Source organism: Typopeltis vanoorti, chromosome 3 (assembly GCF_054136105.1).
Source record: "Typopeltis vanoorti isolate ZY-2024b chromosome 3, IOZ_Tvanoo_1.0, whole genome shotgun sequence".
NCBI classification, from domain to species: domain Eukaryota; kingdom Metazoa; phylum Arthropoda; class Arachnida; order Uropygi; family Thelyphonidae; genus Typopeltis; species Typopeltis vanoorti.
Genome location: NC_143551.1, coordinates 28,964,322 through 29,108,500, shown reverse-complemented (window position 1 = coordinate 29,108,500; position 144,179 = coordinate 28,964,322).

Genomic DNA, 144,179 nt, shown 5'->3' with positions numbered 1-144,179 from the left:
TGGATATAATCACTTTTTCCTCGAGCATTTAAGTCTCCCTTGAATAAGACTTCATTTATGATTCTGATAAGTATGCCTGACTGTTGCAACTTGAGTGATCTGAAAAGTTAAAAAAAAGTATATGTTTCGTTTTGCTTTGTATATTAATTAACATGATAAGGAAGTGAAATTGTTTACCATATACATATACCAGATAAAAGGAATAAATTAAATACGATGTGACGTATTGTATTTCTCAATAGCAAGATTTTGGATATTCAATAATACATTTGCACTATAACAAAATACTTGACAAGGCAATTGGAAAGAGCTTGTACGAAATCGTTTCGGGATGAGAGAGGGGAAACTCTTAACATACCTATGGACAATAGGGGCAACTTGATGACGCATAAGTTCTTTAATTCAACTTGAATCTTGCATAAACAGTAAATGGTTTCGAGTGTACAAAATAGATCATACCTATTTTGTCTAGAGTTTAATCGTATATTATAGTTATAATTAGAGTTTAAATGAAAACCGCATATATCACAGTAGAAAAAGGAATACTTAATAATAACATATATTAATCTTTAGTTATTGAAAAGCAGCGGTCTGAGTTCAGCACAATGAAAAATAAATGAAGAATGAAAATACCTGCGCTTTAAGAGTATCCTTATGTTGTAGGGCACGTATTGTGTGTGTGTGTGTGTGTGTGTGTGTGTGTGTGTGTGTGTGTGTGTGTGTGTGTGTGTGTGTGTGTGTGCGCGCGCGCGCGCGTGTGTGTAATGCAATGGATGATACAATTCCCAGTATTCTAGAGAAAGGCACTCACTGCGATTTAAGTTAGGACAATGGAGTAATGCTTCAGCACTGCCATTGAAATTCAAATTTACAATTACTACGATTGTAATTATGACGATTGCCTGCTAACTCTTACCAGGCAACGGTCCGCTTCTATTAGAATTTTATCAGTGGTTTTTATAACTGTTTATGGGAGGCAAAGAATTTTTTCTCTTCTGTGATTTTTCACTGCAAACGATATGTTCTCTTTCAGTTTATCAGCGGAAGCATCATCATCTGCAGCTTTCCATTAACATTTTTATATCTTTGCAGAAAGATGAATAAGGAAGTATATTTTCCAAATACGGTTACCGGACCTTTGTTCTCTGAATTGATAAATCTAGTTGCTTATAATAATTTTGAACGAATTACGTAATAGTGAATATATTTCGCGATGTGCTCTATACCTCACACTTGCATTGGAGAAAAATATATGGTTCATGAGTGAAAAAACTTCGCTATACCTTAGTCGTGAGACTATATGGTATCAAAATTACCGTCGTTATTTATATATAATGTATACTGAATGAATATGCCTTTGATCACCCACCCACGGTATGTGCATCTACAGATTTTCTTTTATTCTCCAAGGATCAAGTATTTCTGGTAAAGTCTTGCTGTTTTGCCTTCTGTGTGCATTAAAAATTGTCCATCTTAATGACTGAAAATTTTACTGTACCTCAGAATTTCGGAACACGTTTATTGGGAACTTTTCTTCAGTTTCGAGGTAAAACACATATTTAAAATTTCATATCGAGAAGGACGAAAATCTCTGTGCAATTTGAAATTTTCTTAATTTCAGTTACAAAATACTCATTCCTGTTTCTTTCGCAATGATCTCCCTCTTCTTGTAGTCTTGCTTTTGACTTCCCACACTCCCAAACAAGATGAGATTTCCATCTCAATGGCTGAATTATAATAGCCATTTTATTATTATTATTATTATTATTATTATTATTATTATTATTATTATAAGAGAGAACTACATGGAGTCAGACACTCATCGAGGGAGACCACGTACTACACACACCAGCTATCATACTTATTCTTGAATTCATTCAAATTATTTGCACTCGAAATATCCAATGGCACGCCATTCCAATCACGTACCACCCTCTGAAAGAAAAATCTAGTCCTCATCCCATTTATAGCGGTCTTCATTCTCAGCTTCCAAGGATGACCGTTCGTCATTTCGCAACCCTCCATAACTTGAAAACTTCGATCAATTGAAATCCTCTACGACCCTTTCAGAAGTTTGTAAGTCTCAATCACATCATCCTTCTTTCTCCTGTTTACTAGTGTCTGCAGTCTACAAACTCTCAATCTGTCTTCATAATCACTATTTCTGATACCATTTTTAACTCTCCTTTCTACTCTCTCCAATATATCAGAATCATAAAGGAAACCAGGAGACCAAACCTGCACACAATATTCAAAGTGAGGTCTTATAAAGGCCTTGTAAAGAGGTAAATTAACATCCTTGTATTCACATGTGAACGTTCGTGTCAGCATTGCAAATATCTTTTGAGTTTAATATGCAACCTTTGCCACATGGCCCCTGAACTTCAACTTCCTCTCTATTAACACTCCAAGTTCCCTAGCCTCTTAAGTTTCTTCTAGCCTAATCCCACCAATATAATATAACATAGGATATCTAATCATGCCAAAGTGAATGACTTTACATTTACTGACACCCATTTCCCCCCAACAAATCCGGCCTATTCAAATCATTCTGCAAGTACTGCATATCAGCAATCCTGATAACCTAATATCTTTACATTTTCAACAAATAGCTGCATGTTGCTTGTGAAATCCTTCCCAATACAATAATGTACAGATTGAATAAGAGTGGACCAAGCAGTGATCCTTGTGGCACACCACTAGTTACCTTAAATCTTGAAGACTCACAATCCACGTATACTAACTTTCATATCTGTCATTGAGCCTTAGCGAATTCCAAAAGTATTATGGTGTATCTATATCCCTTGTCCAGTTCAATGGAAACATTATTATTTAATGTTTCCAGTGTAATTAATTGAAACTAAAATTGAAATTGAAATTAAATATAAATTGAAACTAAAACACTATTTAAGGTAACTAGTGGCACACCACTAGTTACCTTAAATCTTAAAGCTCACATTCCCCGTATACTACCTTTCATATCAGTCATTCAGCCCTCCTCTTATCCATGCTAATATTCTATAACCTGGACCCATTTTCTCCAATTTAGGCAACAGTCTACTGTGTTGTATTCTGCTAAATGCCTTAGCGAAATCCAAAAGCATCATGGTGTATCTATATCCCTTGTCCAGTTCAATGGAAACATTATTATAAAATGTGAACAAGTTGCTGAAACATGACCTTCCCTTAGTAAACCCACGTTGTTCGCAAAGTAGAGATTCACTCTCAATTTATTTCGAAATGCGAGCCCTAAACAATCTTTCCAAAACCTTCACCACCACTCCTGAGATACTAATTGGTCGATAGTTCGATACATCGGTCTTCGCACCACTGCTATGCTATGGAATTACCATACATTCCTTCCAATCCTGCAGAATCTTCCCTATTCTGAGACTCATATTAGACAGCCTGTTCAAGGAATCGTCAGTTCAGCTAAACATTACTTCAGCACAATCGCTGATATCCGATCAGTCGCTATTGCTGAATTCTTGTTCAATTTGTGCAACAGCTTTAATACCTAGTCCTCATGTACCTGAGTTTCTTCATCTAGCGAAGAGGTAAATGTGATCCCAATGTTGAATACACCAGGTTGACATTGATAGCTTTTAACAAAAAGGGCACTCATTAACTAAACAACCTCTTCTGCATATGTAATCCTCACGTCATCTGGATTTATGAGTTATTCTTTCATATTCATTCTTTATTTTACTTGCAGCATATCGATAGAATTCTTATGAGTTCTCTTTAGCACGCAGAGGCAGTTTATTTTCATACTTGGACTTTGCTTTACTGTATCTCTGATATATCTTTCGGAGATACTTTGATGCATCTACGAAATTATTAACATAAACTATTATTAATATTTAATAGAACAGGCATACCACATAATACTATTGTATTTATTGGAATTTTAAAAGGTTTCAATCACAAAACGACATAAAAGGGATATTAAACACGTGGAGTTTAGCGCATTACTTTGCTTTCACATGCGTCAACTCTAACAGAAAGTTTTCTGGCCTAGCAAGACTATATTACGGTCCTAAAATGGCTGAGTCATGAAGTTAACCTACGATCTCCTCTCTCTCTATCTCTCTTTCTCTCTCTACTCCTGAGGATAGATAAATACAATCAGTCATACACCCTTAGTGGAGTATGACTGATTGTATTTCTTTTTACTCCTTGCATGCTGACCCAATCAAATTTGGAAGAGTTTATAGGATATATCCCTTGCATAGAGACGACCCCTTCTTCTGATCCCTGTAGCACTTCGCTAGACGGATCAGAAGAAGGGGTCGTCTCTGGAAGTTGAATAGAAGTGTGGTCAGTAGGGGTGTGAGGAGTAGATTTTTTGCTTGGTGAGTGCTGAATGAGTGCAATGGGTTTCCACAGTCAGGTATGAGTGTTTTGTCTGATAACGGGATCAAGGAATGATATGATAGATTGTGTGGAAAAATTGGTCTCCCGATATAAGTCTTCGGATCCTTGGAGGTGCCATATAATAATAATAATAATAATAATAATAATAATAATAATAATAATAATAATAATAATAATAATAATAATAATAAATTTGCTTGTATGAATGAATGAAGAACATCACAAACATCCATGCGAAAACGAGATTCAAACATTTTGACTGCAGAGCAGATACGTTAACCAATTCCCAACCACGCTGGTCGCAAAGCTATAACACATTAGTATTATGAATGTTCTAATGGACAGAAAATTTAGTGATCAACCATGACCCGCATTTAAGATGCTTGCACACTGGTTTCACAGTTGGGCGAAAATCCCATTGAAACAAATCCATTCTTCAGCCCACACAGAACCAAATATTTGTTGGCTATTTGTACGTTCCGATATTATGACCATCTAGCTTTTGCAATCTCTGCTTGATTTCTGTAAAAAAAAATATTTTTTCATACATTTCTCAAAGGCGCACTTAAGATTATTCTTCTAAAGAGGGCATGCGGTGGCATTTGTCATACCTAACAAAAAATAATAATAAATAAAATAAACAAAAATACACTCATTATCTATTACGTGCGATTAGGTACAGGTGGTATGCTATTTTAATTCCAAAATAAACTGTTATCTAAATATAAATAAATGAATGTAATAAGCATTCACTTTCTTTTGCACTTACATGGCTTCAAAATTTTCTTTATGTGGATGGGCTCTGGGGAGGTAATAGCCGATGTTGTTGATGGAAAAACTATCCTTTGATAAAAGAAAGTTATGAGGTCCATATTTAGGAATACTAAGCCGAATTAAATTTTCCGGAAGAATGAAACAGTAATTCTCTTTGAGGGTTTTTAAAATACCATCTTCCACTGTTTTAGACATAAGTGAAGGGTTTTGCTGAATTCCTTTTCTTACGTCTTTAAGAACGCCAACTGTAGATTTCTGCAAATACACACAATTACGTTTATTACACTAGACTGTTATTCCACTGCTTTATATATATATATATATATATATATATATATATATATATATATATATATATATATATATATATATATATATATATATATATATATATATATATATATATATATATATATATATATATATATATATATAATATTTATCTTTCAGAATACTAGAAAAGTTTATATTATTCTCTAAGTTATTAATTCATATAACTTTAGTTTCTGCAACTATGTTCATTCACCAATAGTCAATTTGGGTTGGAAAGAGACTGAGCTTTCAGTATAGAGAAAATAAATGAAGTTTCAGGGATTATAGGTAGCAAAAACATGGGTGTCACTAGGCTATGGGTTATGAGTGAATACAGAGATCTGTCTTAATAAAGATAATACGAATTTGGTGATAATTCAGTTATTTAATTAAATAATATTTATCATTATTATATTTATGGCTATTTTGTCTGCTTCTGTTTAGGAGTGCTCCTGATTAAATGTCATTGGCTTTTTTACTCACCGAATTCTTAGGGCATTTTAGATGTATATTTACCAATAAATATATATAGCATCAAGGAAGAGAAATTTACACCTACCTTTTTCTGGGTGTTGTGGCTTTCCTTCTTTCTGCGATGTACAAACTACTGTGTGTGTGTGGGGGGGGAGATGGCAATGTGAGAGAATTAAATAGAAATGGAAAAAAACCGTCTGTTTTGAATAATATTTATATATATATATATATATACACACACACACACACACACACACACACACACACACACACACACACACACACACACACACACACACACACACACACACATATATTATATTATTAGGGATGGGCGGAGCGTTTTTTTATATTTATATAAGGTGGGAAAGGGTGAAGGGATTGAAAATAGCCACTGATTTTTTAGAGGGGGGGGGATTGACGGGGTTCCGTCCGTTTCGACTGTGCTTGGTCGTTGTCTGAACACACGGAGAAAGTGAATGCTATGTCAGGTCGGGTAGGAGCTTCTGCTTTTGAAGTGTTTGTGTTACTGCCTATTGGTCGGGGTTGTGACCTCAATTTTATGTTGTGAAGCTTCCAAACCTCAGAAATTATGTAGGGACTGTGGACGTTGATAGAGTTCGCGTCACATTTTATGGCTATTGTTTCTGATATTCTAAGCATTGTTTCATTGTCTTGTCTGACTACTATGAGGGCCTTGTAGATCTGTGGGGTGGTATGTTTTTGCTCAAGGGTGTGAACAGCTATTTCCGTTTTTCCTGTGTTGTGTATTCGATTTTTCGAAACGAAACATCAAAAAGAAAAATGTTTAGGTTGGAACTCTTCGGTCCCGTGTGAAATTATTGCTGTAGTAAATTAATGCTTACATTTATTTTTTTTAAAACCAATATTGACTATTCATTTTACCTGCAACTCCTTGTGCTCTTAACCTATTTCTATAACTGAAATGTAATTATTTTTTCTTTAGCATTAATACTTTTAAGTAACGGATATGCGAAAAACAAGGTTTTAAACTCGCTGTAGCATTGTCTTTTAGAAATTTCTTTTGCCAGCACAACAAATAAATAGTTATTTCTTATTATTTCAAATGAATATTAGCTCTGTATTATATACTTTGTTAATTTCTATTTTAAATTTTATTTGACTGTAATATTATTAACAAATTGTATTTACTGAATCTAACATACAGAAATTAAAAAAAGTGAAAGAGACAGGTATCTACATATATAATAAATAAAATATCACTTTTCAGATAAATATTCTCCACTAAAATTCTGCCTATTAATTTAATATCAATTTCCTTTTGCTTCCAAGAGTTGATACAGTTTCATTGAGTGGATTTAAAAAAAAATGTCTCGTTTGTGGCATGAAATTTTACAAGGAAAAAAAATGTTATGGTCTTACTTAAATTATATAACACATCAACGACACCCAATTTGTTCATTTAAATTTACACATTTTATTTGAATGAAATATTATTTACAAATTGTATTTATGGAATCTAACATACAGAAAGAAATAAAGTGAAAAATACAATCTTATTTTTTGTTCCTTAATCTTCTTATTGTTAAATTTGCACTGTTGTTCAAAGCTTCTTCTCATGCTTGTGGAATTGCCATCATGTGGTTTTTGACAATATGACTCTCATCTGAAAGTTAATTTTCATCTGGTGATCATTGGGAATTTTTTACTGTAGTAAAATCAAGGGTTGCATATTTATTTTTTTGAAAATTTGAGAATTATTAAAAGCACAGAATCTTTCATTATGTTTTCAAAATTGTTTAAAATTAAACGTTATGCTTTCACGTTTTGGGCATCAATTTCATTTAAATCAAGAACAGGCCTCCCTATTAACCTAGTTAATGTTTTTGATTTTTCTCTTCCTTTGGCAAGTAACATTTGATATTTGCATGTTGATTCTCTCATCCAATTTCTTAGTTTGTCCAGAGATAGAGAACAAATTTCCTACTTCAGCTGATGGTTATATTTTATTAAGCAAGAATTCTGTTTTTTAACTCTTTCAGGTAATTCTTTCCAACTACAAGGTTTTTTCAATGCATATCTTACAATAATTCCATAAGAAATACAATTTTCTTTAGGAAATAATTTTGAAGTCTTATTCAAAAGAAATTGGCAAACAATTATCCCAATGATAATTCACATTTTCATTGGGATAATTGAAAATTCACATTTTTCACCTACTGTCGATTTTTCATAATCGTTTTCCTTCATTCTTCTTAGATTACTTCATATGGCAATACAAATAAATAGTCATTTATTATTATTATTATTATTATTATTATTATTATTATTATTATTATTATTATTATTATTATCATCATCATCATCATCATCATTATTTCATTGATTATTACCTCTAATTGTATAATTTATGTTAACTTTCTGTTACAAAATTCTAAACAATTACCACCTTTTACAAAGAAACTTTCAAAGAAACACCAAACAGCAGCTGCAGTGGATGAACTTAAGATTACCTTAAGTCCAAAGTGACTTGACTCTATGGCATTTTTTATAGTACTGTTTACACTTACCATGCCCTACTCTGACCATTCCTTCACAAATGAACCTTTTGTACAAATGACTCACTGACATTTTCACATGCTGCTGGGTGTGTTTTTATCTTTCTTTGTGTGGGATAAGGTAAAATTGGTATATGTGTTATCTGGAGAGTACAAACATTTTTTCTATTTCAAACTTTAACAGTTTATGTCATGTTTTTGGGTTAATTATGTACTATATCTCTGTAAAACAACCAAATTCTAACAGTTCGGATTTTCAATCATGTGAACGAATTGTTTGCAGATAAGTCAAAAAATGTCAATAGGTAGCATTAGACGATTTCTAAAATAATCAATACATGGATATCAGTTTTCAACACTTTTCCCCCATTTCTCGCGTTAATTTCACAGTAGTGATTTTTTAAAAATAATTAAACAGAATTGCATTAAGATATGATGTTGTGGATTTAAATATCACTTTCTAATCAGAATAACTGAGTAAAAAATTCACTGTGCAAAAATATAACAACAAAAAAGCACATTTCTTTGTTCATTTAAGTTTACAAATGCATATTTTATTTTGCTGAAATACTATTTACCAGTATCTTCACTGAGAAAAATTTAAACATGTAATTACCTAAAAATATCCAAAGAGTTCAATGAATAAAATTTTTGTTTCTCACTGTTTCTTGGTTACATTATATCATTATAGCTGGTCATCTGCAGATATCCACAAATGATGAGCTCGCTCATCTCTACGAGCCTGAGCAGAGACCTTCTGGAGGAGAGGGAGTGAGAGGATTATTGCAGGAAAGACCTCTATCACCCTCTTGACTACCCTTTCACTTCCACCATCTAATGCTATTTTTTTTCCTGCAAAGTTATCACTATCAGTTGGAGGGGACATCACTAAAAGATATCCGCAAAAAAATTGAGCTCGCTCATCTCCACTAGCCTGAGAAAACATCTTGTGGAGGAGAGGGGGAGAATACGGGGTGATGAGGTTAGGGGGTTGGGTGGGTGAGCATAGCAGGGAAGAGCTCTGTCACCCTCTTGACAACCTTTTCACTTCCATGACCTAATGCTATTTTTTCCCCTTCCCAACAATTTTGGACATATTAGTGAGAGAAATAGTCACATTGTCTAACATCAAAAACACTTTTTTTAGGATAAAATACTTAACATAATAAGGACAAATAATATAGACTACCGTTCGAGACACAGAGATAAAATTTGCCCTATGATTTCTCAAAGTAAGATAATCTCACATCAACATCATATCCAATAGCATGTAGAAACATGTCCATGAATCATTTGCACAAAAGTATATTTTGGAAGGAATGGTCAGGGTTAAGGGTCAGGTAAACAGTACTATAAGGAAAAACAAACGTGTCAAATGTCATTGCAGTTATGGCAATTCGTTTATCCCATGCAGCTATCGTATTGTGTTGTAGTGATTGGTATCAAGGAAAGTAAAGTAAAATAATTGGTGAGTCACAAAAGTCATTGAAATTTTCTTTCTTCAGGAAAATAGCATGAGACAAAACTCTTCACATAGCTCTAAAAGGATGGAAACTGATTATTATTTTAGAAGACACATACATTGTGATGTATTTATCCAGGACCACTTGGGGAAAGTTATGCAAGAAGTGTCCTGATATCCTTGGCTACTTGCAAAGAAGAGTTGACTATGAAATGGACATCGGTAAGTATTATATTCTGAAAGACCAAGATGGGGAACTAATACTTGATGATACAGGAGCTGATGGAAGTAAAGTTTTTTCTATTAGTTGGGAAGGAGCTTAGAGATTTTCAACAAAAGTGTATGGCATTGATAATCATTTACTATTTTTGGAAACTGAATTACCATCCATTCGTATTATGGGGAAAATTATCGCTAATCATTTAAATTCATCAATGGTAAAATTAGACTTTCAAGATTTTATCCAATTCGATAAAGATCATTTCATTTTGGACATTTACGGACGTTTTACAAAAATTGTTTGTGTATATTTGCTGACAAAAGAATACACAGAATGTTTATGGAGGCATGGTGTCATTTTCAGACTGACACAATATCAAATGTACAGAGGTGTGATTACAATGGTATCTGATTTAAAACTCTTTTGCGTGACCAGCTATTTAGATATAATGTAACCAAGAAACAATGAGTAAAAAAAGTTTTATTCATGAGCTCTTCAGAAAATGTTAAGAGTCTAAACTAAATATTGTTTCGACTCTTAAAATTTCGAATTTTTCTCAGTGAATATACTTGTAAATAGTATTTCAGCAAAATAAAATATGCATTTGATAAATAAAAACTTAAATAAACAAAGATGTGTGCTTTTGTTGTTGTATTATTGCACAGTGAATGTTTTACTCAGTTATTCTGATTATAACTTGATATTTAAATCCATAACTTTATAAAACGTGTAAATTTAAATGAACGAATTAGGTGTCGTTGATGTCTTATACAATTTAAGAAAGACCATAACATTTTTTTTCTCCTTGTGAATATACTTGTAAATAGTATTTCATGCCACAAACTAACCAAACTTTTTTTTAAATCCACAAAATGAAACTGTGTCAACTCTTGGAAGCAAAAGGGAATGGGTATTAAATTATTAGGCAGAATTTTGGTGGAGAATATTTCATCTGAACAGTGACATTTTATTTATTATATATGTGGATACCTGTCTTTTTCACTTTATTTAATTTCTGTATGTTAGATTCAGTAAATAAATGTTAATAATATTACAGTCAAATAAAAAGTAACATAGAAATTAACAAAGTATATATTACAGAGCTAATATTCATTTGAAATAATAAGAAATATCTATTTATTTGTTGTGCTGGCAAAAGAAATTTCTAAAAGACAATGCTACAGCGAGTTCAAAACCTTGTTTGTTGCATATCCATTACTTAAAATTACTAATGCTTAGTAATTTAAAATTACTATGCATTAGTAATTTTAAGTTTAAAAAAAATAAATGTAATCATTAATTTATTAAAGCAATAATTTCCCACGGGAATGAAGAGTTCCAACCTAAACACACGATTCCTCTCCTATGTATAACAAAAATGGTGATCGGATAAGATAGATTATAGAGCTAATATTTGTTTGAAATAAATTCCAGTTTCCTATCTACACAAAATATAAACAAACAAACAAACAAACAAACAAGCCATCTACTTAAAAACAATAAGTATATAAAATCCTTAATCAGAAATGAATAAGTTTAGGATATGTGTCATAAGAATTTTACACTAGAAAAACAGTCGTACTTCCCAGAACTGATAAAACAGTGCAATACATCAAAGGGAGAATATGAGTCATGAAAAAGCTGATGTTTGGATTGGGGTGTGTGATGTATTATCAAACCCTCAATTAAGCCCAGGAGAATTCCAATCCCCCCAGATGAATAAGTTGAGGATATGTGTCATCACAATCATGTGAATGCTAATCACTTAGTCATGTGTAAGTGTTTGAAGAACAACCAACAGTGTGAAAAAGATACCTTTTGAACAATACCGTAACAGGATGTGATTAATAGAAAGAGACTAAACTACTATTCTATAGTCTTTCACAACACAAAAAAGACTATGGAATAGTCTTTTTTGTGTTGTGAATATATGTTAGCCTCTTACCCTATAATGAAATAGTCAACTGTATTTTCAGACTTGTGTTTGTGTTCTCTGCTGTGAACATCTGTTAAAAATCAACAATTTGGAATATTCAGTAAACCTAGATAGTACCAAGATGTTCCCATTCTGGAAAGAAATTTATGTTTATTTCTTTTTTTAACTTAAACATAACAAGTGATAATTGTAATTTCAATAATCACCGCTCCTATATTTTGGTAAACGTAATTCTAATACTGAATAGTTTTTTTCATAAGAATAATCATAGGGTACATATCAGAGTATCAACATGGATACATTAGCGACTTTTCATGCCTAATGTGTGTGTGTGTGTGTGTTTGAGGGATACTAGCATATAATTAAATTATTCAGAAAACCTTGAAACACAGTTGCCACTAGACTCTACTCTACTCTAAGAATTCCCACCCTTTAACAAGAAAGAAATACCCCTAAATATATTGTAAAATTAGTACAGCCATCTATAGAAGAAAAAAAAGTTTGTGTTTGAGGGACACCAGTATCTAATTAAATTATTCAGAAAAACTTAATCACAGCCGCCATCGCGACTCTACTCTAACAATTCCCGCCCTTTAATAGGAAAGAAACACCCAAAATGTATTGGAAAATTAGTACACCCATCTATAGACAACCAAACACAAAACATGACGTCAATGATGGGTGTGTGTCACACTGGGAAAATTCCAAGATATCTTATCTCAAAAACATAACCCACAATTCCATAGCCAAACCAAAACATCATGTGATATCACAGACAGACATATTTTCCTCTGAAATTACCAAACGCATAACGTCACAATTCATATCTCTAAAAATCACCCACCTATGATGATTCGGTCTATGATTCGGTCCCAGCGTCTGCTAGTAGGAACTGAAGCATAGGCCTCTTCGAGATCCCCCAAAATCAGATGTGTTGCATAACTTTTTGCTGTTCTTTTTTCTATGATCTGTCTAGTGATGAAAATATTATGAAAATAATTTTCAGCAGTAGAGCAATACTGAGAAACTGAAGGCAATACTCTTCTCTTACTTTGTAATTATAATTTTATTTAATTAAATATAATTTTATTTAATATCCTACAGATGGTGGTCATCACACTGATGCATCCTTAATTTGAAGGATCGTTCTTATTACCTTTTTTTTAAGAAATAAGTTATATATCATAATGTCCGTTTAACAGGAACTTCATGTTCGAGAACTGGATTTAACATTATATTTACTATTCATATCAGCTGATCACTTGCATAATTTCATAATTCAATGGAAGAGCAACCTTCCCCTTACATGAGATTTCCATGGCATCTACTCTTGCAAAATTGGGGCTACTAGCCCCTGTTCTACCCTCAAACCACCATCCATGCATCCCTCATTTTTGTTCCTGCCTGTTCTCTGTGAGAAGATCTTTAAAATGATTCTTCACTTATGATTTATCTCATATGTTCAGTATAGACATACCATGATAGTAGCTAGTTGACCACTGTTCCAAACACTCTGTTCCAAAATTCTGCTTTTAAAGCTTCATAAAATGTTTTTGCTTTCCTCGTAATACGATGATTCTTTTCCTTCATTCTGCTATCTTCCAAAATTAAGTCAAGCTTTATTACGCTTCCTTCTTCTCAGTGATGATGATCTCAATAACTTCTCATGTAATCAATTCCACCATATTTTGATTAAAATTCCTTTCAAAACAACATACGTCCTTTGTTGTATCATGAACAATGTTTCATATTATTAGCGATTTAATTAGTACTGTACACCTCGTGTCTATTCAAGATTTGATTATCGTACTTTTATGATCCTCTAACACTCACGCCTTGAAGAATTCTGACCACATATAATGGTTCATAGAACATGATACCAGCATCTTCTCATTTATCCTACATCCCCTTCTAGGTACAATTATCGGTGCAAATAACAGGTAGATAGTGATTTGCGCCGGGCACCATTGAATACTCGCATTTCCTTTCCAATGCAGTATCTCACCGTTTTGTATTCTAAATTTTTATTAGTACCCTATTTGAATTTTTCCTGAACTTTTTCAATTAAATTCTGTATCTATCATGTTCCAAACCTCAACGCACGAGTTTACTACTAATATACTATTGTCTTTTTCATCAAACAGTGCAATGCAAAATTGCTTTGTTTGATGAATCAAATGAATATTCCATGCAGAACATGTAAAATGTGACTGCAAAAAAATTACTCTATAGTAATGTTATTTCCGATTTTTCAAAACGAAAAATTATATTGTTTTTTACTAGTGATATATTTTCAAATATAACGCACCATTTCTTTATTAATTATCTCACAAGTTCAATAATAGACATACCATGATAGCAGCTAGTTGACCACTGTTGGCTAGTGATCCACAATCAATTTCTTTTCTTCCAATGCTCTGGAGAGCTGATTGGTGGTCTCAATCCTTTTTCCTTTTTGTAAGATAGTTAGATGGGACAGAATACAGCCTCCATAGGATGATACCATGATCAAGATAAAAAAAAGCCAGAATAAACCTAAAATTTGGAAACTTCTGCAATTAAAGAAAGACCTGATCCCTGAATTGAAAAAAACATATATTAATTAATGTAAATATCTTTTTAAGAATGTTATTTTTATGTAACATAGAAGAAAATATTACGCGTTTATTCTGTTTTTAATTTAGTATAACTTCTCTTAAAATTGTGACACGTACTAAGCAAATCAGTTCACAAAACGAATTCAAATATCACATACAAAATATATGGCCTTCTGGAATCGAATATGTAGAAACATGAGTAATAGAGTAATAAGGTGAAGCAAATTAACACAGGAGGGATTTCATAAATTGACTTTCTGGAAGTAATTTCAATATTTTGTTACCTGGCAATACAAATTGAAATCTCTATTGTACTTTGAAAGAATTGAAATGATACAGGTATGTATTAATAAACCAAACCACACAGTATTAATCTTACTGTTGTTCGTTTCTTTCTTCCGAAGGATGCATTATTTAAGCACGAACTCGCAGAAAATATCACTAAGTAAGTCTCTTTTGGATTTACTACTAGAATAATTCATTATAATATCTTAAAATTTCTAAATATATGATATATTCACGTTTCCGATAATTTTGTGATGGTATTCAATTTTGCAGATATTGGACTTGCATGCCGTTACACTTGAATAAAACAAGCCCTTTCTGAATTTTGTATATAATATATAATAAAAATTGAGATACTAGTAATGTTCAGATATTTCTCTCACTCTCATTAGTGATAGTCAAACGGATATGTAAATCATTTAAACAGCTTACCTTTTGAAGTTATTGTGCTGAATAATAACCAAACTACTTCTCTCAGTGGAACACTGAAACTATTGGTTATCCTATTGGATAATTTCAACATGAAATATGATGTAACACTAAATAATAAAAGTGCCATTATGAAAAACAGCCACACCTGAAAATAAGAAACATTTGGAATTATTAAAGGATACGTTTGTATAGGCATCTGATGTCAACTAAGAAAATAATATTTTGGATTATTTCCTTTAATAAGTTTCATTTCAATATATAAGAAAAATAAAAAGTCTTATTTATAATCAATATACTCCAAGAAAAATTCTAAATAATTTTGGACTTTTTCTAGAAGTCCTCTTCCAGTTCCGGTGTGTTAGTCAATTTGCAGGACTGTACAAATAAGAAGGTTTTTCTTCCTAAAAACTCTCGTTTTTAACGCTGGCGCAAATGTTCTCTCTCTCTCTCTCTCCCTCTGTACATTGAAGTCTCATGATCCATATTTATCTTCGAGTTCAGCTATCAGTAATGGTTGAAGGGTGAAATAATCTACTTGGATATCTTCAAAATTTATAAGAGTTCTGCATTTGTGTTTTTAAATAAAATGTACAGGATTTTTATTTATTATGAATAGACATTTAAAACATAATTCGGCAAATAATACCATGAATTGATAATTTGTTTTCTGTCTTTGACCAAAATAAATATATATTGGTTTTTGGAAGATTATTCCATCAATTACAAAAAATCTTTATGAAAACAATTTGTAGTCTAATTTACGAAATTATGACTTAATGCTATTATGCAGTCTGAACATACTGATATCTTACCTCTCTTACATATGAAGTGAAGGAAATTATATTATAGGAGTAAAATTGGCAGGTATACATTAAATTAGTTTCAGTTTTATTACCTATTATGGTAACAGAGAAGATCTTTATTATTAAATTATTTGTCACTGAACATTAGAATTGAGTTATTTTTTTTTGTTTTATTAGTTGATCATAAATATTAAAAGATCTACACAATTGACAACAAGTTTCACCAGCTATTCTTTCTGGCTTCTTCAGGACAAGAAAGTCGGTACAATAACGTTTACTAGTAAAAAAAGAAGAATGGAATAGCCAAGTCAAATTAAATTTTAATTTTACTTGATGTGATTGTGCTACTCTATTCCTTGTCCTGAAGAAGCCAGAAAGAATAGCTGGTGAAACTTGTTGACAATTGTGTAGATGTTTTAATATTTATGGTCAACTAATAAACCAAAAGAAAATTACTCAATTTTAGAGATCTCATTAGTTGCATTCAATTTTCTCATTCTTCAAATAAATGGCATCGATTATAAAATTAAAACATTACTTCGAGTTAATTTTTTGTAAATGTTGCTTCACAGCCGCAAAGTACTGAATAAAATCCTAAAAGCTAAGAGTGTTTCTACATTTTTAATAGCACAATGTTTTATATTATTTCCCTCGCTGTGTTTAGTTTTATTAAAATGTAATGCTTTTAATACATTATTAAACAAAAAACAAACAAAAAAAATTAAAGAGATGCGAGTTCTGGTAGGTCTACTAACAATTTAAGTAAGGACAAATATAGTATGAAAGAAGATACGAAAGATCTGTTTGAAAAAGCGAAAAAGAAATGTGAGAGAGTAAAAATTGCAGGATTGATCCTCAGATATGACAGTACTGAGTTCAAATGGAGGGAGATGATATCAAATGAATATACGCGTAGGCTGTGTAGAAGAAATGGATTCGAGGTTTTAGATCTGTGGAGCGCGTTTGATGGCAGAAAAGAATTGTATAAGAGGAAAGACTTGAACTTCAATTCATTTGGCATCAGAAGCCTAGAGAAATTACTTCTTGGTATGAGACTTAATACAGAGAGTCAGGGGAGCTAAATCATCAAAGAAGGAATAGGGAAAATGCGTATGAAAAATCAGGCTATAGTATGCAAACGTGATAAAGATATAAATGTCGAACATGGCAATGTATGTGGGGAAGGAGTAGAAAAATATGCTCTGGGTTCGTAACTTTTAAGTATGTCTGAAAAGTAAAAAGATAAAATTCTAGAACAAGAAAAAATGGATGGCATATCTAATTATAAGAATAAGATAGGTGGCATTTTATTATGTCTATACACAAATGCCAGGTGCATCAGACACAAAGGGGTTGAGTTAGTTGTTGAATACGATATGGCCTAGGATTGTTGGCTTTAGTGAAAGCTGGCTATCAGAATCAGATATGGTAAGTGGGATCGAATGTAAATGGTAACTTTTAGGAATGTTAGGAAAGGAGGATGAGTGCTACTAATGATATCAGATGACTTAAGTACAGTTAGGGTAGAAACACAAGAAAATAATGATGGTAACAACGACCCATGTAACGATGAGTTTGAGTCTGGTGTAAACTGGAGGTTAACAAAAGAAATACATGGCGAGTATTGCTACATGCCTGGCGGCTCAGTTGTATGGGACGAAGAAATGCATCGCTAGTACAGACAAACTAGTACCAAACGAATGATCATTATGGGTGACTTTAATTTTCCAAATATTGTTTGGATACAAGAGAAATCTCATAATAAGAAAGAAGATGAATTTATTGAATTGTTGCGAGACAACTTTCTCAAAGTTGAAATGTGAAAGAAGGAACTCAAGGTCAGATGGTATTGGATTTGCTCATAACGTCTGAAGTGGGGGGTCTCTGTTAAGAATATGGCTATTTTACCACCAGTTTGTGAAGTCATCATTCTGTGCTTTATTGGAGTGTATCCAATTGTACTGATGCTCCGATTAAAACAAGATGCATGCTGAACCTGAAAGCTGGAAATTATGATCAGCTTAGGAGAATACTCTATTTGGTCCCATGGTATCAGTTACTGAATGAGAAATATGTCAGCAATGCATGGCAATATTTGAAAAAGTGCTTAAATGAGACAGTACCTGAAAGTATACCTAGTGTTCGAAGAATAAATAGGTTGGGAGTGATATGGATGTGCAGCCTGATTAAGCAAGAGATCCTCAAGAAGAACATGACGTGGAAAGAATATCGTGAGAATGAGAACGAGAGATATTATGAAATATATAAAGCTCAAGCCAGTAAAGTAACGAGAATTGTGCGGATAGCTAAATCGGAATATGAAAAGAAATCGCTGATGCAAGCTAAAGGCAGTCAAAAAGAATTTTATAGTTATGCCGCAAGCAAAAGAAAGAAAGAATGAATGTGGAAGAATAAGCTTATTGAATGCAGATGGTACTCGAAGGTTGGAAGCAAATGAGATTGTTCAGTTAATGAGTGCTCACGTTGCTAAGACATATCAAGTAGGTGTATGCAACACGGTGCATAGTGCTACTACTACATTTCATGAAGAGTTAGCGGTTCATGAAAACGAGGTTGAAGTGCTGTTATTACATAAACTGGATAAACATTTGTCTATAGGGACAGTTCGAATATCAGCCTGTTTGCTAAAGGAATGTTCAGTCGAATTGGCTACGTCTTTCACATGTTTGTATAAATAGAGTCTACGCTCTGGAATTATATCACAGCAATGGAAAAAAATTGTGATAGTTCCATTGTACAAAGATACTGCAAAAATTGATGTGTCTAACTACCCACCTATCGGTATCCCTGGTGTGGTAGTGAAGATTTTAAGGAAGGTTTTAAGAACTCGCATAACGAAATGGGTAGAAAAATATGCTATACTCTGCAAGGAATATTATGAGTTTTCTAAAGGAAGGTAATGCTTTAGCAATTTGCTCAAAAATGTTACTGCCGAATTGGATAAAGGGAATGGATACACTATGATAATACTGGATTTTTCTAAGGCATTTAATTGGATACCACACGAAAGGCTGTTGCATAAACTGAAGAATAGGGGATTGAAATATAAACTCTTCAGTTGGATCAGGCGACGGTTGACAGACAGATATCCAAAAGTGATATACGGTGGGTGTGAATTTGCCATGTTTAAGGTGACCAGTGGTGTACTTTAGGGGTGAGTCCTTAGGCCATTATTGTTCAATCTATAGATTAATGACCTCGGGCAGGGTCTACAATCAGATACGCAATTGTTTGCCGATGATGCGAAAATACTCAAGACAATCAGGGATGCTACTGATATTCATCACTTACAAAATGATTTGAATAGCCTGGAAATTTGGGAAAACGCAATTTGGTGTGATTAGAGTTCTTGTGGCATATTATATTAACGGAGTTATGCTACAAAAAACTGAGGAGGCGAAGGATCTTGACGTATTGGTGGATAGGAAATTGAAGTTCATATGCCACATAGCAAAAGTTGCAAATATAAATCAGAGAATAATTGCGATATTGAAGCAAGCCCTGTCATGTAAGCATAAGGTGGTCTTGTTGTCACTTTATAAGGCTTCGATAAGACAACATCTGGATTACTGTGGACAGATTTGGCCTCTCGGGTTCCAAGGGGATAAAGAAGCTGTGGAAAGTGTGCAAATAAAAGTGTAAAGGGTACAAAAGTGCCCAGAGAGCAGTCAGTGAGTGGAATAGTTTGCCTTTAGCGGTGTTAAGAACATCTAGTGGGAATGAATTTTATGAAAGCTCGAGAGCTCGTTTGGTTGATATATAGCCTCCCTCGATGTGCCTTGACTTCCTTGAGGTCTCTGATAATAATAATAATAATAATTATCATTAGTAATAGTGTTAACGTGTTTGATAATTAGTAAGTCCTAAATACCATAGTATCAAAAACGTTAACTTCTCTTTCTAACCAGCAACCACTCAAAATGTATTTAATCAGAAAATTCCAAGAAAATGCCATTGGAAATACGGAATTATCTATTATACGTAAGGATAAGGTAATATTTGAAGTTTAGTTTTTAGTGTAGTGAAGATGTAGTTTTTTTTTGTATTGCTTTATTCCGTTTATTCAGAATTTACTTGAGAAACATTTGTCATATAAAAAGAATATTAAATGACTTACAAGCAATGAAAATGGTTTAAATATTGCCGTTGGGGAAAATACCTCTTCAGGTCGTCTGGTCATAAAAACAAGTCTGGTAGTGAGCACTGGAACAATTTCTGCACCCAAACTTCTCTCATAGTTCAGTGCTAACATCAAACCATTAATATCTACTTCCTGAAAAATAACAATAAGCTCAAGTGATTTATAGGAAATTAGACTATATTATTACTCTCATATAGCTGGCATGCTCATGTTGAATATGTTTATTTCGTAAAATAAATCAATGTGTACCTGATTATGTACCATACCAGCTAGACCAATAAAACTTTTATTTTCAATACCTCCGTACTTCCCATCTGGTGATTTTTTCAGCTTGTATCTAGAAAAAAAATAATCAAAGAAAATTGTACTTTAAATCTTTACCTGCTATGCAGAAGGTATATTCATTATGCATCCTTAAAGTAATATCATATAATAATTAATCATATTTCGTTTTCCTAATTTGACTCTTGGCTGTTTTAATATATTTGTAAGGCATTTAAACATTCATTATCTCATCTTGACATTTTGTTTCTAATATACAGGATCAAAAATATCATTAATATTAATTAGGTTTCTCGTGTACCTAATTACAATAAGGTGTACGAGGAACATTTGCGCTTCAGTTTCTTGCTCGGACTGAACTGGACAACGACCATTTTTTGGACTGATTAAGCTCACTTCCATCTGGACCGTGTGCTTTGAATACGCAAAACTGCAGAATTTGGGCAAATGTAGTCCCACGCGTCGTACGACAGAGTCATTCTCCGCAGGTCATCGTTTGGTGGCGTTTTACAGCGAAATTCATTGTCAGATCTTTTTTTAGAGGAGTTCTATATTGCTAATCTCGTTACATGTACTTTTAAAATCCAGCGATTTGCATCTCTCTTATCAAGTCATGTGATTCCAAACTTAAACAGTCTGGATTCAACAGTTTTAATGCAGGATGACGCCCCTCCTCATATCGCCACCCCCTGTTAATCGGTTTGCTTCAGACACATTTTACCCATGACAAAATCCGCCATTTCCGTACAACGTAGTCAGGGCGTTCGCCGGATCTTTCGGAACCCCCACTAATTTTGGCTCTGAGGACATCTCAAAGACGTTTTCTATCGTAGACACAAACCGAACTTAGTTAATCTCGAAATAACATTACATACTATATGTACAAAATTTCGAGTAAAACTCTAGGTTCTGTAGCTGAGCATGCGATTTTGCGATTTCAGAACTTTGCAACAAGGGTGGACAGTATATCGAACATGTTATTGAGTGACCTTGTATTATGTACGGTATTGCAGCTCCAAATATCTTTCCTTTTAGCACTAAATCTTGGTTTTGCACAAAATAAAATTCCAATGCCGAACACATCATCATGTTTAATATTGAATCATTCCACTGAGTAGTTACCAATTACAGCGTTCCCACAGGAATTTTAATTATAATCGCCCTGAACAATGCAAGTTGAACCCATGACATCTGAAAATGGTCATTTTATAATTTAAAAAAAAATACATAGAGATATTTACTTTATGTTGAAGTAATTTGCATATGTAAGGAATATGAAGCCATCTCGGCCTCCTGTCATAACATTTTCTCCATTTTCGTTAATTCCCACTTCGAACGATACAGGAAACTGCAAAGAGAAAAGCATATATTTTTAAACAAATAATTCAATATTCCTTTATATAAATAAAATTATTCAAACATGATAGTGGATAGTCTTTCATGAAGTATCTCATGTTATGCCAGTATTCTTTATTTGTTATTAGTAAGAGATAAGGCCTACATCAGAATGTTTCAGCCAGTTACGGCTGAAATGTCTTATTTCCCCTGCAAGTTATATTTGTTATCAGATATGAGAATTGCAGTGCAATTCTAAACTCGAACATAATGATATAGACAGCAACTTTCTGAAGGTGATTAGTTGCTATTGATTAGAAAAAGTAAACGCAGATCAAAACACAAACTGCAGAATATAGCGAACAGCGAGTTGGGGTTGACTAAAGTGAAAACCGAAAGGTGGGATATAGGCGTTTTGCAGGAGAGTAGGATATATCATTTTTTGAAGATTATCGTAATTGCAGAGTGCGGTAACTACCGATTCTGAAACATTTTTATATCTGCTATTTAGACACTCGTATTTGGGTTTTAGCTAATGTAGCATGGAGTGCTTAGTGTATTTCTGATCTTTTTTGGTTTATGAAATATTTACACGACAAAGCACTTTCAGATAAATGAAATCTCTCATCAGATATAATGTTGCGTTCTGTTATGAATCCTAAAGAACCTTATGAATCTTTGACATATACTTTGATATTAAGGAGATCTGCTTATCTATCACAGAAAAAAATGTTTAACTAGGCAAATCATGTATCATAAAGTAATATACTATCAATATCAATACACTTACATCAACGAAACCTGCATTCAATACCGCTCCATTTAAATTACTACATCCTTTTAACAGGGATGACTTAACCAATTGAAAGTCTTTTGCAACTGTAAAGTCGGCAGTAACTTTCATTGAATTTGAAGGGAGACATGGTCTTCTTATTAAGAGGATGGAGTAAAACATATCGTTTTCAGAACTGGATGGGGTGTTCTTCTCTTCTGATATCTGTAGATAAACCAGAGAATGTTATTTTCATTATTTAGTGAATTATCTCTGTTAATAATTATTCATTACTTTATTAATCAAATGTATGAATACCCTGTGTAATGACAATTATAGTTATCCAAAAACATTGATTTTGATTATTGATATATAAGTACTGATCATATGTATATAATATGGAAAACACACATTTTTATAATAAAATGACATTGTAATAATCATAGTGGTATCTTAGCTTTATTTATTTATTAGTTTTATTTGAATTATTTGCCATTATAGGAAGCAATTTATTTAGGTCATTATTTTAAGGAACAGAATATTTTATTTTTGTTAATAAAGAGGCTAAACAGCTGTTATTGAAACAAAGAAAGCAATATGTTTTCAGAATTCTAATTCTTACTAATCCAGCAAGGAATTCGTTTCATGAATATATTCATTTTAGAGACATCCCAAAAGGATTATGACCGAGGATAACAAATTCAATAGAAAGCACTGTTTTAATAATATAGATCAGTTAGAAAACTTGTTTATTTACTAAGTGGAAATGGGGTATAATTTTACTGCGTAGGTTCTTACCTTAAGACCTTCTACTATCTTAGATGAGATAAAAGTAACATGATAAATTCCAGTCATACTCTTTTGGAAGCGACTTGACAATATCCTGGTCGTCAGTACTGAATCCACAAAAATGAACCATCTCATGTAATATTTTATAGAAACAGGTACCTGCAATAATGAAAACTACACGTAACTAATTTATCTGCAAACTACACAAGCAAACATTTCAAATATTTCTCACTTGTTAGAATAAACCTTCATACGACGAAACTCACCAGTGGTGATTGTATAAAATATCATCAAGAATATTAAGACTTTAGTGTAAGTGAAATTGCATGGCGATTAGTCTGATTTTAAATAAGTAATGTGCAATTGATTGCTGTTGACAAGGTTTATGGGATTCATTTTCGATATTGGTTTAACTTTAGAGAATGACAAACTCCATAATTATCCCAAATCAGTCGGCTCAACGATGTACATAAAGTGAAGCGTATTTTCATTAAATATTTCTGTTGTTACTAATCATTATATTTAACATCAGTAATTCCTATTTAATAATCTTTTACAATTTAATTCCAAATTTTCTTCTTTACAACAGTGTAATCTCTCTCTCTTGCTGAACAGTTGACATATCAAAAATATTTAAGCATAATTTCATAACAGCTGATCAATATTAATAATATATAAATATATATTAATACGTTTACCATGCCTAAATATTCTAATGTGTTTTCTTCATTCTCCGAGAGATATATCACAAGCAGCTTCTGAATATTTAAAGAGTATCGCTTCTGAGTGAACGGATTATAGATGACATTAAGCGTCTCAAGTCCGTGTCGAAGGTCGAAGATCATAAACGAATATCTCTTCCTGGATAACTCTGTTGTTATACAGGAAAGCATTCCAAAGTCTGTAAATATATAAAGAATATTTTAATGAAACAAACCACGGTGTTATGTTTAAAGCTATACTGCTTTGATTAGGGAAAATGAAATCCATGCTCGTTCTTCAGCAAATGGTCATTGATTGATCATATGCATTAGCAATTAAAGCTATTTTTGATTAACAGGAAAAGAGTTATTCACTGCGTAAGTAATTATTCTGGCTTAATTATACAGGAAAAAGTATTGTTAAAATAAATCCGCCATAAGATATAGTCGCTTAAGGTTTAAGCAATATATATATATGAACTTTCGAGACACAAGTTTTCTTAATCCAAAGTGTGTCAACATTTTATACAATTATATAAAATTTTACAATTATTAATTTACTTATAACTGGTAAAAACTACCGAACTACATGATTACCTTCAGATTCATTATTCTTTATAAGTATTTTTTCATAATTTTCTTTGTTATATTCTCAGGATTGTAAATGAATCAAATTTGATTCATTTTCAAATTAGTGAACGCTTATTTCGATCCTTAGACAAAAATAGAATAATATATGACTGGATCTCAATTAAACGAATATACTACTCATATTTCAGGTGTAAAAGGAATTATGATAACTCCGAATAAAAACCTAATTCTGAAAGTCTAACAATCAAACAACACAAGAAGAGATTACTCAGAGAACACCTCAGAAAGATACTTGTATATTTTCACAATCTATATATATACATTTTACAATATTTTCCACCATGTATATATATATATATATGACAGAATGATCATTGACTCAGTTAACATATATATTTTTTAAAAGATTTGAATGACTAGAACCGAGATTTAAGTAAAACGTTTTAATATAAAAACACTACTAGTTTCGGCCTGTAACAGCCTTCTTCAGGTGACATTATAAAAGAAAGAAAAAACACTAAACATTGAGGGTTCAACATAGACATAATTAGCATGAAAACGTTGTAGTTGTATTTGAAGCTGTTCTTTCGTTTGCAGCATTGTTGGGAGAGTGCGTGCCTACCTGCATCACGTGAACGCCAGTACATGATTACAGCTGAATGACTATCTGGAGGTTGTAGCTCAAGTTTTTATTTAGATGAACAGGGTTGAAGATGATTTCTCTAGATTCCACGATTTTTCTCTCTAGTTCGTCACTGCAACGGAAGATGTTAGTAGATTTTTTCCAGCAGACTTTGTGACTTTTGTTAGGGTTAGCTGAGAAAAGGATATGACTTGATAATGCACTGGCTCGCTGTCTCTTGTAATCTTTCAAAATATCTTCAAAAGTCCATAAAGAGAACACCCCATTACGCCCAATTGTAGAAGGTATCGATTCGCCTACGTACAATCTTTGAAAATATCTTGCCAAATACCTTAAAAGTTTTTCAGGAAAGTCACTATCCTTTATCAAGAACACTACAGAATTTGTTACATATATCAATGACATTACAGTTGATGAAAATGACATCATGGCTAGCTTGGACATAACTTCTTTGTTCACTAATGTCCCTACAGATGAAGTCCTAATATTACTCAAGGACAAGTTATCCAAAAAAATGCTAGCCTTGCTTACACATTGCATCAGGTCCGGTTACTTCAAATTTCAAGATAATATTTACAAACAAAATCATGGACTGGCTATGGGTAATCCTTTATCTCCTATTCTTGCAAATATTTACTTAGAGGATTTTGAAACCAAGGCTATCTCTTCTTTTATTTTAACACCTAAAGTTTGGAAACGTTATGTGGATGATGTCTTCATTGTTTGGAGCCATGGACATGGATCCCTTATGTTTTCCTCGAACATCTCAATAGCCAATATCAAAGTATTAAGTTTACTGACGAGCTTGAAACGGATAATTCCTTATCTTTTCTTGATGTCAAACTGACTCGCTCTTCTGGTAAACTCAAAATATCGATATATAGAAAACCTACACATACCAACAGATATCTACACAGTCAGTCCCATCATTTCCATCCTCATAAGCTTGGAATAATTTCCACATTGGGACATAGAGCCCGTTCTCTTCTTGATGACCCAAATGAATTTCTTACAGAAATAAACCATCTGAAAACTTCTTTCGAAGTTAATGGATATTCCAAGAAAATTATTGACAAATTATTTCTTAATCCTCCTAGACATCACTCAGAAGAAACAAATAGATTCAAAGGCAGTATATCTATTCCTTTCATAAGTACTGTTACACATAAATTAGCAAACGTTCTAAAAAAAATACAATATCAGAACCTTGTTCACTCCACTTCCAAAGATCCGTTCCTTAATTAGCCACCCAAAACCTTGTCATCATCAAATAAAATACCCTGGTGTATATAAAATATTGGGTGATTGCGATATTCCTTACTTTGGGCAGACAGACAAATCTGTCGAATTGCGTATGGAAGTACACACGAGGGACATTACTTACAAGAGACAGCGAGCCAGTGCATTATCAAGTCATATCCTTTTCTCAGCTAATCCTAATGATGATAACCAAAGTCACAAAGTCTGCTGGGAAAAATCTACTAACATCTTCCGTTGCAGTGACGAACTAGAGAGAAAAATCGTGGAATCTAGAGAAATCATCTTCAACCCTGTTCATCTAAATAACAACTTGAGCTACAACCTCCCAGGTAGTCATTCAGCTGTAATCCTGTACTGGCGTTCACATGATGCAGCCGGCACGCACTCTCCCAACAATGCTGCAAACGAAAGAACAGCTTCAAATACAACTACAACGTGTTATGTTGAATTTTTTCTTGACAATTATTCATAAGACTATTACACTTTTTTATAAAATCTTTATCAAGTAGCTTTATTTTTATCCTCCTACATGTTTCGCCAATCTGTTTCTATCGGCATCCTCAGGGAATACAAATCAGTAAGCACAAAATGAAGGTTACAGACTAGGTTATAACCGATGGTTCTAAATCATACAAAAATTGGTATTGTGCGTGACAATGTGCGTGTCTCGTTAACACTGGCAAAGTGGCATGAAAGGCCTGAAATAACACAAGACATTTCAGGCCTTTCATGCCACTTTGCCTCTACTAACCATCGCATTGAGTGGGATAAGAGCCTTATGCCATACATAGAAGATAACTACCATTCAAGAACTTTTAAAGAAGCAGCTACAGTCGTCCGTAAAACTGAAAACCTAAACAAGAATCAAGGTCTAATTTTACCAGAAATTTGGAAAACTTTTATCAGATCATTAAATATCAAAGAAATGAACTTTCATCACAATTACGTCATGAGTCATCACGAATAAATCACGTTAACGAGACACGCACATTGTCACGCACAATACCAATTTTTGTATGATTTAGAACCATCGATTATAACCTAGTCTGTAACCTTCATTTTGTGCTTACTGATTTGTATTCCCTGAGGATGCCAATAGAAACAGATTGGCGAAACATGTAGGAGGATAAAAATAAATCTACTTGATAATGATTTTATAAAAAAAGTGTGATAGTCTTACAACTACAACGTTTTCATGCTAATTATGTATAGAGACTGTCTATGTTGATAATAGTCTTTTAACCCTCAATGTTTAGTGTTTTTTCTTTCTTTTGTAATGTCACCTGAAGAAGGCTGTTACAGGCCGAAACTAGTAGTGTTTTTATATTAAAACCTTTTTACTTAAATCTCGATTCTAGTCATTCAAATCTTTTTAAAATATATATATATATATATATATATATATATATATCACTGCGAATATGTATGGTGGAAAATTATATTTTTCACCATACATATTTCTGAGGAAGCGTATTGTTTTTGAATTATTTTTTTTATGGAGATTAGCTCATCATTTTGTGAGTGTTTATGGATATTTTTAACGAAACAGAGATCGAAATTATTCAAGTTGAAATTAGATACATTTGTGTTATTTAGATATAATACAATTGCAAAGAATTCTGATAATTACTAGTGAAGTGCAATTACATTGGTTTGGTTATCGAAGGGATGGCATATCCGCTCTCCAAACAACCGGTTATGTGTTGCTATATCACTGCGTATATGGATGTTTTTGAAGGGACATTTATTGCTTGCTGTTAGAGATTATGAACTGGTTATTAGAGGCCTGGTGTAGCATTAAAATTTCCCGGTTAATGTCCTGAGCATGTTTTCGGGATTATTCTTCTAATCCGTGATTACTAGCACTGCTAGGAATAATTTACTCTGTGTTATGAAACCGTCATCGCGTTATTTACATAAATTAATTCATTGCTATTTAAGGAGAAAAGAAAGGAAAGGAAAGTGCGAATACTCCATATGTGTATGATAAAATTTAGAACATGATTATAAAAATAAAATAAAAACCTACTTAATTACATTTGCAAAATTATCTCTATTAGATAATTGGGGAAATTATTCTTATTCTTATTTTATTATCGGCTTTCTAATAGGAGACTTAAGAACTCCCGAATTATTGTCCAAATTTATCATTATACGTTAGTACACATGACATCGACATGTAAAAGATATTGAAAGCATCAAATAGAGATAAAACTAATTCAATATTTCATCATCTGGTAACAGGGAAGATTGTTAAGACGATCTTCGTAAAAGGCCAAGATGAATATACATCGTTATTCAAGACAGTAACATTAAACTACAATGTCCAAACTACAGTAGTAAAGGTTTATAAAGACAGGGATGGAGGCGAGTTATCCAAGAAGTAATGGTTCGATTTGGGCTGTAGAACCATACAAAGAAGACGAGAAAGAAGAGAAGACATGTAAGTTACATTAAATATGTAGAGGTCTGTTTAAGTTTTTGATTGGTTGGATTCATTAAATAAATGGGACTTTGAAGTAAACGAAAAAATTAATTTACTAACTCTTATACCTATCTTACAAAATGAAATGGAAATAAAGTTGAACTTAATAAATTTATAAATATATTTCGATTTTAACATTACCTGCATGTTCTGAATGCAATATGACCAGTTGATTTTCTACAACTATCTTTCCTTTATAGACATCTTTCAACATGCGTTGTACAGCAATGCACTTCCAGTTTTCTTCAGCTATATCAATATATAGGCCTATGCAAAATAATGTAAATTTCAAAACATGATTTAAATAGCAGAATTTTGATGACTTGTTTTAACGTCATATTACTAATAAAATATCACCAGGAACTCTGATTAGAGTTATTTTTCTAAGCAATGATTTAAAAACTGGTCAGTTTTATCTTATAGTGAAACAATCCATGTTGCATAAGAGATATCTCCATGATTCTGAGGGGGAGGAAAATTTTATCTCCTAAATATTCTCAACCATCTCTGATGTACATACGTGCTAATACTTGCTTTGAAGCCGGCCCTGGTACAGACCATCATCTAATGTGAACCAAAATAGTACCAAGACTTCGAAACCTTCCAAGTCAAGCACGTCCCACTGGTCTGGATGTTAGAGTAATTCCTAGTGGGTGCACAGACGAAACAACAAGCCGGTTGGATGATTTTTGGAGATTAGTGAGAACTCACCTTAAGTGCTTTGGAAAAGAGTCAAGATTATAAAATCGGATACAGGCAAGAAGTATCTTGGCAGAATTAGAAGACTAAGAGACCCATGGATATAAGATTCAAAATGGGATCTAATTGACAAAAAGCAGTTGGAGTAACAAGGAGACACAGGAACTGAATAACATAATAGATTATATAAAGACGCTAGCCATCAGGTAGAACAAGGTAAATTTCATACTAATAAATGAAGAGATTGTTGGTTCGATGATTACATAGTGGTTGGTCGGCGAATTTACTGCTTATCTAAAGTTGTTGACTTTTTGTATGTTTTTATGTTTTCCGTTAGAAAATTAGTGTTTTGTAGTATACTTCTATATTTTAGTATTTTATAGTGTATTTAGTATTTTATCACTTATTTTTATTAAGATATTCCAATATTTGGTATATGTTTAAAATGCCCCCCAAAAGGTCACGTAATTTAATGCTAAAAATAGCACCAGCGGAGATAATGAAAGATAGCCCTGCTAACGAGGTTATTGTACACATGGAGGAATTAATCAAAATGAATTAACCCGCAAAACAGCGAAGTTGAAGCAGATCGTCAGAGAGACGGAAATACAGTACATTGAGTGATGTTTAAATGACTACAGGGAGAAAAAGAAAAACGAACAGGAAAAATAAGAAAGAACAAAGCAATGAAACAGGTAAGTCATTAAATTACGGAAATCAGGTGTGAGGTTGTTAGTAAAAAGAAAGAAGTTATTTGATATGGTGAATCTATAATAAAACATGCTATAGATGAGCACATTATACTGTGATGCTTCTTATGAAAAAAAAATCTTTAGTATCAGAATTACGCTTACCAAAACAAATGATCAGTCATTAATGAAATTACAATATCAATTGTTATGTTTAAGTTGAAAAAAATTAACTTACATTTCTTTCCAGAATGGAAACATATTGGTACTATCTAGGTTTTCTGAATATTCCAAATTGTAACATATATTACAATTTGGAATATTATTATTCCAACATTGTAATATAACATATATTCTAACATATATTTTAACATATATTCACCACACAGAACACAAACGCAAGTCTGTGTTCTGTGTGGTGAGATGAAAATGCAGCGGTTTTTTCATTATAGGTTACTGGGGCTAACATGTATTCACAGCACAAAAACACACAAAACATAGGCGTTGCAAGATATTTCTGTAAATAACCAGAAAAGCTGGTTGACTACTTAATTTAGATTACTATCTGATTGGTTGTCTGTCTTAATTCTTTCCCACAGTTGTTCATGCTATATTTTCCCAAGCTTGATGGAAAAGTCTATGTGCCGATTTGTTTAGGGTAAGTGTTATTTTCCGTTTTCGAATTCCGAAGACTGTTAGAGTATGGAATTCTGACAAGTGAAATTATTATTATTTTTTTCAAATCGATTGGTTATTTTTTATATTTTACTTTTAAAATTTAGTTTAAATACATATTCTAACAGAATAACTGAGCATAATTAAAAATAAATAACATGTATGTGAATTTATTTTCCAACACTTTAAATTTCTTATTAAGTCTTATCGTAAATATATCTCTCTTATCCGGTCGTCAAATTGTTTTATGTAAGTGAGAAATAGTGTGTTTAGATTCAAACTCTTGGTTCCCATGGGAAATTATTGCTGTAGTAAATTAATGCTTACATTTATTTTTTTAAACCCAATATGATGATTAATTTTACCTTCGATTCCTCTAATAATAACTTAAATTTGCTTACAATCTTTCCCAAATGATTCTTCTTAAAGCAAATAGCTATTCCAAAATAGTTGAATTTTATCCACATCACAACATACAAAAACACAATCTTGAAAGAACGAAATTTCTGTAATAACCTGAAAAACTATTTGACTTTTGTTCCATAGATTTTCTGTCCATTTGGCACACCATTAATTTCTTAGCATTGGTCATACCACGTTTTTATTCCAAAGGTGGTGAGTGTAACCTCAAACTGTCTTTTCCTGAGTAATATATCTGCCAGAGATCAGTAAACGCTAACACAGAACAACATTTCTGTAAATAACCAGAAAATATAGTTGACTACATCGTTCATATTTCCACCCAGTTGGTTCCGTTTGTATTCTTGGAGATGACTCATTTCCAATTTACTTTTCGACCTCTATCACACTATGGAATGCTTGTATTAACCACATGCTGAAATAAATGAGCTGCAGTATTGTGCAAAAAGTGTCATTTTCCCAAGGTTGGATGTTTCTCAAATACTTACATATGACTAAGTGATTAGCATTCACAGGATTGTGATGACACATATCCTAAAATTATTCATTCCTGATTAAGTATTTTATACACTTATTGTTTTCAAATAGATGGCTTGTTTGTGTGTTTACATATTGTGTAACTAGGAAACTGGAATTTATTTCAAATGAATATTAGTTCTGTAATATATACACTTTGTTAATTTCCATGTTACCTTTTATTTGCCTGTCATATTATTAACAAGTATTTACTGAATCTAACATAGAGAAATTAAATAAAGTGAAAAAGACGGTATTTTTTCCTTTATCTTATTCTACTGCTTTAACGTTTGCTCTGATGTTCATGGTGTATGATTTGCCACTAGTGCCTATATGTAATTCATGTGATTTTTCTCCATATGACATTTCAAAACAACTTGAGCTATGGTTTATACATAGCTCATTTCCATTAGACCCAATGTAAAACTCATTTCCATTAGACCCAATTGACTGTTGTCCTCTCAGTCCAACATTTATTTCACAGTAGGAATATTTATATATATATATATATATATATATATTTTTTTTTTAACACAATTATTATATTAGATATTCTTTCCAATACAATTATATAATTATTTATTCTTATTTCAAATGAAAAATTAGCTCAGAAAGAAAGAAAGAAATAAAGAAAAATTGTAAAGAAAAAAAAAACTTTTATCCTGAAATAACTATTTATGATCACAGCAAACAAGAAATTTGTCAGCTTTTAAAAGTTTTGAAATTCATTCACCAATTGTTTTTATCATTTGGTATCATTTAAATAAAGAATGGGTCTGGATATTAAGTTCATTATTGTTTTTTTGATTTTTCTCTTCGAATGGCGAGTATTTTTTAATATATGCATGTCAATTCACTTGTTATCTGCATGCTATGATAACTTTTTATTTTTTTGTCACTTTTCAGGTGAAATATTCTTCACTAAAATTCTGCCTATTAATTGAATACCCATTTCATTTTGCTTCCAAGAGTTGACACAGTTTCACTAAGTAGATTTTCAAAAAAATATGTCTCTGGTTACTTTATGGCAAGAAATTTCACAAGGGGAAAAAATTATGATCTTACTTAAATTTTTATAACACATCAATGACACCCAATTTGTTCATTTCAATTTACACATTTTATTTGAATGAAATATTATTTACAAATTGTATTTACTGAATCTAACATTAAAAAATAAATAAAGTGAAAAATACAAACTATTTTTTTCTTGTTCCTTAATCTTCTTATTGTTACATTTACAGTGTTGTTCAATGGTTCTTCCCAAGCTGTGGAATTGACATCATGTGGTTTTTGACAATGTGACTGTCATCTGAAAGTTAATTTTCATCTGGTGATCATTCGGAATTTATTACTGTAGTAAAATTAAGCGTTGCATATTTATTTTTTCAAAACCCAATACATATATTTCTGAGAATTATTAAAAGCACAGAATCTTTCGTTATGTTTCCAAGAGCATTTAAAAGTACATATTATGTTTTCACGTTTTGGGGCATCCAATTTCATTTAAATCAAGAACAGGCCTCCCTGTTAATGTCTTGATTTTTCTCTTCGTTTGCCAAGTAATAATTGATAGTTGCATGTGTGATTCTATGATTCAATTTCTTAGTTTGTCCGGATATAGTGAACCAATTTCCCACTTCAGGTGATCTTTATATTTTATTAACTAAGAATTCTGTTTTTTAACTCTTTCAGGTAATTCTTTCCAACTATAAGGTGATTTTGTCAATGCATGTCATACAATTATTCCATCAGAAATACAAAGTTCTTTAGGAAATAAATTTAGTCTTTTTAAAAGAAATTGACAATCAATTATTCCAATGATAACTGAAAATTCATATTTTTCACCCACTGTCGATTTTTCAAATTCGTTATCCTTCATTCTTCTTCTTCTTAAGATTATTTCATATGGCACCATAGATAAATAGTTATTTATTATTATTATTATTATTATTATTATTATTTCACTGATCTTATATTTTATGTTATCTTTCTGAAAAAATTCTAAACAATTAGAACTTTTCACAAAGGAACTTTTTTGTGGCTCACCCGTTATTTTTACATTACCAAACACAAAACACCACAACACAAAACAGCAGCTATAGTATATGAATTATTACCTTAAGTCCAAAGTCTCTTGACCATGTTTTTTTATAGTAATGTTTACCTTTTCTATATGCCTTACCCTGACCGTTCTGTAAAAAATTAAAATTTTGAGCAGATGACTCAATGGCATGTTTTTGCATACTGTTGGATATACTGTTGGTGTGTTTTTATCTTACTTTGTGTCAGGAAAGGTAAAATATTTATATGTGTTATCTGGAGAATACAAGCATTTTTTCTATACCAAACTTTAGGAGTTTAAATCAAGTTTTGGGTTAATTATCTGCTGTCGCTCTGTAAAACAGCCAAATTCTAACAGTTCAGATTTTCAATCATGTGAACGAATTTTTTCAGATAACTAAAAGAATGTCAATAAGTAGCATTAGACAAATCTAAAATAAACAATACATTGATATCAGTTTTCAGCACTTTTTCCCTATTCCTGGCATTAAATTCACAGTAGTGATTTTTTAAATAATTAAATAGAAATGCATTAATATATAAAGTTGTGGATTTACATATCAAGTTCAAATCAGAAAAATTGAGTAAAAAATTCACTGTGGAAAAACACAACAAAGCACACATTTTTGTCCATTTAAGTTTACAAATGCATATTTTATTTTTCTGAAATACTATTTACAAGTATATTCACTCAAAAAAATTCAAAACATGTAATTAACGAAAAATATTTTACAATATTTAGTTTACACTCTTAACAGTTCCCAAAGAATTTAATGAATAAAATTTTTGTTACTCACTGTTTCTTGGTTACATTATATCAAAATAGCTGGTCATGCAAATGAGATTTTAAATGAGATACCATGGTAATCACATCTCTATACATTTGATATTGTGTGAATCTGGAAATAACACCTTGCCTCCTTAAACATACTGCGTATTCTTTTGTCACCAAATATACACAAACAGTTTTAGTAAAATGTTCATAAATGTCCCAAAATATAGAATTTTTAGGGAATCAGATAAAATCTAGAAAGTCTAATTTTACCATTGATGAATTTAAATGATTAGCGATAATTTTCCCCATAATACGAATAGCTGGTAATTCAGTTTCCAAAAATAGTAAATGTTGCACATTTTTAGTGAAAATCTCTAAGCTTCTTCATCACAGCTAATAAAAAAACTTTACTTCCAGCTAATAAAAAACTTTTCCCAAGTGGTCCTGGATAAATACATCACAATGTAAATGTCTTCTAAAATAATAATTAGTTTCCATCCTTTTAGAGCTATGTGAAGAGTTTCATTTCATGCTATTTTCCTGAAGAAAGAAAATTTCAATGACTTTTGTAGCTCACCTTATTTTTCTTTACTTTTCCTGGATACAGAACACCACAGCACAATATGATACCTGCAATGGATGAAGGAATTGATGTAACTGCAAACACACTCGACTCATTTGTTTTTCCTTATAGTACTGTTTACCTCACCCTTAACCCTGACCATTCCTTCCAAAATGAAACTTTCATGCAGATGATTCATCGACATGTTTCTACATGCTTTTGGATATGATGTTGGTGCTCAATAATCTTACATTGAGACATCATAGAGCAAATCTTATCTCTGTGGCTTGAAGGATATGCTATATTATTTGTCCTTATTATGTTAAGTATTTATCCTCAAAAAGTGTTTTTGATGTTAGAACATGTCACTAGTTCTCCCACTCAATCCAAAATTGTTGTGATTGGAAAAAAAAATAGCATTAGGTGGTGGAAGTGAAAAAGGTCATCAAGAGGGTGACATAGGTCTTCCCTGCAATACTCCACCACTCCACTCTAACCCCTCATCCCACTCTCCTCCAGAAGATGTCTTCTCATGCTAGTGGAGATGAGTGAGCTCCTCATTTGCGGATATCTTTACTGATGTCATTTCCAACTGATACTGATAACTTTGGTGGCGGGAAATGCATTTCCCCCCCAACTCTGTGCAAAAGGTTTGAAGGAACGGTCAGGGTAGGGCATATAGTAAGGATAAACAGTACTATAAGAAAAACCATAGAGTGAAGTGACTTTGGACTTAAGGTAATCATTCATCTACTGTAACTGCTGTTTTGTGCTGTGGTGTTTTGTGTTTGGTAATGTAAAAATAATGAGTGTGCCACATAATTCTTTGAAAGTGTCTTTCTGAAAAATTCTAATTGTTTAGAATTTTGTAACAGAAAGTTAACATGAAATATAAGATCCAAGCTGATAATCAGTGAAATAATAATAATAATAATAATAATAATAATAATAATAATAATAATAATAATAATAATATATAACTATTTATTTATGGTGCCATATGAAGTAATCTAAGAAGAAGAAGAAGAATGAAGGAAAACGAATATGAAAAATCGACAGCAGGTGAAAAATATACGAATTTTCAGTTATCATTGGAATAATTGATTGTCAATTTCATTTGAAAAAGACTTAAAATTTATTTCCTAAAGAAATTTTTATTTCTGATGGAATTATTGTAAGATATGCATTGACAAAATCACCTTGTAGTTGGAAAGAATTACCTGAAAGAGTTAAAAAAACAGAATTCTTGGTTAATAAAATATAACCATAAGCTGAAGTGGAAAATTGGTTCAATATCTGTTGACAAACTAAGAAATTGGATGATAGCGTCAACATGCAAATATCAAATATTACTCACCAAAGGAAGAGAAAAATCAAAAACATTAATGAGTTTAATAGGGAGGCTTGTTCTTGATTTAAATGAAATTGGATGGACAAAACTTGAAAATATAACATGTACTTTTAAATGCTTTTGGAAACAGAACAAAAGACTCTATGCTCTTAATAATTCTGAGAAATATATGTATTGGGTTTTGAAAAAATAAATATGCAACCCTTAATTTTACTACAGTAATAAATTCTGAATGATCACCAGATGAAAATTAACTTTCAGATGAGAGTCCCATTGTCAAAAACCACATGATGGCAATTCTACAAGCATGGAAGAAGCTTTGAACAACAGTGCATATTTAACAATAAGAAGATTAAGGAAAAATTCCAAACATTCCAAATTTATCTTATCGCTATCCGTCACCCATAGTACCATATGCAAACCATTTACTTATCTACAACTCATAACAACACACATCCAGGACACTAACGTTGCTTCCTGCTTTCACCCTACCCCTATGTGGTCCATAGTGTCCCACCAATCACGACACGAATTCTTATTCACTAAAATATCGCCTTTTCCATTCAAAATAACAACATCACTTATTTACACTTAACAAAATATGCCACTTATTGGCAACAACAAATAATGTCACTTATCTACATTTGAAAACAAAATACAACCATGACACGATTCTTTATCTTATCTTGATCTTGATCTGGTCACTAATGCACCACCAATCACAACACGAATCCTTATCTCTACCAATAATTTCATATGCGAACGAAAACACAAGAACTGACATCACTAACACATATGGAATTTCCCCACAGGGAAATTCCAAATATTAAAAACTCACGATGTCACACACAATGACGTCATTATCTCAACACGTGACGATTCCTTATCTTATCTTAATCTTGATCTTGTCACAAGTGACTACCATACTACTTGTCTGTGTTTGAAGAAGGGTTCTATGGCCAATGAGTATAACTGACCAGAGAGGGGGGGGGACAACCTTGCTTGATCACTAGAGAGGTATGACAAAGTGCGAGTGAGCCTGTTGTTGATTTTTTAACATAATAAGATAGATAGATAAGTAGAGAGAGATGGAGAGAAACATGTTCTCTAATAATTTGGTAGCAGGGCTATATTAGCCATACACTAGTATGAATGTACTGATACATTATATTTCTTAAATAAGCAATGTCTGTCATTTTAACGACAAAAAATTTACTCTGTGGAGAGGAAGTACGGTACTATTGATTTCAAACTAACTGTGAAAAAATAAGGACAGCTGAAAGGAAATTAGGTCTACTCAGGCAATAAAATGTTTCAATATATAATGTTACAGGTTTATAAAGCAGCATGCAATATATAAAAAAAACACCGTTTTTCGTTTTTTTTCATTGTTAGGCCGAGAACTTTTCAGACCACTCTTGTACATGAAATGCAGCTTTTTTTATGTAGTAACACCATCTGTTATCGGGTGTCACGAATCTAGAATCCTCATCACATATTGCTATTGGCACACGTCTTTTTGCTTAATTTTACCATTAAAATAATCCAGCTGAGAGAAGTGAAAAATTTTAATAGTGATCACAAATGTATCTTATGAAACTGTATAAAGACATAAAGTAGCACTTATTATTATTTCATATCAAAAGGAGATTATAAATAATCTTAGGTTCAATCGTTGAAAATTACAGAAATAAGAAAAATTTATATTCGGAGAAGACACTTAAAAATGTAGCTGTCACGCTGTCTTTTTTTGCTCGTTGGCAACACTTTGCCGCACAAATGGCGCTAAATTTAAATCTTTCGTGAATTTTGGGACACCCTGTATATATATATATATATATATATATATATATATATATATATATATATATATATATATATATATATATATATATATATATATATATGTGTGTGTGTGTGTGTGTGTGTGAATACGTATGTTAGTGTACGAGTACGTATATAGGTGTAAAAAGATAAACGTATCAACATTGATATAAAAATATAAATATAAGAGTTAAGTTATTTAGAAGATATACATATCATATGTTCATAATATGCAACTGAGCATGTAGGAAATAAATTATTCCTGATAGGGTTGCTATCTGGAGACTCGCACACATGCACACAGTGCACGTGACGTAGTTGTTAAAGTGTCATGTGAAATTAAAAAGTAAACAATATATTAGAATTATCATGAGCATAAGTAAAAAGAGAAGCCATTAAAGATAATTTACCATTCAGTTGATTCCTTCCGATCGTGAAAAATCCCACCAAGAACAGCCAAGATCTCATCTGCAGTCTCACCATGATTTGGTTATTTTTGAAATGTGTGGTTAAGATCTCTGTTAGTGTGGCCACGCATTTCTGATAACCACCGTTTTTAAGAACCAGGTTTAGTGATGGAAATCATTACGAAATAGTAAAAAGAAAAGGTATAAAGACATGTTACTGCTTATCCTTTGCCTGGATACGGTGAAATCAATAAGCACGATTTTCCACTCAAATGAAACATCAGAGACGGTTCTGATTATAGTTTGATAAAATGCCAATCACATGTCAGCCTTCGTTTGTCCTTCAGTATCGATTTCACATTTGCGTGCAGAGATTTTTCCCTTAATAATGCACCAGCACCTAAGCTGAATAGAGAACTCGTAAAATATATTGTAAAAAAATCTCACTATACTGAGATGGAAATTAAGTTTTGCAGTGTGATGGCACATACTGCGGTTACAAGAAACGATAAGAAATGAGCGTATGGTTGTGGAAAGAAGAAAGGATGTCTAAAAATGATTCAGCAACATAAGTATTTGTGCCAAATGTCAAAAGCAGACTCCTGTTGAAAACAGACGCCGCCTCTGTAGGTAAAAATGCTTACCAACGCGACATGGAAAATTAAGACACTATCTACATAGATTACATATCCTGAAATCGCCATTATGCATTTATTGTCCACACGTTAGATAAACTGTGGATCACTTACTCTATGATTTTCAGCTACCGCACTCCATCCAGATGCACTTAACACAACGCGTCATAACTCCAGGAGACGAGTGAATAATGTCAAAACAGAGATATATTCAAACGTATTACTCGAAATTATTTGAACTTCTCAATAGGATCCAATTTAAATCCTTGCAGTGTAACAGACTACCCGTAATGTTTGGACTACATGGAGTAAAATATGTGGATATCAAAATATAAATGTAAATATGGACGTCAGTGTGAGTTCGCACATATAGTTGTAAAAGTATAAATGTAAGTATAAATATTGTTACAAAAATATAAAAAATAAGTGATAAGCAGTTACTTTGCAGCTATATGTAACATGTGCACGGTGTACAGTGGAGCACGTAGGGAAAAAGTACTTCTTGGTAGATTTAAACCGCGCGCGAGCACACATACACACTGCACGTGACATTTCTGTTATAATATTAAGTATAATTAAAAAAATAAGATTATTTGAGAATTATGATTCACATAATTAATAAAAAGAAGGTACTGAATGTAATTAACTGTTTAATTCATTCCTTCCCAACGTAATGATTCCCACTAAGTTCCTATCTGCAATTCGATTTAATTCTTTAGTACGTAAGAGGAAATAATACAGTCATCTTTGAAATATTTACCTAAGATTTATGTTAGAGTTGGCCAAGTATTTCTAGCAACCTTCGTTTTCAAAAACCACATTTAATGATAGTAGGCATTATAACAGGAGAAGTATAAACGCATGTAACTGATCATCTACTTTCTCTGGGTACCTCGTAAATCTATAAACATGATTTTCCAAAAAAATCAGAGGCTATCATGATTTCGGTTCGGTGAAAAAAAAAATGTCAATGATATGACAATGAAAACCTTTGTTTGTTTTTGAAACAAACGCATATCTCATTTTTGCGTGCAGAGCTTTTTTCCCTTAATAATGCAGCTGCAGTCGGAAGGATTTCGTGAATGTATCGGCCATATTTTGTTCATTCTGTTATCGATTTCGCGTAAAAATGTTAATATTCCGTACAAAGAGCATTTCTAAATATTTGACTTCCTTTCTGGTTCATTACGATTGAGATCGATATTGGAGAAACAACATTTATAAAATATTTTTTGCGTTGTATCACTATTTCGCCAAACCACCTTTCCACGCAATACGTTTAGTCTATTTGTGCACACGATCTTACCAAAAAATAAAGGAACTGATATCCAGTACTACTCTGCATGTTGAAGATTATTTATGTTCTTTGTTTTTAGTGGTACTATTTATCCGATTCTGATGACTAAGCAGCGATATACCATCGACATCCAAAAAAATTCCCAATGGGATAATAATATCCGTAAAAACAGAAATAAATAGCAAAATCGAGTTTGAAAATGCTATAAATTATACCAATTCAGCACAGGATATTATTCAGCATAATATCCTGTGCATAATATTATTCACATAAATTATATATAATTCAGCACAGGATTTCAGGAACAAAAACACTTCTATCTACGTATGAGATCGTCTAGTTCTCCTTTAGTAAATTTCGATTTTTATTTTTCTTATGATTAAAATATAATGTGGTTTTAGTTAATTTTAATATAAACACATTTAATTCAATAATTTCCTGATTAAATTGAATAACTGTTGTAATAGCATGGTATGAAGGTCAGCAATAACAAGCAAAGACAATGAAAATAAGCAGAAGCATTGAAAATCCCAACTGCATTGTCAATGCAGAGCCTATAGAAAAAGTGAAACATTTCTGCTACTTAAGCACGATTTTTAGTGAAGATGGTAAATTAAATATGGAAATAGACAACAGATTAGAAAAGCTGGTACAGTAAAAAGTCAACTGAATAACTTTATAAGTAATAAATTAACCAAAACACTAAATTAGCTGTATACAAGATAGTATTCAAACCAATTTTAACTTATGGATCTAAAAGCTTGATCAGAAATAAAACGCTTGACCAAACACTAGAGATCGTAGATATGAGAGTGCTCAGAAAGATTATGGGCATGAACAGATGGCACCAATGACAATATCGTATTAAAAACGAGGATATTAGGAAATGACTTGACATTGTCAGCATCCAGGAATGCGTTAGCAGAACTAATCTGAGGTGGTATGGTCATTTAAATGGAATGGGAAAGGAAAGATTTGCAAAACAAGTGTTCTTGCCAGAATTGCAGGAAAAAGACGCAGAGGAAGACCGAGATATAAGTGGATTGATACGGTGAAAGGGTGCCTTAAAAGATAGAAATATAAGATCTGATAATGTTGAGGTCTTGAGAGTTAACAGACTGATTTGGAAAAAAATCGTAGATAGGAAGTTAGTAATGATGAAAATTTTTCAGTCAGTGCTATCAGATCCTCACACCCCTTCAGGCTACATATCAGGAATTTTCTGATGATGATGAATTGAATAATTAATGCAATACGTAATTTTATCATGCTTAGATTTTTAAAGGTTCCATAAGTATCAGTACGTAGAGGGAGAAATCATAATTTTTAATATTACAATTTCTATTGAAATATTTTAGATATTCTTAAGTCTTTTGTTATTTTATGGCGAGATAAAAACGCCGGTTTTACGAAGGGGAAAATATGAGTTCTACTGATATCACTTTGCCTAATTTCACATCATCGCAAATAAATGAATATTTCTATTCAGTTTATTTTCTATATCATTAATGTAAAATTAAGAAGTAATTGTCCCAGCACTTAATCGTGTGGAACATAGCGAGTTACCTGTTATCGGGTGAATTGATCCTTCCTACTATGAAATAGTATTACATAGTAACACTCCTACATTATTTGTAATATTTATAGTGATAGTCATATTTTATCTAATAATGTTATTACATTACATTTAGTCATTTTAATATTGGTATTAATTTAATTATGTTTTGTGCAATAAATTCTTCAGATTTATTGCATAAATCAGAAGTTTTCAGTACTTGTATCTTATATAAAGGAAATAAATGGAAATGATATATTAATGAAAAGGAGTTCCGTCCTCTTCGCACAACTAATAATAATTTTAGATTAGATTACATGCATCACATTACCTTCTTATGCATGTAATATAATCTAAAATGTTCGCAGTAGAAGGACGACAGGTAAAGTAATCCACTGACTTCGAATCTTGGATTAGCTTTTCTGAAGTCATTTGTATTAACGATTATTATTTTTCTTTATTTTGGCATTTGTTCCTGTGGTTAATATGTTTTATGTGAAATGTATGACAGCTGTTGTAGTTTTAAGTGTGCTGATACATTACCATAGTTCGGCTTTTAATGTTCTGTAATTGATCAGATGCTTTGTCTTATATGGTAAGTTGGTGGGTAATGTGGTATACGATGCTCCGTAACGGCGGATCCATAAAAATTGTTATAGTGCCTTGTTATGTGTATGCGATTCGTTTTTCTGTTATTATGGCAAGCATTGTTGAAATAGTGTCTTTGAAACAGTATTTTGTGTCTTAGATTCTTCATACTCAGGATTCTGTGTTTTGCAATGGGGTTCTGTTATTTCCTGTGTATTGAGTATCCACAGCAGAATTGAACGATTCTTCGATGAAGTTTTTCTACATTTTGATAAGTGACTATTTGTTGCATTTGTAAAGACAGTTATATCGTACCTTATTGCATTCTTTCACAAATTCCATGATATATGAGGGTTTTTTTTTCCTTAAGTTGGTTGGCATCATATCTTTGAAGAAGATATAATGCCAAAGAGCTCTGAAGAATATTGCTAATTTGTTATGAAGATATTCTGTATGTTTAGTCCATTTAAGGTGATTTTCAAAGTACAAACCGAGGTATTTTGCATATTTTACGGTAATACTAATAAGAATAATAACCACCACCACAATAATAATAATAATAATAATAATAATAATAATAATAATAATTATTATTATTATTATTATTAGAGTGCGCATTATAGACAAACGGATGCACGTAAGCTGTTATCGCTATCGCTGCTCCGGTTTTTATGTGTTTAAAGAAGCATTCACTCATATTTTTAATTTTAAAGAGCTGCTATTTAATTCTACGTTACGCTGAAGACAGGCACGTTAACCTCATCAAAATCGACTAACAAATATCCAAATTTTCTGTGTTGAGAGTCATATATAGAGTGAACTGCTGTAACCAACCAGCAAAGAACAAATGATGTGGCCATTTCAAAAGCCACATTACAGTTGCTAAAGGGAAGAAAGTCCAAAGGTCACCAAGACATTGAAGGTCCAGCACAGTTAGCTGTAACAAGTGCCATAACCTATTAAGCGACGATGAAAACAGGTCGCATTACTCTGGATGTGGACAAAGACAATAATAACAATGCTATTTAATCTCAGAATGCACGTGGAAAGCAAAAGGAGCTGCGAAACGGACTGAATGCCGCTTTCTACAATGGCAATATTTACTTCATTTCCTCAGTTGCCATGGGAAAATGAAGAACAAAGAACGGGCACCAAGCAAAAGAAACAACGCACATTAAGGTAAGCCCCTCCCATGATTCTAAAATTAGATAACTTACATACATTCATGACTTTAACTCATGGTTAAAGACTTGCTAATTACATGCATGGAACAAATTAACAAAAACTTCGAGTAGTATGAACGTTACATACAGTATAATAACGTGACCATTCAAGAAATGTTAGGACGGTGCGTGACATAAAGAATAAATTAACTGCAGCGATTGAAACACAAGATAACCTTAAGAACGAAAATGAAGAATTGCTGAAAGAGGTAAACCCCGTGAAATGCCAAATCGACCACATACTACAAAAAGTACTTCAAATAGAGGGAATACCAAAAGAAAAGACACAAGACTTAAGCAATATAATGCAACTGATCGTCACAAAAATTGGCATTCCAGTCACAACCATAGACATCGCCTTTGTTAACTGAGGCCCACAAAAAAAGCAAAGAGAGACCACCACCACCAATCATCGACCGTTTTACCAGCAGAAGTCTGAGAGACTCCATTCTTGCAGGAAGCGAGAAAACAAGGCTGAGCACACCGATCGTACCTGACAAGAAACTCCCAACACCAATCGATATAACGGAACACTGGACTCCATACTTAAAAAAATTTATACCAAGCAAGAAAAACAAAACAGAGAAACACTACAAATTCCTTTGGACTAAGGATTGACTGATATTTATGAGACAGAATGAAAACTCTCGAGTTTATATAATTGCAAGAGTATCTGACCTACACAGCCTACCATTATAAAACATTAACTCTCAATATCCTGAAGAAAAAGATTTAAAATCACCTTAAAAACTATATAATGGAGATCTAAAATCTAGGCGAACGTATCCTGTTATACAATATAAATTTCAATAGGTCAGTGACTCTGACAAAATGGACAGATAACATTTCCACCAATATCAACTTCACTATCATACACGCAAACATAAGAAATATAAAGAAATACTGGCTTACATTGATAACACTGCTCAACTACACCTTGACAAACATAGACGCGCTAATACTAACAGAAGTTTCAATAAATGACACAGACATTAACTCATACAACATTAATAATTGAGAAATCTACAATGTATGTAGATCACACAAAAGAGGAGGTGGCATCGTGGCATTTATCAAAGAAAAATACAGTGTTACCGAAACACAAACTCATTTCGAACATGCAGAAACACTAATATTGGAAATCACAATGAGCGACAAGCATAGCTTCAAATACACAATAAACATAATATACAGACACCAGTTAATAATCCACTTGGCTTTCTGCATGAATTGGAACATGGCCTAAGCGGCATTGAACCACAAAAAACACATAGTCTCCTCCTAATAGGAGATAGACCGGTCTGGGTGGGGTCACCACCCAGATGGTTTCAACCTTTTTTTGAGGTCTCCTCAGTGAGTGGCTAGACTCTAAATGCCAAGGTTTTAGTGAGATACCAAATTTATTGCAGTATACATCTTTTCGTGAGATGTGCTTTACATTATGGGAAATACTAAGAATAGTGATCAGATCTTTACCCACCTTTACAATGAGTTTGCCCTGGTGTTGTATCGTCTTTAGACTTGAACTATAATTCAGCCGCAAACTTAACTGTTTGCTTACTTGGGATTAGGAGTTTAAGCAAGCTTATAAAATTACTTGGTAACCCTAATATACAGTATCTCCAACTTAAAAAATTAATTATATATATATATTATATATATATATATATATATATATATTTTTTTTTTTTTTTAAATTTATTATTATGTTAGGCATTTTGTCCAAAACAAATAAATAATTATTTATTCTTATTTCAACTGAATATTAGGTCTGGTATTATAATTTTCAACTTCCAAAGATTATACTTTAGACTCCCGTATTTTTCTTTTGCTTTAGTAAGTGTTGACTGAAAGGAAATGAGACAAACAAGGAATGGAAGTAAAGTCACTGCTATCCTAATCTGTTAATTTTCACACTTTAGTTTGACAGTAGCACTAAGCGTGTGTGTGTGTGTGTGTGTGTGTGTGTGTGTGTGTGTGTGTGTGTGTGTGTGTGTGTTGTGCTGTGCTGTACTGTTTTGTGTATCATAATTAGTATTTGGCCCTACTTACTATACATATCACCCTTCTTGCCTGTGTCTTATACTGCTTTAGGGTATGTTGATCACTATTTTCTTTATAATCCCCTCGCAACCTTTTCTTTTTGTGCAATTCCTGTGTAATGAGGATGTTCATTCATTTAATTTCTACCTAATTTATCCTTCTGACATCAGGTATTCATTCTGATACCGTCTCCGTATCAGAATGCATACCTGAAATTCGTATACTATGGCGCTGCTGAAATCTGACTCTCACCTTGTCATAATCACCTGCTTTGTATTTCCGCATATATCCATTTTAAATAGAAAATTCTACACATCTTTCAATTTCCCAGTTTCAAGACTAGATGATCACTTTCTCTAAGTGGAGGCAGCTTAGCTAGATTGGCTATTATTAAATTCTCTGATTCAATTTTCTCCCCTTTCTGTGACCATTTCTCCTGAATCTTAGTACTGATCGTTAAAATGCCCTAATAATTACCCTACCTGTACTCATCATACTAATTTGCAAATGCATGCCATTTACATTCCCCACTATACCACCTTGATTATAGCAGCAACCAATTACATACGAGTATTTAGTGTTGTTGACCTCCATATAATATCAGATTGCCTGAAATGAACTCCGTTCCGAATCCTTGCCCACCTAATATACGTCTACTCTCTTTTTTTTGGCTTTAATTGCTCTGCTATCATTAGAAAAACTCCTGCCCAATCCTGTTCCTTTTGTCCTATCTGAAAACACTACATCCCTTGCATTTTCTCCCTATTACCAATGCCGAACATTCCTGAAGTTTCTATGGAATACGTCTAGCATTAGTATAAACATAAACTGCAATACCCCCTTCCCTTCATCTCAGAACCTCCATTATAGCTTGTTTTACTTAGCCCGGTAGAGTTATGAACCTGGGGTGCTACATTTTGCATCATTTTACTAACCTGAATATCTCCCCGAACAGTGTAGTTTAGTCCATTTACATAACCTTCCAGAAAATGAAGAATTTCTGGAAGGAACTTGGTAACTCACCGTTTAGTTAGAAAGCCCTTTGTGTTATCGTACGTGATTAGAACTCAGATCTGTCTGACCCAAAGCACTGTCGTTGTTGGCAGAGCTACGTTGACTCTTCAGTATGTTATTGCGTTAAAAATAGCTCAGAACGTTATAAATCACATTATAAGAATTCGGTCTGTTTCCTGATTATTTTTGATTGATTCGTTTTGTGAGATAGTGAAAAATGAATACGTGTAGTATTTTTTCATTTCCGTGAGAGAGTTTTTATAAAGTAGTACTAAGGGGAAAATGTGTTTTCTTTAGTCAATATTTGCTAACAGGGACAGATTCATGCAAGTATAAATTGACGTTCTAGTTTTAACTGTTTCCAGAGCTGCTCAGAAAAAAAAAGTGGAAAATGCAGCGATAAACACATGAACCAGATCCATAAGAATCATTTACCAGTAGCATTTAATCTTTTTAAACACTATTATTCTGTATATATTACAACACGTTTACCTTGATTTTGGTATGACATTTTATATGATTCTTTTGGTCGTCTATTGGTTGACTTTTTCCGAAGCAACAGTCGATTCGTTCAAACATTTAACGATGTTTCCATACTTCCATATCTAGTGATCATTGCTCAGATATATCTTACATGAATTTTGGAATACATCTTGTATGTTTAAGCATCCTACCCCTTTTATAAAACAAACACTCCAATCGCTCTATTTCAAAATTAATTACTTTAACTAACAATGCTAAAATTATTTATTAATTAACTTTTTAATTAATTAAAAATTAATTAACTAACAATAACTAAAAAATTATTATTTTTTTTTTACAAGTTATTAAGAATTTAGTAACTTGTAAAATGCAAGAAATTTTTTAAACTTTAGTTCAAATAAATTTTAATTTTAATTAAAATTCATTTTAATTTTATTAGCGATTCGGGTCGGTGAGAAGGCTATAATCCCTGTATCATTATATTCAACGGTTAAAGTGAAGTGACTTTAACAAAATTTGCTTTAACTTTTAAGAATAACTTTTGAATATTCGGGTTTTTAACGATTATCCTGCTTAGTCATTACCTCTGGTTCGTTACATTTAGCGAACCAACGTGTGGCTGTTCTGTCAAAATTTATTTAAAGAATTTCAAATAATTTACATTTTTATTATTGTAAAAGAACCACACACGCCCGGATCGTTATAGGGGCGCTTAGATAGAAATTGCATGTGGGCGACAAAAACCCTAGCGCCGGTTCTGATTCTTGGACTTTGTAACCGAAATTCGACGATAACGTAGTTCGCCCTAAGATTCCCGGTGAGTCCTATGTCTGTAGATGCCTGTGTTCACGGGTCTGGTTGCCTGTTCCTGGGGACGAAAAACCCGAATTTCATGGTGAAAAAACCCTACCTCCATATGAGACAGGCTAACTCACCTTTCGTCGAAAGAGACCAGATAAAGGTTCCTCACGTCACTGCCTGGAATCGAGCCCAGGTCTTTCCGAAAAAAAAAGGACTTCGTCTATACCAACTGAGTTGGAAGACTCTAGTTTATTATTACCAGTACTTAAGAAGTCCGTGCCCACAGAAAATAATAAACACATAAATAACATCGCACCGTATGATGAACTTCCTCATCCGTAGTGAAATACCTTCAAGAAAGGTGTTTGGTGTTTTTTGAGGGGCCAACAATTGGAAGTCTGAAGGAGTTAAGAATGGGCTGTTGGAGGGGGCGAAGAATTTTCCCAATGAGGAGAGTAGCGTTGTAGTGCATCAAAATCATCCCGCTTATCAGGAGTGGTGGTCGTTTGTAGAATGTTGGATTTCACTTTGATCATCGCTCTGCATTGATTGTTCCTCTCTTCGGCAAGAAGTCAGTCCAACAATAGATCGCCTTGGCAATCCCAGAACATTACGGTCATGACGTTTTGTACAGCGGGAACAGTTTTGAATTTTTGGGAACAGGAGATTGTGGATATTTCCAGCTCTTTAAATTTTGTGTACTCTCCGGAGTAAAGTGATGAACCCACGTTTCATGACCTGTGACTAGGCGAGCGAGAATAACTTCCTCTTTATCGCTGTATCACAAAACATTCTCCAGACACATCCCCAGCACGTGTTACCTTGTGCTCCGCTGATTATTTTTGGCAACCAGTAGGAAAACACCTTTCGAAAGCAAAGAACATCGTCAACAATTTCGTAAACAGTGCACTTATTCAAGTTCACCACTTATGCAATCCCGCACAATTTCACTCGCCAGTCTTTAGGAACGATACACTTAATGCGTGAAATTCTGTCTTCAGTCTTGCAAGATAAAGAACTGTGTTCACAATGTCGATCTTTAATGTCACCATGTCCTGGTTTAAATTCATTGCACCAAAAACACACCTGCTTCTTTGACATCACCTTTTCGCCATACACATCAACCAATTCAGAGCGAATGTTACTTAGTGAAGCCCTTTTTCTTGAAAAAAAAAGGAAAACGAATAACTTCATAGACAACCGTTTGGGACCATACTCGCATTGTAGCCGCGATCTTGCAACTGGAATCAGCTGTGAGACGACGGTAGCTCCACACTGCATTGGCGGGTTTATTTATTTTCTTTTTTGAACGTTATCAACTGGTCTATCTATCCACCTTGTTTTCCAACATTCCTTTCAACAGTCTTTAGAAAACAATATGTTACTTTACTTTTGGGAAACCCGTCATATATTTATATTATTTAAATAAATGGTAAAGAAATAATTCTCCCAAGCGACAGTCAAGAGACAACAGCAGCAACCAGAAACCAATATTATTGCTATCAATCGACCACTAGGTTTCAGACGAATATGATTTCTTGAGGAAACAGGAAACCGACTTCACTCAAAAAAAAATTAATGTCACACTTTGAAGAAAGTGAATTACATGTCCTTGTTTTATAGTACAATAAATACGCAGATTTATTGCCCAATTGCAAACATTAAGTAAAGTACTTTTATTAGTTTTTGTTTTTTCTCTTCCATGCATACCACTTTGCATTCCTGCTGATACATTTTAATAATGTCTGTTTTTCGACATAAAAAATTGGAGTTTAGGATAAATTAAATTCAACATTAGATAAAGATGTACACTGCTTGGAAAGAAGTCAATCATAGTTTGAGGAATAAACTGACGTAGCGATGACTGCAGCAACCTTAAGAGGCATATTTTCCAGATCCTTATGATAGCAATCGATGGGAATTTAGGACCATTTTTACTAAAGACATGCAATGAAGTCTTGGAATGTTATGCGGGGGGCGTCCCTTGAATTCACTCGACGCTCCAGTTCTTCCCGCAGATGTTGAATAGGTTTGAGATCAGAGCTCTGTGAAGACCAGTCAAGTGTGGTAAAAACCACGAAGTTACAGCAGCACCTTCATGCAAGATTATTATTTTGATGAAAGAGACAATGATCAGTTCCGTAGAAACCTACCTCCGAAGTTTATAGTTAGAGTTACGCACTCTGGTGAGAGAAGTTCACCGGACATCTGCTCTCCCCCCCCACACACACCCATCCATCTTCTCGGTTAGATGCTGTAGCGTGAGTTGCAGCTCCATAATACAGTTTTCCAAACTTCCACGTCCAATGTACACACTCTTTGCACGACTGAAGAGGATGCTGCATATCTCGATTCCGGTAATGTGTGGTTGCATATTGCGGTCCTAATAAGGAAACTCATATTTTGGTCTTCGGTTCTGTAAGTTTTTGTTCAGATTCGTACGCCTGTCGATGGCCGGAACTCCGCACTCAGTGTGTCGTCGTGGAATGACGGTGTTTACATATAATTATCCTTCCGTGGCAAACTACGGTCACTTTAGCTGAGTGAAATGGTTCATCGACTGTGGGTCTTACTTGCAATTGACTCTCTACACGATTATCTGACTATGGTATCACTGATTGTTGACCTGGGATTGCCCACACTGTCAACAATTTACCGAACAGGTAGGCCTGCAAGATGACATCCCATCGCAATGAATCTTTCTAATTCCGTCAGTTCCCTTCTCGCAGTCATTGCACCTGGACACAGTTGCAGTGATTTGGGTGCATAATATTCTTTCAATTTATACCGGCTACAAACACGTGACTCATTACATGGCACGATGCACCTTGCCCATAGGGACTGTTTTCCGATCACTTCCTTCCAAGAAGTCTCTGTTTACTTTTAGAGTGCTGAAATGATATTTTTTTATGTGGCTCCCATCCATGAAAGGGTTTTTGTAAAGCTGTTGTAGGAATTTCTTTTTCTAGTTTTGTTAATTTTCTATTTTTTGTACTTTATTTAGTTTTTCTTAGCCCAAACTCCCTGTTATAGAGACCAGATATTGAACTTTTTCAAGTCCTTTCAGTCCTCCAATAAGAGCGGTGGAAGTGGTTTCGCAAAGTCGAATATTTGTAAGAAAATGTGCTATTCTTGCCTACATTTTATGCATGCAATTTATATTAGAGATAATAAACTGTTAAATGCAGTGGTATCTCGCAAATCCGAACTAATAAAAACCGTGCTCGTTCGGATTAGCGAAAAGTTCGGATTATTGAATTTTCTCCCAAAGGACAACAATAACTAGACAAAAATAATCAGATTCTAATGGTACATCTTAATTCTGTAAATAAATGAAGTAACCGATAGAAAAAAGCTACTGTACTGTAATGTAAAACTTAAAAAATAATACAATACACAAGTTTATTTTAGTAAAATATTTAGTTTGTATGTACCTGTGTTATTGAGGATTCTGATTTAAGAAATTGCATAGTTCAGTACATAACTTAATTTGCGTAAAAAATATCAAGTTCTTGTACACAACACAAAAAAGAAGTTTTTTTATTTCTTTGTAAAAAAGTCACTGATTTTCTTTTGTTTCTTGGAAGCTAAATTTTTTTCGAATTCTTCTTCTCGAAGCTGCATTAGCAATAACATTTTGTAGAATGGCGTGTCATTCTACCTACCCCATTCTATACACGTATTGCAACTGTCAACTACCTCTTCATGTTTTACTTTTTTTTCTTTGAGTTCTTTATCGTCATCATCGTCATTTAATTCATTTTGTAGCGTCATATTTATAATTTCAGAATCTGATTTGATTTTGAATTCACTTTCGGTTCTACCTGTAACCCATTCCTTAACATCTGTTTGTGAAATTTCAAAATCTGGATTTATATTTTTAACCAAATTGTGCAAGTTTTGAATTTCCTCTTTTTGTATATCACCGGCGTTATCTTGGTAAATTCTAGAAGGCCACAGTTTTTTCCATGATGCTCGAATTGCTTCAGGTTCGACGACTTCCCAAGCAGTAGCAACTGCGAATGCTACATTCTTCAAATTTATATTTTTTATTGATGTGGTAAAGTCATAATTTTGGAAAATTACATTTAAAAGCAGTTCGGATTACTGGAGGATTCGGACTAAAGAGGTTCGGATTAGTGAGATGCCACCGTATTAATGTTATTAGTACTAATTTTTAAAATAACTTCTGTTAGTATTATTCAGGAGAATTGTGGTGTGCAGTAATAAATTCTCATGCCAAACAACTATTTTAAAAGGATTATTTTACACAATTAATTGAGAATTAATATTTACATTCTGAACAGAATACCCATAACAATACAAATGGAAGCTAAATACATTCATTAATTTAAAACAGAAATAAATTACAGACGATATTTCCATGAGCGTATATCAGAAGGATATACGCTCATGGAAATAACGTGTTTTGTTTCTAATATATAAAAAAGCGAAACGAAATCAAACCTTTAAGGACAGATGGCATATTCAATTTGACAGACCTAAATCATTGTGATTTCTTTTTCAGATATAAACTCGAAGAAGAACCATATGGAGATTTCGGAGGCATAAGAAATAACAGTTATTTTGGTTTAGTTAGCATGGTGCACAGGCAGGTATGTATTACATATATGTGTGTGTGTGTTTGCAAAGAGCGAAATGGAAACGATATATATATATATATATCGTTTCCATTTCGCATTTTGATATATATGTTTAAAATGACTTAAACACCGAGAAAAAATACAAGAGATTTAATAAGGTTTCACTACTACTTTCATCAGAAATGTCGACTTCGTCAAGTGAATACAGTACCATCGTGAAAACAACATCTTAAAAATATAATGTACTCTATACAAAACAGAGTTTAGAACAAGTACTAGTTGTGTTTATATATATATATATATATATATATATATATATATATATATATATATATATATATATATATATATATATATATATATATATATATATATATATATATATATATATATATATATATATGTTAAGATACGACTAGTTTCGTTGAATAAATCAACTTCTTCAGGTATCACAGGCAAAAATTACATTAATAGATCTCGTACAAAACACAAAAGTTCATTATAAAACAGGAATGCGTGCTTCAGTTCCAACTGAAGTTGACTACGTGCGTGACCTGTCACGAGTGCGCCGGTACTCGACAGTGGCAATGTGTGCGTCAGATATATTGTAGCTAACTCTGTTGTTAATATGAGATGAATCGAGCGATATTTCTCTAGATTTGATTAGTTTTCTTTCAAGTTCATCATAGCACCCATGGATATTAGAAGTTTGTGGCCAGTCTACGAGGTGTTGGCGGCCTTCATTCGAGTTGATAGAGAAGAGGACGTGGCTAGAGAGAGCGCTGGCCCTGGTTCTAGTGTAGGATATGTCTCTTTGGTGTTCTTCCATGCGTAAAAGGATGGATTTAGCTGTCTGGCCGTAGTATGGTTTGCCACATTCACACAAAATCTTGTAGACTCCTGGATACTGAATAGGAAGATGTTTCGTTTTAGGTCCACTTAGTATGGAGCGAAGTTTTGGAAAAGTATTGAAGCAAGTTCTAATGTTGAATTTCTTAAGCATTTTAGTTAGTTTTGGGGAGAGAGAGAGCTGATATATGGTAACAATATAAAAGCTCTTGGGGGAGATGAATCTTCAATAGCAGTTGAGCGGTGGACGGAGAGAAATTTATCAATCTTTTTAAGAGAGAATCCATTGTTAACAAAAGTCCTTTTAAGTAAATTGAGTTCATATTCAATTTCTGTTTTATCGTAGTAAAGATCTGGCTCGATGTGCCAGGGTTGAAATGATACCATAACTTTTGTAGAGGGTAGTGATGGGAAGAAGCATGAAGGTATCTGTCTGTGCGAGTGAGTTTTCTAAAAATAGAGATTTTGATATTTTCAGCGCATCTCGTAAGTTTTAAGTCCAGAAAGGGGTGACAGCCGTTGGATTCCAGTACCAAACATTCCAGATACCAAACCTTCCTGAAACATGACACAGGCCTGCAAAATTTGAGTCATAAAAAGTTGTCTCCAGAAACTATTAACTGTTTCTGATTTATTTCGCTGGCCGCTGATTTCAAATATCTCTTCCATTTGTCTCTATCACGTAAGGATATTTCACAAAATAAATCTCAATCGTACAATAAAATAGCTTTAAAACACATTATGTTAAGTAAAATAACAGTATTAAATTTTCCTTAAACATAAAACGCTCTCCTTTCGACAAAGCCTTGACAAATTGCTTCATCAATCCTAGCATTATGTGAACCGCGGGGGGGGTGTAAAAGGATTTTTTCCCCTACAAGCCAAGTTTCGTGTAACACATTTTTACTTCCAGGTTCTAATATGACTCTTTCTAGACATTCTTTCTTGATCCAATGTTGCTCTCGACCTCGTTTGTCCCACTCAAACAAAAAAGCACGGGTACTTGGTGTATCCTCTTTGTTAGGTGAATTTCTGAAACCATTACAAACACCACTTAAAATACAGTTAAACGAATTTTAACGAATGACATCAACACTAATACACGAGACTTTTTTTTAAAAAACCGCAAACACATTAAAGTAAATCTTCATACTAACTTAGAAAATATTCCATCTTTCAGAAATATGATAACCTTAGTAGTCGGGAACTAAAGTTCAACTAAATCACAAAAGAAAATGCATGTGTCTGTGACTACAGGAAAGTCATCCGTTATCTCGGCGAATCAGATTCAAAGTAGCCATCTGCACTTTTATCTGAATTTCTCCCTGTCTCTATCATCTTAAGAATGGGAAGCTTCGTGGAAATTTCTTTATTTACCATAAAAAGGCACTTCAAGAAAGCACTTATGCAACTAATTAGCTGTTAATAAAGGATAATGAAAATAAATACCAATGCTCTGAATTTAAATCCAAATACTACTAATAAAAACTATAAAATTAGAAATTGGATAAAATTGGTGGGAGATGGAATTGTTTTACTATTTTTCCTGAACTCAGCACCTAAAAATCTGTAAGAATCAATTATTACTTGTCAAACAACTTTTCCATCACAGGCTAATGATAATTATCATTGCCCTCTTCTCCCACTATAGCACCCCAATCTCCCATCATTATTATAAATCATGTCACTATCTTTAAAGTTGTTCCAGATTTCTTCTATTTGTTCATTGATATGTTGTGATGTCCGATTGTAGACCATTACAATATTGAGGTTTATTGGTTCATATTGAATACCATGATTCTGTCACTGTGGTTAATTATTGCAATAATTAAATTTCGAACATTTTTTCTAAAGCATTATGGCGACGCCATTCTCTCCGTTCGTTTGTCCTGAATATATTATTCGAAATTCTCCACTCCAAAAATCCATGTCCCTCCCATCTCATCTCACTAATGTCCAGAATGTCTGTTTTAAGTCTTTCCATTTCTTGTTTTTACATTTTCTATTTTACCTGATTATAGCAGGGTTCTTGCTTTCCATGTTCCAGTATTCAGCTTATTGCTTGTCTTCGTATTTGAATAACTGCCAGGATTTCGTTGGTTGTGGACCTGAGAAGCCTGGTTACTTCTACTGCTGGGCATGACTCCTTCAGTGAAAAATCCATTACTGATATTGACCCCATTTTTAACTTCATTTGCTACTATTATTTGGGAATATAAGCGGTGGTTTTTCCTTGCCTTCAATATCGCACTATTGTAGCATGTATGCTACAAAAGGTATGCTACAAACTTGTAGCGCTGCTGCCACTAGTAGGAATATAAGTGGTTAGTTGAAAGAGGACGAAACACTCCTAGCTCTCGAATATTCTAATAGCATGGGAGAAGGGCAGGCATCCTCTTGGGGTTAGTAAGACAGAAAAGAGACAAATAGAAAGCTTTAAGTAAAGAAACCTCAGTTTGAAGCAGTGGCGGTCAATGAAACATTTAAGTAGGTGGTGCTGCATATACAAATTAAACAAAAATAATAAAAAAATTTTTTTTTCCTAATCAGTAACCAATGTATTAATAAAAAAATTTAATATTAAAGAATTGCTTTATTAAAAATATGTTACCCCCACCGTGAATAAACACCAATAATAAAAGTTTCATATCTCACAGAAATAACTCGATCATCCATAAAATTTATCTGAAAGCGACACTGCGCAAACGAGCAGTGTCGGAATCAGTTGTAACGTTCAGTGACAAGCGAAAACGAATATAAGCGAGTCTAGCTGCAATAGGCCGAACGCGATAATTCTGACACTGCGTTAGATCGCAGTGCATTTGTTTCGTGTAACGATAATTGAAATAATATAATTGTTTTCATATTTTCAACAGTAACACTCGTCATAATTCAGCTTTGTATCTATAATCAATAAATAATTATGTTATTTTAACAAAATAAAATAAGATTAAAAAAAAAAAATAGTCCACCCTCACCATGAACACACACCAGTAATAAACGTTTCGCATCTCACAGAAATAACGCGCACAAGCATACGATTTACCTATAAGCGACACTGCCCAAACGAGCGGTGTCGGAATCACTTGTAACGTGCAATGACATGCGCAAACGTATATCGGCGAGTCTAGCTGCAAGTGGCTGAACGCGATAATTCTGACACCGCGTTAGATCGCAGTGAATTTGTTTCGTAATCTAAAGCGTTCATCGAACAATTCCAGTTTTTAACTATTCAATCAATGTCGAAACATAAGTTGTAACATTAAATATGTTGTATTGCACTTATAAAATATTTGTAAGCGTTGTTAGTATTTATGAACACAAACAATATTTAATTTTTTCATTTTATTTAATGAAATAAAATAATATTTAAATTTTTTCATTTATATATATATATATATATATATATATATAAGGCGAAACCAGCCCATTATATTCCCAAGTAAAAGAGTAGCAATGGAAGTTAAAAATGGGGTCAAGATCTGCAATGGATCTTTCACTGAAGGGGTCATGCCCGGCATGTCGACAGCCAACGAAATCCTGGCACTTATTCAGATTCGAAGGCAAGCTATATATATATATATATATATATATATTAGGGTAGGAACTCCGCCTACCTACTTCTTCCTTTGTAAATAATAATAAAAAAACTTTCATCTGCTTTAAACAAATTCACTTGATATTGTTCTCTTTGTTAACGAATATTTACTGCCGATATTAACCTCACCAAATCCCAATGCATTTTTCAGGAAATCGATATTAACGCACTAGATCTAACGCTTACTTATGAAAGAAACTTGGATGCAGAGAAGCTTGTCCATTTGTATACATTACACGTGCTGTCTATGCAACCAAAAGACTAAGTGGGATAATCTCACCAAATGCAATTTTTCAGCCATTTACTCTCCTGGTAAGTATGTGTATTCATGTATACATGAATTGTATAATACAAAGGCCATGAGCCATTTCGTTCCTATAGATGTTAGGCAATTGGTACCAGAAAATTCAAATTATTTTATTTAATATGTATCTTTAATATTTCAGTTTATTAATATTAAGACGCAATTTTGGGGTGTTTTAGGGTCAAAGCTATATAATTGAGAGGAGGTTGTCATATAGACTTTAAAGGAATGTGGAGAACCGGCCAAGTCTTCTGACTTAATATCGAATCCTCACCTTCTCGTAGTGAGATTCAGTGGTAAGCCCTGAATCATTCATTCAGTCATTCATTCAGAATTCATTCAGTCAGAGAAGCATGTGGGGATGTTGTCTGCAAGGATAGAAAAATCAGAACTACATCATGGACATTAGTGCAGTTCTGATTTTTCAGAACTATATTAATGATGGAAAGGTGAAGAAAAAGAAGAAAGCATATCGAAAGTTCCTAGAGAACAGTCTGCTTGTCCTCTTAGAGAATACAGAGACAAATCAAGAAAGCTAAACACTGTGTAAAACTAGTTAAACAAACGTCGTGGGAAGATTTTGCCAAGAACATAAAAAATAAATATCAGGAAAGCGACCAAATATTCTAGATGCTGTTGAAAAAGCTGAGAAATGGAGAAAAGAGTTGCAGAAGGAATTGGAGATGATAAAAGTGACATGAAAACTGGAGAAAAAGATATCCTTGATATAAGAAGTAATTACTCCAAAAAAGTTTCAGGATTATATAGATATGCAGGAATAAGGTTCAAAGACTCATATTAGTTTTAAATAAGATCTATTGAACACGTAACCCAGCAATAGAATGGAAAAAAGCAAATGTGATATATCAGAATTTTAAACAACAAATTAAAATATTCTGAAAACTTTATTTTAGAAATACAGAATGGATTTAGAAAAGGACGATCATGTATAGATCCCAGCTAGGAAGAGTTTTAGTTTGGGGAAGAGATAGAAGTCAGAAGGAGCTAAATCTGTGGAATAGGGTGGATGTTCCAACAATTCATGGTGCAGATCCCTTAATTTTCCCATTGCCAAAACACCTTTGTTGACAGGTGCATTGTCCTGATGAAAGATTATTTTGTTCCTTCTGCAATCCGGGTCTTTTATCACGAATTGTTTCTTCTAGTCTGGTTAAAAGAGTGGAATAATATTTCCCAGTTATTGGTTTGTTCTTTTAACACTTTCACTGCCAAGCTGAAAATTGGAATTTCGTGTGGTGGCCAAATTTTTTTTTTATTTTTTTATTTAGTTAATAACGTCAACGCGATAACGCGTGATCGGCCGTTTGGTGAGAACTCGCATCGCGTGATCGCGCGATATCGTTCATTGCCAAGCTGAAAATTAGAATTTCGTGTGGTGGCCAAATTTTTTTTATTTTTTTATTTAGTTAGCGACGTCAACGCGATAACGCGTGATCGGCCGTTCGGTGAGAACTCGCATCGCGCGATATCGCATGATTGGCAATGAACGTGTTAAAGATAATTAATAAACACAGATAACTAATAAAACCTATATTATGACATTTCCTGCTGATCGAATCGACTTTGTGTTCTTTGGTGCTGAAAACAGGCGTCTCTTCTATTCACTGTTTTGACTGATGTTTGGATTCTAGTGTGCAATGGTGAATCCAAATCTCATCCATAGTAATAAATAGACGCAGAAAATCAGTTTTATTCTTGTTAAAACGCTCCAAGCACCGTTCATCGATTTTCATGCAAGTGCATTTTTGATCTGCTGTAAGCAAACACGGCACCCATCTTTTGCAAACCTTTTTCATTTGCAATTCTTCATTCAAAATATATCCTACACATTCTTTTGAAATGCCTATCGTCTCAGCAATTTCACAATTTCAGCAGATTTTCTGAAATTTCTTTATTTTTTCATCTATATCATTATCTTTTTAAAACTTTATTATGTGACCTAAATAATTAAACTGTGTCATCTGTTGTATTGTTTTATTTTCTATCACTATTATTGATTTAATATGATCTCCACTTTTATATGCCATTACTTTTGTTTTGTTTTGTAAAATTTTTAAATCGCATTGTTGGTTTATTTTTTTAAATCATAAGCTGATTTTTGAAAGGCATCTACAATTTCTTGTAATAAAATCTGCTCGTATGCATACAGCACAGTTACCAGTTGTTCTGGTTAACTGGATTCCTTGTATCATTGTTGTTTTCCATATTTGAACAATCTGATCAATAAACATGTGGAATAGAGTTAGATATAAGCTACATCCGTAGTAGTAGTAGTAGTAGTATGGGTGTGACTATGAACAATATGAAGATGTAGATAAGATAAGGGAAAGTAACGTCATTGGCTGATTAGATAAGTGATGCCACGAGTATTGAATCCTTGGAATTTCCCTGGGAGACACATCTCTCTCTGTGATCATGTTGTGTATTTTGGTTCAAGTATGGAGTTCTGCATGATGGTTAGATTTAAGATAAGGATAAATGACGTCATTATTTTGGGTAGATTATGGAATTCTGGGGTAATTATTCGCATATGGAATTCTGGATGAAGGTTAGAGATAAGATAAGAATAATAAGCGACATCAGAGACAGATGGAATCTTGGGCTTTCCCTGGGGACCTATCCGTCTCTGACATCATGTTGTGACTTTGGTTAGATTGGGAATTCTGGGTAACGGTTCGTGTATGGAATTCTGGGTGATGGTTAGAAATAAGATAAGGATAGGTGACGTGATTGATTTTAGTTTGTTTGCAGATTCTTGATAATTGTTCACGTATGGAATTCTGGGCGATGTTCTGTTGAGCCCAGAATAAGTAAAGAAAAATTAAATTTTTATCTTAAAATAAATGTATATCCACTTTAATTGTGCCATGCATATTTTTCAGAGGAATTAACTTTTTTTTTTTTTTTTTAAAAAGTGTGTCATTTTTATTAGTTCATAGAACTCCAAGCAATTCATAACTTAATTCAATTATTTGATTTTCCGGTAAAACGTACAATTGTTCTATCGGAAATACAAATTTATTTAGGAAATAACGTTGAGTCTTCATTACAAAGAAAGTGGACATCTATAATGCTAAGTCATTTTCGTTTTTTTTTTTTCTGAAATTTCATATTCTTTTTCATCTGTATTTGAATCCTTTTCTATATTCTTCATCCTTATTATGTTCTGTATTTTTTCCAACTGAACATTAGATGTGATACTATCCTTTTCATACTAAATCCTCTGTTAAAAGTTCCAAACAAGTACTCCAGGCTACCATCTCTGAGGGGGTGTCTAAAGGAAATGAGTCAAATATGGGATTGCACTCCTTTCCTTCTTTGCGTTTCCATATTCTTGCTGGTAAATTACTGTTTCTCCTGTGAAATCATAGTTAAACTTGTTCACTACGTTCTGTTAATTTTACATTGTAGTGTAAACAGATGGCACTACGACTTGGAAATTTGCAATCGTAATAATAATGCTTTCCCATGTTTCTTAATAAGATATACATTTTTCCTAAAAATTTCAAAATATGCTTTTCAAAAGCTACTTTTTATGTCTCCTTCATTGACATGCAGAAACTGCTTTTGCTTTCAAAACTGTGAACAAAATTGCAAAGCTTGCAAATTTGTTCATGCCAAATGTTGGCATGAACCAATAAGACTAATAATTCACTTAGCGGATTTTCAAAATAGTCTCTGATTGGTTTGTGGCAAGAAATTTCACACTGTAAAAGGAAATAAGATATCAATTCTACCCAAATCAAATAAGACTTAAACATCTCATAGTACTGTGTGACAAAACGTTTTGTACTCATTATCTCTAATGAGTACAAAATTATGTACTCATTAGAGATAATGAGTACATAATTTTTTCCTTTTCTACTCTTACTGTAAAAATGTGAAAATGTAAAAGCCATTTCTTGCTGCTACTTTGTACGAACATTTGTTTCCCGCTCTTCCCATTCCCCAAAATTTGTATTTGTGTTATATGCAGAGCACGATACATGTTTTTAAAATTTTCTGTACCAACCTATTTAAGAGTTTTAGTCACGTGTTGGGTTAAAATATCTGCTGTCTCTCTCTCTGCTAAATTCACTAAATTCTTACAGTCGTACTTTAATTCTAACCTATTGAACAAATATTGTAGTCTGTTAGAGACAACTACAGATATGGTAACAAAAGTGTCACTATTTAATACATTTTGTACTTTATCCATTAGAAAAAGCCACAATTACGTTACTAGCTATCACCTCTGTGGTTTTTGTTCTGCATTTGGAATAGTAGGGTTTGTAAAGTTTTGAAATAAGTTTCGACTGGTAGCCACATGATTTTAAACTTTTATCATGTACAACTCTGTGAAAATAAAAGAAAATGTATCCTAATTTTATTTTTGAAAACAGTATCAAGAGTTCCTAATATTACTTGCTCTTACAGCCTTTTAATATTTTGAATGTCAAGTTCTGTCACTCATATGTCAGAAATTGTTGGGATGGGGAAAAAAAGAAAGTTCATAGGAAATGAGACTTAGTTAATCTATTTCTAAGTGTTTTTTTACATTTGCCACTGTTTGGTTTCATTAAAGGTCATAGCGTCTGCTATATGGTACAATTATGTGATACATTGTCGTAGATATATAACACAGTCCAACACAAATTTTGCTGACTTTTATATCAGACTTGTTTTTTACTAATTTGGGTGCGCTGATTTCAAATTTAAAACCCATTTTTCTCTATCACGTCAAGTTTTTCTTCTATGGCATTTTCGTTTTGCTAATTTGTAAGTTTTTGATAGTTTTAAGGAGGCAGTACTATTTAGAGGATCAAAAAAAATCGATTTTTTAATATTATTTTCTGAAAGTATATACTTTTAAAAATCTGTTCCTAACTTATTATCAAGAAATTCGAAAAATTCCCGATGATATAACCTATTATTCAAAATGGTGCGCAGATCAGAATCGGAACGCTCACCGTTCTCGCTTGTTAGTAAACGAATAAATGCTTAAGAACCTACAACGGCACGTACTGGCGCTTTGAATGCGAGAGAGGCCGATAATTAGATACATAACTACTTACCAATATTCATTAAAAATTACAAGAATATTTATAAACAAAATAACAATTTTTACTTACACATGACTTTCAGGGAATAAATTGTTGTTTGTAGCAATTTCTGCTGTGTGTTCTGTTTTGAAAATCCCTTTGAATACTCTAACAGTAGTCGGCCATCATGTGAGAATCCCATCTTCATTGGTACCGATCTTCCATAGTTTTTAAGTCTTGATGAAATCTTTCGCCTTGTTCATCGCTTACAGCACTTAAATTCTCGGGAAATCTATCAAGATGACTGTATAGGAAATGAAGCTTTATGCTCATGTTGCAACCTAGGCGCTGGAAATTTTCAAGCATTGTTTCCACTAGATCTTTGTAATTGCATGCTTTTTTATTTCCAAGAAAATTATTCGCAACCATCGTAAATGAAGTCCAGGCCTCTTTCTCAATTTCGTTCATAGAGTTGATGAAATTGGGGTCTTTCATTAAAGATCTAATTTGCGGTCCATCAAATACACCGGCTTCAATTTTTTCATAACTAAGTCGTGGAAATTTTTCACATGTGTATTGGAAACAGTCAGCTTGTAAATCTAAAGCTTTAACATACTGCTTCATAAGACCTAGTTTGATGTGTAGAGGAGGAAAAATGATTTTTTCTCTGTCGATTACAGGTTGATTTATAACATTCTATTCTCCAATATTTAAGGAGGATATTCTAAGAGCGCAATGTTTCTGACTCCAGTGTTGGTTTCTAGCTCGACTATCCCAGAAGCACAGAAAACACGGGAACTTTGTATATCCTCTTTGAAACCCAAGTAAAAAGTTCACCATTTTAAGATCCACACAGATGATCCAGTTATGGTCTGTATATTTTAATAACTTCAGGACCTTTTTAATGTTCTCATATGTTTCCTTTACGTGGACTGAATAGTCAATAGGAAATGAGCCATATACATTCCCATTGTGTAGAAAGACACACTTGAGACTTCAGCTTGAACTGTCGATAAATAAACGCCACTCATTTGGATGATATTGTACAACACTCATTTAGGTTAGTAAACCTGACACATTGTTACGGTAAACAAACCCACACTCGCTCCAGTAAGTTTTTTTCATTTAATCTTGAAGATAACAATTCCGATGATTCCTTTGATAGGCCCAAATCTCTTACTAAGTCATTCAAATCCGCTTGAGTAAAACGTTGCGGTCCAGAACTAGAAATTAAATTTTCATTGTCTAAATTAACATCCGGGTCTCTTGCTCCTCAAGAACATTTGGCATATCCCGATCATGCTCGTTCTCAAGTAAAGGAAGTCCTTTATAAATTGCATGGCTATTTATAAAGGACTTCTAGTGTTATCTGTTTCGACTCAGATAACACTAGAATAACACTCGACTCAGAAATTCGGCCAGTTGCTCATTCCAATTTCAATGGAATGAGCAACTGGCTGAATTTCTGAGTCGAGATTTGAATACACAATTTTTTTTCTTATTCTTCTTATTATAACCAGAAGTTTGAACTAAACAAAAATAGCAATCATCTACGTGATTTTTCGGTTCACGCCAAATCATTGGAATGCCAAAAGCTAATTTTTGGCGTTTTCCCTTGCTCCACTGACGTAAAGTTTCTACACATGACTTACACACTTTATTTGGAACCCATGAATTGTCCTGATCTGCACGTTTTACGTCAAAGTATGCAAAGTACACTTTCTTAATGAAATCAGTGATATTTGTCCTTTGACTGGGAACAGTAAAGCTGCCACAAATATAGCAGAAGGAATCTACACTATTGACACATTTTCGAGTAGTAGACATAATGTATTTTCTTCACTGCCGAATAACATGCAATTAACAAGACAAAAAAAAACCAGAGACTTTATTGAAACGTTATAAGCGCTCATCATACTTTCACAATCGATTAACGATTGACTGATTTCGATAGTTTTTTGTCCGCTATGACGCATATGGCATTCATTTGTTTTAGGCAGTTGTCATCGCCTACTTTTCATCACCTAAATGTATAAGGTCGGTTATCGGCCTCTCTCGCATTTAAAGCGCCAGTATCTGCCATTGCAAGTTCTTATGCATTTATTCGTTTACTAACAAGCGAGAGCAGTGAGCGCTCCGATTCTGATCTGTGCACCGCTTTGAATAATAGGCTATATCTTCGGGAATTTTTCGAATGTCGTGATAAAAAGTTAGGAACAGATTTTTAAAAGTACATACTTTTAGAAAATAATATTAAAAAATCGAATTTTTTGACCCTCTAAATAGTACTGCCTCCTTAAAACTATCAAAAACTTAGAAATTAGCAAAAAGAAAATGCCATAGAGGAAAAACCTGATGTGATATAGAAAAATGGGTTTGATATTTGAAATGAGTGCAATGTCAAATCATAATCAGTAAAGAACAATTTTTTTTTGTTGGCCAGTGTTATCAAACCCACAAGTAAGACCAGGAGAATTCCAATCCCCCAGATGAATAAGTTTAGGATATGTGTCATCACAATCATGTGAATGCTAATCACTTAGTCCTATGTAAGTGTTTGAGAAACAACCAACAGTGTGAAAAAGATACCTTTTGAACAATACCCTAACAGGATGCGATTAATACAAACATATTAAACTACAGTTCCATAGTCTTTTTTGTGTTGTGAATATATGTTAGCGCCAGTAACCTATAATGAAATAGTCACCTCAATGTTCAGACTCGTGTTTGTGTTCTGTGCTGTGAATATGTGTTAAAAATCAACAATTTGGAATATTCAGAAAACCTATATAGTACCAAGATGTTCCCATTCTGGAAAGAAATGTAAGTTTATTTTTTTTTTTAACTTAAACATAACAGCTGATAATTGTAATTTCAATAATCGTTACTCGTATATTTTGGAAAATGTAATTCTAATAGAGAATAGTTTTTTTCATAAGAATAATCATAGGGTACAAATTAGAGTATCAACATGGATACATTAGCGACTTTTCATACCTAATGTGTGTGTGTGTGTTTGAAGGATAATTAAATTATCCCTCAAAATTTTCAGAATAATTCAATTATTCTGAAAAGCTAGAAACAGACAACACTAGATTCTACTCTACTCTCTAAGAATTCCCACCCTTTAACAGAAAAGAAATACCTCTAAATGTATTGGAAAATTAGTACAGCTATCTATAGAAGAAAAAAAAGTTTGTGTTTGAGGGACACCACTATATAATTAAATTATTCAGAAAAACCCAATCACAGCTGCCATCACGATTCTACTCTAAGAATTCCCATCCTTTTAGAGGAAAGAAATACCTAAAATGTATTGGAAAATTAGTACCCCATCTATACACAACCAAACACAAAACATGATGACAATGATGGGTGGGTCACCCTGGAAAAATTCCAAGATATCCTATCTCAAAAACATCGCCCACAATTCCATAGCCAAACCATTCTGGTTTGGCTATGGAATTTCTGAGGAACATTTGTCTTGATGTGATATCATGTGATATCACATTGAGACATATGTTCCTCAGAAATTTGCAAACACGTAACGTAAGGATTCTTATCTCTAAATATCACCCACATGGCAAAAAACAAAGCTAACACAATGCGTGATGTCCCTGACAGACGAGGGCCTATCCAAAATTCCAAACATTTCAGAATCTATAATAACAGATATTCACGTCACAATTCCTTATCTTATCTTGATCTTGATCTGGTCAAAATTGTCCCACCAATCACGACACAATTCCTTATACACCAATATATCTTGCTTTCCATTGAAAACATAACGTCACAAATGACGTCACTGATCTACATCTCATAACAACACACACATGACATGATTCCATATCTTATCTTGATCAGATCACTAGCACCCCACCAATCACAACACGAATCCTTATCTCTACCATCACCCATAATTCAATATGCAAACCAAAACACATGAACTTACATCACTGACACATATGCCCCCAGGGAAATTCCAAACATTTGAATCGTATGACATCACGCCCACAAAAATGTCATCATATCAACAACCAATCACGTCATGATTCCTTATCTTATCTTGATCTTGATCTGGTCACCAGTGGCCACCCTACTACTTCTACTTAGTATAGAGTGAAGTTTTGGAAACATAGTGAAACAAGTTCTATTGTTGACTTTCTTAAGAATTTTTGCCAGTGTTGTGGAGAGAGAGCTGATGTATGGCAAAGATATAAATGCTATATTAGATCTGTTGATGTAATTTTATAATGTCTCTTTTCATTTTTATATAATTCTTTGTCTTTGATACCTGAAGAAGTTGATTTTTTCAACGAAACTAGTAGTATCTCAGCATTAAACTTTATTCTTTTTTATTATATCTTATCGGTCTTATCGGTCCCAGCGTCTGCTAGTAGGAACTGAATCATAGGCTTCTTCGAGATCCCCCAAAATCAGATGTGTTGCCTACCCTTTTGTTGTTGTTTTTTCTACGATCTATCTCGTGATGAAAATATTATGAGGATAATTTTCAGCAGTACAGCAATACTGAGAAATGAAGGGAATACTCTTCTCTTACCTTGTAATTATAATTTTATTTATTTAAATATAATTTTACTTAATATCTTACTGATGGAGGTCATCACAATGATGCATTCGTAATTTGAAGGATCGTTCTTATTATCTTTTTTAAGAGATAATTTATATATGATAATGTCCGCTTAACAGGAACTTCATGTTCGAGAACTGGATTTAACATTATTTTTACTATTCATATCAGCTGATCACTTGCATAATTTCATAATTCAATGGAATAACAACCTAAAAGACATGTGTTCACCAGAAATTTCCAAACACATAAAGACACGATTGCTTATCTCTAAAATAACCCACAATGTTTATGCGAACCCAACACACAACATGATGTTCCTGACAGAAGGGGGTCCTCAGCAAAATTCCAAATTTATCTTATCACTATCCATCACTCATAATGCCATATGCAAACCATTTACTTGTTTACAACTCATAGCAACACACACATCCAGGACACTAACATCGCTTCCCCTTTCACCCTACCCCTATTTGGTTCATAGTGTCCCGCCAATCACGACACAAATACTTATCCACTAAAATATAGCCCTTTTCCATTCAAAACAAAAACGTCACTTATTTACACCTAACAAAGTACGTCACTTATTGACAACAACAAATGACGTCACTTACCTTCATCTGATAACAACAAACATTCAAGTAACGATTCCTTATCTTATCTTGATCTTGGTCTTGTCACTAGTGTCCCACCAATCATGACAAACGATTCCTTATCCCCTAATATATCTCACTTTTCCATTCAAAACAATAACGTCACTTATCTACATCTGAAAACAACACACACCCTCAACATGATTCCTTATCTTATATTGATCTTGATCTGGTCATTAGTGCACCACCAATCACAACGTGAATTCTTATCTCTACGATCACCCATAATTTCATACGTGAACCAAAACACAAGAACTGACATCACTGACACACAGGCCCACAGGGAAATTCCAAACATTACAAACTCATGACGTCATCATCTCAACACGTCACGTCACTATTCCTTTTCTTATCTTGATCTTTATCTTGTCACTAGTGCCTACCATACTACTTGTACTCTTTGTAAGAAGGGTTCTATGGCCAGTGTGTAGAATTGTCCGGAGAGAGGGGACAACCTTTCTTGATCACTCGAGAGTATGACAAAGTTGGAGTGAACCTGTTGTTGATTTTTTAACATATCAAGATAGATAGAGAGAGAGAGAGAGTGAGAGAGAATCATGTTCTCTAATCATTTGGTAGCAGGGCTGTATTAAGCATACATTAATATGAATGCATTAATACATTATTTTTCTTAAATAAGCAAAGTCTATCATTTTGGCGACAATCAATTTACTCTACAGAGAGAAAGTACAGTACTATCGATTTCAAACTAACTGTGAAAAAATATGGACAGCCGAAAGGAAATTAGGTCTACTCAGGCAATAAAATGTTTCGATATATAATGTTACATGTTTATAAAGTGGCATGCAATATATATATAAACGCACCGTTTTTCGTTTTTTCATTGTATTTTCCTTTATTTCCTTTTTTCCTTAATTTTACCACTAAAATAATCCAGCTGAGAGAAGTGAAAAATTTTAATACTGATCAGAAATGTATATAATGAAACTGCATAAAGCTATAAAGTAACATTTATTATTATTTCATATCAAAAGGAGATTATAAATAATCTTAGGTTCAATCGTTGGAAATTATTGAAATAAGAAAAATTTATATTAGGAGAAGACACTTAAAAATTTAAACAGCACTTACATTGTAAATCGTGTCCATTTAGGCATTCAGCAATAACAGCTCCAACTAAGAATATCCATGTAATCATTGTCATTATTGATATTTGCAGATGCATGTCAATTTGACTGCTATCGTGTGTGTGTGTGACTGAGCGTTGTACACACCCGCACACACAAACACACATTCACAATTCAACGATTTACAAAAATATATCTTATATTATGAAGTCATTACAAAGATTTGCACAAAAACGTCTTGGACTTCTCAGTATAAATACCTTATCATTCATAACTGAATGATAAGGTATTTATAAGGATAAGCCCCATGCCTACCAAAGTGTCCTATGTCTGTAGATGCATGTTTACTGGGCCTCTTTGCCTGTTCTAGGAAACTAGAAAATTAAGCGTCCGGGTGAAAATAAACCACCTATCTCCGTATGTGACCGGCTAACTCCCTTTTCCTCACGGACAGGAATTGAACCCAGGTCTTTCCGACCAAAGCGCTTCGTCTATTGAGGTTCGGAGGCTCACTTCTATATAACAAGTGGCTCACAAAGCCGGTACAACGATTCATTAAAAAATGTATTTTTTCTAAGATCGACGGCGTATCCTTATTAATATCATTGGTTATTATCTTCCAATAAATTCTAAACTTAGGCAACAGTTTTCAGCCACATGCTGACTACTGTGCACAAATTTAGTTACTTGTGGGGTAGTCGAAAGGATTCAAAGACTTGTGACAAGTCTGCGGAATATTCCCTATGAGGATAGATTGAAGGTGTGTGGGTGGCAGTGTTTAGCTAATCAGGTGGAGGTGACATGATATGATGGAGACTTATAAGTTAATAAAGGGTTCTGTAAGATTATCACAAAAGAATTTTTTAAAATTAGATAAATATTTATTCATAGTATTTACATGTACATATGCACGGATGTACATACAATTTGCTATACAATGCAATAATACAACACAGTTCACTGCACAATACAATGTTAATAATAACAATGGGAAATGTGGAATAGTTTTATAAATACACATTTTTTTCTGATTTTTGCCATTCATTACTCTCAGTATAATTAAGAGAACCCTTCAGGAAGGCAAGCTCTCTTCGAGGTAGGCAACGTACTATACGCTCAGCTATCATACTTATTCTTGAATTCATTCACAGTAATTGTACACATAACATCCGATAGCAATCCATTCCAGTCATGCAAGAGTGTATGAGAGAAAATTATAGCCCTCGTCTCCTTCTTAGCGGCATTAATTATCAGCTTCAAAGAATACCCACTTGTTCTTTCTCCCCTTAAGCAATAGTTTCTATTTATGTGAAAATAAAAAAATTCTCTACTTATTACAAGTCAGTATCATTAATTTAAAATTTTTCTCTATCTCCTTCACACACACACACACACACACACACACACACACACACACACACACACACACACACACACACACACACACACACACACACACACACACACACACACACACACACACACACACACACACACACACACACACACACACACACACACACACACACACACACACACACACACACACCGCACGTGTCATTTCTGTTACAGTCTTAGGTATAATTAAAAATAAGTTGGAAGTATTGTTCGCATAACTAACAAAAAGAAAGCATAAAATATGTTTTACCATTTATCTGATTCCATCCAATCATAATGATTCCCACCGAGAACAGCCAAGTTCCCAACTGCAGACTCACCATGAATCTTCAGTAAATTAGTGAAAATATTACGATTATCTTGGAAATGTATTCTTAACATTTGTGTTAGAGCTGGCATTTGTTTCTTGCGACGATTGCTTTTCAAGAAACAGTGTTACTGCTCATCCACTTTGTCACTGTATTGGTTAAATCAATAAAAATGAGACTCTCATGATTCCGATTCGCTAAAAGAATAATTTCAATAATATCCCAATCTTCGTTTATATTTCACAATCGATTTCATATTTGCGTGCAAAGAGTATATTTTTTCCTCAATAATGCAGCTGCCCCCACATGGCACGAATATCTATAGGCCTTGTAACCTTTTGCGTGCCGATGATATGTATATATATTTCAGGTGAAGTATGTATATATATATATATATATATATATATATATATATATATATATATATATATATATATATATACATACTTCACCTGATATATATATATATATATATATATATATATATATATATATTCTGTTCAATGAATGTTTCCAATGTTTGACTCCATCTTTTCTAATTCTTTAATTTTCATCAATCGACATACATAAAACAACATTTACAAAATCATTTTGCGTAGATATTTATTGCGACTTTCTCGCTGCTATTCACGAAACTACATTTCCACTTTTTCTTATGCATATGACCTGAGCAACGAATGGAAGATAACAAAGAGTTCATCCAAAACTAAATATGATAATGCAGAGTGAATTACTATCCAGCATCACTCTAATTGTTTCACATAGTTTTTATTCTTTCTTGTTGTCATTATTGTTGATATACTATACTAATGGCCAAGCAACGAGATATTGTATTCCCAAATTTTATCAGAATAGGTACTGTCGGTAATTAAAGCAAAGAGAGATTTATCAACGAGGGATTAATTACAAAATCACCCCACTGTAAGTTTGATTATTCTATAATCATTATTATTATGCAACACCTCCAAGGAGACTACGGACTTATCACACGAGGGAAATATACCCTATACAAACCATCGTTTTAGGAAGGAAAACATTATAAAAAGCCAAACGGCTATTTTGTCTGGCGAAGTTAATTAAAATAAAGGGATAAAAACCTCTTATTATTTTACAGCCAGTATGCGAAACTCTGAGATCGAAAACTACGATCTAAGAGTTTCATGACGAAGAACTATCGGCGAATCCAAGCATAAGTGAACACCTCGTAGTACAACACCAAGGCAACTCGAAGCAAATGAGGAGCAAGCTCCCTGTTTGAACAGTATCTGGCGCTCATGCTAGATATACAAGTTTAAATGAATACAAGTAGTAATCGGTGATATAAACATTGGAAATATAAATAACACCAACTTTCAGTATCTAGATTGCACTTATTATATGGTAACCACCAAATGGTTAGATAGAAAGCGTACTTAAATGTTGAGTAGAAAACCATTATTTCACTATTTTAAACCCGAACACTTCAACACAAAACTTACAAGAACACGACTTCTTGTATTCTCTTCCTTTGTTTATTTCTAATGATATCAACCCTCCGAAACTGTCTGAATTACAATCTGAAAGATTACTGAGCTATTTGAAACGTCCATTATTCTTTCATATGATTTAAAAATTTCATAACTTGAATATGTTTATATGCAGGCCTGGTTGGCTGAGTGGTTAGCGTATCAGCGCTCCAGCCAAAAGGTTGCGGGTTAGAATTCCGTCGTGAGCACGGATGCTTGTCGTGATATGTGAAAATTCTAGTGGTGATGGTGGACGGTAGATGGCGTCAGTGTAGACGATGGTGGAGTTGTAGTTCGTGGATTGATGAGTGGTGGAGATGGAGAGTTGTAGAGTAAATACCCTCTCTCGATCAGGCTTTGGACTCCCTGGAGGTATCACACATTAATAATAAAAAATGTTTTTGGAAAGTATAAATTATAAATACATGTATTTCGAAAATTATTATTATTATTATTATTATCTCAGACCTCCAATGATTCAAGGACTCATCGAGGGAGGCTATAAATCATCCAAACCAGCTATCATACCTTCCCTTAAATACATTCAAACTAGATGCAGTCACTACACCTAAGGGAAATGTATCCCATTCACTCCCTCCTTTCTGGAAGAAAAACCTAGCTCTTACCCCTTTCTTGACTGTGAACAAACTTAACTTCCATGGATGCCCCCCCTGCTCTCTCCCCATCTTTCATATAAGGAAAATTCCATCAGTTGAAATCGTATTACACCCATTCAAAAGTTTTTAGACCATTATCATATCATTCCCCCCCCTCCTTCTCCTGTTAACCTGAGTCTGCAATCAATATACTCCCAATCTGTCATCATAATCTAAATCCCATAATCAGGATATAATCTTTCTAACTTTTCTTTTCACCATTTCCACAGCTTCTTTATCGCCTTGAAACCGGGGAGGCCAAATCTGCGCACATAATCCAGGTGTGGTCTTATCAAAGCCTTATAAAGAGGCAAAATGACTTATCCTTACATGTCAAGGTTCGCTTCAACATCGCAATTATCCTCTAAGTTGTATTTGGAACTTTTGAAATGTGAACTTTGAACTTCAAATTCCCATTCATCAGTACACTAAGATCCATTTCCTCCTCAGTTTCTTGTAGCATAACACCAATCACACAAAAAATGCAAATCACGCCAAAGTGCATAACACTTACTAACATTAAAATGACAATCATTTTTATTTCCCTAAATTTCTAGTCTATTGAAATCATTTTGTAATTACTGAATGGCAGTAGCATCCCTGATTACCTTGCCTATCTTCATATCATCTGCAAACAATTGCACATCTGATAATAGACCCAGTCTGATTGTCGTTAAAGTATAGATTAAACAATAATGGCCCAATTATGAAACCTGAGGTACACCGCTGGTCACCTTAAATCTGGTAGATTCACACCCACTCTATACCAGGTTTTGTTATCTGTCTGTCAACCATCCCCTGATCCAAGTCAAGAGATTTTATTTCAATCCCATATTCTCAAGTTTACGCAACAACCTTTCGTGTGGTATCCTATCAGACGCCTTAGAAAAATCCAACATTATCATAGTGTATCCATTCCCTTTATACAACCCGGCAGTAACATTGTTATAAAATAGAGCAATTGCTAAAACATTACCTTCATTTAGTAAACCTATGCCTTTTCTTGCAGAGTATAGCATGTTTGTCTACCCATTTCTGTATGCGAGTTCTTACCAACTACTCTAAAATCTTCACTACCACAACAGAGATACTCATAGGTAGGTGGTTAGACACATCGGTTTTTGCACCACCCTTATACAGTGGAGCTATCATACATTCCATCCATTTCTGTAGTATCATTGCCGAGCTGCGACTCAAGTTATACTAATGTATGAAAGGCGTAGCCAATTCGGCTGAACATTCCTTTAGCAAACGGGCTGATATTGCATCTGTCCTTATTGACAAATTCTTATCCATGTTTTGCAACATCTCTTCAACCTCATTTTGACGAACCTCTAACCTTTCATCCATGGTGCACAGTATCAGTAGCACGGTGAACCATGCTACACACACGTATTTGATATATCTTAGCAAATTGAGTACTCATTAACTGAACAATCTCCTTAGCTTCCGACTCGGGTAGCATCTGCTTTAAACAAAGTTCTACACTAATGCTTTATTTTGCTTGGGGCATAACGATAAAATTCTTTTGGATTGTCTTTAGCTTGCATGGCGTACTTCTTTTTATACTCCGGTTTAGCTTTCCTCGCAATACTCATTACTTTTCTGGCATGTTTATATATTTCATAACTCCTCTAACTCTTATTCTCACAATATTCTTTCCACATCATCTTCTTTCATTGGATCTCTTGATTAATATGGTTGCACATCCATTTCACTCCCAACCTATTTATTCTTCGAACACTAGGGATTTTATTCTTCGAACACCATTCAGATACCGCCTCATTCAAACACTTTTTCAAAGATTCCCTCCATTCATTGCTTTTATTTTTCCCATTCAGTAACTGAAATCATGCAAACCAAATACAATATTCTCCTAAGTTGATCATAATTTCCAGCTTTGTACAGTAGTTCAGCGTGTAACCTGCTTTAATCGGAGTTTCATTACAAGTAGATGCTTACCAAGAAAATACAGCATGATTACTGTCACCAATTGGTGGTAAAATAGTCAAATTCTTGACAGAGATCCCTTCTGACGCTATGATCAAATCCAGGAATCTTTAACCTAGAGTTCCTTCTTTCACATTCTGCTTGAGAAAGTTGTCTCACAAGAATTCAATAAATCCCTCTTCATTCTTATCACGAGATTTCTTTTCTAATGAATTGCTGTTTGAAAAATTAAAATCACCCATAAAGATCATTCGCTTGTTACCCATAAGGCTAAATTGGTGATGCAGTTCTTCATCCCCCTGCAACTGAGTGGCCAGGTCTGTAGCAACACTCCACCATGTATTTCATTCTGTTAACCTCCACTTCACACCAGATTGACTCAAACTCACCACTACATAGGACATTGTTATCATCGTTGTTTCTACCTTAAATGGACTTACGTCATCTGATATCATTAGTAGCACTTCACCTCCTACTCTCTTCTGTCATTCCTAAAAATAGTGTACCCATTACACTCGATCCCACTTACGATATCTGATTATGATAGCCAGGTTTCTCTAATGCCAACAATCTTAGGCCACATTGTATTCAATAAAACAATGAATTCAACATCTTTGTTTCTAATGCTCCTGACATTTATGTATAGACATAATAAATTACTACCTAGCGTGTTCTTCTAATTAGATATGCAGTCTATTTGTTATTGTTCTAGAATTTTCAATTTTCCATCTCCAGGCATACTTAAAAGGTCCGAACCCCAAGCATATTTTTCCACTCCTTCGCCACATACATAACCAAGTTGGAATGCATTCATATATTTATCACGTTTTCATACCATAGCTGAACTTTCACATACATTTTTCCAATTCCTCAGTTGATGATCTAGTTTTATTGACTCTCTGCATTATGTCTTATCCTAAGAAGTAATAATTCTCCTGGTTTCTGATGCCAAGTGAATTAAGTGCAGGCCATCATTCATATACAAGTATTTTCTACCATGAAACACACCCCATACGACTAAAACTTCACATCCGTATCTTCTACACAGCCTACGTGTGAAATCGTTTGCTATCATTGCCTCCTTCTTAACTCAGTACTATTATATTTGGGTAGTAATCCTATAATTTTTACTCTCTCACATTTCTTTCTTGCTTCTTCCAACAGACCTTTTCATATCTTTCTCATACTATATTTGTCACCACTTAAATTACTAGTACCCACCAGAACTTCCAGTTCTCTTACTTTTCTTTTTTGGTTTTCAATTAAGTTTTTCATATTTTTAATTTCGCTCCCGGGAAACAAGAACTGGAAACTAAAATCAACTTGCCCAAAAGGGAGTCATTCCTCGGCAAGCGCAAATTTTAAAATTGAGTCACCATACCATACTACCTCTTGTTTCTTAGATATTAACTTACTTACCATGTTGTTAATAATATTTTGATTACCAAGTTGTATTTTCCTGCCTGTTCTTGTTCTGATCCTTTTCTTATCCTGTTTAACTTCAGTCAAACGTTTTTCCAACTTTTCCAATTCCCTGGTCGATATTCCGATAATTTCTTTTATCGATCTATTTCTAATATCAACGTACCCTGAGTTAATTATTATCATCACTGCAGCAGTACCTTTGTTTATCAGGATAAACGCTCTCCTCAGTAACAACAATTTTAGCTTTAGTCACTGCCTTATTAAGACGAGTTTTCGGCGCCATTTTTAGGAGTAGTAAAACTAATAATATTTCTTAAATTATGTTATAAAATTCTGTAATACAATAACTATACTAAAACTGCAATGATCTACTAAAAACTCACAATTAAATCTAAGAAAACACTTAATAAATCCTGTCCAGCTGATAGCCTCGACACCAGATCTTCTCACAATATATATATTTATAGCAATCCATCTTGATATGAGCCTCATGATTTCTTAACGGCTTGTGCAGACCGGAAAACTTGAAGCAACTATAAAGGAAGCTAGCCGATATTTGTGTATGCAAATTGCATATTTGTCTGTGGAGAATTTGAGAAATACAAATCCGGGTTTTCCAAAAGTGAAGACACATTGTCATTTCCGAATGAGATCAGCTGCTGTTCCTTTCAGTTGTAAACTGCCTGTAAAATTTTTCCCAGTCTTAGATAAGATTCAAAACAAACTGCTAAATTAAGGGCAGCTTCACTACCAACTGAGATCCAGAGGCATGGGATATATTATTATTATTATTATTATTATTATTATTATTATTATTATTATTATTACATTAACGTTTTAACTTGCAGACGATTACTGCGATTTTTATTGTTCTGTTATATGAATTCCACATTTTGAAAATTATAAAGATATTAAGAGCAAAACGTAATAACTTATAATAATACTGTTACCTATAAAATATACATTACCGATAAAATATCTCGTTTCTATCAGAGGTAATCTCACCTCTCATCTCATTTTCTTTTTTCCCTCGTTTACCTTGCGGTGTCGAGGGTTAATTGATCATCGGACCTTAACCGTTCTCAGAATAAGGTGGTCAGCCTTATTCCCCAGTGTATCCTATGTCCGTCGTGGTGTTGAGTTCTCAAGACTGGTTTGCCTGCTTTACGGGTTGAAACATCCCAGATAAACTGGGCAGAAAAACCCTACTGTCCACGCCCAAGACGGGCTAACTTGGCTATCGCTGATAAAGATCCTTAAACTCCTCACGTAAGCGACAGGAATCAAACCCAGAACACTCCTTTCCCAGGTGTATGGTTGTGAGGCTCATAGCCACTCGACTAGACTCGCGGACTCTGAGAGTTAATAAAACGTGAAAGTAAATTGAGACAAACTTAAATGTACCGAAATGTACAGATGATAAATACAGAATTATGAAGTTGAAATATTGTCAAATTTGATTGTACATAAGATTATAATGCAGTGTCTTTATCTTATGTGAAACTACTTGTATGCTGATAATTACACTGTATATAATGTAAAGAAGTATGTATAAATAACAAAGCCAATAAAAAGTTATTATTATTATTATCATCATCAATGTCATTCTCTGAGAGGTAACGATAAGATAGTAAAGTAATGTACTGAATTGTACACATGGTTAATACAGAATTGTAAAATTGTACCTACAGGTACAATTTTAAGGGAGACATCCAGGGAGACCAGAGACCACATACTACACACATAAGCTATCACACTTATTTTTGAATTCATTCACACTGTTTGCACTCAAAACATCCAATTGCAATCCATTCTAATCACGCACCACCCAATGAGAGAAAACTCTATTCCTCACCCCATTTATAGCAGTCTTCATTCTTAGCATCCAAGAAGGACCTCTCGTCATTTCTCCTCCTCCATAAATTGAAAAATTCAATCAATTGAAATCATCTTCTATGACTTTTTCAGAAGTTTGTAAGTCTCAACAACATAACCCACTTTTTATGTTGTTTGCAAGGTGTCTGCTGACTACAAATTATCGATCTGCCTTCATAATCAGTATTCCATAATCCTGATATTATTTTAACATTCTCCATTGCACTCTCTCTCCAATATATCAGAATTATAACGGAAACCAGGAGACCAGACTTTTGTACAACAGTCCAAGTGAGGTCTTATCAAGACCTTGTAAAGAGGCAACATAAAATACTTATCTTTACATGTAAACGTTCATTTCAACATTGCAATTATCTTTTGAGTTGTAGTTGAAATCTTTGCCACATAGTTCCTAAACTTCAACTTCCTATCTATTAACACTCCATGACCCCTAGCCTCATCAGTTTCTTCTAGCCTAATCCCACCAATATAGTACGACATTGGATATCTAATCATGCCGAAGTGAATGACTTTACATTTACTGACACCCATTTTCTCATGTCCACAATTCCAACCTATTCAAATCATTCTGCAAATACTGCACATCAGCTGCATTCCTGATTACCTACCTGTCTTTGCGTCATCAGCAAATAACTGTATGTCGCTTGTCAAATCCTTCCCAATATCATTAACGTACAGATTGAATAACAGTGTACCAAGCACTGATCCTTAATGATTGAACTTGTTTAATATTTTTATGTGACGTTTCTAACGAAAGATTAGGAAAGAACAAAACATATAATTGGAGTTGGACTATACAAGAAATCTTGTAAAATGAACTTGTGCGCAAAGCATCCAAATCCTAACTATACAATAACAAACTTTCCAAATCACGTCGTCCGGCGCTTTATTATATAATTCTAACTTGAGTTTTATATGATCGAACATGCTTTCTCTTTTGTGCACATCGGCATGCTTTCGTTTGCGTGATTGCCTGGCCATTTCTAGAAAAAAATTGCTGAATTAATGTCTCGATTTACATTCACTTGTATAGGATCTAACACCATGACAATGACTACCAGATGTACGATGTCTACTTCTTCATAGCACCCATGTAAACTTTCTGACGCGCTTTACACTACTTTATGTATCTCTCTGTGTAAAGGCATTATGAGGAAAAGCTTCAGATAGTACAGTTGAAGATACAGCTTTGAAATCACCTCACCATTGTTCTATAACATACTCATGGAAGCATAGTTCAATAGATTTCCGCACAGTATGTGTCCTACTCTCACAAAATATTACCTAAACTGGATATTTCAGTGAGTTCAAGGAATCGAAATAATATTCTTAAAAATAAATAATGTCATTCACCTTTAAGGAAATGAGGCTAATATCGAGAAAAGAAATAAAACGTTTGATCATTGAAAGTGCATTGAGATCGTTGGTCGGTAAGGACTGTGGGCTGTTTGCAGCTATTTTGTAAAATGTAATTCGGTTAATCAGAGTTCTTTGGCAAGTTCAACCTCGTTAGTAATGAGACGATAGTCTTTTGTTCTAAGCGTTGAAGTGATTTTTCAATTTTGAGTAAATAGGTGTAGACATCTGCTTTAGTATGGGTAGGTTTCTAAAGATGGAAGTTTTTAATTTACTAAATTAAATTTAGGTTTATATTAAAAATTCAATGCCGTCCAGTCCATTGGATTTTAGTTCATAGGTGAATCTATTTGCTTCTCTGTTGCTTGTTGATGTGGTCAAGTAAATTAAAAACATGCTGATTGTTTGCTGCTTAAATTAAGATATTATCATCAACATACCTATTCCTTATTTCTAGCTTTCTTCTTAAATGTTTCCTTACAAAGTTTTGCTAATATGGGAGAAAGAAAATTGCCCATAGCTATTCATTAGTATTGATTTTACGTGGTATCATTGTACTTAAAATGCCCATATAAAATACATGTGTAGGAGGTCCCATGATTTTCTGTTGAATATTTTCTATAAAAACTTTGCAGATTTCAAGACATCAACAGGGTTGTATTCTTAGTTTCTGGTAGGTTTCTAAAATTCTTTAATTTCAAGGAGATGCTGCACATGCTCAACGCTACAAAAAATTATTGCAAAACAAAATGATCGCTATATAATTAACGGATCCTGATTATCGCTTTGCCAAAGCTGCCTTGGTAACTACTCATATCTATAGCTACACAATTCATATATCCATACAAATAACCTTCACTCAGGTTATAGCATTTACAGACAAATTTCACTATAATCACTGAGTTGGTATTCGTAATTCTGTTGTAATATATAGCAAAAATATTTTTGTCATCATACTTAGAAACCCTTCGATGCTATCGATCTCTTACACATATCATTGAAGTGTCACATCATTTTGCCCAAGGGAAAAATAAAACCGCACCTCTTCCCAACAGTTCAGTATGTTGCATACCTCACATACTTTGACCTGCACCTTAACAACTACAATTTGCAAGATGTAATACCTCCGAAGACAAGGAAAATCATTTTCAAATATATAGGTTCATCCTTAGTTAGATATGATATATCTTGCTATGGTTCTACGCCATAATATTTAAAACAAAAACAAAAAAAACCTCAAAAATAAAAAAGGTTAATGGCAACAAAAGCTATTTAGCGACAAAATGGAACTCATCTTTTCCATCCATCAATACATGCCAACCTTCAACTTCTGACTATAATTTAATTTTTCCTTTCTGCGAAGAGCAGATTGCATTTTTGTCGAATAAAATAGAAAAGCATTGTTTATTAGTGTTATTAATTTCCTTTCCCATACTAGAGAAGAGCACCCAATCCAGAGCATTACAAAAAACTTGTCTGAAAAAAAAAATCATAAGGTGATCATGGGGAGGGGGGGGAGTTGTTTATTATTTGGGATTTCGATATATTACTCTAATAGAAATGGTAAATGGGTGGAGAAATGAATAAGACAGAAAAATGAGGGAAAAATATATATTGATCATTATTGGATCTTAAGGGGATAAAAATCCTTTGTTGTTATATAGCCAGTAAGTGAAACTGAAGATCGAAAACTACGATCTATGAGTTTCATGCCGAAAAACTATCGGCGAAGGCAATTATTCTCTCATAACGTAAAACACAGTAAAACACTGGCATTCGTATAGTAAAGGTATGTAAGTTCTTTTCACTAGGCTTTGATATCTTCCAGGTCTGCCTACTCACTAATGAGACCTCAAAAAAGGTTGAAACCGGTATGGGTAGTGACCTCTCCTGATAATGTAATAACAGTATTACATCTCCTAGGAGCTGTGTTTTACATTATGAGAGAATATCAAGAATAGTGAGGGATCTTGCTCCACCTTTGCTTTGAAAAAGTATTCGAAGCAAAGGTGGAGCAAAAATATATTTTTTACAAATATATTCACAATGAAAAATTCAAGCATGCAATTACCTAGAAATATTTCACAAGATTTGTCTCTGTTGCTATTTTCCTGAAGAAAGAAAAATTCCAAAGGGTTAACTCATTTTTTTGACTTTACAGGATATACAAAACAGTACAACACACACACACACACACACACACACACACACACACACACACACACACACACACACACACACACACACACACACACACACACACACACACACACACACACACACACACACACACACACACACACACGCACGCACTCACGCACGAGTTTCAAATAGCGAATCCGAGTGAAATTCATTTCGTGATAATTGCTGTATTGAAGACGCATATTACTACTAGCAAAAATAATAATAAAAGAGCCTGCGTAGGCTGGGCTTTTCCACCATTAAACAGGCAAATCAGTCCCATGAACATGAACAGACATGAAACAGTTATCGGACAAGAAAGACAATAAGATACCCTATTGCTCTATAATTATTCCCTATTAAAGTAGCATTGCTATCTCACTTTTCACAGTCCAGTGTTTGTTCTAAATGGATCACTTTTATCATAACATTTTCGAAAAGTTAAAATGTTCGGTGAATTGTTTATTCTATGAATTGCATTTTCGACGAATTGGCGTTCGATGAATTGTTCATTCGATTAATTGCCTTTTCGATGAACTGTCTTTCGATTAATTGTTTTGCGATGAACTCTCCTGATGTTATCCAAGTCAGACCTTGAACGGCCCAAATGCTGCAAACTCGCCTTCTCTCAACATTGTATTCTCTCCTTCTGGTTCCTTGAGAAGGTCTTTGGGCACAATGTCTGCGCAGATAGCTTTCCACCACTCTCGCATCCTAATGGTAATTACCTTACCTAAAGGCAAGGTCAACCTACTCACATCACTACTTTCGTCAAATTCCTGCATTGATGACCTGGGTAGAGTTCCCTCCACTCCACCAAAACGCCATCCTCATTTATCTATAATCTTCCAGACAAATGAAAACTAAGAATTCTTAAATAAGCTGTATTTAAGAATTCTTAAATAAATATAAACAAGGCATCTGGTCCTGGACATTTCATCAACTACACATGAACTGCCGTTCTATGGTCTGCCTTCCACATTCCACAACTGGATCGCAACTTTTTCACTGGTCGCTCACTACCTGTGAAGGTGGACTGCTTACTCTAACTTAGATTTAATGACTATTGCAGGAGAATCCCAGGTTTCTGTTTTTCACCAACACTCTTCATCTTCTATATAAATGACCTGTACTCATAGACTTCTAATCATATCCATAGTTTTGCCAATGACACTACAGTCCATTCCTCCTTTTGATTCGATAAACCTTGTAATGCTCAAGTATTAGTATCCTCAAGATCTCCCACGAGCAGGGAGCTGAACTTAGATCTCCTAGCTATATGCCAATGAGACAAGGAGAACCTTGTAAACTTCAGTCCCATGAAAATTCAGTTCGGTCTGATTTCTTGCAAGAAAATCTCATGTTCCTGTCCTTTACCTCAAGAAATACTGAGATTTTCAAACACGATTATATTTCTCTACTCGGAATGACCTGCACCTCGGATCTTTCATGGCACAACGACATTTCAACTATAGCTACTGCAGCCGCCAAAAAACCTGATGTACGTTTTCATAGAAGAGACTTCTTCAGATCTTCACACTTGCTGACTCAATACAAAGCTTACATCTGCCCACCCATGGAATATTACTATCGGATTTGGATTGGTGCACTAATGTCCTTTGTAAGATTGCTCGATTCCATGGAGGAGAGCAGACAGTCTAATAAATGATCCCTCTCTCGCACCCATTTCAATTCCTCTCTCAGAGACGTTCAGTTTCTGCATTGTGCCTCTTCTACAAGTACTTTCATGAATAGTCACTATTATTCATCAACTCTCTTCCAAAGTCAACAAACAAGATCCACGGCTAACCAGCACTCGTTTAGAGTCCATTCTGCAATTAATTGAACCTACTTCGCTGGCTCCTCTTTCATTCCATCAACACTTTTCCTTTGGAACAGCCTCTAAATGTGAACAGATTTCTGCTTTCTTCTATTCCTCTTGTCCACATACCGCATTAATGTGCTATAAGTCTTGTGGCCTTCCCTGTGTGGGACAGAGAGTAAAATGGCAAAACCATATGATAAACGAATATACTTAGGGGCAGTGAACATGTCGATGTTAGCATTTGAATGAAGAATGCGTGATCAAAGTTAATCTAAAGGAGCATAATCACTTAAACACAATGGTGGACGAAAGTCATCAAAACAGTTTTGATGACAGGATATTAGAAAAAAATAAAAAACGAAGGATTTGGTGATAATATTGAAGATGAGGATGATGAAAGAATCACATCACTTAAACCGATTATTATTCATTATTCATTTAAACTGATGATTACTAAAATTATTTTAATAATTTTAATAACGTTAAGTATTGAAAATTATGTGGCCGTGTGATCTTGCATGGATTCCAAGTTTTAGGGAACAAATTTTATTTAATTTATTTATTTTTTTTTTGTAAATTATGCTGAACAAATTTGCTGCAAATGCTATACTAGCTGCAATGAAATTTTCTCTGGTACAGGAATATTTTACGGAGCGTGAAACGAAAAGTCCACGTCAAATATAGAATAATGGAAGTTGGCACGGAGGAAAAACAAGCAACGTTTCTTCATGCTCAGTTAAAGTTTTCTTATTTCTGTTTCATTTAGGATGGTTTCAAATCGTTTTCCGTTGACTGGGCAGTCGGTCTATTACGTAATAAGTAAACAAAAAACTTTTCAGGGAAATTTGTGTTTTTCGTAAACTATGTAGGATGATAAACTCCTAACTCTGTTGAAAGAGATGACTCTCTTTCAACATTAATACAATAAAAGGAATAGAAACATAAAAAGATTGTGTGGTTCATGGTTTTCTTTATCTAGCGAAATTTACTTTGAAAAATATATTCTCAAAGGAAAGAGCTAGAAAAGAAATGGCATAACCTGCAGTCATTAATAAGAAAGCCATTTGCAGATGGTATAAACTTAGAACTTTGAAAGCTTCCGTTTCTTTATGGATGTAATCACTTTTTCCTCGTGCTTTTAGGTCTTCTTTAAATAGGACTTCATTTATAACTCTGCTAAGTATGCCTGACTCGTGCAACTTGAGTGATCTGAAAAGTTAAAGGAATATGTAAGATTCGTACGTTTTGTGTATATTTATATGATAAGGAAATAAATTTCCTTAACATGTACATATACCAAATAAAAGGGAAAAAAATTAAAAATGACCTAATTTTGCAAATTCAATATCTCCTTTGTACTATAAAAATTACTTGACAACGCAACCGGAAACAGCTAATCTTTTGTAGTACATCGTTTCGGGATGAGGGAATATGGAATCTTTTAACAGGCTTATGGGCAGTAGTAGCCAAATGCTAACAATAAGTTTTTAAATGCAACTTTCATTTTGCATAAGCAAACATAAATATTTCAAAGTGGACAAAATGGATCATATGTTAAACGGTTGAAAGTTTTCAAACTTTGTTTGCAGAATTTGAATGAAAAACGTATATATTAGAATAAAAAAAGAAATATATATGAATAACAAATATTGTTTTAGTTATTGTAAATCACCAGCGTGAGGTACATAACAATTTAAAAAAAATGAAAAATAAATAAATAAACCATGAAAATATTTTCATTACAACAGAATCCTTCTAACCATGCAGTCCAATATATGCTAGGATTTGCAGATAGTACTTGGATACCATTGGGAAGCCGTGTGTGTATATGTGTGTGTGTGTGTGTGTGTGTGTGTGTGTGTGTGTGTGTGTGTGTGTGTGTGTGCAGTGAAATGGCGAATAACAATTCCCAGTCTTCTGAAAGACAAATAAAGTCATTACGATTTATTAGGACGATGTAGTAACAATTCAGCACTTTCTTTGAATAAATAAACATTTATTCATAAATAAAGAAATATAATTCCCTCATGATATTGACACTAATCCACTGATTAGTGTCAATATCATTTTGGGCCTAATAGGAAAATCAGTCAAAAAAAAAAAAAACAAGTTTCGGGAGGGACATTACAGCCATATCCAGCTTACCAAGTCTAAATTCAATTTGGCCAAAAAGGTATTGACAATCCTAAGCATTGTAGAGATTGAATTATATGAAATCTTTGAACAATTATACGTGAACATGATTGTTTATTCAAAGAAAGTACTGTAGCATTACTCCATCATCCTAACCTAAATTGTAATGATTGATTCTCATTTCCAAAAGTTTGGGAAATACAATATAATATAATATAATATAATATAATATAATATAAAAATTGTATTATATTAAAATGACTGCTTAGAAGGTGGAGAATAAATTAATCCGAACAGGCCCAATTTTCTTGAGGTTTTTAGCTTGGTTTGGATTAGTATCACTTCACAATAATTTTGGCTTTACTTTCGGTTTACTATTTGCTGTTTTGGTTTTAGTTCACTATGTTGGTTGAGTTCTGCTTGTTTCAACCTGTCTACGATGTTTATTGATAGATTTGTGTGTTTCTAATAGTGTAAACAAGTTGTCAACCGTAGAATGTTATCCATTTCGTGTAGCTATAAAAAGGATACATCTCCAAGAGAGTGTTCAAAAATATGTACTCTTTTTCTGCACACATTCGTGACTTAGAATCAAATTGTGAATAAGTGTGCTGTTGGTTTGAGTATTCTTAATGCAATTTTAAACAAGTTTAGGGACACAAGTATATTTTCCCCTTAGAGAAAAGGAAAATGTGGGCGAAAAAGGAGAACTACAGTTACTCAAGATCCTTTACTAGTTGTAAAAAGCAAAATTAATCCAATAAAGACATGGCAGCTAGTTGGATTAATGTTTCGGACATGACACTCAGTTGAAGATTCTTTTTGGAAGCAGGAAGAAATCAAAGAAAGAAACCGTTTACGAAGGCTGTGCGGAAAAAGAGGTTCCACTGGGCAAAACTTTACAAGGATTGGACCTTCGAGAAGCAGAAGAAGGTCAGTTTCTTAAATGAGAGTCATTTCTTCAACAAGCACCTAAACACCGAGCTAAAAGATGTTCTGCGGTTGTTTTACACATGAGGCTCCACGGTCACTTGTGCTTATTGACGGTATGATGAAAGTGAGCAATACATGAAATATTGGAGAAAGAATGGTCTCAGAGATCCATAAACACAAAGAACTCATCTTCCAAAAGGATCTCGCTCCATGCCACATTTAAAAAAGTAAAACATATCTCAAAAATCACAAAATCCAATTACTTTAGTGACCAGCTAACTCTCCTATCATTAACCTAACAGAACATTTGTGAACCATTGTGAAAAACAAACTTGGAAAATATAATTGTGATACAAAGAATGACTTAATACAGTCCATTATAAAAGTATGATTTCGACAGCCAGAAATAAGAAAAATGTGTTCTACAATGGTAGAGTCCATGCCTTTGTAAATTAATGACTTATTAGGAACAGAGGCGCACATATAAATTATTAGGTAAATTTGGAGTTAAAATTTTTATTTAAATTGTAAATGTTCAGATTCTGCTGTAAATATATTAGAGCTTCCATGCCACATCTCTGTTGTAAACACTAAAGATATATTCTGTATCTCAAAAATATTAAAACGGCCAGAATAAATTAAGTCTGAAAAGTTTGCAGTTTCCTGTGCTCCCAGTAAAACTGCATGATGTACTGGGAGCACAGATACTAAAACGGCCAGAGTAAATTAGGTCTGAAAAGTTTGCAGTTTCCTGTGCTCCCAGTACAACTGCATGATGTCCTTGTACTGGCAGGAAAAACTCCTACAACATGCATAGCAGACAAACTCCTATCGATAATTCGAGATGTCAAACAACCAAAGTAACCTGTAAAACATACCTGAAGTTGTGTTTAGAATATTCGCCCATAGCAACTTAGCGACTGGTATTTGTTTCTATGTTGTAGTTCGTGTTTTGTAATGGAGGAGGAGTTCACTTTGTTTTGGAGGATGATGTGGTTTGTTATTAACGTTCCTACAGAAAGCAGGTCGGTTTGTCAAAAGTATTTTCTTATTTGTAGAATTCAATATCGTCAAATGTGAAGGAAGGTGACAACGAGCAGTGAACTCAAGAAACTGGAAAAGGGAAACATACCGTCTAGTGGCAAATCCTAATGCGCCGGTTTTCAGTGAAAGAAAGTTTCACAAGAAGTGTTTCCCTTGAAGCGCCCTGAATGAAATTCTGATCAACATGTCAATTCTCGTCGATTCAAACACTTTTACCAGGCAATTGTCACGTTAAGAGTTTATGACTTTACTCGCATTAAGAGCTATAAACACTTAATGCGAGACAAAGATGTTCATTTGTTGAATTTATAAATGGAAGCGTCATCAGCATCAGCTTTTCATCAACTTTACTGTATACCCTTCAGACAGATTAACAAGGAAATATATTTTCGAGATCGGCTTACAGCACCTATGTTCCGGGACTTGGTGAATGATGTTGCATACAAGATTTTCTAACGAATAAAATGATTGACAGAAAACCTCACATCAATCGCCTGATTCTACGGTATCAAAATCACCTTCGTTATTTATATATAATATATATATATACACAACGAATGTTCTTTTGATATCCCACGGTATGTTACTCAATAGCATTTCTTTTACTCACTCTCCCTGGATCAAGTAATTTTTTTTTTTTACTAAATTCTTGATATGTTGTCTTCTGTGTGCATTGAACTTTGTGCAGCTATAAAGGACTGTATCTCAGATTTTCGGAAAATGTTTATTGGGAGTTTTACTTCAGTTTCGAGTCAGAACACACATTTAAAATTTTGTCAGAAAAGATGGAATTACTCTGTGCAATTTGATAACTTTCTTAATTTCAATGACAGCAATAATCGTTCCGCTTTCTTTCGACATGAAGACCACTCTTCTCCTAGTCTTGCTATTGAGAATCCTAAACCATAAATAATCATAATCTTAAACAAGATAAGATAAGATTTTAATCTCTGTGACTAAATTTATAATACTCATTTCTGCATATACATATTAATGATCTTTTCGGTATTGTATAAAAGACTAGTGTTTGGTTTTGCTGGCTCTCAGAAATTAACCGTAGAAACCAGTATTAATTTCTGAGAGAACACGAATATCCTTTAATATTATAGTACTCGTAGTTAGCAGAATGTAAAATTTTGCCATCGCCAACGATATTAAAGGAATTTTGGAATTCCTTTTTTATCGTTGTGCGATGGCTAAAGAATTGACGTCTGGTACTTTACTTCCCATTGAAGTAACTATGACAGAAATTTTTCTGCTGTAGAAAGATTATATTCCGATCCTGAAAAATAGCAACCTCATGAATTAAACCTCTGATCTCCTCTCTCTCTCTCTCTCTCTCTACTTCTGAGGAAGGCATCTTCCCTCTCTCTCTCTCTCTGGAGAATGGTCGAGTCTGCTTCTTCCATGCTGACAAAATCAAATTTGGAAGAGCATATATTTACATGTATAAATGAATGAAGTACATCACAAATATCCATTTCAAAAGCGAATTCAAACCTTTTGGCTGGACAGGAGATATGCTAACCACTCCTCAGCCAGGTCGGCTGTCAAGTTTTAATATGTTAGAAGTAAGAATTGGCTAACGGACGGATAACCCAGAGTTCAACCATGATCCACTTTTAAAGTACTTGCACACTGGTTCCACCGTCAGACGAAAATCTCCTTCTGAAAAATATCCATAAGCATCCATTCTTCATATCACACATAACGAACTGGTTGTGACTTATTTGCAAGTACCCATATGATAACTATCCAGGTTGTGCAGTCTCCGGTTGATCTCCGTGAAAAATATTTTTCTCCACAAATTTCATAAGATAGCGAAGAAAGTAGATCATTGTTTCCGAAAGGCGCACATTATGTTACAATAGGATATATGGACTACTTAAGAAACAGATAATTCATTATCTATTAAGAGCTAGCCGCTACCACTGTAAGATTTCAATTTCAAAACAAACTTTATCTAATTGTGAATAAAATTATTTAGGAAGCGTTCATTATATTTCTGCTTACATGGCTTCAAATGTTTCTTTATTTGGATGAGCTCTGGGGAGGTAATACCCGAGGTTGTAGGTATTTAAACTGTCCCTTGATATAAAAAAGTTATGAGGTCCATATTTAGGAACACTAAGTTGAAGTAAATTTTCGTGATGAAGGATACAGAAATTCTCTTTCAGAGTTTTAGAAATACCATCTTCCACTGTTTTAAATATAAGTGAGGGGTTTTGCTGAATTCCTTTTTGTACATCTTTCAGAACTCCTTCTGTAGATTTCTGCAAAAAAACATAAGTTTAGTACAATATACTGTTTTTAAACTAGATGAAATTTATATTTAAAATATACAACTTCTGGAATATTTATAAAATTTATATTATTATTTAAGTTAATAATTGATATATCTCTGCGACTATGTTCATTGAGTTTGTCTCATACCACAGTCAGTTTGTCTTATACCACCACCACCACCCATGGATGGTGGTGATATAAAAATGCCAAACTGAATTAAATTATTAATAGTCGTCATCATCATCGTTTAATCATCAGCAGTGAATATTATGCAGTAATTCCTCATTATGAAATCTTCGTTTTAAGATTTCGTTCCTAAGAAGAGTTGCATATAGGGGAAACAACGAATACAAAAGTTTCGTGTCACAGATATCACGTTTAAAAGTGTGAAATTTAAAATTAAAAAAAAAAAAAGGTAAATATGTCTGTCTGTTTTAAGGATGAAGAAATACATACGTAGGTTTTAGTGAAAAGACATACACATTTAATAATGAATTCTTGTATTCAAACAATACTTACTTTGAAAGACATTCCCACTGCTCAGCATTTGCGTTATAATTCCATTCTAGGAACCAAACAAATCCCATCATCACTAAAACTCCTCTGCATGTACATCGAGGCCATCCTCTCTTCCTTCCTCTTTGTGGTAACTAACTCACTATTCTCTTGTACCATCTCCTTTATGGCATCCGTTAAAATACCCATACAGCTGTAAATCTCGATGCTCCAAGCCGTCCGTCACATTTTCTCGTAAATTCAATCACTCCATAATGGTGTCGTTTAGAACTATTTAAAGGCGAGTTATACTTCGGGTTAAGTAAGTCATCCAATCTATACAGCTATTATGTGACTCTCCTTCCTCGCATTCAAATTTCATTCCTATTCCGTATATGCTTAAACATCTTCTGCTGGCATTTGGAGTATCACACTGTTTGGTTTCCCGTCGAATATCGCGCCTCACCATCACACCATTTAATTGCTTAATAATATTGCGATCTACGTTAAGACAAACGTTTTCATTTTCGCTCATGTTCTCAACTTACTTAATAATAGATTCTAGGTGTCCCAAATAACTTGGTCTCTTGACGTTACAGACCAAGAGGTCTAAGTCACTTAATTCTCCACAACCACAAAATATTTTTCCAGGTAAAATTAATGTTTATGCCTTCGGTGCTGTAAACATCAACCCGTTTTCTCCTTATCAACTCAATGTCATCCATATCTTGAGCAATATTCACTTGTTCGCAAGTGACTGAATGATATTATATATAATTTAAATTTCCGCAGCTCTACATGAAGAATCCCAACGTGTGAACCCTACTTTAAGGTATATGATAAAGGAATCGATGACATTCCACATATTGCCTCGGTTGATACCAGATCCTCAAATTTGTCCACCACTGTTCTGCAACTTTTACATATTATCTTAATCAAACCGATAATCAAATCGTTCACATTTATCCTCCTTATCCATCTCAGTGTCTGCTAGTAGAAACTGAATCATAGGCCTCTTCGAGATCAAAATTCAGATGTCTTCTGCACTTTAACTGTTCTTTTTTCTCCGTGATCTCTCTAGTGACGAAAATATCATCGAAATTTCAGCAAAAAACACAGTCTCCTTTTCAGACACACATAAAACAATACTCTTCTCTAACCTTGTAATTATAATTTTACATAACACCCTAATCATGGAGGTCATCACATAAATGCCTACTTAATTTGTAGCATCGCTCTTATTACTTGTTTTAAAGAGATAAGTTATATATAATAATGCCCACACAACTGGAGTCCCGTGTTCCAGAACTGGATTGAACATTCTTACTAATATTCTTATCGGATGATCACTTACACAATTATAATACTTTCACAATTATACGGGTATTTCTTCTGAAATACCTACCTTATCGGACTCTGTAATGCCATCTTTTCTTCCCAAAAAAGTCTACTAGCACCTGTAGCCACAAATCACCATTTTTGCTTCCCTCAATGTATTTCTCCCTATTCTCTTTACGAAGATCCTTAAAATTATTATTCCAAGCTTTCATTGTCCTATTCCTCCTCACTGGATGTGCATTGGGGTGTTTGTTTTCTCATCCGTCTGAGGTTCCTCCATGCTTATGAAGATGTGTTCTCTCCTGATGAGTCATTAATATCAAGCAAACTTTGTTCCGTTATTCTTCCTTACAACTGTAAAACAGAATCTTAGAACAGTTTGTTCAGTTCGTAAAACCATTTCACTTTTCTTTCAATAACATAATTCTTCCCCCCCTTCATCCTCCTGTCTTTCAGAACTAAATCAATCGTTACATACGTTCTTCTTATTCTCACTGGTGATGGTCTCAATAGCTTCTATTGATATTCATTCCCCCTTCCTCTGATTAAATTGCTTTCATAACGTAATTACTTTGTTCATGAGACAACTAAATTCCTCAGTTGTCTCATGAACAAGGCTTCATATGTTTATAAATTTCATTGGTACTATACTCCTAACTCCCTATACCGCTCACGAAAGCAATAAAAATGTCCAAAAACTGAATGATTCAATAGACGGGAGAGAAAGGAAAAATATTCTGACAGTCATCAGAAGAAGACAGATGAAATTTTTCGGACACGTGGAGATAGCTAATGGCATTCCAAAGCAAGCACTAAAGGAATCGTTCCGGATCAAGGGTTAGGGGCCGACCTCGATTAAAATGGACTGATAACGCCAGAGAATAGACACATTCCTCCCTTTCACAACTGACATCAAGAACAAGAGACCGAGATGATTGGAGGAGGCTAACAAAGAATATCACCTATCAGCCACGAGTGACCCAACGGTCCATTCGGGACTACGGGAGAGAACATCACTCCTAACTGCCAAAAATATTTGATCAATCGTACTTTTATGCAATAATCTAACACTGACACCTTGTAGAAGGCTGACCATATATCGTTCGTCATCTAATCTGATATCATCATCCTCTCATCTCTCCTTTTAGACACAATTATATGTGCAAGCAGCAGAGAGATAATGGTCTACGCTGCATTCTGCACCTCTCACTACTAGCATTTCCTTTACAATGATGCAGTATATCTGTCGTTTTGTATTCGCGTAGTCGTTAATGGATCGCATATCTCTTGTATGCAGATCTCCAAGTACATTTTTCGATATCTATATGCTGTGAGTATGACTTCATCAATTGGCACTCATGTGACTCACACAGTGCGATCACTATTTTTATCGTTTTCATTTCCTATATCCCTACAAAAAAGTCGAATTGTATGGTTCCTAATGTTTTGACTGATTGGTTGTTTAACAATTCAAGAAGAAAAAGTTCTTGGCTGTCATTTGGCTTCATCAATTCACTCAACTGCTTAAATTACTCGTCTTTCACGTGTATACGTTCGTTCTCTCTTGGAAAATATGTTCCTATTATGACAATCTATACTATGCTAATGTCGAATAATACTTTAATATCCGCTCATTCACTTGATCCCAGCTTTTCAATAGGTTTTCAATAGTATAGATTTTCAATTTCTTTTTCATACACACAGAGACAGGATCGTATTTCTGTTTCATTTCTTAAAAACCAATAAATTGACATTTTTAACCACGCAACCGGCCAAGACTTCTATAGACGTCAAGGTTATCATTGATGCGAAGTGCATATTAAAATTGTAATACCATTGGTATTACATTGAAATATATGATTGATTCGAAGCGTATGAGGATGAGTATTTGATCCGTAATGGCCGGTGAGGTAGTTTAATATTAACCTATTGTAATATTTCGTGAAAATTTTCAATTAAATTCTGTATCTACCAAAATGCAAACTTGAAAGCCTAAGTTTATAGCCAACATGCTAATATCGTTTTCTAAATATCTGTGTAGCATTTTTTTTTATCACACATCAAAAGATAGAATTATTCAAATGAATTTTCCATGTAGAAAGTGTAAAATATCACTGCGAAAAAAATCTGCCAGTAGAGAGAGATTACTGTGTAAAAATGTCATTCCGAGTTTTTCGAAAAAAATTTACTGATTTTTAATGGCTATACATTTTCAAATATAACGAACCATTTTTTATTGATTATCTAATGAGATCATTAGTAAACATACCATGATAGTAGCTAATTGACCACTGTTGGCAAGTGATCCGCATTCTATTTCCTTCTCTTTCAATGCCCTGGATAGCTGACCAGTAGTCTCAATCAAGTCTCCTTTCTCCAAGATAGTTAAATGAGACAGAATGCAGCCTCCGTAGGATGATACCATGATCAAGACAAAAAACAGCCAAAACAAAGCAGAAATCTGGAAACTTCTAGAATTAAAGAAGGATTTGATTCCTAAGAAGAGGAAACAAGTAAAATTCCTATTAATATTTTTCTTAATAAGAATGTTATTTTTATTAAATGGAGAAGACAAAATTATTTGTTTAATTATTTCTAATTTAGTATTAACTGTTTTAAAATAATGACAAGTACTGAAATTCTAAGTAAATCAATTCACAAAACATATTCAAATAACACACACACACACACACACACACGCGCACACACACACACACACACGCGCACACACACACACACACACACACACGCGCACACACACACGCGCGCACACGCACGCACACACACACACACACACACACACACACACACACACACAAAATCACTGACCTACTGGAATCAAATGTAGTGAAAGTATTGTAAGTAAAGTAAACTAAATTAACTTTGGTGGACTACTACTGGAAGAAATTTCAATATTTGGTTGCCTCTAAATACAAAATTGTTGGAAGACACATGTAATAGCACTTCGAAAGAAACGGGAATGGTACAGGAATGTATTAGTAAACTGAACAGCACAGTAATTTATTCGACTGGTCTTCGTTTTTTTCTTTCAACAGATGCATTATTTCAAGCACCATCTCGCAGATCACTAAGTAAGAGAAAGCCCTTTTGAATTTATCACTAGAACAATTCATTATAAATAAGAAACTCCCTTAAAATATGGTGTGTTCCCATTTGGTGGCATTTAGTGATAATATACACTTCGGCAGACATAGGATTTGCATGGCGTTGTCCTTGAATATGCAAGACCTATTTCAGAATTGTGAATATAACATATAATAAACCTTGAGTTACTAAAAATGTTTAAAATAATGTCACTATCGTTACTGAGAGTCAAACAGATATGCAAATCATTAATCAGCTTACCTTTTGAAGTTATTGTACTGAATAATAACCACACTACTTCTCCCAATGGAACGCTGACACTATTGGTTAGCCTGCTGGATAACTTCAAGATCAAATATGATGTAACACTAAATAATAAAAGTGTCAGCATGAATAACAGCCACACCTGAAAATAAGAAACGTTTGGAATATGAAAGGATAGGAATGCAAACAATGTGGTACCAAGTAAGAAAATAATATTTTGCCTATTTATTTATTAGTAAAGCATATTGTGATTTATTTTAAGAAAAAAGAAAACAAGATATTATTTACAATAAATACGAGGGTTGTCTGAGCCTTTTTCGGCCTAACAATGAAAAAACGAATTTATAATTTCAAAATTATTTTTATTTTTCAACATAATCTCCCTTAAGACCAGTTGTCTTGATTTTCATTCATTCCAGCGATGCTCCAGCGCCACGCCATTATCCCGTCCCTGTAGTGGTTCTCAGTAAGATCTGCAAAATACCTCTCTACAGCTGCAATCAGCTCTTGATTCGAAGAACAACGCTGACCAGCGAGGAAGGTTTTTATTTTTGGCAAGAGACAGAAGTCAGAGGGGAGCCAAATCTGGGAAATAGGGTGGATCTTCCAACAATTCATAGTGCAAATCTCTCTCTCTCTCTCTCTGTATCCTGAAAATCTGTCGATAAATTTGAAACTTCTAGCTCAACTATCGGTAATGATTGAAAGGCGAAACCATCTACCTACTTCTATTCACAAATTAAAAGAACTCTGCATTCCTCAATTTTGCCGTTAAGACTCATCTGAAACATAATTCGGCATGCAATAATATGATTTTGATAACTTTTTCACTCTCTTTCACCATAAAAATGAATCTATTATATTTTTTGGAAAGATTATACTATCCATTACAAAAACCATTACAAAAATTACACTATAAAAATATCTTATAGTGTAATTATGAAGCTACTAAAATCATAAAGAACTTATAGTTTTATTGGTATATTACCAGCTAAAGGGAAGGATAGCGTTCAATAAACTTTGAAAAGACATTTATCCTATATTACAAGTAAAAAAGAAACTAAAGAAACTCTCTATTAGTTGTGATGATTTCTAATTTCACTTTGTCTTATCATGATATGATATAATATAGTTCGAATACAGTGAAGCTCAGTTATACGTGGATATATTAACCGGTTCGTATGTGAAGTATACGAAATAATATTTTTGGTGCAAAATAAAAAACTGTGGTTAAATGAGGATCACTGTTATTGAATATTATGGTAGCAAACAAAATCATAGTAGCTGCACTCAGTTTCGCCATTATTGAAATAAAAGATTATAGAATTAAAACACTATTTCTAATTCCATTTTCTTAATTTGTTTCAGAAACGCAAAGTACTGAATAAAAGCCTAAAATATTGGATTGCTTCTGCACTTTTAGGCTTTTATAATAAATAATAAAGCATTGTGTATTAATAAAAGCACAATGTTTTATTATTTCCGTGAATATCTTTAAAATTAATGGTTGTAATACATTATGCATTATTGATAGCGTAAGATTTGCAGTCTTAACCAGCTGGATTTTAGTTTGTTCTAAATAGCATGAATTAATAATATTCTCTTTCAAACGAAGAATGTCGCAAAATATATTTAATCAAGAATGTCAAGAAAATTCTTTTGAATATATTGACTCCGTTGCAATAAGATGTAACTATTTATTTCCTTATTGCCCTTTATTGTATTTACATAGAATTTACTTGAGGAACAATCACCATATAAGAACAGTTGATAATGACTTACTCGAATTGAAAATGGCTTAAATATTGCTGTTGGAGAAAGTATTTCGGATGGTCGTCTGGTCATAAAAGAAAGACTCGTAGTAAGCACTGGGATCACTTCTGCACCCAAACTTCTTTGATATTTCAGTGTTAACAGTAATCCATTAATATCTACTTCCTGAAAAATAAGAACAAGTTCATGTGATTGATAGGAAATTTGAGTATATAGTTAATCTCATGTAGCTGGAATGTTCATGCTGAAGATATGTTTACCTGATTATGCACCATACCAGCTAGACCAATAAAACTTTTATTTTCTATACCTCCGAACTTCCCATCTGGTGAAGTTATCAGCTTGTGTCTGAAAAAAAAGAAGAATGAAAAGAAATTTGACTTTATTTTTTTTTGTCTGCCATGTGGAAGGTAGATTCACTAGGCAAAGTTGATATAATATCGATCAAATATTAATCAGGTTTCTTTTTCCTAATTTTACTCCAATGTGCTTTAATACGTATAAGTTGAAGGTATTTAAATGTTCAATCTATTTTCTCCAAATTTTGTTTCTAAAAAGCAGTATCAAACATACTATTGGTATTATTTACTCACATGTTTAAATATTTTATGCACGCAATTTTTATGACACATTTTAATGGCTGGGCCATTAATCCTCCTAAATATTGATAAGTAATAGCTTAGGGTACACAGAAATAAATAAGCTATAGCTCATCAATGTATTAATTACTTGGTAGTGTTTCTATATGAGACGACATGCTATTACGAGACGACATCCTACAAGCATTATTTAATAGCATAAAATTGTGGCATCCAACATTTTATATATATGTTACCAACTGATTATACGGCATATAGAACTGGTTATTACGTTCGAATCCAGGCTGGACACGAAGAAGGCCTCTTAGGTTCGTTTCATTTGATGATGAATTAGACATTTTTATATAGCAGCAAACAAATTAATCTGAACAGTAAAACGTTTTGCATGTTTTTGGTTTTGGTTTCAATTTACCATTTTTAGATTTGAGTTCAATTCACTTTGTATCACAATTTAATTTTTCAGGTTTCTTTTTCATAATGGCCCACAAATTTTCTATTGGGTTAAAATTAGAAGAGTTGTTGTGCTTTGGAAATACTATATAGCAAAGGTTCCAGCAGAACTGAAATACAAGAATGAAAAACGGCGTTGCGGAAAGCAGATTCGATGAGTCTGCCGATCAATGAAAATTATGTTGGTTGCTCATATTTCTGTAAGTTTAGCAGAGATAAAGGCATAATCGGTGTTAGTCTGCTGATCATTACCCACCCAAATATAACATATAGAAGAAATATCGAAATATATAGAACAACAGAATGCCAAAAGTGGCCCTGTAATAGAGAGAGAGAGAGAGAGAGAGAGAGAGAAGTAATCAATAAACGGAACTGCACTCCTCTGAACGCATCAAAAATTTAAAGGTGGTCTTAGGTACACAACCTTCTGATGACCATTCTCTCACAATATCTATGCGACAGTACTCATCAATAAGTCGAAGCACTTTCTTCTGAGCATAGAAGAGTGACATGCTCAAGAGAAAAATTTTAAGAGAAGTCTTTAAGTACAAAACCCAATATGCAAGAACCTATTCCAAGGTTGTGACAAATTTAGGTTCCTACAGAACAGCAAAATGAAATGATAGAAAAGAAGTGACATTTTCATTGAAAAACGATGTGCTAAGTTTTGTGAAGCAGCAGATGCTGTTAAGAAATGAAATTATACCTGGGACTAGGAATAAGAATCAGATTGAAGGGGGATCTGTTCTTGATTGATAACCTGCGCATTATTCAAATTATTACCTTTTATGTTGTTGAGCCCATACACGAGAGATCGGTTGATCAAACTACAGTACATTGGTACCGTGTATGGATAAAGTGTAATCTCTCTGAGAAATGGGCAAAATTGCGTTTTGGAAGCATCGATGGTGACAGCGGGTTATTGCTAGATTGTAGGATGGTTTGAGGAGAAATGTATTTTCGGTAATGTTTCTAAATGATCTTGACCACTAGATATTCAGCAGAGCAACGATTGTCTTATTCATAGGATATATTGAGTGTGCTACCTTAAGCAATCTGGGAAATATGGTTTGAGGTCAGTACGTCTGAGGCATTTCACATGCGAGGAGATTGCATGAAATAACTGAGCCTAGTGAATGACCTGAGGAAAAATTTGTATCCCAATTACAAAGGGAGGAAGACAAACCATAATATAACAATTTCTTGACAATATCTTGACACATGACCTTATCAAATGCCTTGGAAATGTTAAGTTCAATAAGAAACGTTTCTTCAAACTCTTCCATAGCAAGAGTCGAGAAATTGGTGACGTCGGTCAGGAGATCTGCAGTAGATGTTGATCAGCAAAATCGATATTATTAGTGGTTGATTTGTTAAGAGTTCTCCAAAATACGAAGAGGTTGACAGTTAATAACATTATTCATTCTTTTGGACAAATGGTGGAACGTAATATCATATTTAAAAGAAAACGTGAATGATATTTTTGCAAAGAATCATCTCCAATCCTTTCATAATTGAAATCTGGGTTCATGTACATAAAAACTATGTTGGAGAAAAACTGAAATACTTTGAAATTAAGACTTAAACCTTGGACTAATGCTCAAAATCTAAACAAAACGTCGACTGATTCAGAATAAAAGCATTTAAAGTTAAGAGTAATAACAAAAAAATTAGAATTCTGTTGTGGTTACAATGAATATTCCATGAAAATTAGAATGAGTATAGAACTTCCTAGTAAAAACGGGCATGAGAAACTAGAGAATAAAGAGAAATACGCAGGAAAATTAATTATTTATACATTATCTAAAGAAAAGTTCTGGAATGTTCTTTAATAATCAGACCTCCTCTCTACATTTCTGTGTCCAATAAGCATGAAAATTTTCTTGGGATAGGGCAGGGTGCTGGGAAACTTAGTAAAGGAGAAATGAATAATGTAGAAGAAATCGGAGGTGAAAAGCCTAAACTTAAATTTAGATTAAGATTTAGAAGTACCATTTAATTCATTTTAGCACTAGTAAATGTATCAGATAGCCAAAAGGAAATCTGTTCTGTCACTACTGGAGGGAGTCTGCGTATGAAAGAAAACTGTATAAGCTAAACGTTGACAGAAGACTGGGTATTTCTTGTGTAAGAGAAATGTCCTTATACTGTTTTATTGAATTCGTAGTTAACTTAGTTATGTGATGTCGGATTTGGTAGCTGGTAAGAAAGTTCGTCGTTCATGTAAGTAAATTTTTTGCATCACAATATTTGCATTAAAATCCAAATACTGTAATGCAAAAAATTACATTAATTTACAGTACATTCGTGTTTAACACACATTATTCATAAAATTGACCAGTTATAACTCCACAAGAAACAGAACATGAATATATATATATATATATATTCAAAAGAAACAAAAAATGAATATATACGGATATTTACTTTATGTTGAAGTGATTTGCAAATGCCAGGAATATGAAGCCATCTCGGCCTCCTTTTATAAATTTTTCTCCATTTTCCTTAATTCCTATTTCTAGCACAGGAAACTGCAAAGAGAAAAGCACAATTTTTAAATAACTAATTCAATATTTCTTTACGCAAATAGCACTATCCTGCCGTAGTGTTTCATTAAGTGTCTCATGTTATGGCAATTTTCTTTAGTTTGGTGCTAATAAGAGACCGGTTACCGGCAAATTCATCGAAAAACAGTTAATCGAAAGACAATTCACCGAATGCAATTCATCGAACAGCAATTCATCGAAAAAGCAATTCGCCGAATAAACAATTCGCCGAACGGCAATTTAACGAATGGCAATTCGTCGAAAAGGCAATTCATCGAATGACCAATTCCTCGAATGACAATTCATCGAACGACAATTCGTCGAAAATGCAATTCATCGAAAAAACTATTCACCGAAAAATTTTCGATGAATTATGAAAGAATTCATCGAAAAGTCATTTTTCTTGCAAACTATTGTTTAGAAAATGTTCAGTAACAATGTGGAACGTTACTCATGATACAGACATCATATGGAAGCGGTCATTGAAACGTAATAATTATTTTCTTGCATTCTAGAGCATTTAATGTAAGTGTACATCCTGCTTCATTGTACAGTTAGCGATTTATCTGTAGGGAAGACAGGAGTACCGCATGCACTTATCTCCCGAATAACCTCGAAAACATGTAATTGCAGTTAATAAGGGGAGGAATAGGCTAAGAAATTCGTTCTACCAAATTTTGCACTTGACATCCTTGATAAACGTAGGATGCTGAAGTCCTTTTCAGCAATTTCATTAAATGAGCTGTAGAATTTTTCTCTTCTCGGTTTCTGCAGTTTTGATGAAAATAAGTTTAGGATGGAGAACTTTTTTTTATACATTCACGCCAAGTTTTTTTGTGGTCTTCCATTTTCCAGAGATGAGATGTTTCTTAAAGTTGAGTTTTCTGATTTGGAATTTTCGAGTTGGTTCGAAAAAATGGCTCAACAATGCGATCATGCATGATCGCATTGTTGAGCCATTTTTTCCATGAGGAGACGATTACGAGAGTGGCATACCTAAATATGCTAGAGAAATTTGTGTTTCCCCAGATTGAGAATGTGTAGGGCCTCATTTTCCAACATGATGGAGCAACTCCACATTATGGTGACTGCGCGTATCCCACTGCTTGTGGCCACCGCGCAGTCCCGATTTGATTCCGGTGGATTTCTTCTTTTGTGTATATTTATATTTGTGTATAAATAATTAAGTAAAAGAGTTATTTTCCCAAATGATTACTTTTTCCGATTTTTACATATGGCTATGTTCGTGTCCGAACAATTCATCGCGAGGAAAAATCAGAAAAATTCATCTCGCGAACTATTGATTGCAGAAAAAATTCGCTGAAAATGTTATTCGCTAGAAAATTGAAATGATATTGCATTGATACCGATATGAAAAGTAAATGCAGTGAAGATAAATTTCGTAAAGGCGTAAACTTTTACTAACGCATAAACTGAACAAACTTATTTGCCATCGCAATACATAAATGTCTTTTTACCGTATTCAGTGTTAAACAAAGCCACCTGTTTTCTGGCTTCTGCATTATAGCATCTGTTGAAGTGAAAGTTTCTTTAATGGTACATGGACATTTTCATCGGACAAAACAGAAGTAGTAAAAATTTATCAATTCCTGAGTAAAAATGAATACTTCTCTGTGTTATAAGAAGTTGATTTACAACAAAATATTAGCATTTTTTTATTTTTGAGATCTTCTATTATTGATAAGACATAAGCGCTGCTGACAGTAAAAAAATAAATAAATAAAATAAAAAAAACCTAATGTATTGAGATTAACAAATTGTTCAATGCTAGCAATGTTGAGTTCTTTCCTCATATCATTGTTTTTAATATGATATTGCCATTGATGCCCTCTATTCACGCTTCTAATCTTTCTCTCTAATATCTGCGGTCTCTAGACTGATAGTGTTTTTTTTTTCTAAACCAGCTTTCAGATCCATAATTTTTTAAAACTGGTTCGAACACTGTCTTGTATACAGCTAGTTTTAGTGTTTTGAATAATTTCTCTAATTCCATGAAACTTTGTTCTTTTTCCTTCCTACCATACCAGTTTTGCTAATTCTGTTGTCTATTTCCATATTTAAAATTTTAAATTTGCCAACTTTACTAAAAATTGTGCCTGAATAGCTGAAATATTATGCTTCTTCTGTAAGTTCTCCATTCAGGATGCAGTTCACATTTCGTCTTTTTATTGTTGATTGTTATACCAAATTTAATACAGCATTTATTCAGTTTATTTAGGCAAGCAGACTTATACTGGATTTATATGAGAGTATATATATATATATATTTTTTTTTTTTTTCTTGTAGGATGCATATTACGATAATATCCAGTGCGTAACCATTGTAGATATGTTAAAAATATAATATGAAGGATATCATATACAGAATGATTCAAAATGTATGCTTATTTTGAAGAATTTCTAATGCTTACGCCCCTCTCCCCTCCTTATTCTCTCCTGCAATTCGATTACATAACCACTCTAAATTTCTACAGGTTTGAAAAGTTTCCAGATAGTATTCAAAATCTCTTACTTCATTTTACCATTTTGACAAAAGAAATAAGAGAATAATATTGTTGTACCGTGCAGATTCTAATTCTGTACTCTTTCTTTGCCATCTAAAATCAGCTGTTCTACTGTCTGCTGAAATTATTTGAAATTTTAGAAACACTATGCTATTTTTTCAACGTGTAAAACTGCTTATATGCATACCACAAAAGAAAGTTCAGTAGAAAGTTCAGATTTTTGTTTCTTTTTCTTAAAATAATCTAAATATTTTTACTTCTACTTCAGATGCTGGTTGCTATTTCTGAAGTAAAATACGTCTTAGAAATACTACGTCTTAGAAATATTTGATAGTAATCCTCTTAGCTGGAGGAAAAGGGTAAAGGCTTAGATTACTCTGGGTGCTACTGAGAAAGAAAAGAGAGGACACTTAGCCAGAAGGGACACTAAAGTGCCTCAAGCTGTAGTGCGAATTACATCAAGAATGTCGTGTTTTGTTTTCAATTGTTGATTAGTAGACATCCTAACATAGAAATAAATATAGACATTTCTTTCACAGGCTGATACAGTATTTATCTAAAATAAGTTCTTAATTTATAATGATCAGTTTCATTTTTATTATCGAAAAATTATAAATTATTTCTTTCAATTATCTTGAAAAAGAAGATTTGAATTGTTTTTGAAAGAAAAGGAACATATGCATAATCTTATTTTTTGGTGGGGCGGGGGGTTATAGACTTATTCAATCTGCAGATATTTCAGAGAATTTATTTTATAAATCGTTCGCAAAACAACTGTTACAAACGTAAATCACTTGGGGAAACATGTCCAATCATTTTAATGTAAATACAACAATGCCATGTATCTAAACTGGAAGAAAAAAATATTTATACAAGAGTAATAACGTCTAATAAATCTGCTGATGCTAGAACTCTTTCATAAATAATTTTTTTCTGACATATCTCTATTAGTTATAATGTAATCAATCTACAGATTTTTGCCCTCTTGTATTCTACCATCTTATGGGCAGTAATTTCTTCTTTGTACTACAAAAAAAAAAAAAAAAATCAGTCAACAAGAAAAATATGTAATATTTTCTTTTTCATTGGGTGAATTTACAATGGCCTTTCTTTGTGTTTTGGAAGGAAAGTGTAAATGATTATTTTCTTACTATTTTTGCCATTATAACATCTGATACAATTAGTATATCTGAACTAGCAGAAAATACATACATATCAATTTAAATCATAACCTTTAATTTCATTTTGTAATGACCAATTATACAGGGAAACCAAAAAGATCACAATATAAAGAAAAAAATTAGTGATATGATTAAAGAATTTCATTTTATTCTCTATAAAGCAGAGTCGCTCAAGCACGTCCTTCAGGAAATCTTCGAAACATGATTTTGAACAAAAATATAACATAATCTTGAACCTCCGCAGCCTGTTTTTTTCAAAAATAATTCAAATATATCAAATAACTATCGTGAATTATTTTTTTTCGAGAACAAAGAAAATGTTTTGTGGAGTAAGCGATTAGAAAAAAATTAGCAAAAAAATAAAAATAAATAAAAATGAAATTAGTGTTCCAAGGTAAGGCAATATTTAAATGAAGAAACTATGCAAGAACCTTTATTTTGTCCAGGCATTAAAATTGCTTTGTACAAGAAAAAGAGAAAATAAAAATAATTTCTATATTTTTAGTTTATCCAATATAACTAGGATTCAGTTACCCAGCATAGAACGAGGAACTGCATTCCTTGTTATAGACAACTGAGATGCAGCTATGAGCGTGAGATAATCCCATTAACTGTTCTCTTCAGCGGGAGGGTTTATCACACCTTCTAATGAACATGCTGGCCGAATTGCACTTCTTATAACTTCAACAGATAGCATTCATCGTATCCAGATTTATCTGGACGTCTATAGACGTCCTGACCGGTTGAGGGGGGGGGGTTAAACGAGGAGGAACTGGTACAATTAATAGATGACGTTGAAAGTTCTGCCAAAGATTATGATTGTGATGAGTCCGTTAAAGAATTCAGTTTAAAGAAATTAGCAATAGGATTAGACTTGGCAAGAAAGTTATTTTATGGATAATGATCTCTCAATGGAGCTTTCCAGAAAATTTACGAGACAATTGGACATTTGTTTAGTTCCGTATTATGAACTTAATAAAAAAATGTAGCATAGTGGTAAGCAAGGTCTTATTACTGACTTCTTGAATTCATAACTAAACCAGCCGAAGTATGCAATAAGAACTATTGCATATATAAATAAAGAACATCTATGAAGTATACATACAATTTATAATTTTTATAATTTTTTACTATGTATTTGTTGCATAGTTTATGTTTTCTTAACTTACATGAATTACCTGAATATGTCATTGTTTATAATCTTAAAAAAAAAGAAAAAAACGATTTGGGAACCTAAACCTACTTTTTCTATGTGATTTGAGTCTCGCATAACGCGATTTATACAGCGCGGTATTTTTGTGGAACCTAACATCCGCGTTATACGAGAGTTACCTGTACTTCAATTTGTATCTTACCTTCCAAGTCAGCAGACTTCATTCCTGCCCAATGTGGAAGTTTAAACTATTTAAGAATATGCAAAAAAAAAAAAGAAAAAAAAAATTGACCTCTACTGTAAGCCGAAATTGTTCTATTTTTTTTTTTTTTTCATTTTTATGCAATTTACATAACTGTTTACTATTAATTTACAAGTATACATACACATATCATTTGTAGAAAATTAGCCAAGAACTAAAATTAGACAAGATATTTGCATGCGCATCTTAAATATTTTTTATATTATTTAAATATTTTAGTTATCATCTTTATGCTAAGATCAATATTGTAGATAAAAATTCCTATTACCAACAAATTTATCATTTTTGTCAACAAATTTATTTACCAAGTATTGAAACTAATCGATTTTCAGTAATAATAATAATCGTATGATGATACACGGCCGTGAGTCCCCTTTATGAGGAGGTACGGTACCATCTCATTCCCCCCAAAATTTTATCCGGGCTCCGGAACAGATGAGGAATCAGACCTATGGCTGGGTCAGTATTCCTGACTGTAATCCGTGTATGTTCACTGGACCGGTTTGCCTGCTTGCGGGATGAAAACTACCAGATAAACTGGTGGAAAAAACCCTGCTGTCCACGCCCAAGATCCCTCAATGGAGCTTTCCAGAAAATTTACTAGACAATTGGATATTTCCTTAAGCTCCTCACGTCATTGACGAGAATCGAACCTAGGACACTCCTTCCCCAGGAGTACGGTTGCGAAGCGCATAGCCACTAGGCTAACCGCGCGGATTGATTTTCAGTGATATGATATTACACTGTAAATGAATCATATAGTTTATATGTATGTTATCTGATTTTGCTGAACTTTTTTTTTCCAAATAACTTTTCCATTTTCATTCAGTTTAAGTGACTTATTTACACTTAGGCTGGTAGTGATGCATTTTCTCTTGCTTTTATAATATGTATAATGTAATAAACTTGCCCTACTTTTATATTCCCGTTATTTTCCATATGTAATTGCAATTACCAGCAACTTTCGTATACTGTTAATAAATTAATCATATGAGAATTAGTAAGGAAATACAATTATTCAGTGACATATATTATATATATTATTATACGTATTATATTATACATTATGTTACATTTCAATTTTTGCAATAATGTGCATTTATTTTAGAATACTATTCAAAACATAACACCGCAAGTTTCTTAAGCAGTATTACTCTACATTGTAAACTGAAGACAGTCGTTTTTGTTGTTTTCTATACTTCTTTTTATTATCTATTTTTCTGAAATCTAGTCTTCTAGTTCCCGATAATCTTTGTTAGTGCATCCTTATTTATTTATTCATTTTAATTTACTCATTTTAAACAATGCATTTGTATACCAATTCTCTTTCCTGTTTTGGATTATTACATGTGATCATTAGAGGATTATTATCATTAAGGGAGATACTAAGGGAAAGTGATCAGAGCTTACTTCACCTTTACGACGAGCTGCCTCAAACCTGAAAATACCTCAGGCGCAAACTTCACTAATCTATCTGTATGCTTACTTGCGAAAAAGGATTAAAACCCAGTTTAGAAAATTGCTTGGTATCTTTAACATAGTATATACCCAAGTTAAAAAAACTTTTTACATATATATTATTATATTATATTACATATAATTATACTATATTATATATATTATATTATAAGCTGTTGATTATCCGCCATGACAACTGGAAAGTGTAGTTCACAAGTTGAAAGTGTAGTTTTAATAATTTTACAAATTATTAAAAATCAAATCAAGCTATAAGAAACAAACGGGCGTGAAATCCGTCGCATTAAATTAAACATTCAAGATTTCTGTTTGTATTAATTATTTTGAGTTTTTGTCTGCAGCTTCGTGATGCGACTTTTTTTGGTTTCTTGTTTTGTTTGTGGTTGATGGCTCTCAAACTGCTATCTTAGGGTATATTCCTAAACAATTAAATGTTTTCGTGGATGCCATATGTGTAGTTTCTTCATTTGAATTTTATGGGTTTCACACTAATGTCTTTCCATATGCAAACATATGCGGCATAAATATGCTTCGGCCGAATGGACTAAGCCTTCGATGACTGTGTAATGTCTAAGTGAATATTAAATATGTTCTTCTGACCTGCTTGCTTTTAATATAATAAATAAATAAATAAATAAATATATGGGCCACACTATGGAATCTGTGATGCTTGTAGCTTTCTAGTGAAAGCTCTAAGTGTATTCTACAAAAATTCTGAATTCTGAAGGAACTTCGACAATGGAAATAACTTCAACCCTAATACCCCATTAGGAGATGGAAATGAAATTAAATGTTAAATATATTAAATATCTGTGATAACTTCAGCGTTCTCCTTACGATTCCTTTTAACTGCACAGAATAGGATATGTAGTTGTATCTCATTAAAATCTCAATCTGAGCTAATTTCATAATTTTTGATTACATTTCTTTCTTAATTGCGAAAAGGCGGCATGCCCTAGGTTTCCCATTGCTATTGACACTATGGAAAACTGTGATGCTTGGAGCTATCTAGTAAAAGTTCTAAGTGCGTTCTACAAAAATTCTTTAAATTCTTCGTTTACGATGCAACTTTATATTCAATGGTGAAACTGTTGATTTCAGCCATTGATTTCAAAAATGTGATAATATAAGAACTTTTAAAAGATAAACCAGAAAGAAACACAAATAACAGTTTATGAATAATATATTATCTATTATCTACCTTTTCCGCAACATGAATAATTATTCACTTTTAAGTGAATAATTATTCATATATAAACAATTATTCATAAATAAACAATTAAGCTGACCGTCAATTATAATTGACGGTCAGCTTAACAGCACAATGCAACTTATATCTGAGACTTCTCAACAAAACTAACGGCTCCGGGGGCCGCGCCCACAGTTTGGGAAGCGCTGGACTAAAATACTCCACATCTGTCTCAAATAATCAAAACAACCCATAACGGTCTTTCCAAAGGTCGAAGTTCTCGAGGTAGCCAGTCAGCTAAAATACCTAGGATAACAAGAGATTGAAAATTGAGATTGAGGGATTAGGCCAATGAGCCCTGAAAACAATATATACAGGAGCTATACTACCATTGATAATTGACGGTCAGCTTAACAGCACCATGCGACTTATATCTGGAACCATTAAAACAACTCCTATTTATTGGCTTACAATGCTAAGCAACATAATACCACCAAATCTAAGAAGTGATGCTTGTTCACGAGAACATGACAAAGTACTCAGAAATACTGTATTGCCTATACATAATGACATATCAGAACTATAGCTTAACAGATTGAAATCAAGAAAGCTCACTCTTCGTGAAGATAAACATCTGAGAATGATTAATTAAAATACTAAAAATTAATGGAAACGAGTGGGGAGCATAAATACTAATGCTCAACTCAAAATTTAGTTTGATAGTTGCTGCCTCAACATCCCGGCAGGGGCGCGCCAGTAGTGTCTGGCGCCTGTGTGCAAAACTTTAACTGGCGCTCCTATCCTCCCCTCCAATAAAAAAATCACTTAAAAAAAACGTTTTTTTTTAAAGTATTTCCTCCTCTTTGGCGCCTTTACTATCCTGGCGCCTGTGTGCGTGGCACACATTGCACATATGGCCGGCGTGCCCCTGTATCCCGGGTGTGGAATTGGAAAGACATGGATAACACTGAACATGATTCGTACGCAATAGAAGATGTGCAAGCTTTCTGTACAAGTGGAGGAAAATTCCCTCACCGGAGTGTGACTATGGACACCCGAACCAATCAATCCATCATATTTACATTGAGTGCAGTCTTCGCGCATATACAGGTCAAAGGAGCGACTTCCTAGAGGCGACACCGCCTTCTATAGACTGGATCAGAGAACATGATCTTAACTTATAAGTGCGTTGTCCGTCAAACGTGTAACTGCCTGTTTTATTGTAATTATTTATCATTTACACTTTTTTTTTATTTTACTTTTTACATATCTGTACCCATTTTTGTAAATGCACTTTTATAACTTTATGTAGATTGTCATACGATAAACAATAAATAACCTCCGGTAGGGTTACTGTTGGGAAGAAAACGAAAACACCACACACACTTAATAATCTACAGTTTATTCGACATCTGAAACAACTATCGTTCAAAGATTTGAACCATAGGTCAGATGTCCACAGAAACTGCACTTTCTCGCGATAGTTGAGGGCTCCTGTGCAGTCATTCGAAATTATCAATTTATTGTTTTTTCCCTTAACACTAGATATCACTCCTTCTAGACATGTAGAATGATGCTAAGCTGCAAACATAACTTTAACTAGGCAAAATAGCTGAAAATATCACAACATTTTCTGCAAAAATGGTATGGCGCCGTAAATGAATTCATTTTTTATATTTAGAAAGACATCCCAACTAATGTAATTCTGATTTTTATGTGTGGTCTCTTTGAGTTTACTTAGATAGGGCGATATCGATGTTTATTCTTCTTTCCGTCAATTTACTATTTCATAGCGAACACTCTCTCTCGTTTCGTTTTGGTTGCCTAAGAAATATCGATGTTTATTTTAATTTTTTAAATTTAGTAAAAAAAAAAAAAGATTACAAGCATTTATACGTCCAGTCTATTTTTGACATCCGTGCATCATGGTACGTGAAGAAATTTCATAGTGAATGCTTTGCTTTCTCTATGTAAAAAAATGTGGCTAATATTCCTTTCTTAATTAAGTTCATGTATTTCAGTAATGTAAACTTGCGTACTACAGAACTATATATATATAACGTTTTTTAACTTGGGTATATTATGTATTCAAGATACCAAATAATTTTATATAAACTTAGTTTTAATCCTATTTCCCAAGTAAGCAAACGGACAAGAAAGTCAAGTTTGCGCCTGCAAGTAGTGCAAGTCCAAGACAACTCTTGGTAGTGCCAGTCGAGGCAACTCTTGGTAAAGGTGGATAAAGTTCTGATCACTTTTCTTAGTGTGTATAATACTAATAACTAATTAACTAATATATATATATATTATGCCTCGACTGGCACTACCAAGAGTTGCCTTGGACTTGCACTACTTACAGGCGCAAACTTGACTTTCTTGTCTGTTTGCTTACTTGGGAAATAGGATTAAAACAAAGTTAATATAAAATTACTTGGTATCTTGAATATATATATATATATATATATCTTCTTTCTTAGCATAAACGTTCATTTCCTGATAACATGATCATGGCTTTTAAGACGTCATTAAAATAGTTTTTTTTAAGGGGAAGGGGCGGAAAAATATGCTACTGCACGTGGCGACAAAATTTCTAGGGTTGGCCCTGGGGCCAGTCCTGGTGAATATGGTGTTTGAGGTAGATATTGAAATCCCAAGTCGTATATTGTCTGTTGGATTTCATAAGCAGGTGCATTATCCTGCAAAAGCAACACGCCTCTGCTTAGTTTCTCGAACCGATTTTCCTTCAGTACCTCCTTCAATTCCTTCAGAGCTGCTGTAACAGTTTCACCTTTCTTGAGGTAAGGTAAGGATTACACCACTCATATCCTAAAAGACAATGGCAAGAACTTTCCCTGCTGACTGTTTGGTTCGAAACTTCTTTGGCCATGGAGAACCTTTGTGTCTCCACTCCATTGACTGTTGTTTGTTCTCTGGGTCATAGTGACGAAGCCATGTTTCATCAACGGTTAGAATATGAGCTAAAAAATTTCACGAAGATGAAATCCCTTTATGAAATGTTCTTTTAACATCTCAACTATACCCGCCTCAGTGGATATCATTCACTGCAACCAGTATGCCCCGCCAAAAATTCGCTTTCCGAACGAAGTAGGATAAATAATAGTTATAAATAGTAGGATAATAAAAAGATATATATACCTCTCAAATAATATAAAATACCTCTCAAAATAATCCAAAACAAAAAAAAAAAAAAAAATTGCACACACATCTTTGCCCCCACACGCCTTATAATTCATTTTTCGGTGAACTGTATATTCGATGAATTGTGATTTTTCGATGAATTGTTGTTTTTCGATCAATTGCGTTTCGATGAATTGTCTTTTCGATTAACTGCTCATCGGTGAATTGCTTTTTTGGGGAATTGTCTTTCGATGAATTGCTTTTTCGATTAATTGTTGTTCGATAAACTGATTTTCGATGAATTGTTTATTCGGTGAATTGCTTTTTCGATGAATTGTTGTTCGATGAATTGGCTTCGATGAATTGTCTTTCGGTAAACTGTTTTTCGATGAACTCTCCGGATACCAAGAGGACCAGGTTTACATCGGAATGTTTCTACTACGATGTTGGAATCACAGTGAAGCACTCTAAACGAAGATATTACGGTGTAAGGCAGTGGTCTTCAACGGAGCTCTTTGCCGTGGCCCGAGGGCCACTAAGCTATACTTGCGGTATTTAGAATTGTAAGATGCTTTCTGGATTCACAAGGAACGCTGAGCATTTGATACGTTACATAAAATCCTATAAAAATACGTATTAAATAGACATGCTTCTTCAGCCATCTACCAGCGTCAAGCGGTACTTAAGTACTAGTACTAACGCAGCAGGTAGATGATTGAAGGAGGTTCGTTCGAGTGCGCTGTCTGGTGCCTTCCAGATACATCTTTTCATATAAATACAAGAGAATCTCATTCACAGTAAATCAGTCAGTTGTGAACAGTGTGATATTCGCGTATAAGCGCAAACAGGTTCATCGTGTCAGACATAGCCTATTGTGGTTTTATATTGCCAGACTTTTTTCATTAGTGTGAGACATATTCAGTGCATAATAACCGTTACACGGCCATTTTGGATCATTTGTTGGGTTCATCTTCCATCACTATGGCGTATACGAGTAAAAAGCGTTAATCAAGTGATTCTTGTGGGGTTTGTAATGAAAAGTGGACCAATTTGTACTTTTTTGTGCCGATCAACGATAAGCCAGTGTGTTTAGTTTGTCGTGAGTCAGTGTCAGTATCTAAAGAATACAATATAAAACGACAATATGAGACAAAGCATGCGTCCAATTTCGATCACCTTCAAGGGCGGCTTCGTGTTGACAAAGTGAACCGTCTCCAAACTGATTTAAAATGCCAGCAGGGTACGGTTAAAAGGCAGTGGGAAGAGAGCGAAGCGTGCATCAAAGTAAGTTATGCAATAGCTGAAAAAATTACTAAAAAATCAAAAGCCTTCTTTGACGGCGAATTTGTGAAAGAGTGTCTCATCCCTGATGGGGATATTCTGTGCCCAAATAATAAGGAACTGTTTAAAAAACCGAGTTTGTCTCGGGTAACAAGTGTAGTACGACGTGTCGAAGAATTTGCCAATGACATTGAAGAAACTTTAAAAAAAACGGTCTTCCGAATTTACGTCATATTCACTTGCTTTAGATGAGACCACAGATGAAAAGGATACAGCAAAACTGGCTATCTTTTTCCGTGGCATTGATCAAGAATTCAATGTGACAGAAGAACTGCTAGTGCTATGAAGAGAACGACGAAAGGCACTGATATTCTTGAAGCCCTGAAGAAAACGCTCCAGTGTTTAGACCTCAGCTTAACCAACATCGAGAGTGTGGTGACTGGTGCCCCTGCTATGGTGGGAAAGAACGAAGGGCTTGTTGCGTTGCTACGAAAACAACCGGAACTAGAAGGAAAAGATTTCGTCCATTACCACTGTTTAACCCACCAAGAGAATTTGTTCGCAAAAACTATTGGATTTGAGAATGTCATGAAATTTATTGTGACTGTCGTCAACATTATTAGGGCAAGAGGATTGAATCATCGTCAACTCCAAGAGTTTTTGACCCAAGAGTGCGAAGCGGATCACGGCGATGTGATTTATTATAGTGATTTGTGTTGGTTGAACAGAGGGAAGGTTCTTAAAAGAGTATTTGTCTTAAGGAGCGAAATACAACAGTTCATGCAAACACAAGGGGAATCCGATTGCGAAATTTAACGATCTGAAGTGGATGACAGTCTTTGACTTTGTGACCGACATCTCGTTGCATATATGAATGACCTAAAAACGCTGCTACAAGCCAAAGACCAACTGCTGCACGTTCTGTTTGATCACATCAAAGCTTTTGTGGCCAAGCTTAAACTTTGGGAGACACAACTCGCAAAAAAGACTTAACTCATTTTCAGCTTCTCGCTGAGTCCAACTGTTCTCTCTTGATGAATGCGCTACAAAATTAGCTATGTTGCGAAGTGAGTTCGAAAAGCGATTTAGTGATTTTTGTAACCAACAGTTTTCTTTAGATTTATTTTCAATGGCATTCAATACCAATGCTGCCGAAATGCTAGGCTCAGTATAAATGAAGCTGCTTGAACTCCAAACAACTCTTCTTTGAGAGAAAAATTATTCAATGTGCCCTTGCTTACATTTTACAAAGACTAAATTTCTGAGGACGCGTTCCCTAATCTTCGCCGACATGCTTTGAAGATGTGCCTGCGCTTTGTCACGAAGCACATACTTATGTGTGCAGTTCTTTTCCAGAATGATGCATGTGAAATCCATGACAAGAAATCAGATTACGGACCAACATTTCGAGAATACTCTGCGCATAGCGGCTTCCAACATTGATGCCAACATCGACAAGCTGGTCAAGGAAAAACATTGCCAAGTTGCCCATTGACATTGTAGAAAATGAATATTTTCTTCATCAAATTACCTTTTTTCAAGTATTGATTGTATTTACTTATCATGAACCCGACTCCTGCCTACGGTTCTTACAGTTCTAAATACAGCAGTATAGCTTAGTGGACCGGGGCTTCATTGAAAATTTTAATGCGGCCCGCACTGTCTTAAAGGTTGAAGACCACTAGTGTACGGTTAGACAGCAACTTGTTGAAGGAGGTTAGTTTCCATTGATGCGAAGAATAAAAGTACAGGCAAAACACAAAGTAAAGGATATACTAAACAGTGTGTAGTGGTTGACTAAAATGAAATGGAATAGTTTGGATCAAAAGCCTTTACAGAAAAGGAGGGTATATTATTGTTTAAAAATTACCGTAAGTTGGAGGTTACTGAACTAAAGAGTTATTTCGTGTGCGGATTTTATATGGCGTAATTGTTTTCCGCCAACAGGTGTCGATGTTGGTAACATCAGATTCGGAAAACAATTTTATATCTGTTAATTAGACACGTTTAGGTTTAGCGAATGTAAAATGCAATGTATTGTGCATTTCTTTTCGTTTTGGATTTAACTTCTATTTCTTTGAATTTATTCATGTTTATCATCAGCTAAAACGAAAGACAAGGAAGCCTAACTATAATATAATAAAGCTTAAATCTTGATTGAAGAAGAAGAAGAAGAATTTCATTAGGTATGATTATCTATTGAGCATTTAAAATCTAAGAATGGCGTGTTCATACCTCAGATAGTGGACTGTATCATCCCAAAATAGCTTCATTTCATATGAATAGATGAAATTCATTTATTTCGAATTTCAATTTTAATAGAATAAAATATCATAAAACACTTTGACTAAAGAATTCATGATTAATGCATATATAATTATATACTTACCAGCCAATGAAATAAAAGCTTTCATTTTACGTATAAGCATGTGATTGCCTATACCAATCCTCCTCAAATCCCTGTGCATAGTTCGGTGAGATAAGGGTCTGAAACAACCTTCATTAAATTCTTCAGTCAATTGCCACACATGAAGTTCTGTTTGTCTGTACAAGACTTTTCTGAAGACGGCAACCTCGTTCCTGGCAGATTGTCTTAGGACTACAGTTACGTGGCTTACATAACCAGTGTGGGTGCTTTTCCATTAATTAAACACAGGGGATATCTCAGTTTCTGAGAACCAGTCACTTTTACTGTTCATGGTTCCAGCCAGATGGGCATTCACAATAGGCCCTTTAACTAACTCCTAAAGATCCTCTGTTTTTCATTTGTGGTCAACACTGTTGACAATTACTAAGCTGCATCATTCTTAAATAGTTGACTAGTGCACGTGACCATGAATTTTGCCTATACGCTGCGTAAGTGACGTTTACGCATATCTGCATAAAGTTTTTAACTCAGCATCCGGTATGTGTAAGTAATACTTAATACATGCATATGTAAATGAGCGAAAGACAAAATTGCTTTTTATGTTGTTTTAGATTTGTCAAATATTTGCACAATAAACCGTTTTTGAAATTACATCATATCTCTGCTCGAGATATAATGTCGCGTCTTGTTAGGAATCTTTTTAATCTTATAGATTATTATGAATCCTTGAAATCTACTTATATACTATGCAGACCTGCTTATTTATCACAAAAAAAGTATAATTAATTGCAAAAGTAATTTATGATAACTAATTGATTGTCAATTTCAATATACGTACATCAGTGACACCCACATTCAATACTGCTCCATTTAAATTACTACATCTGTTTTGCATGGATGACCTAACCAATTGAAAGTCGTTTGCAACTGTAAAGTCGGCAATTACTTTCTTTGAATTTGAAGGAAGACATGGTCTTCTTACTGAGAGGATGGAGTAAAAAATATCCTTCTCCGTACTGGATAGATTGTTATTCTCTTCTGATATCTGTAAAGAAACCGAAATATAGTGGTTTAAGTATTTCATAAATTCTCCAAGTTAACTCTTATTCGAAGTATAATAATTAAATGAATGACTGTAAACTCTTACTGACAATTAATATTATGTGTTATTTAGAAGAAATATTGATCATTCCAATGCATTGCATTCCCAAAATGAATCTATTCAATCTATGGGCTCCGAGAATCCGTCACTACCTCCGTAGCACGATTGACACCAAAGAAGGGAGACCACACAGATATCCGAAACTGTCGTCCAATCTCACTAATCAATACAGATTACAAATCATTTCAAAAGTTAATTGCAAACCGACTGAAGCCAACATTGCCTGAAATTTTTGGTCGTCATCAAACTCTCATTCTGTTCCTGGAAGATCAGTACATGATATTAAATAAGAGATCTCATCCATATCGCAAACAGCCAAAATGAAGACCTAGCACTCGTCAGCCTTGATCATCAGAAGGCTTTCGTTAGAAGAGAGGACGACTACCTTCATGAAGTCCTAAAGGAATTCGGCTATGGCTGTCATCATTCAAACAGTGCAATTGCTATACAAAGACGAACTCTTCTGTTTAAAAATTAACAATAAGCTCATCCGCACTTTGCAATACTCTCGAGGGATCAAGCAAGGATGTTCTCTCTCTGGACAATTACACACTGGCCAGAGAACCCTTCTTAAAAAGAGTACACGACACCATCATCTCCAAACGAACCAGAATAATAGAGCCACATGAAAAAATAACAATATTGGCATATACTGATGACATCACAGTAATAATACGTAATGACAAAGAAATTACAGGAACCAATGAAGCACAGAGACTATATGCACAAGCCTCAGGAGACAAATTAAACTGTGCAAAAACCCCTGGTTCGTGGTTAGGTAGATGGAAGACCAGAACTGATTCTCCGATTGAATATACCTGATCAAATGAAGGACAAATATATTTAGGTATACACGTTGGCAACACCAAAATATATAGTGTACGGAACTGGAAACAGCTACACAACCGATTTAAACAAGTGCTACTAAAATGGAACAGCATTCGCTATGTCTCCACTTAGAGAAAGAATCCTAATAATCAACCAGATGGCTGCGTGTGTGCTATATCATACGCTCAAAATACTAATACCCCTGAAGACTTTCTCCATCATATTAAAAAACAATGAAACGTTTCCTACGGAATAATACTAATTGGACAACATACTCTGAACTCTGCAAGCCATTCAATAAGGGAGGTCAAGGTCGGATTTCCCTTGAAAACAAGTTCACATCCTTCAGGATAATCCTTCTCCTAAAGACACTTCAGTACAATCATGCATATGCAACCATCTTCGATTACATCATGAAATCATCCACTAGAGGACTAACACTTTCTACAATCCTCCGAATGGCCAGTTCTGTACCACCACCTCCTAAACTACCTCATTTTTACAAAGATGCTCTACAGCGGTGGAAAAATACAAAGCTTGATAGCACACTGACAGGATCAACACAGTCAGCTGTATTAACAGAACCATTGTTTTCGAACAGAAACATAACAAGTCTCCCAACTGGCCAGCGTTTCCTTTTCGCTACATGGAACTGGGCAGGAATAAGAATCATAGGGGACCTCCTGACCCAGACGCTAAAGTGGAAACACTAACATGCTTACCATGGATAAACTCCAAAATTGAAAAGCTGTTTGAAAACAAAATGCATTCTGTTTTCAAACAGGCTACTGTCTTTTTGTATTTGTCCTGTCATTACAATTTTAAGTCTCTGTAATTCTTTATATATTTCTTTGATTGTGATACCTGAAGATGTTGATCAATTCAAAGAAACTAGTGCACTAGTAGCATCTTTTCAAATATATCATGTCATCTTTTTATCTCTCGGTATCAGTCATTAAAGCTATTTCATAATATTCCAACCGAGTAAAAATGAATTCTGAAAAAAAAAAAAAAAAAAATATATATATATACAGTATATATATAGGTTTTCTGTAAATAACGAGCGTACTGTGTAAGGAACGGAGCTTGGGTAGAGGAGTGAATGAAGTGCGCATGTTTTATTTCTAACATTTTAGCTAACGTATGCGAAAAGAAACTGATATATGGTAGTGATATGAAGCTTTTTCATTATTTTAATCTATTTCTATGGCGAGGGGGTGGATTGAAGAGTAGCTTTCTGTTTGTTTTGAATAATCATTTTGCTGAAATATTGTAAGAAGAAAGCGAAGTTAATTGTTGATATCCTCTCCTTCACCGAGAAGGGAGCGAGAACGTTTGCATGGAGATATCTATTGGTGTGAGTAGGTTTTCTGTAAACGGGTATCTTCAATTTCTCAGATATTAGAGTAAAATATGACGTCTAGGAACGGAAGAGAACCATCAAACTCTAATTTAGCAATAAACTGGATTTTCAGGTGTTGAATATTGAGATGGTCTATGAAATTCTTTAAGGAATTAGGAACATCACTCCAGGTTAGGAACATGTCATCTATATATACATATATATCTTCCGCAACCTACGCTTTAATGGGAATGAAGAGATAGATTTTCCCTCAAAGATTCTAAAAAATATTCATTCCCCAGTATGGGAGATAAAGGATCGCCCATGGCTTAACCAAAGTTATGTTTATAAATAGTGTCTTTAAACTGAAATAATCAGAATTAATCGCAACAGACAAATAAACATATTATGTTTTAAGAGTTAGACAACTTCTTTTGTTGAGAAATTTGTGAAGAGGGACGACATAAAAACTAGCTATAATTTCTCCTTTTTGAATATGTAAGTCTTCGACACTTGAAACGAATTCTGCAGAATTTTTGCTGAAATAGGAAGTCAAGCCGAATAAACATTTTAGAGGTTTACCTAAATACATTGAGAGGATTTAAGTAAATGAATGAGCGCCTTCCATAATTGCCTAAATGGAGTATTTTTTATTTATAATAATTGGTGATTCATACAATCGTGGGATCAAATCTCGAAATGAACGAAGAGACAATCGAATATTTCTAGAAAACTGTAGAAGATCTGTAGTGATTGTTAGAAGGTTTTTGGTACGGTTATGGAGTTCACGAGTTGGATCTCTGTCAAGAATGGAGTATGTCTCTGTTTGTCATAATGGAATCATTTTATTATTATATTCTTCAGTATCCAGGATGACACTTGAACTACCTTTATCTGCAGGTAAAATTATTATTTTACCTGTAGATTCTTGCTGCTTGACGTCCTTCTGGAGATATATTGTCTGTATTGTTTGTATGGTTTAGCATTATTTGATTAAAAAGAATCCATACGAAGTGATTTAGCTTGTTAAATAGGAATGAAAGAGGTAGTTTTTTCAATTTTTGTAAACAGCAGCTACTTGGGAATGGATTTTAGGCATATCGGAAAATAGAAGCCTTTATTGAGAATATTCTTAACACTGTGATAGCACAGTGATAAAAAACGCTCAACATTGATGCAGTCAGGGACACATACCCATACCTGAATACCTGAAGTAGAAAAAGTAATCAAAGACCTGAAATGTGGAAAGGCAGCAGGAATGGATGATATTCGATCAGAAATGCTCCGTATGGAGGTATATAAAACGTCTTATAGTGGCTGCACTGCATAGTTGTGCAGCCACTGTAAGACTTTTCAGAGGGCAGATGTCAGAGTGGCAACTTCCAGATGATTGGAGGAGAGCTCACATAGTACTCATACATAAAAAGGGAAATAAAACTGAATGTGAAAATTACAGTGGAATTTCCCTAATGAGTGTTCCTGGTAAGATCTGTGCAAGTAAACTTGAGAAATGGTTGAGAGGGATTGGAAAAGGGAAGCTTTGGTGAAGTATAAGCTGGATTCATGCCAAATAGAGGCTGTCAAATTTGAGTTACTAAAAATAGTTGAGAAATTTTTGAAATATAACAAATTTCTATATTTAAGTTTTGTATACTTGAATAAGGCATATGATAAGATGCCAAGAGAAAAGCTATTGAAAATGCTACAGTTATATGGTTATATGGTGTCAAAGGGTTATGATATCAAGCAATACTTATTTGAGTTGTAAGTCAGCAGTTAGAATTGAAGGAAATAGAGGAAGATGGTTTAATATTAAATCTGGTGTCAGACAATGATGTACATTATCCCCTCTCTAATTCATTATCCATATGGATCATGAGAAATGGTTGAGAGAAATTAATGAAGATTCCCTGACTCAATTGAATAACTGCAGTAATAAATGCGGTATGAAAATCAGCAATAACAAGACAAAGCAATGAAAATAGGCATATTTCAACTCCATTACGATGCAGTTGAAAATATTAACTGCATCGTAATGGAGAACCTATAGAGCAATGAAAATAGTTCAGCTACTTTGGCACAATTCTTAGTGAAGATGGTAAATTAAATATCGAAATAGACAACAGAATCAACAAAGCCGGTATGGTAGAAAGTCAACTGAATAAATTTATATGGAATAAGAGAGAAATCTGTCTAAATTAGCTGTATACCAGACAGTGTTCAAACCAATTTTAACTCATGGATCTGAGAGCTGGGTTAGAAATAAAACATTTGACCAAAGACTAGAGACCACGGATATGAGAGACCCTAGAAGGATTAGGGGGGTGAACAGGTGGCTTCAATGACAATATCTTATTAAAATTGATGATATCAGGAAGAACTTGACATTGTTAGTTTCTGGGTATGTGTTAGCAGAGCTAATCTGAGGTAGTATCGTCACTTAAACAGAATGGGAGAAAAAATTAGCAAAACAAGTGTTCTTTCCTAGGTTTGTAGGAAAAAGACCCAGTTAAAGAGCAAGATATAGATGGACTGATACAGTAAAACGTTCCTTAGAAGACAGATATATAATGTATGATAATGTTGGAGTATTGATAATGTTGGAGTATTGATAATGTTGGAGATAACAGATCGATCTGGAGAAAAATTGTTGATAAGAAGTTAATAATGATGCAAGTTCTTCATGTAATACTATCATAATATGCTATACATCATCATCATCATAATATGATGATGATGATGATGATACTTTTGTCAGGAGAGTGTGTTGAAACTGATTTAGATGATTTTTATGGATCTTTCTTCACAGTTTCGAAATTCTCGATTCGAAAGAAGCTCGTAATCCAATATTATCTTCAATCATTTTCAAAATATCATTTTCTTTAGTTTGCTCAATAGCGGCAGATAAAGAAGATTTCTGGGAAAATTGATGTGCTATGGTACGTTTCGTATCATAAATTATTTGAATAAGAAATTCCTTTTTTAGCTGTATGGAATACTTATCACGATCTTTCCTTCCTATTCAAGAAGCTGCTTTATTTCGAAATGGAAAGAAATTTACAAATAATAATGCTAAACCTCCCATAGAAAATATTTCTACAGCAGAACGTCAAGTAAAAACATAACAACTTGAAATATCCCGACATTTACTGTGTTTTGTTCAATTTCAAAATGCCTTATTTTGTCCAGACAGAAAAATCCAACCAGAAGAACATAGAAGAGAAAATCACAAATAGGAGAACTAGAACCAGTGCTCCCTCTCAAACCAAGTCTTCTATTCTGTTGACGCTAATGACAAAAACTCGTTCTCTCACCCAGTCACGTGGAACAAAACGGACAATTTTCGATGCTCTGCCTGAATCCATTACATTTGAACCCTAACCCGAGTTCTAATCTCTCAGACCGTCATTGCACTGCTGTCCAACTTTGGCTTTCATGAGATCTTGATCGCATGCCCAACAATGAAGTGATACACAGAATGCCCTTCAAAGTTAATACTTATCGTTTTAATGTATAAAAATACCAACAATGTTTGTTGGTATTTCTCTCATGTTATGCACCCGAGGAAGTCTTCTAGAAAGACGAAACTAATTTCCGACCACAGATGAGAGAACCCTCAAGACTTCTGCGCATTGCAGAAGAAGGCGAATACATTCGAATAATAGGACATCTAATGCGTTTCGTTGGATGAGTGTTTATTATTCAACCTCAGAAAATTATATTTTCTTTGATGAACATTGTAGTTTTTAAAGTGGTGACGATTTTGATTGTAAAAACAGTTGGCATATTTTACGTATTAAGCATGTGAATTCGCATGTTGGTGACGAATTTATACATCGCTTTATTTCTTTCTCCACTTCAACATGAATTCACTCTTTGCGCTGTGTCAGCTACGGTTAGGCGGTTTCTTTATAAAATAATGTTTCTATTTTTATCTCTAAGCTTCTAGGATTTTAATCTTTTTCTTATGTGTCTATATATACTAGGGGACTTGCCTTCCCCCGGCGCCTACGGAGCGCAACCCCCCCCCCCGAGTTTGGGGCTGGTATGCCAGTTCTCCATTGTTTTGAAACGTCCAACAAATTGTTGTCTCATGAAGGCAAACACTTGGATGAAGCGTTTAAAATTTCGGCTATCGGCTTATCAGCTGAAACAGGCTCAAAACAACGAAGAGACAAAAAAAAAAAAAAAAAAAAAAAACGACATAAAAAGGTTTCAGTTTTCGACTTATCAGCTTACCCCAGCTCAAAACAATGAAGAGAGGAAAAAAAACGTGAAATAAAAACGTTTTAAATTTCGGCTTATCTTTTTATATATAGAGTGGATATATATAATATGGAAAGTATACGTTTTTTAAATAACAATGAGATCTCTGTAGCATACTGACCTCACAATTTTGTTCTTTACGGATATATTTCCATAAATGAATCATTTGCTACTATAGAAAGCAATTTATTCAAGTTCTCTAGACAGAAGACAGTATTTTAGAAAATAATTCTTCCTCAGGAAATTTCCTTCAAGGAAATCTTATCTATAACGCATTACGTTTAAAGATATCCCATAGGGATTATGACCAAAAATAACATATTCAGTGAGAAGCACTATTTTAATAATAAATATTAATAAAAGATTAGTTAGAGAACATGTGTATTAACTAATTGGAAATAGGATATCATTTTACTGCGTAGCATCTTACCTTAAGTACGTCTCCTAATCTAGATGAGATAAACGTAACATAATAAATTCCAGACATACTATTTCGGAAGCGACTTGTCAATATCCTGGTCGTCAGTACTGAATCCACAAAAATGAACCATCTCATGTAATATTTTATAGAAACAGGCACCTGCATAATGAAAACTAGATGTAACTAGTTTATTTGCAAACTATACAAGTAAAAGAGGAAATAAATTCAACAATTTCTTTCCTCCTTTCCTTGTATAGTATATACAATTAAGTTTAATACCATAAATCTAACAATTAGTGAATTTATACAATTCGCCAAGAGCATTAAAATTTCTCTATTACTGAAAGTGTCTGTTGATATTTGCATTGCGATCACTGCTGTTGAAAATAAGGTTTTTGGTATTTCTTTTCGATACTGTTTATGCATTAAGCAAATATCAAAAACGGCAATCTCTATATTATCACAAATCAATGGAGTCCTCGAAGTATAATTGGAGATGTTGTTGATCCTTTCCTCATCCATTCTCTCTTTTCTTTTTGAGACATTAGCTCAGTTTCTGTGACACGTATATTCATCAAATATTTCTGAGATTACTAATCATTAAAATTGCAATTTTAATTTTAACATCAGTAACCCAATACTATTTTTATAATTAATTTCAAAACTTTTTCAAAACTTATTAATTTCAAAACTATATATATATATATATATATATCATTACATTTAGAATAATAAATAATAATATATTACATTTACCATATCTAAATATTGTAATGTGTTTTCTTCATTGTCAGCGAGATATATCACAAGGAGCTTCTGAATATTTAAAGAGTATCGCTTCTGAGTGAACGGATTATAGATGGCAAGAAGTGTCTTCAATCCATGCACAAAATCCAGGATCATAAAGGAATATCTTTGCTTTGATAATTCTCTTGATATACAGGAAATCTTTCTAGACTCTGCAAATATTCAAAGAACGTTTTAATGGACGAATCGTAGAAATCGCACATATTCCAAGCTTTATTATTTTGATAACAGTAAAGAGAATCTATTTTTCTCTTTCTTGACCAATCGGTCAATGTTTGATCATTTTTTCTATCTAGCTAAACTTGTTTTGATTAAAAGGAAAATAATTATTAACCGCATAATTGGGCCATAAGGTTAAAATGATACAATAGAAATTGATATAAAAATACATCCACCATAAGTCTTCTGCCACCTAAGGAATAAGCAGAATATTTATATTTTTTCGATTTTTAATTAATTTATATTTTTATATAGTTACTTATAATTTGCATATTCTGGAAATGTCTTTTCTGTAGACTGGAAATGTCTACAGAAAAAACATGGGATTTTTCAGGCCTCTTCAGGCATCCAATAAGCAAGCTGTTTGCCTCACACCGGAGATGAACTTTATCTCTCACCAAAACATATCACAAGCATCCAAGTCCACTGCAAAATTCACAACCACGACTGGTTCGTTGGTTGTTTAGTGGACTCGCTAACCATTCGACCAACCAGACCGCTATTGGTCAGATGCCCTTATAATATTGCATTGATTAGAAGAAAACCATATTTAACAAACCCTGTATATTACAAAATGAAATGGAAATAAACTAAAATTTATTATTTTATACATTAAAATATTCCAATTTCAATATTACCTGCATTTTCAGAATGCAATATGACTAGATGATTTTCTATAGCTATCTTTCCTTTGTAGACATCTTTCAACATATGCGTCACAGCTGTGCATTTCCAGTTTTCTTCTGATACATCAATGTACAAGGCTATATAAAATAATGAAAGTTTCCAAAAATTAATTAAATAGCAGAAATTTTCTGATTTTCTATGAAGTCCAATACAAAAGCAACATGTAAATTAACGCCCTATAAAGCAATAATCTTAAAACTGGTCAGTTTAATATTAGAATGAAAAACTCATTTAGAATATCAGATAATGTCAGCAAAGTTCTATTCTATTGGCACTATTTTTATTAATGGTTTGATATAGTCTGGAAATTATTATAGGCACTCATCGGGCATCCCCGTAATTCAGTTAAAGAAACGCCTCCCTTTAGAGTTTTTGTCAGGAATGCCATTGACTTTGAATATGCTGGTATCTAAAACTATGGTTATAGATTCTTCAATTACAAATGCCTTTCTTTTTGTTACTATCATTTAGGTATACAGATCGGCAATCTCTTAGAGGCCAACAGCTGTTGCGCTCAACATTGCATTCAACAGAATTAACTCCAATGTTTATGTGAGAACGCTAGCATGGGTCACATAGAACACATTTGGATGTACGGTAGACAAGTCTAACAAACATACATCGGGAGTCTTTTAAGTTGAGTAAGTGTCAGTAACACTCTGGTTTGAAAGAACTTGATTTGAATCTGCAGAGACGAAGACGATTAGCCGGTCACATATGGACGTGACAGGAAAATACATTCTGCTTTTGGAAATATGTATTTTTCATTTTTATTAATAGAAAAACCAGCTATAAAAATACACACAATTAACTGTTAACAAACTGTCTTCATATTCTTATTGCTTCTGTCATGAGTCAGAAAACAGCAACTCAACACGAAGAATGAGTGACTAATGATCTATAAAGCACTCGAAATTCTGCTACTGAAAATTCTTGCTATCGTTTAGCCGAGATCTAGCTGGAATAGTGCTGGTACCACCCTGCGTATTAATTCACTATAGAATTTCCATATTTCGTAGTTAGTATTATAATAAAAATAATTTCACTTTGCATATAGTTCTTAATTCTAAAATCAGAACCACGACGTGACCCATCCTTCCAAATGTTATTCACTATAGTTAAGTCACTAGGTTTTATGGTTACTGGGAAGAACATTTCACCAGTTTCTAACTTATTTTAACTACATCATTGTTACTCAATGTATATCTTTTCAGAATATATCTTTTCTCTAGAAGAAAAGGAAGAACACCGGATAATCGACAAGAGAATATTAATGGCTATTTTTGTTATAACATATTATTTTCATTATAACTGTCACCAGCGAATAACAGCTTAACTTAGACAAGGGCTTTGCCATCTAGCATCGACACAAGCAGATATAGACTTCCCTGTTTCTAATCTTTCATCATGTCTTAAAACATGCTGCGACCAAACACTCATAATACTCAAGAAGCTATAGATCGATGACAGAAACCCTTGGGGGAATGACGAACTAACAGTCTTAAGAAAACGCGTTATTGTCACGTGAGACTATATCAAAGAACCTACTACAATCAAGATTTAAAACAGAATAGACGACAGAACTACTGCAAAGCCAAACACAATTATAAATCCAAAATTACAAACGAGAAAATTGAATCATAGAAAAGATTTTGTACTTTTTCCACTTTATTGAATCCTTGGAACTGTACATATATATTATCGAGAAGCAAGAATAAAGCAAAAACTATATTATCAATTATCAGTAAAAAAAAAAAAAAAAAGATGGCATTAATCAGTATGCATTTTGATCCCAATGAAGCATAGTCGAGGATATTATGGAAGATTAAAGTTCACTCAAGACAGTCTAATAAATAAAAACGCCGTACTATTGATCTCACTCGATATGCAAGGCTCCTTCGATGCTGGATGGTGGCCTGCATAATTACGAAATTAAGAGATTTCAAATGTTTAAAAATCTTCTCTATGCACAAAATTATTTTACAAATAGATAAGGAACCATGACATTAAAAACTACAACGAAAGAAATCAAACGAACCAGCCCTCATGGTTCTTGTTATGGACCTTGTTTCTAGGTCCGTAACAGTACGACTTATTTTTAATAATTCTTTTCACTATTGAACCAAACGTCATAGCGTTTGCCGATGATGTGAGAACAATGATTCGGGGGACGTGACGGTTTACAGTTAGAAGTAGTAAGTTTAAATACCTATAAATAAGAATAGACACCAAATTTAACTTCAACAAGTACATCTCATAAGTTTCAGCAAAATCCTTGCAAATCGTAAACTTTCTAGCTAACTAGCAAGGATAAATGGGGATTAGAACAGGAGCGCTGAAAATAACATATATACACTAGAACTAAACCACCATTGTTATCGTATCCTATACCCTCTTGGAAAGATGAACTAAATTCTAATGAAATACAACAATTTTTTTTATTACATTAGCCAGGCGCTATCAGCCCGGGGAGACTTTGCCTCAAGCACCACGTGTCGCCACTGGGCACGGTCCTCTGCAACCGTCTGCCACGTTCTGGTCTCCAGCCCGATAGCCTGCAGATCTTCCTTCTCCTGATCCGCTCATTTCCTTCTCGGTCTCCCTGGTGGCCTCACTGATCGGATTCGGGCCTCCCACACTTGTCTCACAGTCCTTTAGGGGGCCCAACGGTATAGGAGCCCCAGCCACTGAAAACGCCGGGTTCGCAGCTTCATCAAGATCTCTGTCGAGTTGTATAAAGCGTGTATGGCAGCACTGGGCCGCCTCCTCCTCCAGACTCTGTCCGCCATGATCCCTCCACAGATACGTCGCAGCATCTTGTTCTCGAATACTCTCAGGTGATCTGCTTCTCTCACCGTGAGAGTCCACGCTTCACACCGTAGCGGAGAACAGGCCTGATCAAAGTCTTGTATCGCCCCACCTTTGTAGTCCAAGACAGCAAGAGCGAGGGGAAAAGGGGACGCACCTGATAATAGCCCACATTCGCATCATTTACCTGACTCTGAACATCAGCCTCAAGTTCGTTGGCTTCAGTCACGAAAGAACCCAAGTATCTAAATACCTTCATCCTCTCAAACTGCATAGCTCCCTCTGGATCTTGAGCAGCCTGAAGACTCATAAAAAGGTATTTCGTCTTTTCGGCGTTTCATCTTCAGGCCAACTTCTTCGGCAGATTCTTCAATAGCAGTAACCAATGCCACTGCTTCGTCCCGTTGATGTGCCATGACGCTCAGGTCGTCCGCGTAGCCAAGATTCCTAACCCAATGTTGACTCCACTTGCCACTTGCTGTGTGTTTCTAATTACTTTTTCCAACAATAGATTGAAGAGAATCGGAGAAAGCCGAGCACCCTGCTTCACACCGGTCTGTACTTTAAACGGGTCCGACAGGTCACCTTCTGCTTTCACTCTTGCTCTCGAACCAGCTACGCACACCTGCACCATTTTTCGGAGTTTTCGAGGAATTCCAGCTCGTCTAACGCCTGCCATATTTTTGGGCGATTAATTGAGGCATAGGCTTTAGAAAGGTCTATGAAAATATTATGAACTTCCCGGTTATATTCCGAGCACTTTTCAGAAACTTGGTGCAGCGTGAAGAGCTGGTGTATTGTAGAACGGTTCCTCCTGAAGCCAGTCTGGTAGTCACCAAGGCACTCTTCTGCATATGATGTGAGGCGCATTAGCATGATGTTAGACAGCACCTTGTAGCCAGTCGACAGCAGTGAGATGCCCTATAGTTCCAAAATTGAGCCTTATCTCCTTTCTTATATATTGGAGTGATCAGCGACTCCTTCCATTCGTTCAGCAGCCGTTCTTCTCACCAGATCATCAAGATGAGCTGGTGCATATTCTCCAGCAGGACGTCCCCACCATTTTTCAGGAGCTCCGCCGGTATGCAGTCCACTCCTGGAGCAGCCTTTATTTTTCAGCATGCGGATAGCACGAGTAATCTCATTAAATCTCGCCTCTTCAGTAAACGGTTTAGAAGTTTGATAAGGAGTATAATCCTCCGATATTGACTTTCCAGCATTGACATTCAGCAAGTTCTGCGAAATATCTACGCCACCTAGCGAGAGTATCTTTTGAGTTTGTTAATAGATTTCCACTCTCATCTCTTATAGTTGCGGCTCTGTGTCTGGGCACTTCGCATGGCTTTAATCGTCCGGTACATCTGCCGTCCGTTATTCGTCACCCTATTTCTCTCTATACTAGCCACTTACTCACTAAGATACCTCTGCGTTTCCCTGCGTAGACATGTATTCACCACTCTTCTCACTCTCTCCTATGCAGCTTTCTTCCTGCTATCCGCTAGGTAGTTCAAAGTGTTTCCCTTCCTTTCGCTACAGCTTCTTCACACTTTCTATTAAACCATGCTTTTCTCCTCCACTTTCACTTTCCCACAGTTCTCGAGGCAGCTAACGGGACCGTATTTTTGATGGTGTCCCACCTCCCATCCGGATCATCCTCTTCCTCCTGTAACTCCCCAAAACGGTTCTGCAACTCTAACTGGAAAGCACGCTTGCCTTCCACTGTTTTCTACTTGTCCAGATCCCATGCCGATCGTATGGTAGGACACGCGGGCTTCTGAACAGTAATTCTATGCCTGAAATCGTAGGCTACTAGATGGAGAGAGTGGTCGCTATCTCCATCTGCTCCTCTGAAATTCCTCACATCCAAGATGGAGCTGTGGTGACGTCGATACACTAGCACATGGTCTATTTGGTTAGCTGTTCTGCCGTCCGGCGATCTGCAGGTCTGTTTGTGGACGTCTTTATGCGCAAATATAGTGCTCTTTACAAAGCATCCCGTAGCGGCGGCAAAATCGCAAGTCGGATCTCCTTATCATTGCACTCCTGATGTAGGCTCTCACTACCCGCGAAAAGGCGCCACACACGCCCCCTCCCTAGCTTCGCGTTGAAATTTCCCACTACAAGCTTGACGTCATAGGACGGTAGATTAGCACAAGTACGCTCAAGCACTTCGTAGAAACAATCTTTAGCTCCCTCCGAGCTCTCTTCAGTAGGCGCATAACAGTTCACAATAGACACATTTTTAAAACGTTCCTTAATTCTAATAATACACAGCCGATTGTTCAGAGGTTTAAAATCTAAAATATTACACAAAACTTTATCACTAACTAAAAACGCAGTTCCGAGTACTTTTCGTCCTCTGCCGTCACCACTATAGTATAACGTGTACCTCTGATTGCGGGTCGAGCTATGTCCCGCCCATCGCGCCTTGTACAGCACAAAATCCAATTTTATACTGTCGTAAGACATTCGTCACAATAAAAAGAGTTCCTTCTTTCACCAAACTACGTATGTTCCAGGTCCCAAAACGATTAATAATCATCGTTACAATGGCGTCCGAATTCCCAGGCTTCTGTGGTGCTTGTTTCGTAACCAATAGGTTTTTTACAGGAGGGGTGGTTGGCCCTTCGCTAACCCTGCCCTTATATTAGGATTCCTTAACAAATTGAGCAGCATAGTACTAGCGACAGAAATCCTTAAATAGTTGCATACAACAAAGTTCTGTAATAAGCTTCTACTGAAATTAGGCTTAGTTGCTAAAATATTCTCTACCATTACAGTTTCATAAAGCATACATACTCACCAATAGACAATTTACCAAACCAATATGCAATGTGCTCAACCCAAACATCATAATTTTAAAAGAAATACTCCTCAACAAAAATATTTCACTAAAACGTGTAAACAACTTTATACAGCTACATCAACCATCAGCCACACGTCCCATACGAAATACAACAAAAGTTTAATACATTTCAACGAATTACAGCCATAGTAATAACTAAAGTAAAAGAAAATATCTGTCGAAGGCGTCCAGTCAGTTATATGAAACAAAGAAAACATATATAAAAGATAAGAAAAGCGTTCAAAGTGACGAAAACTACATATAGACTGATGGGAGTAAAACAGAAGGAAACGTCGGTTGTTTGTCACAGTATTACAGGCAGTCCATTATATGTGAACGCTGTTTTAGACTGCATTAACCTCTATAAAACTTTCTATTGTTTATAACCCTCATATCTCCAGGAATTGGAACACAACACCGCTCATCAAAAGATCTCAACGATTAATAGCGACAGTTCAAGCAATACTGATGACATAAAAAACAGAACCAACACCTACCCTGAACAGAGCAGACCCGAAATCATAAAGATTTTTACTCTACCGGGATGGAAAATTAAGTTCTGCTGTTCGACGGCATATATTGGAGTAATACGAAATGAGAAGTTTTAAGCCCAAGCTTGTGGAACTAGGAAAAACATCTAAAAATGAATCAACATCTCTGTTGGTATATATCTACATATTCAAAATTATCATTTAAAATTATTTAAATTTCTCAATAGAATTAACTTCTGATTGTATTGAGATATTGTAATACATTACAATTTGATCCTTGTAATGTAATACAGTTTACTCAGAATCTTTTTCATTATGTGGAGTAAAATATGTAGATATAAAAGATGTAAATGTATATATGTGTAAGCATGGATGTCTTATGTACGAGTGCGTACATATACTTGGAAAAATAGAAATGTATGAATAGTGATACAAAAATATAAAGATGTGCTAATCAGTGATTTAGAAGATATGCACACACTCTGCAGGTGACACTGGTGTTAGAGTGTTATATGTAATTAAAAAATAAACAACATATTAGAATTATGATGCTCATAATTAAAAAGAGAAGGCATTAAAGATGATTTACCATTTAGTTGAGTCTTTCCAATTGTAATAATTCCCATCAAGAACAGCCAAGTTCTCATCTGCAGTCTCACCATGATTCTTTGATAAATGAGTAGAAATTTTACGGTTATCTCTGAAATGTTTTCTTAAGATTTGGATTAGAGTTGTCCAGATATTTCTACCGACGTCTTTTTAAACCAGATTTAGTGATGGAAAGCCTTACAACAGAAGAAGTATAAAGACATGTAACTGTTCCACAACTTCGCATCGGTACGGGTTAAATCAATAAACATAATTTTTCCCAAAACATCAGAGCCTGTCATGATTACGGTTTGCTAAAAATATCAATAGTCTGGCAGCCTTCCTTTGATTTTAAGGACTGATCTCACATTTGCGTGCAGAGGCTTTTCATTAATAATGCAGCTGCAGTCTGTATGCATTGGTTACGCACGTGACCAAAAGTGCGTAACCGGTAGGTGTTGATAGCAACAGTTATAATATGTAGAGTAGAACACCATTATTTCACTGCTTTAGTCCTGAATACTAAGACACAATCCATACAACAATACTAATTCTTTTCGATTTGTATATGCTACCTGTTACATGAGTTTTGTTTTATTATTTTTTTAAATTTCATATGTAATGACACTGGCCAATTGAAATTATTTACAACGTAGATTGATACATTAATGAATTACTAAAACGTCGATTTTTATTTTTCTTATGATTAATATATAATGTGAATATCGTTAGATATATTAATGAAAAGTATAAAAATATAAATCTTTTGATTAGATGCTTTTAGAATAACTGGTAAAGATATATGTGATGGCAGTGAGGATCAGGATGTCAAAATAAAAGAACAGTGCCATCTAGAGATGATTCATTGAAATACTTCGATTGGATAGGGAAACGTAAAAGACCTAAAGAGATTTAATATTTTTAATTGCTAATTTTCATACCAATTTATCCAGAGAAACATTATGTGAAACTCACCTCAAATATTTTTCAAGTTTTATTCTCTATACACAGAGTGGATTGTTAAAAGTTGTCTCAAGAAAAGCAGTACAAATTTCCTAAATAACATTATTAAGCAATTACGACATGGTCGATATAACAGTTCATGTATTTTTCCCTACCACTGATGAAATAATTATCGCTTTTTTCCTTTATTTGATAACAGTTTTCCCCACTGCCTCAACGTTATTGAGATATATGAATCCCTTTCCAGCTCCTTGAAGATCTCAAGATATTACAAGGGCGCCAATGTTATATCTATCCTTCCCGCCAATTTTACGACTATTGCTACGTGAAGAGCAGTTGTTAAACGAATCATAATTCGAACTCTAATTTCCTTACAGGCAGTCTCGTAAATTTAAATTTCGTTCATGGAAATAGCATTTGTTCTAAATAACGCCAAACAGAAATGGGCGACAAAATAAATTACAGCAAACAAACAATGAAAGTATTTGAAAACATGCATTTACTACGCAAATTCCCCTGTAGTTTGAAAAGACATTTATGACTGTGGTTGAGACCTTAGAGCTTCATCCTAGAGCATCACTGGAACATCACTTATCGAAACGTTTATACCGACGTAGGCCTGGGTTCTTCAATTCCTGTTTCTGCATCTTCTTCCGTCGTTTATTACACTGTCGTTTAGATACGTTTCTAAATATTAGGCTACATAGTATGCGAGTTCAGCAATTCGTTTACATCTTCAGTAGTGGCTTTCTGAGAGAACGAACTTGTTACAGTTATTGTTACCTTTTCCGAAGAAGATTCGAAATTTTCAAAGCCTTCAATTAATTATGGGGAGAGGTTTTTTCTACCTTTTTGTTTCAGTTAGATTCGGCGATTTCATTCCGGGCATCTCCAATGTTTTTAACATCTAAAATGTTGTATCCCCCAAACAAAAACTCTTGAATCATTGGCTATCGTCTGCATCGTTTAATAAGTTTTAAGGCGAAGACAGTATGTCTTGATCTAAGCGATAACACTTTGGTCCCTTGGTTGAAGAAATAAAGCGATATTTGAAGAAAAGAAATAATCTTTATGTTACGATAAGCATCTATAAAGATGGAATAGTGCATTATCATTCAAACCTTTAGTACAATACTCTGTGTTTCCTCCCTGTATTTTTCGATCATAAGGAGAACATGAAGGGAAAAAACCTTTCTTCAAATATTGATGCAGTTAATCCAAGTTTCAGCATTCCATTTCTAAAGCAAGGATGGAATTTCTTTTAATTTTCTTAAGTGCTCATGTATTCACAGCACGCAAAGTCAACAAGTTTGTCAGTTTGCAATCGCCTGCTGCATTTGCACGCAACGATAAAGACAATCGATTCTTTCATAATTTGAAACCAGGCATCGATTTTCCTCCTTTGCAATGTGAGATTGCGAAAGGCATTTATGATATCAAAATGTCCTGTTTTGTCTACATAAATATTTATTCGTCAACTGTAGCATTCCTCGTTAATAATCTCAGCAATTTTATGAGAAATCTTTTGCCTTGAATTTAATCTTCTGATGTTCTTTAGGAACGTTTTAAGCCTTTAGGAAAACATTCTCATATACAGGGTGTCCCAAAATTCCCGCAAGAAGTACTTTTGATAGAAAACACAGGTTATTAATTAATAATTGTAATTTCTTATTGATTCATAAAGTATGCAGTATAGGATTATGCATGGAATAGCATATCGGGTAACTAGCCTCTACGGCTTTGCTGGCACATACGCACTCTTTTGTCGAAATTTTCCATGACCGTTTTGCATAAATTTGGCTGAATTTCGTTGATACCGCACTCAATTTCCTCCTTCAAGGCTTGGGTGATCGTGGCTTTGTTGGCATAAACCTCAGACTTCAAAAAATCCCAAAGAAAAAAGTCCAACGGCGTCAAGTCCCATGATCTGGGCGGCCAATTCTGATCACCAAAACGGGAAATTACACGACCAGGAAATGACTCATGCAGTAATTGAATTGTTTCTCGGGCAGTATGGCATGTGGCACCGTCTTGTTGAAACTACATGTCGTCCACATCCATACCTTGCAATTTAGGCACAAAAAACTGGATTATCATGTCGCGATAGCGAGCACCATTAACTGTTATTGCCTTACCAGCTGCATTTTCGAAGAAGAATGGACCGATGATGCCTCCAGCCCAAAATCCGCACCAAAAGTGACACTTTGTGGATGCATTTGTTTCTCAACAATCACTCGTGGATTTTCTGAACCCCAAATGCAACAATTTTGTTTATTAACGAAGCCATCAAGATGAAAACGAGCCTCATCGCTGAAGATGATTTTATTCGAAAAATAAGCATCCGCTTGTTGTTGTTCCATAATCCATTCAACGAACTCTCTTCGCTGTATGTGGTAAGTAGGCTTCAGTTTGTGAGTCAATTGAACTTTGTAAGCATAAAGATGCAAATCTTTCGTGAGAATACGCTGTAGAGAGCTTCTCGAAATGCCCAATTCAAGACCACGGTGCCGAATTGATGTTCCTGGACTCTCAGCAACACTCCCACCAACTGCTTCGATGTTTTCTGTTGAACGACTTGTTGAAGGACGGCCAGAGTGTATAAGATCACTAATTGATCCAGTTTCCTTGAATTTTTTAATTAATCTTTTGACAGTTGATGAAGTTAAATCACTATTCCGACCATATTTTTTACGAAAATTGCGAATTGTAGCTGCCAAACCTTCATTATTTTTAAAATATTGCTCAACAATGAAAATGCGTTGTTCTTTCGTGCAGCGCTCCATTTTTAATAACCCTGAACTGTCAGCTGTCACGCTGTCTTTTTTTTCTCGTTGGCAACACTTTACCGTACAAATTGTGCTAAATTTAAATCTTAGTTTGAAATTTGGTACGCCTTGTATAAACATAGTTCTATGGTGAGGATGATTTTTGATTTATACACATTTGAGAAATGCCACAAGTGAGCTATTATGTCATTTAAGCAACAATTACTCCCCCCCCTCAATTTTTTAGAAAGCTATTACTCAGTTGTTTTCAGATTTGTTTCCTTTTGGTGAAATTTAACTTGTAAGATAGGCTAAATATGTTATATACATATACTGGTTCGCGGTTATTTGATGAGAATCGTGGATTCGTAATGCTGCGAAATATAAGTAATTTTTTCAAATGTTTTCTAATAATACTCAGTTAATTTATTGCATTTATTCTTTTGTAAGTGGGCTACATAAGACTAATTATTTAGAGTTAAGTAAATCCCAGCCAAAGAATCGATTTCTTTGGCTGGAACCAATGACCAGGCGTGAGAAGATGTATGGGGGAGGATGTAAAATAATTTTTCAAAGAAGTTTAAAAAAGAGCGACAGAGGGACGTTTGTGAGGCTGCTGCTACACTAAGATAAAGGCGAACTGAGAAGGAAAGAAGGAGATGATATAATTCGCCTACAGTTTGAAGATCTTTGCTTGGCGTCTTGCCAAGAATAGTCGATGGGGAGAAAGAAATGAAGGGCGTACGAATTGGCCGCAACACGTGAAATCACGTACTTTATATGCAAAATTTTCCAACTGTTATACAAGCAACATAGTTAACTACAATGATCATAAAAGATAAGTTAATTTTCCGACGTGTAATAATAAACATCTTATCCCACAATACGGAGTGATTACCCTATTATCGGAATGGATTCTCCTCCTGTTGACATGCGCACAAGTGTCGAAGGATCTCGAATCTGTGAGCGTACTATAACTAATGAATCGATAGGCGGGTTGTGCATAAGGAATGATGCAGAGTTTGTGGACCTATGGCCTGAGTTTGATTATTCGAAAGATTTTTAGAATGCTGATGGAGTGCACTTAAATGGAATCGGAGTGTTAAATGCGGTTCAAATCCATACAGGATTTAAACCAAAAGAGCACACGTTCTCAAATACCGATATTTGTTTGTCTGTTCAGCAAGGTTTTCTTCGTTAGTGTGTCAAACACTTTTGTTAGGTCAACAAAACGACTAACACTATTCTACTTTTATCTAAAGCAGTGTTTATTAAGTTTGTAAAGGAGTGTTGTTGTAAAGCCATAGGGTTCACGCCAAATTCTTTGACTTCCGTCGGCACAGATCATGTGTATCGTGGCGCTTCGTATCATGAACTCTGAAAGATCCTTTCTTTTTCCCATTGTGATCAACTCTATTGACGATTATTGACTAGTGTCATTATTAGATGGTTGCCTAGAACACGAGGTGGTGCACTTTATCAAGTAATTTGCATATACGCTGTGTAAGTGACTTTCAGGTAAATCTGAATAAAGGTTTCTAATTCAGTCCCCGATATGTGTACTCTGGGTATTTTGCACTTTACGAAGAAAGCACTGGGAATATACGGGAAAGCTCAATGAATAATTTTCTTTCGATATTTTAATTAACATATACTATTTTTAAAGACATATTTGAGAATTTTTACAAACATGAGAGTTTTTCTTTATATCACTGTATTCTTCAAGAGAAGTATACTCAGTGGACAAAACATTAGGGATACCTTCCGAATAGTGTGTCGTGTCGTATCAGACTTTCTCTAGCGTGAATAATAGTATATACTCTTTAAGGAATTGTCTCCATCAGATGAGGTTGCTGGAGCTAATTCCAGCCATGCCTGTTAGATCATTGTCCACAAATTCGCCTTAGACTATGATCCTGGATACATGGGTCTGATGTCATGCTCTAAAGCATCTCATAGAGATTTGATCGGATTTAAATCCTGATACCTCGGGGGAACTGGGTCATCCCAAACTCAGATGAGTGTTCCTCGAGCCATGGTGGTACAGTAGGTGGTGCATTGTCCTGCTGACACAGACTATTGGCTGCAAGATGCAAGAGGGCAACGAAAGTGTGTGGGTGATTAGCCAGCACATTCGGGATGCTCACAGAGTTTAAGGGCTATATATATCCCCCAGAAACTCTAAGAGATCTAATATGCCACATGAGAAGGTTCCCCAAACCAGTACAGAGCCACCACCTCCTCGAATAAAGCCGACCTAGCAAGAGGGGACCATGGCCTCGTGCTATTGGCAAAACACCGTACCCTTTCGTCAGCTCGGTACAACAGATAATGGGACTGATCAGACTACATGACTCTAGTATACTCTTCAGAGATGCAGTTTTCATGGTGCCAATACCAGGAGAAGCACACTGTTTGATGTCGAGCTGTCAACAGTGGTACATGATTGAGTCATCGGTTCCCATAGCCCATGGAAGCAGGATATACCATGCCGTTCGCTCACTGATGCTAGAAGAATAGAGGTCACTATGAACCGATTACGGATACGATAAAGAGGGGAAATGCCCCTGGCTGTGGTTATCAGGTTGAGATAAGTGACGTCATTTATCTGATGTAGATGTGACGTCATTGTAGTGCTCCGGCAATCAGCTATTGGTGATGCCATATGCATTCTGGAGGCATAAGTTCCGCGAGCGGCCTCTTTTGTTTAGTTGGAGTGATGAATTATGGGTAACGGTTTGAATGTGGAATCTTGGATATAGCCCTTGGGGGGGGACCCAGCTGTCGATCTCGTAATGTTGTTTCTGTTGTTCGAGTGTGGAAGTTTGGGTAATGGTAAGACTTTAGAATTTTGAAATGTGCGCTGGTGATGTCAGCTGTCAATGACGTCACTTGGACTTTTGAGTCGAGTGTGGAATTATGGGTGAGGATATTTGTTTATAAATAGCAGCAAGAGTTTTCAAATTTAAGTGTGTGTTATTTCATCCCTAATTTAGAATATAGGAATTTGTAATTTATCGTCAAGAGTTGTCACCAGAAGTGTTTTTTTTTTTTTACATTTATGTTTTCTTGTCAATAGGTAGCTGTACATATTGTTCTAAAATAATTAGTGGATATCAGTGTCCACCAATTTTTATTCGTTCCTGAATTAATTTCACTGCATTGTTTTACTTGCAGAATATCGATAGAATTCTTGTTGGTTGTCTTTAGGTTCCCCGCGTTACTGACGGGAATCGAAGCCAGGCCTTTCCGATCAAAGGACTTCGTCTATACCCACACAGCTACGGAGAGACTGCCATTTGATTTTATAAGCCTTATATTGAATATCATATATTAGGCGAACAGCTTTATAAGCGCTTTTCTGATGGAAGTGAATTAGCTTGCCTCACAGGGATAGTTTCTTTCATCTAGTAAAAGCTACGTAATTTTGATAAAGATTTCCATTGCCTGACACTTGCTTTGAACTGTTTGAATGTAACCAGGAAAACGTCACGGTGGCTCAAGCTGGACTAGCCACCATTGGTTTCTAATTTACAGACGATAAGAACCAACACGCATAAAGAGCCGTCCGATCCAGAAACCGTGATACAGATTTACCAATAAACTATAGCTGTAAGAATTGTGCTTCTTTCAAGTAGTGCAACGATAGTGAAATTCATGTAGAAGTTTTGAATTTTCATAATCTCTCGAGTGTTTTCGAAAATTTTAAAAGCAAACATTTTGTCTTTAAATGGTTATTAAATTCCTGTTATCTATTTTAGATAACTTTCGTTTGCATGATGAAGTTGTAACGGTCTTTCTTATTGAATAAATATATAATACCTAAAATTAATTTATAACGATCTTTTGATGCTGTAAAGCTTACGTTACATTGTTGTTCATAACAATAAAAAGATGACTGCGCAATAAGTTTCAAAAAGGTTTATCATATTTTGTGAACTATTGAAGAATAATTTACTTCTAAATCTTTTCAGTTCAATCAACTGCGATTTGTTGTTGTATTAGAAGAAAGACAAAATTACATGATCTAGAAAGAAGCCAAAGTAACATTGATTATTTTTTCCTTCATTTTTCAGGTTAATAATGTCACATGAATCAGGCGTAATCAGCAAGATCGTAGACAATGTCTTTTTTCAAAAGGCGTTAAAAGCAAGAAGCGAAAATAGTTATATTCAGGACTAAAAGTAAACTGTTGAAGCAATGGATCTGTATCAACTACAAATGGCTTTCTTATTACTGATTAAAAGATATGCCACTTCATCTCTGGCTCTTTTACTTCAGAATATGCTATTTAAGTCGAATATCATTATAAAGGGCTAAAAGAGAATATTACTGAAAGTACTAACTTATTAAACACAAATTTTTAAAAAATAAATAAAATGTAAGTTTTGCTTAAATTACACAATAGCTCAATTCTGTAATTTCTGAACTATGTATAAATCAAAAGTATCATATGTAAAAGTATTTATTTATTTTACTGTTTAGTTTAAGATTGCAAAAATCACTGATATATATATTAAATAAAATTTGCCCCAAGACAAATCGTTTTGGTACACCGCAGTCTACTGTTTTAGAGCAGATATAGTTGTTGTTTATTTGTACAATTTATGATCTGGCATTTAAGTAATTTTTGAACCAGTTTAGGGCAGTACCTCGTATTCCTATAACTCCAATGTTTTTATTAAATTTTCATGTGATACAGTGTCAAAAGCTTTGTATATACCTAACCATACTTCTATTGTTAGTTTATGTTCATCTCCGGAGGTATAAACTCTGATTGTGAAATTCAGTTAAGTATGCTCTATGCTAAACGTTTACCTGAACCCAAATACATTCTTTGAAAAGAAGTTGTTTTTGTCCAAATATTACATGAGAATAATTTTACCAATTTTTTTTCTAATATTTTCGAAAAGACCAGCAGAAGGGAAGTTATTTTTGTTTCCCTGTTTGTAAATAGGTACAACTATGGCCTTCTTAAACTCCGATGGAAAGGTTCCTGTCATGGATGATAAGTTAAAAAGGTTTGATGGCAGATGGTCCAAGATATATTTGTACTTTTATAAGTTTGTCGAAGGGAACATTCGTCCTGTCGGACATTTTGTCCAATCTCAATTTTTCCTATATATCACTATGTCCAACCTAGATTTTTCCACTCAGCTGTGAAAACGCAAGAGTGATTCTGAGTCATTTGTTTTAATTTGTACAAATTTCTACAAGATATGTATGTGAGCATTTAATTATAACAAATCTAATAAGGAAACAACAGAATTAATTCGGAAATTTATGTGAAACAGTATGTGAAAACGAGATAACAGATTTTGAAATCTGTGGAGTTTGCAGAATGTAGTCTTCCTCATTGACTTCATCGGCTGGGTTCACCTTCAAAGGATAAGTGATTGAATGCAGGTACGTGTTGAGTCTGTTTTCAGCCTTGTACTGAGGATGTTGCTGTACTAGGGAGAAAATGCGTTATTGGTTATGTAGGCACTGGCTATTCACAGGAGCTCTGATGTTTATTTTACATCCAAGAAGGCGTGTTATATCTTGTTCGTTCTGCCTCTGTTCCTCCTTCTGGGAATCGATGAACCTCCAAAGTGATGGAAGGTACACCACCCTCAACTTTTGGAATTTGTTATGCCAACCTTCTACAGAATTGTTGGTTCTCTGTGTCCCATTGCTGAGAAATCATGGACATTCCATACCTCGGGTGGAAATAGAGGGCTTTCCGCTTCCCTACATCCTCGAGCTCGATGCCCTCTGATGTAAACACGTTTAACATACTCTATCATTCCTTCCAGGTCTTCCGAAACACTCCCTGAAATGTAGTCAAATACTCCGAGTACATCGTCGATCGGCACGAATGGCAAGCCGAACAGCATTGGTGCTTCTTCACGTATAGGGCTTCCTACACCTTTATGCTGCTGTGACAGACCCAAAGCCGCCAATGAGCCTCAGAAAAGTGAAATAGACAACCCTTTATATTTGCATTAGGAAATAACTCCCGGGCAGCATTCATATTCGTCAGCTCGAAATCCATCATAACAGTATGTGGATTCACAATGATTATTACTTATTTTGGGTTTGAAAACATGCTGGTATATTGACCGATATGTAGTCTCATGTTTTGCGGGAGTTAGAGCGTACACCAGCGGTATGACATGCTCTCGAAAAAACATTCCATTCATAGTAATCAACTGAGCAAATTGTGAGGGCGCAGTTTTAAATGTGCCATCGGAGAAGATAATGTCACTCGCTCCTAGTAATCTTAGGTTCTCTGATGTGGAAAAAACAACAAGAGGATCCTCGTCCTATACACCAGAATCATAAAAAAGAAATCTGCCATGATTTAATGTTACTTGATATTCTTCTTCTGGTATCTCAACGCCAGCGAAACTTACGAGAGTACGAGGCCTCGCGGTGTTCTCCCATATATTAATTTGCCTCCGTAAACTATTCCTCTCCGGCAACATAAGTAATGCTTCATTTTGCTGAACTTGTCCTATAACAATACGCATAACGTGTGAGGGTGGACCATGCATATTGTCTTGCGCCCTTCTCTTTAGATTATTTTTAACTTTCCTAACCTCTCCGTCCACATCTGATTCATGTTGGTGATCGTTCTTGCCGTCTTTCTACACCAGGATGTTCTCTATACTGGCAGTTGTGATGCTCCTAGCATTGCTACTGTCACGACAATCGCATCGCCAATATCGTCTAGTCTTATTCTTGTTATAAGAGTGAAAATGGTAACAATAATTTTGTAGATAAAACATTGGTTTGCCTCTGACTCTCATCACAATTTCGGCCATATTCAGCAATGCCAAATTTTACGGATTCATTACAACAAAAATTTTAACGTCAACTGACTATTATTGATGATCACGAGTTAATTATATCTCATTGGACTAATATGAAGAATTGGACAAATAGCATTGGACGAATAAGATTGGAAGAAATAGGATTGGTCGAATAACCTCAAACTCAGGTGCTTTCCGGTCATTTTGTTCAATTATGTTCAATTTGGCAAATAGCATTGGACGAATAAGATTGGACAAAATAACCAACTGGACGAGAAAAATAATTGACGAAATCGAAGGAATGGACGAGATTTTGATTCCACAAACTGCCTTGAAACCGTTACAAATGTACATTAGGTGATCCACAATGTACATTTAGCATTTCACAAGGATAGTGTTAATACCATCGTATCCTGAAGTTTTGGTTGTTTTTAGGTAGCTATAACACTTTTGATTTCGTTTTCACAAGTGGGAAAAAGATATATGGAGTTATCTTGTTGGAGTTATATATTGGAGATTCTCTTGGGAGTACAGTTCTGAGGGGTGGGTTTGGCATTTTTCAGTATGCTTTCACTGACCGTGGCAAAGTGATTATTGAATTCTTCAGCTAATTCTCTGTCCCTACTTTCTTTATTCCTATCGATATCTTTAAGGATGGGGAGTATTTGTTTGTCTATATCTTTATCGATTATTTTATCTGCAAACTTCTGTTGTTTTATGGGGTTTCCTTGTCATTTTTTGAATTCCCTTCTGTAGTATTCGTTTTTACTTTCTTTTAATTTATCGTATATTAGTTGTCTATAGTACTTGAAACTGTTTTCATAATATTCATTGTGCAGGTATTTTTTAAACTTTTTATACACTTTATCTCTAAATTTTAGTGTCTGATTTCCTATGTTATCCAGGGCTTTGTTTCTTTCATTTCGTCTATCATTTTAACTTTAATTGAATCTTGTATTTTATTGTTTAATATTGCAATAAATATATTTCTATTGAATTATAGCAAATTAATCATTCATGAAAAGTGCTATTCACATCACAGTTGTTATTCTCATTTGCCAATGTTGTTCGTAAACCAGTTATTACTCTCTCTGTTTTCTCGGAGTCTACACAGTCCTCATCGCATCTGATTGTCCGTATTTTCGATGTATCATCTCTTCTCATGAAGAGTTTGCCCTGTTGGACCTAGAGGTATTTTACTGGGCTTCTTCTTTACGTTTCTTGGCAATAAACTGTAGATGTTTTAGATTTACAATCGAGTGTTCGTTTAGATATATTTTGCTATTCTTGAAATTGTCACATAATATCAGTTGTATTTATATTCGACATAGTCTATATTCGACACTTTTGTTTCGTGCAGCCATTTGACTCTGATCACTTTACTTTTAAATTTTTGCCCACTAGGAACACGGCTTATAACCTCAATATAATATTCATTATAGTTGATCTTAATTTTATGTGCAATTCTCTTGCTATTTCATGCATGTTTTCGCGTGGCTCATGAGAACACCAACAAATTCCAGGTTTCAGCAAATTGCCTGTTGAATCAGGTCATCTATCTACTGTTAC